Below are 137,483 nucleotides of genomic sequence, written 5' to 3' on the forward strand. Positions count from 1 at the left end.
TCCTAAAAGGTAAGAAAGAGCTTTTTAATCTACCATATTCTTATGGTCTTTAATGGGTTAGTATTTTCTTTATGGTAAATGGGTTCCTCTGTTTTCTTCTTTCTATCAAGTTTATATCAATTATTAACAATGGGTTTTTGAAAATTTTTCCTAGATTATTGTTCTGACATTGTTAGTTGAATTTTAGAAATGGGTTTTCCTAAATGAGTCATTTTTTTGCTGAAATTTTGTAAATAATAGAGATGAGTTTTAAGTGTTTGATACATTTCCTCACTAGGTTTTGTTTAAATGGATTTGTGGATTCTGGTAATTTACTCTTGTTTCATGTTTGTTTGATTATAGGAATTGGGAGGTAATTCTTCCAAGTTGTTGTTCATTGAGACTCCATTTTAGATAGATCTTGTTGAAGACAAGAAGAAATTCGTTGTCTATATCGAATGGGAATATCGTTTTCTTGTCCTGGAGCTGATTATGATGCTTTAGATGAAGGTTTTGAAGCTGTTATTGTAAGATCTATCAGTTTCAAAGGCGATAATATGAGAACGGCAATTCGATCAGTAAGTTTTAAAGATAGAGATACAGAACCAACTATTCTTAAATCAGTTGGCTCTGGAGAAATGATATATGAAGGATCTGTAAGTTTGAAAAGTAAAGATATGGAAACAATGATATCGATCAAGTCCTCCTCCCCTTCGTCGGGTATTGAGAACAATGTGGTTGTTAAATCGATTAACAAAGATATGGGTAGTCCATTTTCGGTATCAGATAGCTCTAACGAAATCGTTTCTCGATCACCCATGTTGGGATCAGGCCTTCCCAAACATGCTGCTGCTTTGAAATTACAAAAGGTTTATAAGAGCTTTCGAACGAGAAGAAAGCTCGCGGATTGTGCTGTTCTTGTTGAACAAGGATGGTGAGTGTCAACTTTCAATCACAATCTTCATTTTATATCTTTGAAATGTGTATTTTGATTCGTCTTTGAAAGCTAATCGGTTCTTATATGATTTTGATGGATATAGGTGGAAATTGTTGGACTTTGCTGAATTAAGACGAAGTTCAGTTTCGTTCTTTGAGATCGAGAAGCATGAAACTGCAGTTTCTCGATGGTCAAGAGCAAGAACAAGGGCTGCTAAGGTAATAATACTATAAATCAATCGAAATAAATTCTCAATCGTTTTCTTCGAGTTAGGTTCAGGTTTGTAAAATTATGCATCTTCTTTTATAGGTAGGAAAAGGTTTGTCAAAGGATGATAAAGCTCAAAAACTTGCTTTACAACATTGGCTTGAAGCGGTAAGCATCGATTCCCTTCTCGTTAAAGTTGATAAATTTCATGTATTCATACTTATCGGTGTTTTTCTTCGTTTATACAGATTGATCCACGACATCGATATGGTCATAACCTTCATTTCTATTACGTCACTTGGCTTCGATGTGACAGTAGACAGCCTTTCTTCTATTGGTATGCAACGAAATAAACTCCCCTTTCTTTTTATAGTTCGAAAGAAGATAGTTATAAATGAATAGTTCAAGATTTACTAAAGATTTATTTAAATTTCGAAAATGCAGGCTAGATGTAGGAGATGGACGAGAAATCAATCTTGTTGACAAATGCCCTAGATCAAGGCTTCAACAACAATGCATCAAGTATCTTGGTCCGGTGAGTCTTATATTCCAATATCATCACTATTTCATTTTGGTCCGTGTTGAACATCTTTGCTTACTAGGTAAATTGTTTGTTCGTTCTGCAGATCGAAAGAAAGAACTATGAAGTAGTAGTAAATGATGGGAAGTTCATATACAAGCAGAGCGGGAAGCTCATTGATACATCTGAAGGATCGAACGATGCTAAGTGGATCTTTGTCCTCAGTACATCTAAGACTTTGTATATCGGACAAAAAAAGAAAGGCACATTTCAACATTCAAGTTTTTTGGCGGGCGGAGCCACTTCCGCTGCTGGGAGATTAGTCGTCGAAGAGGGTATACTAAAGGTATAAACCATAACTCCATATATCGAACGCTTAGTTCTGAGTATGATTATGATGTGACTATGATTTTACTATGGAATGGACTTACTTCTAGAACTTCGTTTTAATGGGTTTTCTTTATGAACTTGAAACAGGCGGTTTGGCCTCACAGTGGACATTATCGGCCTACTGAACAAAATTTTCTAGAATTTGTTTCATTCCTAGAGGAACACAATGTCGATCTCACCGATGTTAAGGTAACTTACCCAAATCATTTTTTTTCATGTTATGATTTAAGAGATTTTCCTGTTTTACGGGTAAAAATCAAATGAATAAACTTAAACTAATTCAGGTTTCTTTTTTTGTATTACTTTACAGAAAAGTCCTACCGATGAGGATGAGAATCCAACAGTTCATGGAACTACCCACATTAGGAACAATTCATCAGAAGAAGACTTGACTAAGGTTGTGTATTTTGATCCAGAAGAAACTAATGTTGACGAATTGGATCAAGAACCAATCGATTTGGATAAACAAGAAACAGATATTCAACAACAACCCAAGACAAAACGATCTCACCGTTTCAGCCAAAAGCTAACCACTCTTCAAATACCAAACAGAGTTGATTTGTTTTTGAATGCAGAGATCGAACGAAGTTGTAGTCGTTTCTCTATGGGATCTCCATTGGTTGGTTATGAAACTGCAGATGAATCATTAGAAAGTGAAGAAGATTATGTGGTTCCAAAGAGGAACTTATTCGAAACAGATCAAGAGGAAGATACTGAAGAGGATGACGATGAAGAAGAAGAAGTCATTCCGAAAGCAACGATCCTCCATAGAATTAACTCAAAGAAAGAACTGCAGTCATATCAACTTGGAAAACAGTTATCGTTCCAATGGACAACAGGAGCTGGCCCTCGAATTGGTTGTGTGAGGGATTACCCGTCCGGGCTCCAATTCCGGGCTCTGGAGCAACTAAACTTGTCACCGAAACCTTTCGGAAAGACAGGCTCGACACCAAAAACTTCAACTCCAACCATTTTTTGGAGAGAAGCAAATTCAACACCAAAATCAAACCTAAGATGAAAAAACCAAATATTTGATTCATTCATTCTTTTTTACTTTGATAGGAAAATTCTTTCCATTCTTTTTATATCTTACATTCTTTTTGTAGATCCAACAGTGAATTATGAGATGAAAGTAGTAAAATTTTTGCTGAACTTCGATCTCTCGGAAACTTACAGTTTAGTCCTTAATTTTTTTCTATTAAATCTTTAACCACAAATTTTCGTTCTAACGCTTTTCTTTTCCAATTTTACCCTTTTGTCTCTGAAGTCCAATCCTGAAGTTCTCTCTCTAATTGAATTGATGTTGATGGATTTAAATAGTTGTTTGCTAGTCAATTTTCAGGTTTCTTGGTGGATAAGCCTTTTGCAAGTAGATAGAAGGTAAGAAGAATAGGTCTAATTGCAACAAAAAGAAGAATGGGTCTAATGTGGATAAGGAATTGGAAAAAGTCATGCTTAGTCATAATCACAAAAAAGTTAAATTAAATTAAGAAACTGATTTAAAAACAAAATATATTCCTTGACAGGGATTTGGTTTTGATTTTTGGTTTAAATTAAATCAACTCACTAAAGTATCAATATTTTCAGATCAAATGTTGAAGAAAGAGGTCTTTTAATGTTCTTATTAGGACTATACCTAATAACACTAGTACCTCTTATTATTCTAGTCTTTCTTTGTTGGATTCCTTGCCAACGAAGAAAAGAAATATAAATATTTATATGAGCTAATAGCGTAGAAAATTTCATTTTTTTTTTTGGTAAAGATGATTTGCATAATGATCTACTCGATTCGACTAATATCTCCTAAAAAATGAGGGTAGGAGAGATGATGATTATACGATGAGGACGGGAAAAGAAGTTCGCGACCCGTGGGCCTTCTATCTCCACGCGACATTGCTCCGTCAGCTTTTGCCATTGTGGAAAATTCCCCACTGCTGCCTCCCATGGCCGTAGGTGTCTCGGCTGTGTCTCAGTTCCAGTGTGACTGACCATCCTCTCAGACCACCTACCTATCATCTACCTCGGTAAGGTATTGCTATGATTGAAGTGAAAAGAAAATCTAGATGACAAAGTTTTTTTTTTTGAATTGTTTAGCGTGTCTCGAACCCCCTCTAGGGTGGAAGATTATACCTCTTACCACTCTAACCAAGGGTTGTTGACTCTAGATGACAAAGTTTCTATTGGTAGTTAAGTCAAAATTCAAAATGTTACTTTTTATTGATCAAAAGAGCCTTTGCTTCTAGTTGGTTGGGTAGGTTAGGTCTTAATATCTTAGAGAAGCATGAATTGATGTGTTGAGAAGACATTCATTTAAAATGTGGAAAGTGCAAGAACATGTGAATGACAGAGAAATAGAAGTGTGGTTTTATTTCGTACCATCCATAAGGTAGAAAAAATATTCAAGAAAACAACTCATTCCAACAAAACTAAAATATATCTCTCATTAGTGCCAAGTTATGACTGATCCTTGCATTCACACACCCATATTAATATATATATATATGTATATATATATATATATATATATATATAGAGAGAGAGAGAGAGAGAGAGAGAGAGAGAGAGAGAGATTTTTTGTCGAAATGCTAATGAGCTTCTAAAGTAAAACATTTATAAAGGAAGTTACGAAACAAATAACGTCATCTATGGTTACTCTTGTGTTCAATTTGTATCTTTAGTGTAATAATCAACAACCCCACCCATGGTTGATCACGTCTTTCTTAGAACATACGCTTGCTCTCTTTCTGTAGATCTAGTACAACCGCATCATTTACTTATTGTATTTGTTGTTCCAAAACTTACGAATATTGACTATGAACATGAAATCTTTTGTATAATTGTTGTATGTTTGGTATATCGAAAGTTATCTAATATTAGTACTTGCTTTACCATATATATGGGAAGAATGATAGAAAGATGATACAAAAGTAGACCAATCCCTCAACTGTCTATCGAGAGTGAAAAAATCCATCAAGAGGGAGAGAAAGTTGACTCGAAAATAAAAATGTTGATTTCATTTAAGTCTGGAGTAGGTTAAATTGTAGCCTCTTCATTGCTCGTATTGGAAGGTCGGAAGAGGGACACCAACACTGATATGAACCACAAAGAATGTGACAAACTGTAATATTTCATTACATAAAGAAATACTCATTTGCAACACTATCATGTATATGTACACAAATGCCTTGCAAAATCCTCTTTTCCTCTATTCTCTCTAATCAAAAAGGGAAAAAGGAAGAAGATAGAAACATATGAACTCCTTTTTATTTAGATAAAAGGAAATATAAGATACTCAGAATAGAAAAGATTCCAAATAAAACGATAGAAATCTGATATCGCTTCCTGCAAAAATACAATTTATTTCATGATATTAGGAACAAATTACAAGATAATACCACTTCCTGCAGAAATGCAATGTAGTATTATTAGACTAGGGGGGCGTCTATAGACGCGCCTCTTTTTTTTTTTCTCCTGGCTAGCCCTCACTCTTAGCGCCCCCACGGATTTGAGCAGTCCGAGGCCCACGGGGAGTTCCAACAGAGGAGCGGGCCTAGAGCAAAAAATATGGGGCGCTTATAGCGGCACCCTAAGACTAGAAACAAGGGGGCTTGTGCTATTTACTGTCACCTAGAAATAATTCGAGCAGAAAAGGATTTCATCAGATACCATTAAGTAGAAATTTTACGACAGAAGTAGTAAGCCTGCTAGAGTGGTTTCTGACTTGTTTGAGTGTATTTGTTCGTTGATTCCGACTTATAATGAGTCTGAGATCAACCCATATTCAAAACACTTTTTCTCCAAATAATAATCTATCTCTATGTCTCGTCCTAGCTTTGTTACTAATATAGTCGTCTGTATTACGCTGTTTCGTTAGTTTATGTGGTGTTACGTGTTACCTTTCAGGATACTGGAGTCAGACTCTAAGCGTCAATGAGCCTGAATTTCGACTCGATAAATAAATTCTTTACCTAAAACATGTTAAAAGTTACCTTGGTGTAATTTGCTTGCTCCAATGCCCGAGTCTGTCGTTAATATCGGAACCCATATTAGATATAAACTACTCGAGTAAAATCTACATTATAGAGGTTGCAGGGAGAAGATTAATACGTCTGAAATGAAATACCTGGAAAATCAAACCCAAGGCCAAAACTGTATGCAAAGGAACCATCAAGCCTCTCCTGAAAGCCTGCAAAGTGGAGATCTAAAATAAAGGAACAGGGTATGATGTAATCTGGATTATGGGTATATGGGCCTCGATGACTACAAGCGTGGGATCCACCTGCATGGCTGCATCCCAATTAGCAGCTATTCTTTTAACAAACCAATTTCAAGGTTTTGTTTTTCACCCAATAGGGCCAGAGTATCTCCAATGCATAATGGTTCACTTCCTCTGTGGCTCGTACGGAGAATATCCGCTTGGGGAGTTAGAGCTTACTTTGTCGTGGCAATTTGTTTTTCTTTACAATTCAAAGTAGCGAAGAAAATCATCTTGAGCACAAATCGGCAAACTTTACCAGCTAACTCTACTGTCAACACTTCAATTGAATATTTGCTAGGCTAAGAGTTCTAATAAAATTTTCACATTTATTGCTTAAGAAGGGGATATTTAGTCAGATGTGCTGCCTATGATGAGAAACCAGGATCTGCAAACTCTTACCTCTAAAGCAAGAAGATGGACACGAGGGGCCTCTTTTTTGTTTGGAGGATTTTTCGTGTTTCTAAGTGTATTTTTCCCAAACGATACTTTTCTTTTCGTCTAGTGGAGTTAAATTTTCTATCTTAGTTTTGGTGTCAATCGTGTAGAAGACTAGAAGCTAGCCTGCTGCACGAATTAGTATCAAGCAAGATGTACTTACGTGAGGCATGTAAATTGCTGCAAATATAGCACCAAGATAATTTGCAAGTAATAAGCCAGAACCAAGTAGTGCAATATTTCTAACACCGAGCTTTGTCGCAAAAGTTGATATCTTGAACCTGCGAAAAACATATTCATAGATGCACGTAAAAAGACGCACCAAAACCTACGCCCGACACTAGTATGACGTGTCAGAAATAATGATTTGGAAATGAAAGTCAAAATGACGACTTGGCCAATGGCCATACAATAACATTAATACTAGTAACACACGGTTTTCGGGTGGTAACAAGTTGCGAAGAAACATTGTCCGAGAAATATTCTGACACGATTATGTTCCAGTGCACACTAATTATACACAACATCCAAGGTTGTCTTAGTACCCGCTACCGACTAACTTGCTGATTGTGCACTATTGCTGTACAGTCTTATAGATGTCTTAGTGGCAAAAAAACATAAAAGTTTTGTCTCCTTGTTACATATATTAAACCACCGACACATTAAAAATGCAACAATTTCAGAATTACACGTCTAGGCCACTACCTCAGCCGCTGATCATTTCTACGTCAAAGCAGACAAGAACAATGTCTCGGTTTACCCTCAAGTAGGTAGATCTTGATATGTGAACTGTTGGAATCAGAATGATTTCATAGGGACCAGCATCAACATTATATATACTACTCAATTCATGGATGAGAGAGAGAGAGATACTATCTCGCACAAACGTCTGACTACTTACTTGCGATCACCCTCTACATCTGGAAGATCTTTTGTTATAGCAATGACCAGTGCAAAAAGCGTAACAAACGTTGTTATGAAAGCAACAGGAGAACTGCAGGTTGAAACACGCTATTTCGTTATTGGTTATCAATGCATAAATCTAAGTGATCTACAAAGGACTGAGTAAGTGAGAATCACCTCCACTCAAATGAAAGTCCTAATGCAGCTCTAGTAGCATAATATACTCCAAAGTTGAGAAGAAAACCACGTACCTGTGACATTCACTTCAGTTTTATGTTAGAAACATGTCATGAAAAGATGATCAAAATAGTAGCAATAACATCATAGAATTATCAAGTGCCGCTGAATAAAGTCACACTCAACTAAGCATTTATAAGCAGGCAAGTAGTAGAAAGCCATTAACTCCAAAATCGAAGATAGATATATCAAAATGCAGTTGATGTAAGAGGGAAGAGTTTTAGTTAAAGTAGTGGGAGGGGAGGGGGGCAAAGATGAACTTACTGTAGCAATAATAAGAAAGGCTGCAACAGGATATTGCTTCAACCTAAATGGAGGAACGGAATATATGGTACCAAGAAAAAGACCGAGAGAGTAGAGAGATGTTATAAACGGGCCAAAATTGAACCCAACAGTTAAAAGGCCTGCAACTGCAAAAAACAGTACTAATAACCATGCCGACTGAACTGAAAGGTCTCCTGCTGCTATTGGTAAATAAGGCTTGTTTACCCTGTGAACGATAAAGGGTGGTAAAATTTCAGATAAACACACACTAACTTTACAAAAATACTAGGGGAAAAAAGTAAAACCGGCATAATTTAGTATTTTAACGTACTTGTCGATCCCAATGTCGTATATCTGATTAATGCCCACGATATATCCATTCCCGCATATAAGAGCAAAAAGACCACATAAGGCTTTTAACACCAATGACCACTTTATAAGATGTGAATTTTCTATTAAGGCTCTTGATACCAAAGCACTGTAGCATAACAAGAATATCGATAATCACCAGAGAAACCAGAGGAAGGATCTAGTACGAAGAATATATATATATATATATATATATATATATATAATAGATCAATTCTAACTAGAGCACTATTGTGGAGATTACTTACAAAGAGCCGAGGGCTGTCCCACGAATTGTATGAGGCCTAAGAAATCTCCAGAATGCATCTTTAAACGCTGAAACTTTTTTCAGTATATCAGGATCTGATCCATCAGCTTCAATTTCAGCACAACCCTGCCAACGTCGAGTTTCATATAAATATTACCAAATAAATTCTTAATATATGCGACGTTCGTAATGCGTGAACCAGTGCCCTTTTCTTTTTTACTACTCTTATATATGAAATAGATTACAGGATTCAATCTTAACACTTATGCGTGGTTGGAAACGAGTTCGGAGAAACTTAAGTGGAGGTTTTACTTCAACTAAAAACGAATCTCTTGCTACAATTTTCTCTGAACTTTTTGGTTTATTAAAATAACTATATGATCCACTTATATACTCGACTTCCTCATTACGAATCTGCAGCTACCGATCCGTAGCAATATGTCAACCCAATATGAGTTCAATGGTCATGCCAAATCTTTGAATCAACATTATTTCTTTGCTAGATTATCCTTCAACTCTTTGTTAGTAGAATATCTTAACTAAAAAACACTCTTTTTAAGTTCACTTTTCCTCTAGCAATGAACATATACTAAGAGGAAATAAACGGAAACTACAAAAAATGAGTCCTCATTTAGAAGAATTTCTTGTGTACAAAACCCATAGCCAATTATTCACTTCGTCATGCAATCTTGAAATACCTAGTTGGGCAACCTCGGAAAAGTTACCTGATAAACAACAGCAGTCCAAGTACTTCGCTTAGGATACAATATCTCGGCGCACTCCCAAAACCAACATACACGATGGCCAATTCTATCAGTCTATTCACAGCGGCTCAAGAGCTCATTTGTGAAAGAGGCTATTTTACCTTTAAGTGTCCCGAAACAGTCTATACATGTACTACAATAGTACATAATTAATCCAAACTACAAGCTCCACTACTATATGTGAACCTGATACAACCATGAATTACTTGAGTCTACACCTAAATGCCATTAATGAGAGGAAAGTCTTATCACTCATCATTCAGAAAACCACCGGAAATACTCATTACACTTATACGGTTTAACTTTAACAACCATAAAAAACCTCTACCATTTGGCATGTCCTTGGATATATGATAACTTAGACAGTTGTAATGGTATTTTTTCACTCAAATTCTCACCAAAAACTCAATAAGGTGGAAATTACGAACCTTATACATGCAATCCACAATATCAATTTCTCCTATGGTAAACTATAAGGAGTGGTTAATGGCATTCTCTTGTTTATTATTAGTTCAATGCCACATAGTAATGTTTGACAATCTCATCCAAGGAATTTCCTTTATAACTTCGATTTCGATTTTAACTATCCTAAAACACTCAACAAAGATATCCAAATATTGGGTTAAAAAGAAAATTCATCAGCATTTGAAATTCAGCAAACAATTTCATCCATTACCATCATAACTAACCAAAGAACCCTTTGAAACCAACATACCCTAGATGGAGAAGCTAAACAAGATAGGAAACTAGCTCAAGAAAACAAACTTACCCAGATTGAAAAACGCCTTGAATTTCCTTCTGAGAGAGGTTTCCTGCAACTTCTGCAATGAAAGAATCCGAAAGTAGAAGAATAATGATTTGAGCTCTTTAATGAAACATGGGTAGATTTTGGAGAGGATTTAGTGGGTAATCTTGTATGATGAAATGTATTTCTAGAATGGGGAAGTAAAGATGAAATTTGAAAAGAAGAACAAGATGGGTAGCTGAAACAGATATCCATGGTGGTGGTGGTGGTTAAAGTTTCGAACTTTACTATGAAGAGCCTCAGAGGAGAGAGAAAGTGGTCTCTTTCATGCCCACCATGACCTTTTCTCTCTTTTCCTTCGGTGGATTGAAAAAGAAGAATGGCCTCAAAAACTATAGCCCCCTTTTTTTAGTAATGGATCAAAAAATTCACATACTCTACCTAAATACCTAAAGGTCCTAATTTTGTGATATATAACAAATAAGGCCATTTCGATTCGAAAATAGAAAGCATCTTTTTCGGTTGTTGAGGTATCATCACTTGGACTATTAACCTTAATTACGAAAGCAAATGTTGGATATGTAGTTCTAAAGAATAACAAGAAGAAAAAAATTTTAATTTTTGGTCATTCTTTTCAGTATAAGACGAGGAATTAAGCTATTAGGCTTGATTTACCACCCAATACGTATTTTCATTTAACAAGATTTCTTACGAGAGCTCAATTTAATGGATGGCCATAAAGAAAGATCATGTAAGTCAATAGAATAGAAAAAAAAATTTATAGATTTCCAAAGAAAATCGAAGCGAAATTGTTAAACTAAACAATCATTTTTACTCATTTCTCAATTTCGAGTTCAATTTTTTTTTTGTTGAAGAATTTGGAGTTCAATTGAAAGAAAAAACATTATGTTTAACAATTACTTAAGGCCTTACTTAAATATTGATCTAACAATTTAATTTAGATTAGCCAATTATATCTTACCCCGACCATCCTCATCTAGGGCCTATATATGGTCATTTCCAGACCAAGTTTTTCCCATTTAGTGGAAAGTGAAAGAAATCATGGGTTTCCACAAACCCACACAATGTTTTTTTTTTTTTTTGAGGGAAGAAAGATCCATTAAATCAATAAAAAGTTACAACACTCCAAAAAGTGTATTGTAATAATTAACCATACAGCACTAAAAAAAACAAATAGGACAATTTTAGGGCTTAGTCCCCAATTGCCATAGAATGCGCTAGCTGGTTTCCATTACGTGGGATGAAGGAGATGGTTACGTGTCGGGTATGCAGCCTTCCTCTTAACTCCTCGATTTCGTCCGTTAAGATCCAAGGAGGTTCCAGATCGACGGATGAGAGCAAGTCTACCAAAACCCTACAGTCCCCTTCCAGTATATAATCTTGAAGACCTAAATCTTCTGCTAACTCCATTCCCAGCCGAAACCCTAACAACTCGCTATGAAGAGCCGATTTTGGTCTGAACATCATCCTCTTAGATCCTACTATTACTCCACTAGAGTTTCTCGCTACCGAAGCTGCTGATGCCCTATCCTCCTTAAACGAGCCGTCACAATTGATTTTAATTTTTCCCATTGAAGGGGGTATCCAATAATCTGTTTCAGAGGTTAGAGTAAATGATGATGAAGATGATTCGGTTAAAGTTGGAACATACCTTAGTGCTTCTTTGGTATTCCACCAGCAACGATGGAGATCCACCTCTTGTTGTCGAAAATGCTTGTTATTTCTCATCTTCCACCATTCCCAAATGAGATAAGTGTATACAAACCAATTTTTCCTATTATCTTTATCTAGCAAAAGATGATTTAGATTTGTAATAACTTCTTCTCCCAACTGTTGCAGATCCATGATCCCCGTAAGAAGTAATAGTTGTTTGAAAGTCGGACATGCCCCAAAAAGATGGTTTAAAGTTTCTGGAAGTCCTGAGTTACATAGCTGACACTCTTGAGGTAAATCCTGAATTCTTTTACCTATATTACTGAGGGTGGCTAATCCATTATGAATAATTTTCCATATGAATTGATGTATGTTTGGAATCCGTGATGTCATAAGTTAAATGTCAATCGGAAAATAAGTTTGCTACTTTGAACTCTATAAGAAGTACATTAGGGGAATATTGAATTTTGCTTAGATTCTTTTTTTTTTTGTTGAAGGAGAATTTTGCTTTGATTCTTTTTTTTTTTTGGAATTCGACTACGATCTACTATTGTCGTTACATTTGACATTGATACATCAAAGATGTGATACGCTCAATAACTGCTCACTCAAACTGAAACAAGACCGGGCCTATAACACAACATGACAATGGCCTAAAGCCCAACTACATTATTTACACCCTAATAATCCCAAATCAAATAACCAAAGATTCTACCTTCTCTGGGATTCGAACCTGAGACCTTCAGGGATTTCTGGAGTTTATGTCAACACCTTGGAACCACTTGGGCTACCAACTGTTGACATTTTGCTTTGATTCTTGATCATATGGATATCATACCCTTGTGACCATAGGTCATAAGAACTAATTTGACAATGGGTCACAACAAGTTCACAACATTAGAGTACTAGACCATTTATTGGTGCAAAAGCAGGAGTCATAAACTTCCTTAGGCCCACATTGTGTCTCTCTTAAGTTTTATCCTAACTTTTCTTCCTTGGGAAGATTTATAAGCACTCCTAATACAGCTATAACTGTCGCAAGGAGCCCTACGAAGCCAAGTTAATGCGTGATTTGTTAGCTTAGAGCCTGACCCCTATCCAGTGAAGTGAGCATTGACCCACCTGGTACCCTATGAACCCAAGTCCAAGGCGCTCGGAACTCATCCGAGATCCCAAAAGAAGAAAAAGCTTGACAGCAAAGAAGCCAGAGATTCACGAAGAAGAATCAACGACAGAATTCGTAGTTCTTAGCAGTCAATTCCTCAAATCGACGCGGTAAAAAGTGATATATATATATATATATATATATATATATATATATATATCTATATAATAAAACAGAAGGGAAAACGATGACTGGGACAAACATCCTTTTTTTAATACAGGATATTGTCTAGAAGCCCTTCTCAAAATTTTAAATATAGTCCTTCGTAGAAATAAAGTTACATATTTAAAAAACAATAATCGTTTCCTTCATAGAAATAAAATAACTAATTTAAGAAATAAAGAAACAAAATAAATTTCAAGGGTTAAAAAAAGAAATTGAAATATCTCTCTCTCTCAATAGAATACTAATTTAAGAGAAAAAAACAAAAAGATAATACAAAAAAATAATAACCAATAGAATCTCTCTCTCTCTCAATAAAATATAACAATAAATTTCGTAACATTTGATCGATACAAGTGTCCGTGCCCTAGGGTACGGGATATACCCTAGTATATATATATATCACATTCTAAGCTAGCTAGTCGATGACCCTTTGCTAGTCTTTGCCTCAGGTACATAGATGTTAAGTAGACATAAGAACCAAAATTCTTATCTTTTAATCTTGGTCGTTCAAATGATTGTTTAAGTTTTAATGGGAGCCCTCCAATCAAATCAATGGCACAATAACACCCAAAACCCTTCTCCTCCCCCACTCATGCCTCTTCCTCTTCACGACCTTGCTATCCCATCAACCGTTTCTTTCTCTTCGACTTCTCTATCTTAGAACCCACTTTACATTATCAACTTCAACCATCTCTCATCTAGAACGACTCATTGAATCCGGCTCATTGAATCTGCCCCTACATTAAACCCTTGGCCCCCAATGGGTTGATGCATGAATCTTCGCCTTCATCATTGAATTTCAATTTTACAATTGTTATGGAGCAATATCAATGGGTTTTTTTTTATCTACTAGCTCTAGGAGAAGTACACACATAGATGCATGATTCAGATGAGTTCCTAATATATGATTTTCCTTGAAGATTAGGTTTTAGAAAAATTTCAATTTTCATTTTTAAGTAGTCTTATTTTGTTCAAATAGGAATGCAATTAGGAATCTTAGTTGGATTTTGTGAATTACAGTATGTGTTATCACTCAGTAAAGTTATGTATTATTTATCTAAGTATGGATTTTGAGATTGGCTTCAAACATTTCTTAATTTCACCAGATATACATCTTCTCACAAGATGGGGTTCACCAGATGGATTTGAGATTGGCTTCACCAGATGTATATATATATATATATATATATATAACACACACTTTTCTCTCTCAGTGTTTTCAAGGATTGATTTTGGACTTCACACAAGATGGGTTGTCGTTAAACAATGTCTGGACTCTGTATGTGATATAGGTCTTGAATTGAATGAATTATTGAGGGCCTAGACATGCTTTTTCAAGTGATTTCGGCCGAGTGCGATTATTGTTTTTGGAGTTTTTTAATGCAATTGTTTGGACAAATCAAGTAATCTCTCCCCCTATATATATATATATCCATAGAGTTTGGTATTGGAGTATCTCAGTTTCTTCTTCGAAAACTGCTTCATATTATATGAAACAATTCAATTTAGCATGTTTGTCACATTTTAGCATTAATTCATACCATCTAACAGAACAATGAAGGTAAGAAAAAACTTTTAGTCAAGTTCAATTCATAATTTGAATATCAATCCTTATGCATTGTTTTCTCTTCTCTGTTCACCGGGTTAGTTCATTTAGTTTTTTATAAGCTTAAATTGTCTCAATTTAGTGTTGCTTATTAAGTATCTTTTTTTTCACTACAACTTAACCTCAATTTGGAGTTACATGAAGATAAAGCCAATAGAAAACTATGATAGTTGGTATTGGTAATTCAAGTAGCTTATGTCCCATGTTTCTTGCATTACACTTCAAATTGTTAAAATTGAGGTCAGGCGTTATAATTTTTCGGTGAGTGATATTCATTCATTTTCTTCTTCATGTCACTCTTTATTTTGTAATTTCGTTTTGAATTTTTTTGGGTCACCGGTTGACCTATTTCTTTCATTCACTTTTTTAACTTTGTTTTTTTTTTTTGTCGAAGATAAATTCGAAAAGATAGTAGACATTGTTAAAGGAGAAATAGGTTCTTAGTAAAATCATAATTTCAACCCATTTTTAAGTTTTATAAGTTAGCTAAATTTAGTATTGGATTGGAGGAGGAAGTATTGTACCGATGGCCGATGGGCTTGGTTTCACAAGTTGTTCATGAAGGTGACAAACAGGTTCTTCCATAAGCTAATATATTTGGTCCATAGAGAAAAATTGATCTCTAACCATTTCAGACATAATTCAAGTGTTTGTTTCTCTTCATCACCATTAATTCCTTTTCTCATCTTATTCTCTGCCTATCTCTTTATCTCTCTACAGAGTTTTTCTAAGACGCTCATGATTAAAGGTATGCATTCTTTGTGTACTAATTTTCATTTTTCTGGTTTTTGTTAGTCCCGCGTTGATGTGATGTGTCGAATCGTCGTGTGCCATATGCACTGAGATTGTTCAAGAGGCATGGTCCAAGCCCGGTAAAGAAACACACAAAGATGTTATAATGTTCTGTTGGAGACATTAGTGAATTAGATTGTGTTTTTTTTCTTCAGTCCAACCGATTTCGATCTTCCAATTCTGGGATCTTTTGCAGTGAAGACATGTCATCGAATTCTGTAAACTTGGAAAATAGACCTACAAGAGATAGCGGCGCAACCAGAGTTGTCGACCGTTGGGACACCACCAGAGTCTGTAACTATAACTTCAAAACTTTCTATTTTTTAATGTGTTTCTTCTATACTTCCTAATTTGTCTTTCATTTTCCCAATTCCTTGTCATTAATTTTCTTTTACATTTCTCAATTTGGTACTTCTCTCCTCCATATAACTAATCTATCTTGTAATGCAGTTTTTGTCTTTCAGCTCATTTAGAATATCATTGAAGTTGATTGAGTTTTTTAGTCTGTAAAGGTCTCCCTCTCTCTAGATTTTGATATGTATAGTAAAAATTGAATTGTCCGGTATTATACTATGTGTCAATTTCTTATTCACTTTCTTATCTTGTTCCAGAACACAAAGTTAGAATCAACTTATACAATATCTGACTTAAATACTTCAAAGGCTATTCCTTAGGTTAAAATATGCTAATGTTGGTTTAAGTAAAGTTCTTGCATAATTATTTATGCTACTCGATTTATGGTTCTCAAGTCGAATTCATCTGGTTGTTCCTAAGTACCTCCTTTCTGACTTTCAACAAAAAAAAGGGGTATCTCCTTTCTGTTAGTATTTAGTTTTGCTATGTCGAATGGGTGATTGTAATCAATTTGGTTGTCCTTCAAATATGCAGGTTTATAGTCTCCATTTACTTAAAGACATATATAAATGATTCTTGAAGTCAGCGGAAAAATGTGTTTTGTTTGTGCTAAAGATTCCTAATTGATATGAAGTTAGTATCGATTCCACTGTCCTTCAAATGTCCAAGTTTATATTCTCCATTTACTTAAATAAAGTATCTAATTGATTTTTAAAAGGCTACGGCTTTGGGGAATAACAAAAACTCTCGAGGGAATAAAAATTTAGGAACATATTTATTATTTAGTCAAAAAATTGACTTGATTGCTTTTAGGTCCCTGATCTTGATGTCTATCATTCTCTTTCTCTCTCCTGCTGCCCACAAGAGACTTATGATCCATGGATTTGAGAGATAAAAGAAAGATTAAATTCTCAAGCAATAAGAGCAATAACAACTTGGGTTTTTTTTTTGTTGAACTCCTAACATGGAAGTTCCTTCTCTGGTGGAATTATTGGGGGATCAAACAATGGAGTTTTCATCAAAATCCTTAAATTGTTTTCATCAAACAAGTAGATCACTAGCACGTCCTCTTCAACAATGGCTTCTAATTAACATATAGAGTTTGAAATCAACACTATTGGCTTAACACTTTCCATTCAAATCCTTTCTTATCTTGCTTTCCACCATCGCCGATATGCATCTTGCTTCCCTGAAGCCGAAGGTTTCAGATTTTGAGAAGCCATTGTACTATAGGGTTTCAAGGTCCTTTACCTGATGCTTAATCGATCAATCTGAGAAGCTATAAGATATTTGGACGACTTCATCGATTCACCAGACCTTGGAAGTACCATTAATTTCATTTTGGGTATCATCAATTCATAAAGAAAAATTGTTTTTCATTTTTTTTCAAAATTAGGGTTATGGTTATATTCTTTTGTTTCATTAATTTCTAAAGAAAAATCATTTTTGTGTTGATATTAGATGAGATATGTGAGTGAGAGCAACAGAAGTGAGAGGAAGAGATAGAAATACACGAAGAGATGAAGATTAGGGGTCGAAAACACACAAAAAACATTTTGTGGACCAAAAATAAAGAAACTCTTTATTCCCCGGAGATTTTTCTTTATTCCTCAAAGCCGTTGCCTTTTAAAATTAAAAAGAAAAGGGTTATTTCCCTAATGGCCCCCAACTTTGTGACCAGCTTCCCGCTTGGCCCCTTACTTTACGAAAAATACCCATATGGCCCCCTTCCGTTATAACACCGTCACTCTCTCTCCTCCGTCATGTTTTCTCTCTCTGCCAAGTCACGCCATATCATCTTTTACGCCACCTCATCATCTTCTCCGGCATGGGTCGCCAGCCGGCCAAATTTCCGGCCGGCGACCTTCAAAATTTTTTTTTTCTCTCTAAAAAAAGAAAATATTTTTTTTTTATCCTCACCTCTCTCTCTCTCTAAACTCCGGCGACCCATGCCAGAGAAGAGGAGAGAATAAATAAAAAAAAAGAAAAAAAAATTTTAGAGAGAGAGAGAAAAAATTTTTAAGCATGCCAGAGAAGATGATGAGGTGGCGTAACAGATGATGTGGCGTGCAGAGAGAGAAACACATGATGGAGGAGAGAGAGTGACGGTGTTATAACGGAAGGGGGCCATATGGGTATTTTTCGTAAAGTAGGGGGCCAGGCGGGAAGCTGGTCACAAAGTTGGGGCCCATTAGGGAAATAACCCAAAAGAAAAGTATTTTTTTTCAACAAAAAAAAAAAGAAAATTGTGTTTTGTTTGTCCCAAATAATAACTTTCAAATGTGCAGATTTTTATATTTTTTATGGGACGCAACCAATTTAAATTTTAGAATAAGTTTTTATCTGCTTATATTTTATTAATTATTTTTAAAGTTTCGTACACTCAAATATTTGGTTTGTTTACGCTACAGGTGGAATAATAAAAAGTCGGTTTGCGCTACGCGTAAGTTAATTTTGATAACAGAAAGTACCCCACTAAATAAAGTTTTTTATACCTAACAAAAATGCCCGTGCCAGAGGCACGGGTCATACCTGGTACATTATAATCCTAAGAGAATAAATTCAAATAGATCATTTTTCGTAAATTCTGTTACAGTTCTAAAGCAATTCTATATCATTGAGTTATGAAGTTTATATTACAAAAGTTTAGAAACTAAAGATGTTAAAATGGCAAAAAGTGTGAAGAGACTGCGGGACTAAAAATAACCCAGGGGAACAATTGTTAGCTAGGGACCAAGCAACAAAGTATGTATGGAAGATAAGCCTTAAAGAATGATTATGATTATATATGTGTATACATGTTTTAGTGAAGGCATACACAGTTAAGAATCATGCTAAAAGCCATTGAAAATCCGAAGCGCTTTCAGAAGGAAATCCAAATCAATTGTCGGAGTTTATGATATGAGAGGGAAATCTAAAGAAAACTGACCAATCAATAAGAGTTGTGATTTGAATGTCTCCGAAATGAACTTTAACTTTTTGGTTTTATCTGTCGTAATTGTATCTAATTCGGATGAATTTGTAGACGCCCTCCTTAAAAATCAGTGAAGAATGAGTTGAAAAGTCATAAATCTCAGCTGATAATTTCCTTAAAAGATCAGATAAATCTAGTTAGTAGGGTTAGTTCTAATTCATTGTGGGTCATTAAGGGATGTAGTAGATTTTTTTGTTGTGTTTCCTTATTACCAATATTTCATAAATTTCTTCAAAAATGAGGAAAAGGGCCACTAGTTTTACGATGATCACTCATTTCTCTTCACACGTAGGTACTCTCTATTTTCTTTTTCTTTTCGTGCATTTATTATGTGAAATTTGTCTTTCTCTTCTTTTTCGCGTGACACTTTTTGTGAAAAGGTTAAACCTTTGAAAGATGGACACACTCAAGTATGATCGAGTGGAGACGAAGGAGATGTTTATCTCGGTTGATGACCGAGTGAGAGGAAGAGAGGAAGTCAGTCTCGGCTATAACCGAGAGGTGTATGACAACTCTCGGTTGAAGCCGAGAGTGATGATGATTGTGTTCGGGTATAACCGAGAGAGAAGAATGGTGCTCTCGGTTATAACCGAGGATGATTGTTGTTGATGAACTCGGGTGAAATCGAGTGATGAAGATGGTGAGCTAGTTGATCGTGTGTGAGAGAGAGAGGGATAGGTAAATACCTTGCTTTATTACACTACAACTTGTATATTACATTGTGTATGATCTCCTTATATAGGTTTACATGATAGAGTTTGAAAATAATAAAACTAATCTAAACTAATCTAAACTAAACTAATCCTAATATCCAAGGAATCCTAGTTGTAGTAGGATTCCTCTCTGGACCAAGTCCACTCGGTTTGGCCGAGTGGAGTGGACCTTCCAACACTCCCCCTCAAGTTAGAGCGGGAATGGAAGTAACGCCTAACTTGCCAATTATGTTCTTAAACGGTTCTGCCCCAAGTGGCTTTGTGAAGATATCCGCTAACTGATTTTCTGTACTGGTGAAGCGTGTGGCAATGACGTTGTCTTTAATCTTTTCACGAACGATGTGGCAATCTATCTCAATGTGTTTTGTACGTTCGTGGAAGACGGGGTTATCAGCAATATGAAGAGCGGCCCGATTGTCACAGTAAACTGTCATCGGGTCTGAGTGGTTGATTCCAAAATCAAGTAATAAATACTTGAGCCATTGTAATTCGCATGTGAGGATGGCTAAAGCTCGATATTCTGCTTCTGCCGAAGATTTGGCAACTGTGGGTTGCTTTTTTGATTTCCAGGAGAGAGGGCTGGATCCCAACATTGTGAAGTATCCAGTGGTGGATCTACGGGTGGAAGGGCAGCCAGCCCAGTCTGAATCACAGTATCCTGTGATATGGAGAGAGCTGTCTGCGGATAAGAAAACTCCTTTATCAAGGGTACCCTTCAAGTATCGTAGAACGCGGTGAGCTGCGTCTAAGTGTACTTGGCTAGGTGTTTGCATGAATTGGCTGAGGTTGTTTACAGCAAAGGTGATGTCCGGCCGTGTAACTGTTAGGTAAAGTAATCTTCCTATGAGACGACGGTAAACTGACGGATCTGGTAAAGGTGTACCGTCGGTGGGACTGAGACGGAGTTTTTGTTCCATGGGAAACTCAGAAGGACGTGCAGCGGTGAGTCCAGAATCTTTCAAAATATCAAGAGCATATTTCCTTTGACATAGAAAAATACCTTGTGATGAGCGAGATATTTCGATACCAAGGAAGTACTGTAGACGGCCCAGATCTTTTAGTGAAAAAGCTTTATTTAGGAATATTTTTAACTGGGAGATAGCATGATCATTATTTCCCGTGATAATTATGTCGTCGACATAGACAAGGACATAAATTTGAGTGGAGTGAGAGCTAAAGGTGAAAAGAGAATAGTCACTTTTAGACTGAGAAAAACCACGTTCGATGAGAACGGATGAAAACTTTGAAAACCATTGTCGGGAGGCCTGTTTGAGACCATAAAGGGATTTATGGAGACGGCATACTTTAGACTCCCCCTGAGACGAAAAACCGGGGGGCAATTTCATGTAAACCTCTTCATCGAGGTCGCCTTGAAGAAAAGCGTTATTGACATCCAATTGATGGAGATTCCAACCTTTAATGGCGGCAATTGAAAGAAGAACACGAACGGTAACTAACTTAGCAACTGGAGCAAAAGTGTCATTATAATCCAACCCCTCGATTTGGGTGTAGCCTTTGGCTACTAAGCGGGCTTTATATCGTTCTATGGAACCATCGGATTTGAATTTAATTTTATACACCCATTTACAACCGATGGGCTTTTTACCGGGTGGTAAACCAGTGATGGACCAGGTTTTATTTTCTACCAAGGCTGAGATTTCCTTGGCCATGGCCTCTTTCCAATGAGGGGACTTCATTGCTTGAGTAAAAGAGGTTGGTTCGGTAGTTGATAATACCGAAGAGAGAAATTGTTGATGAGAATTAGAAAACGAATTTATGGAAAAATAGTTTTCAAGAGGATATTTTATAGTGCTTGTATTGGAACACACATAATCATCAAGGTGACTAGGTGGACGGCGGGACCGGACCAGTCGGCCAGAGTCGGCAACGACGGAGTCGGAGCTCTTGTCGTCGGATGAGGGGTTCGGCAACGAGGAATCATTGCTCGTCGGTGAAGCAGACTGTTCTGGAGGCACACCAGAAACGAGGTCCTCATCACGGTCTGCTGAAGGCACTCCTGGAGTGGACGACGGGCCTGTGTGAACAGGGCCTGTAGTCGGGTCACAGGAGGTGTCTGAAGGCACCCCCTGTCCTGAATCCAGACTCGCGGGAACAGCAACAGCAGTTTCATCGGTGAATCTGCTGCTGTCCTGCGGTGATATAGTTTGAGATTTATCGGTTGTCGGAAACATGAACGTGTCGTCGTCGTCAATGGAGATGAAGGGTGTCGGACGCGAGCTAGAGGGTTTGACCGTTGGTTCGGATGCCATCGGGAAACGATTTTCAAAAAAGGTCACATCACGCGAAATATATATACGTCGTGTTGAGATATCATAAATTTGATAACCCTTTTGTCCATTAGGATAACCAAGGAAGATGCCGGCGGAAGAACGGGCGTCCATCTTGGTTTTGACCAAAGGGATTCGGGCATAACAAAGACAACCGAATACACGTAAGTGGGAAAGATTCGGAGGAGAACCCATGAGGACTTCATGAGGTGATTTTCCATCAAGAATAGGTGTAGGTAACTTGTTAATGAGATAGACGGCGGTTAGAACGCATTCTCCCCAAAAGGAAAGAGGGAGGTGAGCTTGAAGACGTAAAGAACGTGCCACTTCAAGAATGTGACGATGTTTGCGCTCAACAACTCCGTTTTGTTGAGGTGTATAGGTACAACTACGTTGGTGGGAAATTCCTTTTTCAAGAAACCAATGTTGTAAAGAATTATTCATAAATTCGGAACCGTTATCCGATCGAATTGTCTTAATTTTGCAATTAAATTGTGTGTTTACGTAATTAGAAAAATTCATAATTAACGTATTGGAGTCCGATTTGGAACTCATGAGAAATATCCAAGTGCAACGTGAAAAGTCGTCAACAAGGGTAAAAAAATAACGACACCCGGAGGTGGAGGGAACCGGAAAGGGACCCCATAAATCCATATGTACTATGTCAAAAATATGTGAAGAAGAAGAAGTACTATTTGGAAAAGGTAAGCGACTTTGTTTGGAAAGAGGACATAATTCGCACGGTACTTTATTTGATAAAAAATTAAAATTCAAACATGGAAGTCTAGAATTAAAATATTGAAAACGTGAAAAAGATGGGTGGCCAAGACGGCAATGCCATAAAACAAAAGACTCATGACTAGAATTATCTCGAACTAGATTTGAAACTGAAAGGATGGGACGCTCCGTGCGAAGGAAGTAAAGGTCGTCATGAAGACTACCATGCCCAATCTCCGTCTTCGTTTTTCGGTCCTGAAAAAGACACAAATCACGGTCAAAGAGGACGGTACAACGAAGTGATTTAGAAATTTGAGATATAGATATGAGATTAAATTGAAAAGAAGGGATGTGAAGAACATCCTTCAAATAAAATCTATTCGAAAAATAGATGGTACCAATATGATCAACCTTGACTCGGGAGTCGTCCGGTAATCGGACGTATAAATCCGGTGGTGCAAGGGAATAAGAAGAGAATCTTGAAAGATTGGAACAAATATGTTTAGCCGCTCCCGAATCAATAACCCATGGAGGATGAGAAGAAGAAGAGTACTTACCTGTGAGATTGATGAAGGGATCTTTTGTGGTGGTAGAGGTGTCGGTTTGTTGCCTATTCCGGTCTAATAATGCTAAAATACCTTGATATTGCTCATTGGTAAAAGTTGACGCTGCAGGCACCCCCGAATTATTCATGGCCGAACCATTATGGTTCATGGCCGAACCATTGTCTATAACCGAGGCAGTCACGGCATCTTGTCGTGTTCGGTTTCTTCCACGTTGACCATAGTTGGGTGGATACCCATGTAATTTGTAGCACGAGGAAGCATCATGTCCATGAATTTTGCAATTATCGCAAAAGGGTCGAGGACGTTTAGTACGTTGTTTATCGGAACCGTTGAATCGGTTTTGTGAGTAATCGTTGGAACCAACGGCAAGGGCAGCAGTATTGGAGTCAATATTCATAGGAGTTACGAGATTTTGTTGAACCTCTTCTTGCTTGATAAGTGAATGTATACGAAGAATTGAAGGGAAGGGTTCAATTAATAAGATTTGACTCCGAATTGACGAGAATCGGTCATTAAGACCTTGAAGAAATTCCATAGCTCTATCTTGGTTGGTTCTTTCAACCAAAGAGCGACCATGTCCACATATACAAGGCTCGGTGATTAGCAAGGAATTGAGTTCATCTTGAAGAGCCTTGAGGTGTGTAAAATACGTAGAAACGTCTAAATTTCCTTGTTTGAGACAAGAAATAGCTCTCTTTAATTGAAAGATTTTAGGAGCATTGGTTTGATGGAATCGATCAAAAAGATTCTTCCATATATCGGATGCCGTCTCATCATATAATATAGAAGATCGAAGAGGTGGGTCTACCGAATTAATAAGCCAACTAGAAACGAGATCGTTACATCGTCCCCATTGTTCTAATTCATTAGGATCGGTGGGTTTATCGATGCTTCCATCTACGAAACCTAGTTTGCCTTTTGCTCTTAAAGCTTTGGACATACCTCGAGACCATGAGGAGTAATTATCACCCGTTAGAAGTGGTGTAATGAGAATAGTAGTAGGAGAATCCGAATGATGAACATCAAACGGCCCACTATTGAGATTAGTGTGAATTTGGGAAGTTTCCGAAGTTTCGGGAGTAGTCATGATTCAAGAGAAAAAAAATTTGAAGGCTCTTATACCATGTGAAAAGGTTAAACCTTTGAAAGATGGACACACTCGAGTATGATCGAGTGGAGACGAAGGAGATGTTTATCTCGGTTGATGACCGAGTGAGAGGAAGAGAGGAAGTCAGCCTCGGCTATAACCGAGAGGTGTATGACAACTCTCGGTTGAAGCCGAGAGTGATGATGATTGTGTTCGGGTATAACCGAGAGAGAAGAATGGTGCTCTCGGTTATAACCGAGGATGATTGTTGTTGATGAACTCGGGTGAAATCGAGTGATGAAGATGGTGAGCTAGTTGATCGTGTGTGAGAGAGAGAGGGATAGGTAAATACCTTGCTTTATTACACTACAACTTGTATATTACATTGTGTATGATCTCCTTATATAGGTTTACATGATAGAGTTTGAAAATAATAAAACTAATCTAAACTAAACTAATCCTAATATCTAAGGAATCCTAGTTGTAGTAGGATTCCTCTTTGGACCAAGTCCACTCGGTTTGGCCGAGTGGAGTGGACCTTCCAACACTTTTTAGGACCGGGTAGGTCATATTGTCATAAAGTGCAAAAGTTGACAACTCCGTCAGCAATTTAAGAAGTTTACCCACATAATATTACAACACGTTACCAACAAGATATTTTGTTTCTCGTCGAAAAAAAACAAGATATTTTGTCAAATGATGTGGTTTTTAGAGAGAACTTTTTTCCTTTTCGTACATTTATTATGTAAATTTTGTCGTTTTTTTACTTTTTCTAGTGACGTTTTTTAGGACCGTCACGTCATAAAGTTCAAAAGCTGACAATTTTGTTAGCAATTCGAGAAGTTAAGTCACATAATATTGCAACACGCCACCAACAAGATATTTTCTCTTGTGATGTGGTTTTAAGTGAGAGTTTGTTGTGAACCAATACTATTACGTAAGTGAGATATAAAGCATCATGCCCTTAAAAGAGATCTTGTACATTTTTCTAATGCATAAACCCACATAGATGGAGAGGCATTCACATTTTGGCTCTAGAGAATAGGCTCCTTGTACCTTTTGGCTTGGGCCTGTCAGCTTTAGAGAAGGCCTTGTTTATCACACTCACAATGGAGTCATTTTCTATGACCAGCTCTAGTTGTACTGTTTTATCCCTTTAACCACTAAATAGGGCACATTTCACATGCACTTGATGTGAATGAGGGTCTCATTTTTTTTTGTTGAAAAGGGTCTCATTTATTATACTGACTTCTTATTGATGATTTGAAAAAGGGTCTTGGGCCTTTTATGGGGTCCTTTCCCATTATATATAGGACAATCATTTGTACAATTTCACTTTTTTGGCCGGGCTGAATAGGTATGTTTGAGTGTTGTATTTTGTAATGTTATTTTTTTCTTAAAAGTACACTTGGATTCAATAATAGAGCAAATACGAACATTCATAGCACAATAAAAATGTGATCCTACAAAAGAAGTTGGGTGATTTGAGGAAATAAGAAAAGTATCCGGGCGCAAAATTTTAAAGGGTGAAAAACAAAAAAAGAATTAGTCAACACAATCTCTTATGTTGTCGGCAGAGAGTCGACGGCCGACTCTTGGTCGGCGACTACTCTCTCTCTCGCCTCTTTCTCTCACTGTTTGTCTCTCTAAGTTCTGGTGAAGAGGAGAGTCCCTTCGCTGGAACCCTTCGTTTGAAAATCAGGTGAAGGTCGTCTGCATGTGGTTCTTCCAGATCGCTGACGTTAATGGTGGAGGTCGCCAAAAATTTTGGTGCAAGATGCCGAAATTTGCGGTGGAGGCCGTCAGAGTTGATGGTGGTAGTGGCCTAGTGGGAGAGGAAGAAGAAGTTGAAAAGTTGAAGTGTTGAAGTGTTTGTAGGAAATAAAAAATTTCAATTTTTTTTATTTGCACCCTAAACTTTGTACCCCAAATAGTTTCCTTATTTTAACAAATCACCAACCCAAAAAAAAAATTGAGAAGCCCAATTACTTCTTTATACATTGGATCACGAGTAGAAGGTGCTAAAGTCAAAGTCTATCATACAAAATAACCCATCCTCATTTTCTGGTCAAGAATAGCTCTAATTTTGTATCATCTTCTGTCATTTTTGTTAGATCATATATACTTCCCTATTGGCTGAACAATTCTCTCTAACAAAATAAACATCTATAGGAAACATTTTTAGTGATTAACATAACTTGTGTTGGATATAGGAAATGGATTACATAAGATTCTAGAACTCATATATTCAATTATTCATATGTCATTTGTTCAACTTGATTATTTAAGGTTGCTTTCATTGGTTGTATTTTTCCTTTGATAGTAAAAATTCATTTTAATTTATTTCCCCACTATTAAGTTTTGGATTTGAACACCAGATAAGAATATTATATTCAAGTAGGGTAGACGTAGATAGATATCAATATCGCCTAGACATTGAAATAGACTCAAGTACGGCATATATTTATTAGTTCTCAATATCAATATATCTGTAACGATAACTACAGTTTAGACACGTAATCAGAATAAAAAAACACATGCTACTAATCAAAAAGGTTTTTTACTGCCTAATTCTTTTTCACAATTTCAATTGGTTGACCTCATAAGATGGATATAAATATATCCCAATAGTAGTGAATATAACACAATAAACAACCTTAAAATTTGTGTATCTTGTTTCCATTTATAAAAGCCCATCTTCATAGACCAACAAGATAGAGCTTTTTTCCTTGGATAATAATGGCAGCAATTTGTTTATACATGAATTCTATTCTAGTTGAACCCAAGAAACCCCAAACGTTACCAACCAGATATTTTGTTAAATGATGTGGTTTTTAGCGAGAACTTTTTTTCATTTCGTGCATTTATTATGTGAATTTTGTCCTTTTTTACTTTTTCTAGTGTCACTTTTTAGGACCGTCGGGTCATAAAGTGCAAAAACTGGCAATTTTGTTCGCAATTCGAGAAGTTAAGTTACATAAGAGCAAATCCAGCCTCAACCTGTCTTAGGCCCTAAAAATTATTTTTTCATCACTCAAACTTTTCAGCTTCAGCTCAGCTTTCCGTTCTAATACTCCATCCGAGAGTTATCAGTATTTATCAAATCTGTTCCTATCTAACGGAACGCTATTGGATCAGTATTTGTCATCCAGGAACTTCCACAATGGAATCTGATAAGTGAGATTTCGAGTAAGACAGCTCAAATGAGGATTCGACCCAGCTGCTTGCTGGGGCAGAGTCAACCGGGGGGGGACTCGCTGCATGGACCGTTTCCACCGCCCCCAAAAGAAACATCAGTAATGCGGTTCCCGATCCTACGTGGACCTGAGGGGAGAAAAAGATGCATCTTCGCTATGTAAATAGAGGGCCGGAATAAGTGCCAGACGATCCATAATCAAAAAAGTGTTTGTGATTGTTCCAGAAGAAATGAAACAAAAGATACGGTAGACAAAAATGTTGTATTTTCCGGTACATCATTATGGATTGGATTAGTCTTTCTGGTAGCTATATTTAGCTGAAAGGAGGAGCCTATGTAACGATGGCCGGGAGTGCCTATCCGCCGATGTAGGTGCAACGGGATTGAGCTAGCTAAGCGCATTTGTCGATAAGTATAAGGTTCTTTCCATTACTAACTTTGGACTAGAACCCGAGGATCTGGTAGAGTGTGAGTCCAACGGGTTCTAATGTATCCCAATATACCCCAACCCAATTGCCCACCATTCCAATTCTACCAATGCCAAAAAAATTCCGCTCCAACCTCAACTCTCTTGAGGGCTTAAATATGTACATGTGAAAAACGCGTGTGTGGGGTTTTCGTGGGTGTGAGAAGAACGCGTGTGATTTTGTGTATGTACGAAACACTTGTTTGAACTATTTTCGAAACAATATTTTTTTTTTAAGGTTGGAAAATTATTCGGGAACCGACATGTTGGATGTTAAAAAATGTGTGGGTTTTTGTTAGATTTTAAGAAAAAAAATTAATCAAAGTTATAATTTAGAGAAGACTTTGGAAAATTATCCATGCGCCCAGTTCCAGGTTGGAGATGCTCTAATAATACGACTCGTCACCAACAAGATATTTTCTCTTGTGATGTGGTTTTAAGTGAGAATTTGTTGTGAACCAATGTTAAAAGTGAGATATAAAGTAGCATGCCCTTAAAAGAGGTTTTGTACATTTTTCTAATGCATAAACCCACATGGATGGAAAGGCATTCACATTTGGGCCCTTGAGAATAGCTCCTGTACCTTTTGGCCCGGGCCTGTCAGCTTTAATGAAGGCCTTGTTTATCACACTCACAATGGAGTCATTTTCTATGACCAGCTCTAGTTGTACTATTTATTCCCTTTAACCTTTCAACAAAAAAAAAAATATTCCCTTTAACCAGTAAATAGGTCATATTTCACATGCACTTGATGTGAATGAGGGTCTCATTTATTATACTGACTTCTTATTGATGATTTGGAAATGGGTCTTGGGCCAATAATGGAGTCCTTTCCCATTATATATAGGACAATCATTTTTACAATTTCACTTTTTTGGCCTGGCCCAATTGGTACATTCGAGTTTTGTATTTTACAAGACTTTTCTTAAGGGGTAGTGGATTGGGACTTTTACAGATATTTATAGACAAAATGTCCTGTAGACATTTCAAGATATTTCGGGTGATTTATTATAGACAAAATGTCTTCATAGACATTTTCAAGACATTTTACATTGAATTTGCAAACAAAATGTCTTTATAGATATTTCAAGACATTTGATCCATAGACAAAATGTCCTAGGGACATTTCAAGATCTTGAATATATTGACAAAATGTGTAATGCATATTATATTTGTACTAATCAAAAATATATTTTTCGATTTTCCTAGACATCTGTAAATATCTGCAAACATTGATGGACATTTGGTAAATATTTATTATTTTAATATTATTATTATTGTTTAATCTCATGAAATAATATATTTGTACAACATTTCAAAATATATTTTTCGACTTTCGTAGACATCTGCGAATATTAGTGGACAATGTACATTTGATAGACATTTGTTATTTTAATATTATTATTATTGTTTAATCACATTAAATAATATGTCTGTACGAACATTTCAAAAATATATTTTTCGACTTTCGTAGACATCTATAAATATTTGTGGACATTGATGGACATTTGGTGGTAATTTATTATTTTAATATTATTATTGTTGTTTAATCACATGATGGACTCCAAATGTCTCTTGTTTTTGTAAAGACATTTTTGGCTCCAAATTTGTCCCAAATCCTTTACAAAATCCATCAAACTATGAAGTCTACCAAAGTCCGCAAATATTTTGTCTATAATTGAATGTCACAGACATTCGGAGATTTGTAAATGTCTAGATTTGAATGCCTCGGACATTTCAGGACTTTCAAATGCCTAGATTTGAATGCCTCAGACATTTCAGGATTCCCAAATGTTTGGATTTGAATGCCCCAGACATTTCACAATCCTGAAATGTCTTGGAATGTCTCAATCCACTAACCCCCCCCCCCCCCCCCCCAAGTATACTTGGATTCAATAATAGAACAAGTACAAACATGAATAGCACGACAAAAATGTGATCCTAGAAAAGAAGTTGGGTGGTTTGAGGAAATAAGAATAGTATCCGGGTGTTTTAAAGGGTGAAAAACAAACAAAGAATTAGCCAAACACAGCCTCTTATGTTGCCGGCAGAGAGTCGACGACCGACTCTTGGTCGGCGACCACTCTCTCTCTCTCTCCTCTTTCTCTCCATCCCTCTCACTGACTCTCTAAGTTCTAGTGAAGAGGAGAGTCCCTTTGCTGGAACCCTTCGTTTGAAAATCAGGCGAAGGTCGTCTGGATGTGGTTCTTCCAGATCATTGACGTTAATGGTGGAGGTCGCGAGAATTTTCGGGCAAGATGCCGAAATTCGTGGTGGAAGCCGCTAGAGTTGATGGTGGTAGTGGGAGAGGAAGAAGATGGAAGAAGAAGCTGAAACGTTGAAGTGTTTGGAGGAAACAAAAAATTTCAATTCTTTTTTGTTTCCACCTTAAACTTTGTACCCCAAATAGATTTCTTATTTCCACAAATCACCCACCGAAAAGAAAACTGAGAAGCCCAATTACTTTTTTTTTTTTTTGTTAAAGACCCAATTACTTATATATACACTGGATCACGAGTCGAAAGTGCTAAAGTCAAAGTCTATCTTACAAAATAAACGATCCTCATTTTTTGGTCAATTTTTTTTCTCTCTTTATGGACTTTTTTACTTTTTTGATAGATGGTTAATTTTTACTCAAGTCCGGGATAGGTCTAATTTTGTATCATCTTCTATCAGTTTTGTTTGATCATATATACTTCGCTATTGGCTGAACAATTCTCTCGAACAAAATAAACATCTATTGGAAACACATTTTTAATGATTAACCTAACTTGTGTTTTTTTTGTTGTCATAAACCTAACTTGTGTTGGATATAGGAAATGGGTTACGTAAGATTCTAGGCTTACTCAACTCATATATTCAATTATCCATGCCATTTGTTTCAACTTAATTATTTAAGGTTGCTTTCATTGGTTGTATTTCTTCCTTTGATAGTAAAAATTCATTTCCCCACTATTATGTTTTGAACACCATATAAGAATATTATATTCGAGTAGGGTAGATAGATATCAATATCGCCTAGACATTGAAATAGACTCACGTACGACATATAGTTATTAGTTCTCAATATATCTGTAACAATAACTACAGTTGAGACACATAATCAGTATAAAAAAACCACATCTTACTAATTAAAAATGTTTTGACTGCCTAATTCTTTTTCACAATTTCAATTGGTTGACCTCATAAGATAGATATAAATAGATCCCAATAGTAGTGATATAACACAATAAACAACCTTAAAATTTGTGTATCTTTTTTCCATTTATAAAAGCCCATCTTCATAGACCAACAAGATAGAGCTTCTTTCCTTGGATAATAATGGCAGCAACTTGTTTATACATGAATTCTATTCTAATTGAACCCAAGAAACCCCAAAACCAATTCTATCCTTCCCTAACTCAAAAACCAAATGTTTCATTTTCAATCAAGCTTCATGAGCAAAGTTCTTCTCTTATGATTAAATCTCCTACAATTGGTCTCTCTGAAACCTTTAGCAAATTGAGAAGACAAGGAAAAGTAAGCATTTTTCGAATTTTATTTGCATTACTTGGTTTTACCATATGGTGTCACTAGGTGATTTACACTCTTCTGTATATCTCTAGGTTGCATTTATCCCATACATAACAGCTGGTGATCCTGATTTATCAACAACTGCTGAAGCACTTAAACTTCTTAATTCATGTGGTTCAGACATAATTGAATTAGGTTTACCTTATTCTAATCCTTGGAGAGATGGTCCAGTTAACCAGGTTAATTTGTTTTTACTAGTACTTTTTCTATAAGTTGATTTCTCTCTATTCTTATTCCATTTCCTCACATCATTTTTCGATATTTTAGGCTGCCGCTATGCGTTCTTTAGCAAAGGGAGCCGACTTTAATGCTATCATGTCTATGTTAAAACGCGTAAGATCTCTCTCCATATACAATTATTTTACGTACTAAGATGTATACGTATATGTATAACTTTTTATTAGTAGACAGAAAAATACTAACTCTGGAATTTCATCATTGATTGAACAGGTAATCCCACAATTATATTGCCCCATTGTTTTATTATCGTACTACAATTCGATATTGGAGATTGGCACGGAGAAGTTCATGAAAACCATTAAAGATGTTGGTGTTCATGGTAAAACCAAAATTTCGAATCATTTTCGCGAGAGTAAAATGATTTGTAAAACAAATTTGCTATTAAGTGTATAATAGATTTCATTTTTGTGGCTTTAGTGGGTTTCAACCGAGTTTAAGTAAAATTATTAACAAAAGTTTAGTACTTGATTCTAGTTATCCAAAACTCTGTTACTCTAGGTCTTTTGGTGCCAGATATCCATCTTGAAGAAACTGAAATCTTGCGGAAAGAAGCACTCAACAACGGCATCGAATTTGTAATAGTTTTGTTCTAGCATTTTAGTTCTCCATCTATATTTTATGTTCTTACCACGAGATAATTAGAACCTTCAATTAATAGGATTTTTTTTATTATTATTATTTTGACTATATACGAGTGGAAGTCATTTTATTTGAAACAATAAAATTTGAACTCCGATTCATTTGTATACATTCAAACATAAAATAAGTCCAAGATAAAATATTTCCATCTAAAACGACTAATATGTTTTTGGCCCGAACATATGAGACTCAAATGACTTAGATTCAGACATTTTAGATCTAGACGAGTCAGATTAAGTCGATAAAATAAAAAGTTTACCATATTGACATTATTTTTGTTGCATAATGAAGGTATTGGCTACATCACCCAACACTCCAATAGAGAAAATGAAAACCATTGTTGAAGCTTCAAAAGGATTTATATACCTAGTAAGTCCTTGTGGTAATTTCATTTTTGATTCTATATTATAAATTTGTAATGAGTAACTGAGTATCTAACATTAAGTTGTCTTTTTCGACCTCTAACTCGCTCGTTTTGATTCGTTGTAAACTTCTAATTAAGGACTATTTCGGGATTTGCATAAATTCCATCAATAAACTTCGAATAAGAATTGAGGAATAAATGTGTAATTCCGATTTTACCCTGGAATAAGTCACACGAAGCAAATAGTACCTCTTGGCAGATTTTCCATTAGTTCTAATCAAATATTTGTCTAATAGGCGAGTTCGAATGGAGTTACAGGTGCCCGTTCGACTGTAAACCCTCAAGTTCCATTTTTGCTACAAAAAATTAGAGAGGTTTGTCACATCGTCTCATCAATCAAACCATCTTCTTATCTCCAACTCTTCATCACATTCATCCCTTTTTGTTAATGCTACTATATACAGGTAACAACGAAACCAGTGGCAGTTGGCTTTGGCTTATCAGAACCACAACATTTGACAAAGGTTTACAAATTCTTTTTTTTTTTACGGAAATGGTTTTTTACGTAGATTTTTATCGGTGATCTTATACCCTCAAACACTAGGCCATAACAATCAGATCACATAATTTTTGAAAATCTCCTTCAAATTAGTGTCACCGCCAGTGTTTGAAGTGAGATTTTTAGTAAAATTCTAAATGACTGTAGTATTTTCGTTGTTTCATGGAGTTTAAGCTTTTCCTTTTGTATACGAAGCGAATATTGAAGAAAGTTGTGCGTTACTAAACAGGTTGCGGGATGGGGAGCAAACGGTGTGATAGTCGGTAGTGCTATCGTCAAATTGCTAGGTGAAGCTAAATCGCCCATGGAAGGGCTTGAGAAATTAGAAATTTTCATCATGTCCCTAAAGGCTGCACTACCATAGCCCTAAGAAACAACAAAGTGGTGTTTAAGTTTGTCGCCATAAAGGTGGTTAGATTAGTTATTAGTGTAAATGAGATTAATATCTATCATTGAATCATGAAGACATCAACAACCATCTAGCGTTGGTTGAGGTGAGAGTAATATTATTTATATATCTTTCAAATATATTCTCGATTGTATCTATGAAAGATATATTGTAATATTGAGAATGTATCTTAGTTAGTCTTCCTAATAGCGTGACTATGAGACTATATATTTTAGTTATAATCAACAAGGAGTATGTTGTAAGAATGATCTCTAATTCTATCAAATAGTTGCTCTAAGAGCCATGGATATAGTTTTTTTTTTGTTGAACAAGCCATGGATATAGTTGAAATGTATATAAGCAACTACCGTAGTTAAGTGAAAAAATGTAATACGACAATTCAATATCAACAAACCTATAATTATTTATACTGATGTGTACGTTTTGGAGATGTTATATGTACTTTAAACTAGGTACTATCCATGTCAGCCTCTGGCACCGTGAAATTTAGTGGACATATTATTTTCATAAATGTGTATTTTAAACCCCTAAAAATGTAGTTAAGTGAAAATCTATACAACCAAGGGAGGATGGTATCTTTTCCCTTCTTCCCAATAGTCAAGATTTGCTCTCCCATATTTATCTCCAACGGTTGGAATTAATCTCTCTAAGTCTGAGGATTCAGATTTGATTAGAATTCGTCCAAGGGTTTAGATTATAAGAAAGAGCATCTTTTCAAAGATCTCATTTTTCTTCACTTTAAAGCTATGACATCCTAAGGTGTTGTTAAATGGAAGTATCTTATCAACGTCCGTGAATGATAAATCATAGATCGAACTGCCGAATCAGAAAAATTTGGTGCTATCATATACCTTTGTCTCGGCTAAGTTCATGAGCTTGAGATAAGCGGACTCGAACCGCTCACATCCGCCACAGAGTAAACCACCGCCTCTCAGGACTCTCTGTCTGATTCTACCATTGAGGCCAAAGACTTAAAGGTATCCATATTATTGTTGTAGGCACCCCATTTACATGTAGATCCCTTAGGCCATGTTTGGGGCGCGGGAATGGAATGTGATTCCTGGGAATCACATTCCCGTAACGTGATTCCTGGGAATCAGATTACTGTAGTTTGATGTTTGGTTTGACCAGGAATGGGAATTTGATTCCTGACATATTCCTAATTAGGTGTTTGATTCGTATAGGAATAGGAATGTAAATATTTGTAAAAGTTCACTTTTACCCTTACTTAAACTAAATAAAATATACATCAACTTTTTTTAGCATAAAATATACACATCAACTTTGTAATATATTAAAATCAGTATTATTTTTACAAATTCGTAGATATGAAATAATAACACGATACATCAAAGGGTTAGAATTTAAAGATAATAAATAAATATCTTAATAAAAATTTATCTAAAATAATATTATTGGTAAACCTAAATAGAAATTGATCTAAAATTAAATTTTGTTCATATACGTAAATAGTACTTATTAATACCAAATCCTACAAAAAAATAAAATTGGTAATTCAATATTTTGTTAAGGATATATTTGTCAATAAATATTAATATATGTGATTCCGGGGGAATGAGAATCACAAACCCACCTCCCCCCGTGGGTTTGCTATTACCCCTTTTTGAGGGAATCACATTCCCGGGCCCATACCATTTCCGCAAGCCAAACAATGATCTGGAATCATTCCCACGTCATTCCCGCGCGTCAAACATGGCCTTAGACTTTAAGCTTTGAAGGGTGCCTATAGCTGCCATTTGGGGCGCGTATAGAATAACCACAATTATCTTAAAGCCAACGTCAAGTGACGTATTTGATAGAGGTGTCTCTACCCACCGAGCACGGGTTATACCCTAGTAAAATGTAATATGACAATCGAGTGGGTATACCTATTTTCATAAATTTGTAGTTTAAAATGTAAAGCACAACACGTGTCGGCATTAGCTCTCATCATACGTATAACCCATACGACAGAACAACATTGTAACGATACTTCTAACCCTAAACCCCAAAAAACCAAGTATAAGAACAAAAACTAGGGTTTTCTTTCTTCTCCCTCGGCAACTTTTACCAGCATCTTTGGAGATAAATCTCTTCGCCCCCTCCTTTCTTTGCTCAAATCTCAGGTTAGTATTCGATTTCACATTCCCCAGATCTTCAACTTGCATTATAATTGTTCAAGGCAATACCTTTATCTAGTTCTCGTTTCTCAACATTTAGGTTTTTTTTTCAGTACATGTAAACATGGATTCGTTTAGTCCCTTGAATTAGTATTCATCTCCAGTTTTTTATTGCTGAATTCAAGTTTATGTCAAATAGATTAATGGGTTATTCTTCGATTAGGTTATTTGTGCACTTAATAGGGTTGGTCGATTTGTCCAATAGGTTTTATGGCTTCAAAAGAGGTTCTTATTGTGGGATATTAGGGTTCTTGAATAATCTTCAGATGGGTTTTAAACTATTAGAATATTGATTTCATAATGGACCTAGAATCTCATTATGCTAGGGTTTTTCACAAACCCTAGTCTGGGACTGTTATGCTTTCATAATCATGGTAGGGAACCCATTAGAATATAGTTTTTAGGGTTCAGAATATTTCTTTGTTTGTAAAAGCTTAAAATCTCTTAGAATAGTTTGTAATGTTCCACTGTGAATGTACTAAATAATATAATTAATATATGGGTAACTTATATAGTTTAGTTTGAAGAGTTTTGATACGATTGTTTCAGTGTGCTAGCTTCAGCTAGAAGAAGAAGATTAGTAGTTATTGAAATAGATTAGCTATAATATGCACTTGTATATTTCGGTTTGTTCGAGTTCATGAAGTATCTTAATGCTACCGTATCCATGATATTTCCTGGAACTCCGGGAAAATGAGTTATTGGGTAATCGACATGGACTTGTGATATCGTCATTTTCTCTTGCATATATTGATAGTAGTTAGTACAAAATATTCCTTGATTATAGGCCCATTAGGTTAGGATTATGTAGTTTTATTGTTTTTAGTATGTGTTCAAGATTGTGGAATCCTGCAGTTTAGGACTAAACCTCTTATCTTGGATTAGGTTAGGCCTAAGCCATCCTGCATTAGTAAATCACACAGTCGGCTTAATCGAAATAACTTGGGATCAATTGTGCAGTTCTTGAAATACTTTGTGATCTCCGAGATGTAAACAAGTTTAGGACTAAACCTTCCTGCATTAATAGATCACACAAAGGGCTTAATCGGAATAACTTGGAATCAATCGGTTTAGGTCTTTTGGTTTTCACACAAAGGGCTTAATCGAAATAACTTCGGATCAATCGGTTTAGGACTTTTGGTTTCTAAAAGTTGTTAATTTTGGATTGCAGGATGGATAATCAAGTGAAGCTTGCACTCGTCGTGAAAATCATGGGGAGGACTGGATCAAGAGGACAGGTGACCCAAGTTAGGGTTAAGTTTATGGATGATCAGAATCGTCTCATCATGAGGAACGTGAAGGGACCCGTCAGAGAGGGTGATATTCTGACCTTGCTCGAGTCTGAAAGGGAAGCTAGGAGGTTGCGATGATCATATTTTTTTTCTTTTCGTGTTTTGAAGAGATTTTTGGTTAGGTTTTATATCCTTCGTTCCATCTGCTACTTGGATTATTACATTTGAAGCATGTTAAACTAGGGTTTTTGCTTTATGGATGTTTTGAATCTTAGGTTTTTGAGATTTTGATGAAAAAGACAGTTGCTTGATGATAGTCTTTTGAAATTATCCTGTTTTGGTTTATGAATCAAGTCTACTGTCCTCTCGCTCTCAGCGATAAGCTGATAAGGGACGCAAATGGTCCCTCCAACCTTTACTAAACTTTTTTGAGAACTTTTACTTTAAAACAAGAATTGAAATCATAGTGGAGCTACACCTTTCTATCCAATTCTTCCCCTATCTATAGGTATGAATTTTATCGACAAAATTTGACTTGAACTCTCCTATTTGACTTCATACTAACCAAGTCTTTCTATCATATGTTTTGCCATTTGGAAACGTATATTAAAACATAAATTCTGTTTATGTTTATTATTTGGTGAAAAGCATAAGATTTCGATATTAAAACATAAGATTTTGAACTAGTTAAAAATAGGAAAAATGTTACTTATATTTGTGACTGAAAAAGTTACTTAGTAATCATGCGAAAAATCTTAGAGATAATCAACATGTATCTAAATATTTTATAGATTTCGATTCTAAATCTTTATAATCTTACTTAACCAATAGGAACTTTAAGGTTAACAATTAGTAGCTTTCTTCTCTAGATTATTAGACATCTTAAACTTGACTAATAGGATTAACTTGATAATTCATGTTTAACCCCATAAAACCCTCTAACTTAGGCCTCAACCTATCAATTTTCATTTCTTTACCCTAAAACCAACCATTAAGCTCTAATTTCAATCCAACAAACAAGAAACTTTTCATTTCTTAACTCACAAAAGTCACAATGATAGGGCATTTAAGCCCCTCTCTCCCTTCCAATCTTGAAACCTTTTCACAACCCAAAATGTATTCTTCTTCTCTTTCTCTCTCTACATTCTTTCTCTCTCTTTCTACTTTCTCTCTCTTAATCTCAACCACCCAATCCCAAATCAATGTTTGGCCTAAACCACGTGTAATCTCATGGCCAAATCCACAAGCCAATCTCATCTCCCCAACTTTCAAAATCATCTCCCCGAATCACAAACACCTCTCTCCTGCCGTCGATCGCTATCTCCGATTAATCCTATCGGAAAATTACAATCCGATCCTAAAACCCAAAATTAACATGTCCACCACCTACCCTCCTTTAGATTTCTTGACCCTATCTATCTCTGATCTCAATTCCCCTTTACAACATGGAGTTGATGAATCTTATACCTTATCAATACCCACCGTTGGATCGGCCAATCTAACGGCTATTACTGTTTGGGGTGCCATGAGAGGTCTTGAAACGTTTTCACAACTCGTTTGGGGTGACCCAATCCGAGTTATGACCGGTTTGCACGTTTCTGACTCACCGATTTTTGAACATAGAGGAGTTATGCTTGATACATCAAGAAATTATTATGGGGTGAAAGATATATTGAGGACTATTAAAGCAATGAGTGCAAATAAACTTAACGTTTTTCATTGGCATATAACGGATTCTCATTCTTTTCCGTTAGTTTTGCCGTCGGAACCAACGCTTGCCGGAAAAGGATCGTATGGACCGGAAATGCAATACTCTCCGGCAGATGTTGAGAGGATCGTGGAGTTTGGGTTTCAACATGGTGTTCGTGTTTTGCCGGAAATTGACATGCCCGGTGAGCTCTCCTTTCCTCTCTATTTTTATGGTCAATTTGTGTAACGACTCAAGTTTTAGCAGTTATTGATATTATTTGGTTTTAGACATTCAGACTTGGTGTCCACTAGGTACAAGACTAAGTTTGAGCTAGCATTTGTAGCATAGAATGTAGACATTCAATGTGGGACTATTACATTTTCCACATAATATATTAGAGAATATTTGCAATTCCATATCATATAGACTATTCTATAATTAGTCCTTATAAATTTGATAAGGTATGAAAATTGTACTTCAATACATATCTATAAATATATGGATTATACTTTAAGAAATGTATACGGGAATAGGACAAAATTAATTCATGTCATACTATGTAAAATAAGTACGATAGTATACTTTCATCAAAAAAAAGTACGATAGTATAAATGAGATGTGAAAATTACAGGGCATACGGGATCGTGGGCAGAAGCGTACCCAGAGATCGTTACATGTGCAAATATGTTTTGGTGGGGAGATGGCGTTAAATGGGAGGACCGACTAGCGTCCGAACCAGGAACTGGACACCTGAATCCTCTTAACCCAAAAACGTATGAAGTCCTTGAAAATGTATTTCGCGACACTGCTTCTTTATTTCCCGAAGGGTTCTACCATTCTGGTGCCGACGAGATAATCCCTGGTTGTTGGAAAGTTGATCCAACGGTTCAAAAATTTCTATCGAATGGTGGGACACTTAGTCAAATCCTTGACATCTTCATTAACTCTACACTTCCTTTGATCATGTCTCAAAATCATACTACTAATGTTGTTTATTGGGAAGACATTTTGTTGGATGCAAATGTGAAGGTAAGTCCTTTAATTCTCCCTAAAGAAACCACAATTTTACAAACTTGGAATAATGGCCCGAACAATACTAAAAGAATAGTTTCGGCTGGGTATCGAGCAATCGTTTCTTCCTCCGAGTTTTACTATTTAGATTGTGGGCATGGTTCTTTTGTCGGTAATGACAGTCGGTATGACAGACAAATAAGCGACGTTCCGGGTAAACCGTTTAATTATAATGGAGGAAATGGGGGTTCTTGGTGTGGACCATTTAAGACATGGCAAAGGATATATGATTATGATATAACCTATGGGTTAAGTGAAGAAGAAGCAAAGTTAGTTCTTGGTGGTGAAGTTGCTCTATGGTCGGAACAAGCTGATCCGACTGTTCTAGATTCTCGATTATGGCCGAGAACATCGGCAATGGCAGAGAGTCTGTGGTCGGGAAACAAAGACGATACGGGGAAGAAACGGTATGCAGAGGCGACCAATCGGTTGAATGAATGGCGTATTAGAATGGTGGGTAGAGGTGTTGGGGCTGAGCCTATTCAACCTCTTTGGTGCACTACTCACCCTGGAATGTGTAATATGGTTCAATAATCTTTTTTATGTTGCTTTCCTTCCCAAAATAAGAACTTCCTTGGGGATAAATTGTTGTATGTCATGTAATTGCACTATAGGCAATACTATCCCAAAAAAAAAAAATTGATGGGTTATGGGTTTCTTTAATATTTCGCGGCTCAAATATGCACGTCTTACTTGACTGAAAGACGTCCAGTCGGCCATCATAAGTGGAAACCAACTTATAAATACGAAAAACCAACTCAGATTTATCAGCAAGATAATAGTTTATGATGCAATAACTAGAGATTGTATAATCTATGTTTTCTAAATAAATTTCTACCTATCTTTGATATGGACACATATTTGATTAGACTACCATGTTTCTGTTACTACATAGGCCTCTTGTAATTGTTGGGTTGAATGTTATTGTTGTGAGAGGCGACAAACATTATTAGGGCAATAAAATTAGAATTTTTAACAATAAAACTTAATTTCTACAGACCTAAAAATTTCTGTTTTCTTAGTATTAGTGGTGTAAACAAAAAATAGGTTCCAAACAATCAAGACTGCCTAAGTGTGTTATACTTGTAACATTGGGCAACAAACTTTGTCTCCCACCGATGTCAGATTAATTTTCAACACACTATCTCAAGACAGATAACGCATTATATACAATCTAACAGTTTGACCCACCAACACTATCATCCATTTTTAGTCTTTGACACTCCAAAACACAACTTTAAAACGACTCACTAAGAAAGTGTTCAATTCTTTATAATAGAATAAACCATCCACGTGTGGCATACTTTTGGAAACGTCCTCTTGACCACATCAAGATACACACTCGCCACGCTCCAAAACACCACACGTTTAAACGACTCACATAAAAACCACACTTCGTATCCAATCCACGTTAGATTTGGCGTCCAGGCGGGACTGAATTACAAACTGATATATGTTGGATATTTGTTTCAAGATTATTATGTAAAAAATGACTCATCTTAGAGCTTATTTGTACGGTGAATTTGAAACTAAGATAACTTTTTTTGTTTAAAGTATAATTTTAGAACCCCTAATAGATGGAATTCGTCAACGGGTATAAATGCCAGTGATGCGCGATTTGACCTAGTATCCCCCTCACGTCATTATTGACGGTTTCCGTCCATTTAGGGGTGTAAACACATTGACTTATAAAAAATGGGGGTCTAATACTAGTATGAGATTATAAGCGGAGGCAAATGTAAAAGAGTTTAGGGTATTTGACGTTATCACAGAGTTAGGGTTTACAAACAATATTGATCCAGTATAAATAGGTTAAAGAGGCAATCTTGGTAGAGAGAGAGAGAGAGAGAGAGAAGAATTAGGGTTTTAAGGGGAGGAAGCAAGAGAAGCTTTGAGAAATCTACAGGTCGACAATGGCGGAAACGATCGAAGCTACTAACCCAGATGCCCTAGTTCATTCAGACGTCAAGCTCTTCAACAAGTGGTCCTTCGATGAAGTCGCTGTGAGTGTTCTCATCTTTCTCAGAAACCCTAACTACTCATTTCTTTATATTTAATCTTCAATCCATTTACTCCTCGCATTTTTTTGATTTCATTTATAAGTTCTGATAATGTGAGAATCGATTTGCTGCTACTTCAGTGGTGAAATCTAGATTGATAAAAGATCCATTTGTTTTTCAGCAACTAATACAAGCTAATCAATGTTCATTTCCCTAATCTAGTCATGATCTTAAAAGATTGATCTTTTGAACTTGAAAACCAAATTCCTCTATAGGGTTAGAGAATTTGGAGAAAAATGTTAACAACCTTGTAGTTTTTTCAGTGTTTTATTCCTTAAAGTGATACATGATCTGTGATTTGTAGATGGGTTCTCTTGATTTTCTAGGGTTTCACAAATTGTTGCACTTGTTTATAGTATTATAGAACTTTACATGAAAAAGTGTTAGCAACCCGAAGATTCAGACTTATTGTATATACCGTCAATTGTCTTATTGAGAATTCCTAAAATCCATAGGCATCAATATCATCATTTTAATGTTGTGAGAAGGGTTTTACAGCAAGCTTGTGTGACATGTGAAAAAATATCTTAGTGTGAGAATGATGGTGGAAGAATTGTATGGAGTTGGAAAAACCCTTTGATACAGAACTTCTAGTAATGGAGGCAGAGGGGGGGAGGTACTGAATCTAATGTGTTTAATTTTCCGATTGCCTGTGTTGATCCTTTTCCTCTGTGTTTCTATCATTAGAAACTTCCATCTTTATTTTGAGCTTAAGTTTGGTAGATGAATGAATTCTATAAAGGGTGTATAGTTTCATCAACTTTTGCTCGCATAAAATGTAATTTCTCTCTCCGGACCCTTGGGAACCCCAATGTGCTGTGCCATCCACCTTCTCATCAGCATTGTTGTGTGTTCTGTGCAGGTTAGTGACATATCTTTGGCAGATTACATCGGTGTTGCAATTAGGCATGCAACATATGTCCCACACACAGCTGGGAGATACTCCGTGAAGAGGTTCAGAAAGGCTCAGTGTCCCATTGTGGAGAGGTTGACCAATTCCCTCATGATGCACGGGCGCAACAATGGAAAGAAGCTCATGGCTGTTCGTATCGTTAAGCATGCAATGGACATCATCCATCTCCTCACTGATCTCAACCCTATTCAAGTTATTGTCGATGCTGTGATCAACAGGTAAATTGGTACCTCATCTCTTATTTTCACTCTACCGTCGCCAGATTGGCATTTGGACTATGTCTGTTTTGATATAATGAATCACAAGGTTCATGAACTCAACTATTGTTCTGCCCGACCTTGGGCAGGGAATCCCATTATAATAGATTACTGATGATTTAGCGTTATCCAATTCCTGAAATGAGTTAGTATTTAGTACTCGATCAAAGGACTTATAAGAACCCAACTTGACTGCAATTGTTAATACTCAATACCATTTCTAAGATTCAGTTCAATGCCAGTGTTGGCCCGCCTATGGGCTCAAACTAGTACGGCTTCCAACTTTTGCTTTCCTTCAACGACAATTCTTGTGTTCTCATTTGATGTGCAGTGGACCAAGAGAGGATGCTACTCGAATTGGGTCAGCTGGTGTTGTAAGGCGACAAGCTGTTGATATTTCTCCCCTAAGACGTGTCAACCAGGCCATTTATCTACTTACAACCGGTGCCCGTGAGAGTGCTTTCAGGAACGTCAAGACAATTGCTGAATGCTTAGCCGATGAGCTTGTTAATGCTGCCAAGGGTTCTTCAAACAGGTCCGAAAAGAATCTTATCTTGATTTCTATTCGATCATATTGTCTTTCATATTTTTCCCTGATGAAGTACTTACTCTGGTTAATGTAATAACAGTTACGCCATCAAGAAGAAAGACGAGATCGAGCGTGTCGCCAAGGCTAATCGCTGAATTGGGTTTTTGTTGGTTAAACTGAAACAACTCGACGATGGAGGATTCATCTCTGTTGGTCGTAACTTGAGTTTTTGTTTTCTTTTTCTTTCAATCAGAAATCAGAGTTAGCCTATACTTTATAACATGGTAATGAATTATTCGGGTATTTTGTTCACTTCTTTACCTATCTTTTGAAAATTTGAATTGTTAAAGATGATCTCAGTCTCCGTGGAATTACTTTTCCTCAAATTTTTTAGTACAGACTTGAGTAAACTTGGTTTGTCTTGATATAGCTTGTATGGATTTGAATCGTGTCTGTATTGTTCGACCCAAGTGATTCTTTCGGACAAAAGCAAACATTTATCCGAAAAAGATTGTACGGGACGGCTTTTAGATGATGCTATTGAAGGTTTAGGTCACGCTATTGATATGTCAAATAAGACACTAAGACTAGATTTAAATTCGAGAAAAATGGCATTGTTATAGAACTGTTTGCCCGTCATTGAATAAAAGTAGTTGAAAGGTGGAAGGGTAGAAAAGAAAGGTTGCTAATCCATATTACATTCCTCCTTTAAACCCTAAAACATATGACTTTACTCATCTAGCAGTCAAATTTCCCACTTACCATCTGTTCTTCCATCTTAAATCCCAAGTTCATCAAACCCTACTGATTGGGGATTTGGATCACCCCCTTTTAAGTTTTAAAATTAGAATTAGCTCCCTATTTGGGTTAGTGGGTTGATTTTCATCTTTCTCTAATCTACCTTTCAAGAAAGAGAAGAACTATGGTTATGTTTTACCGTCTTCGCTATAGCGCTGATCTCTTAACAACAGATTAGTCAAACGCATTCAACAAACATTCGATCCAATTAAGTACTATTTAGCATTTGACAATTGTTCAGGGGGGTTTGGAATAAAACTTTATTACTTTTGAAATCCCCTTTGTTTGCAGTCCTTTTAAGAAGAATATTATAGGTTCAACTATTAAAGGCAACACATTTGTTGTCTCTTTTACTTCATAAGATCATATGACCCATTAAGATGTCTCTGCAATTGATCACCATTATCATCATCAATTGCCTCTTCAAGTGAAGTTGCAAGTGAGTTCTCTCTGTCTCTCTCTCCTCTTCTACTATACTATACTATGAAAGAAGAATGAGTTGTTTGATAATTTAGACTTGATTTTGAATGATATTAGAATGTGGGTTTTTCTTGAATCTTGCTTAATGTTAGTGGTTTGACGCATATAAGATTGTTTTGGGACCAATCAAGTTGAGTAGGAAAATAGAAAAATGTCTTATGGAGTAGGAAATAAGTAATTCTATAGATTTGTCAAGTATGTAAAAGATTAAGTCCCTAACTAAAGTCTCTATTACCATCATTGTGATTATCTTTTCACAACTAAGATGGATTAGTTGTCTCCAAATAAGTGTTATTTGATATGTAGATTGCTAAATTCAAATTAAATCCCCTATTTAGAAAAGAAAAACGAAAGAACAAAAAAAACTCTTTATGGGAAGAAAAGTGGAGCTTTGTCTCTTTCCAAAATTTAGCATGGTTTTTCAAAAATGAAGAATAATCGAACTCTGCTAACCTATCAGTAGAAAGCAATAATAATACGATCATCTGCAGTGGATTATGGGAGTAAGTTTTTGGCAACCGTAATCTAGATTTCAGACTCTATCTTGCTATATATATATATATATAGGTTATGAATTTTGTTTTAAAAATCATATGTGAAAATTGACTCGGAATCTAAATTTACAGGAGTGAGGTTCAGAACATTTGTTTGTTATTTATACATAAAATAAGTCTTCATTGGCAGTATGTTACTATGTTGTCTTAAATAACTTAAAGTGACATTTTTTACTCCTTTAACATAAATATAGGAGACAACCCGATTTTTTCTTTTTTTGAGCTAACCAATATTGAACATAGTGGTGACCAACGGGTCGTGTCGACACGGAAACGGACCGGCACGACCCGTTTATTTGAGGACACGGAACGGCACGGAACGGTCCGCTCCGTGCCGTGCCGACCCGTCACGGGTCTGGCGTGCCGTGTCGGGGCTGGGATTTTAGAGCCCCAGACCCGTTAAACACGACCCATTAGACACGCAGGAACGACACGGAACGGATCGTACACGGCACGATCCGTAGGCACGGAACGACACGGAACGGAAACGACAACAACGACACGCTAGCAACGACCCAATTTAGTTGTTTGATTTTTTAAGAATTACTTAAGGTGTACTAACATCCTCAAAACACTTTCAACTTTTTTTATTTTAAAAAGTTACTTAGGGTGTACAACACCCTCTTTTGAGGGTGTTGTACACCCCCACCCCATTGTGATGAAATTGGTGATAGTGATGATTTCTATTATTAAGTCAATTTTGTATTATTATTTTTTTTTGCAAATGATTGATAGTTAGGTGGGTGCCAACCTAGTTGGGATGTATCTAAACTATAGTGATGCAAATTTTGATATTTTTCACATTAATAAAGAGTTATTTCGATTTTTATTTTGTTTATAGTTCTACTTCATTCATCTAATAATCTAATGTGTTTACAAATTGTTAGATTTTCATGACAACTACTTTATATTACAAAAAGAAAAAACATAAAAAAAAAGTAATACTTGAATTAAAAAAGAAGTAATACTTAAAAAAAAAGTAATACTTGAATTTAACAAAAGAGGTTTTACTTTATTTTTTTTTACTTAGAATTTTTTTCTGTTGAAAGAAACTAAAACTTTGTTTCAAAAAAATAAACAAATAAAGTGGTAAAGATAGCCCCACACCTAAACCACAAAATATAAAGTAAATGTGGAGAATCTTTATATAACTCTTTTCCAATAAAATAAACAAAGATATGACATAAACTCTAAAGTTTTTGTACATCACAATTTTTTACTTGAAAAAAATGTAATGTTTCTTTTATTACTTTTTTTTGACAAGTAAAAAAAATATTTATGAATGGGTCGGAGTCATGGGAATGCCACGGAACGGCCACGAGAACGACTACGGGAACGCCACGGAAACGGCTGGGCCGTTCCCGTGGGTCGTTTCTGTGCCCAGACCTTTGTGGTCTGGGCACGGAACGGCACGGCTTGAGCCGTGCCTGGCGTGGCCGTGGCGTGTCTGACACGCCACGGCTGCCAAACGGGTCGTGCCGGCACGGCACGGCCCGTTGGGCACCACTAATTGAACACAAATGTTTTAAACATGTTGGAATCAATTAAATACCTTGGCATAGTGTGGTGTGAACTCGTCTACTTCTCATCCATATTGAACACCCCAAACTTCACCATTTATTGCTTGTAAGTCACATCCAAAGTCTACCAAGAATGGTTGGTGTATTTATAATGTAGGGTTTGGAGAGTAAACCAGGCACATCACATGGAGTAATAACACATTAAATCATCAACAAAATCAGGTACGCCCTCGTCGTTGACTGCCGATAACTAACAAAAACACATTAAATCATTGGAGTCTATGATCACATGCCCAATAGTGACGTGGTCGACTCCAATTCGCTTCACATGGGCTGGTAAATTGGAGCTGTACCATTCTGGCTTGTGGTCAGTTCCAAAATTCAGGTCAGGTAACATTTTGTTCTTTTAAAGTGAATGAAAATATTATATTGCCTCTGGTATCATTGTTAAAAATAGATAGTGTACTTCAAACATTTTTGGCAAATTAATGTTAATATAAAGTTTGAGTAAAGCTATATGGCTTGAATAATTATTGGACCAAAAGCCTATATGTCTGACTCCTACTGGACGGATAGGGTCTGTCCGGTGAAAGTCAGCCACATAGCCTAGGCGTCGGCATGTGGTCGACTCAATATTTTAGGCCATTTAGCATTTATGGTGAAGATGAAGTAGTAGAAGAAGATCAAACTTACTTAGGATTTATGAGAAAAGAGGGAGGTGTTAAAATAATACATCTAATTCTAAGAGGACTTGAGTGAAAATAATAGAGAGTTGTCCCCTTAGAAACTGGTGTCCATATAAAAAAATTAATTATTTTGGTCGTCCACGTAAGATAGTTGTCCATATAAAAAAACGATTGTCCACGTATTGGCCACCAATATCAAAGATGGGAGCAAAATAAGATACTTTTGTGGAAGTTGTATTTCTTTCAAAACTAAAATGAGAGGAGGATTTTAATTTTCCAAATAAAGAGGAGGCCTGAAATCCATCAAATCCTTACTTACATTTTGTTTTACAATTTCTTTTGTCATTTAAGGGGCAATACTTTTCGGTTAGAAATTGAATATCATCCAGTAAGGAGTTGATATTTTTATCTAATTGTTTTCTTACTCAACTAGATGTAACTTGGTAGTCTGTTCTGATAATTGTACTCTAAGAGTCACTAGATTGTATGATATAGATACATCATGAACACATAACATGAAAGTACATAGTGAACAAATAAATTGTACAAGTGCCATCAAGACGTCTTGGCCTTACTGATTATATAAAAACTCTTAAAATCATCATATCCTACATTTCTACTTTACTTTATTTGTGTTAAATACAAAGATAAATCATGTGGCAAACTGACTTCCAGTATAGTATGATTGCATGACCTCATGGGCTTACTGGTAGTGGACTTAGATTGTTAATCTCAAAGTCATCTCATATGCTACCTAGGCTTCATATTTGATCTTCCTTTTCTTGGTCATACAAAAAACAATGGTAATTTTAGAAGCGGCCTTGTAAGTGTTATAGGCGTCTCCTTGAAGGAAAATTTGAGAAGGAGATTGTGAAGGAAGGAGGCGCCATAACATTTATGAGGGGCCCCTATAAAACTCCCCGGAAAAAATACAACGCAAAAAGCTTATCTTTACCAATTAAGATGGTACTTATATCAGTTTGTTGTTAGATCTACTCTAAACTACATATATTCTAGAAATGCTAATTGACCTGCACGTGCCAAATGGTGATGTGACCGACTCGAATTAGATAGGTCATTTCACTCTCTCCATAGTCTGGTATATTGAAGCCTGCCACATCACCATTGGGCATGTGGTGGACCTCAGTTTTGGGGTCATTTATTTATTCAATGTCATTAGCAATGGCTTATATTGAAAAGATGCATAAGTAAGTAGCAGTTAGCATATAAACCAAGATTTCTAATGCCCTAACAGAAAAAGAAGAGCAAATGATCTATTTAAGTAAAAGTAGCAAATTTTGCAATAAACTACAATAAATAATGACAATAAGAAATCAATTATCTTCTGTTTACTGTTTATGTTATACCACCATTGTTCAATTTACTACGAAAAAATCCAATACCAACAAAGATAGAACAAAAGTTATAGTAAAATACATCTTGATTGTTTCTCTCAAAACATATATTATGAAATAATAACTCACAACCTGTTTTTCGATGATATTCGACTTCTCCGACTAATCTCTCTTTGCAATGATTTTCAGACATGATCATTCATATAGCAATCTTCATCTCGATTATCGAATAGGGCAGACGTATTAGTAATAGTAGTAGTAGTAGTATCACAAGATGAGAACAATGGAGTTGGTGCTTCCATTAAATTGTCATAACCAAAACTATTTCGTGAAGAAATAATAGTACTACCAAATAAAGGATGTTCTTGATGATTGATATTGGACTGATGATGATGAGTATAAACTTCTTCACTAATCAAAGAATCCAAGAAAGAAGCGAAGATATCGTCGTTGGTGTTGTTATATTGATCGGTATTAACGACTAAATCTTCTTCGATATTTTGCAAACTCATCATAAACCCACTATTTGAAATGGTTTTTAAATCTTGATTTTGATTATCTAGAGTTGCAATTCTATCAAGATAATGATCTTTGTTGTTATCAACACCAATATTACCCAATATTTCATGTGCAGATATTGAAGTAGTAGTACTAGAGGAAAGAGTACTATATTTGAAATTAGGGTTTGGTTTGGGTAGTAGAGAAGTACTAGTACTAGGAAGGTCTTCAACATGTAATGGCATTGAAGATACATAAAGATGATCCTCATGGTGATGATAAGAGTTAGGATTAGTGTTTATTTTTAATGGTTTGTGAGTTCTTGGATCTAACCCTTGGCTTATCAATTTCTTACTAAGATGGGTGTTCCAGTAGTTCTTGATTTCGTTATCTGTGCGACCGGGGATTCTTCCAGCTATCAGTGACCACCTATATATATGTAAGTCATTAACCAAGAATATTAAAGTCCTAAGAGAAAGAAGATTAAGAACTACACCAACTATTAGAAATTAAGGAGGAGGAGGAAGAAGAATACCTATTACCGAGGAGACGATGAAGACGAAGAATGAGATCTTCCTCATCAGATGTGATTTGACCTCGTTTGACAGAAGGTCGAAGATAATTCATCCAACGAAGACGACAACTCTTACCACATCGAAGAAGACCAGCACGCTTCGGAAGAGTTCTCCATCTTCCTTCTCCATCTCTCCTTATGTAATTTGACAAAATCTCATCTTCTTCAACTGTCCATGGTCCTCTCTTCAATCCCACCTTCCCACAACATGGTGTCTTACTACTACTCTTCTTGCAAGATAGTAAAGATGATGACATCTCTCTCTCTCTCTTTCTTCTTCTACTAGCTAGCTCTCTTAAGTTTCTCTTTTGGGGTTTCTTTTACACTTTGAGCAATATATGAGGTAAGTGAGATAATTTCTTAATTTAATGTGTTTGGTTTTTAGGTTACTCATAGCAACCATACAAATAAAGTAGGGACAACACTTAACTCACCATAAAACAAAATGGATATGTACAAAAACAATTTGGTCATGGTTTTGCTATCAATATTCCCTATTCCTTGGCCTAACTATCTTTTGAAATGAAAAAATGAAACTCTTTTTATAATTGCTTCCACTTTCTTAGATTTTTTTTGTTCGAAATAATTCTCAATAATTTATTTCTATACTGATTTGATTCACAATTTTGTCTAAACAAATATTTCAATGTGTCGGAAAGTACATATGAAATAAATATAAAACGTAAATAGTAGCGTTCTTAATGATGAAAGTAGGTTGCCTAACAATTTCAACAAATAATTAAAATAAAATTTGATATACAAATATTTATTTTAGTTGATTACTCGTCGCTTGTATAAGAAGACAAGCTAGCAGAACATCATACAGTAAGATGTATTATTCTAGATCTTAAAATGTTACTTCAAACATAATTAGCATTTTATATAATTTATTGTTACTTTTTTTTGGTTCAAAATATAGTTTATTGTTACTTGTTTATTTCATTTTTTTCGATGTACACATATGAAATAATGAATTATCAGTATATATGTATTCAAAAAAAAAATTATCGGTATATACATTCACACATATATGATCTATATAACAAGAGAATGGTATATCTTTTTTTAGAATATACTTTCCTCTTCAATATTTTGATATCACACCTCCTACAATTATCTCCCAAATTTATCTCTAAGTGTTTGGACTGTATCTCCCAATTGTATCTTTAATAACTAAGATGAGATTATAAAACTGACCGAGCCCCCTGGATGCAGGCACGTATAGTCATATACATATAAACTAAATGGCCAAACAGAAATAAGATCATATCACAATTATTTATTTGAATTTTTGTGTTTATACTCCAAAAAACGGGTCCTAATAGTAGATATAATCCTCTCTAATCCTATAAAAGGTTTTAAAACCAAAAAAATAATATAAATGGATATCTAGTCCATTTGGTCTCATCTAGAGAGAAAACACAAATCTCTAGAATAAATATTATTTCATAATGCCTAATCTAACCTTTCCATATTTTATAACTGATTTATCTTCGAAATCTATGCATATCTTTTTCCATATTTATTTACCATATTTCTCTCCAATCATGTTTCTATTCAAAGTAAGGATATCTTCATTATTATCTCCCATATTTCTCTCCAATCATGTTTCTATTCAAAGTAAGGATATCTTCATTATTATCTCCCATATTTCTCTCCAATCATGTTTCTATTCAAAGTAAGGATATCTTCATTATTTTCAGTAACGGAAACTCTTTATTTGATCTCTCTAAAACCGATTTAGTTGACAAACCTCCATTAAACTCAGAAAATCTTCTTCTTCTACATTATATTGCTGTCCAAATTCATCATTTATCAGGTTTAATACTTTCGAAATCTTTATAAACACCATTGTTAATATTTAATATTTCTTCTTATAACTAAAACCCTAATTATTTCGCTCTATTATAAAACGTATCAGATTTATGATACATATCTATAAGATCTGTTTACTAATTCATTAACTTCGAATGTATGATGTTTATTTTCTCTCTCTAAAATTTTCATAACTGTTTAAGATCTTTATGTTTATTCCTTATTCAATGATTTCTTCAAAGTTAGTATGTTATGTTTGCATCCAGTGATAATATCATATTTCTTTAGATCTATGTTTAATCTTCTGTTGTTTTTGATATTTCGTGAGATCAGATTATCAATCATCAATCGAATGTTTGATGTTTATTTTCTTTCTCTCTCTCTTAAAATTTCATTTATGTTTTTGATCTTGATGTTTAATCCTTCAACTCGAGTTTGACATTATTGCAATCAATCATCATAGCAGATATCTTTAGATTTGTAGTTTAAGCTTAATGATATTCTCATTTTTTTTCTTCAGATCTGATTTTCAATCCGTAAGGATTTATGAAACATTTGTTCTTTCGTACGGTTACTCATAACAGAATTTACAGTACATGTACTGTATCGTAAATTACCACAATTTATAGTAAATTATGGGTAATTTATAGAACATTACCCGTGCTTTAACACCAAAACAGTACTCATTTCATTAGTAGAAATACTTCGCTTTACTATCAAATCTCGTGTACTTTGCAATAAAGTATATATAATTTACGTATATCTTCATGTTCTTACCATTATGTATATAATTTACGTATAAGTGCACATAAATTATGTTTATTTATTTACCATTACGTGTACTTTTCACCCACAACAGTAGCCTTGATAAGTTTACCAAACTACTCAAAACCTTCAAATTTTGTCAAAATTTGACAAACATTGTATATAATTTACGAAACTGTACATGTAGTTTATAATACAATATATGAGTTTTTTTCTTTAATGTATGTGTATTTATGTGTGTAGATTTGATATACCAGATGAAATTTCAAAGAGAATCATCAAATCAAAGTGAGTCAACGAAACTAATGGAGAGTACATGGATGTGCACCATTTTTGAACCAAAGAAGATATTTATTTATTTTTGTAACAGAATGTAAAGGATGAATGTAAAAGAAATTATGTGTAATTTATTGAACAAGACCCACATACATTTGATAAATTATGTTGTATACTTGACAAATGACGGTTTCTCGTCATAAATAATACATAATTTACGTATTTTTTTTCTCAATTTGTATTCTATGTGTATTTATGTATGAGTAAAAACGAAAACATATGTTGCTTTAATGTTCCTAGAAAATATACTATTTCCAAAACTGAAAGTTAAGTGAGAGAAAGTGATATATATGTTTTGTATATTAACTCCCAAATCACGTTAAATTGATCCTAGAAAATATACTATTTCCAAATCTGAAAGTTAAGTGAGAGAAAATTGATTTGAATCGAAAAAATTTACATAGTAAGAGAGAGAAAATTGATTTGGTTTCCAAATCTGTAAAGAGAGAGAAAATTGATTTGGTTACAATTTTTGTTGTGAATTGATTTGGAAATAGATTTGCTTTCCAAAACGGTTAGAAGATAGAGATAAATCAATTTCGAATTTATACGTTAGTTGCTTTAAATCCCCTAAATCACGCCCACACTAGAAACATTCCAAAGAAAATTAAAAATCCCGTGATTTTTGTAGGAGGGACATGGACGGTAGTTCTCTCATAAAGAATGGGTTATTATGTCCATATTGTAAAAGGACTAAATATCCATGTTTTGAGAAGATTGGATCATAAACCTTTTTTGAATATTATTTTGGTCTATATACCCACGGACCCTTATTTATTTATCTCTAAAGTTTTAATTGTCCCCATTTCCTAGCTTCATTTTGTGTCATGTGGTACACTGGCAACTTCATCAAGCACTAGGTTTAAATAACAAAATTGAGCTTCTAAAACCCTAATTTTTTTTTTTCAAAACTTTAAACCCTAGTTTTATAAATCACAAGAATGATAATGTATGGACCATATTCTTTTGCTTTTCCTTTCTCACACAATGGTACCATCAAAGATATTGGTGGTCCTTTATACTTTTACTTGTATTATTGTCTAAAAAAAAGTTTAGAAGAGAAAGTTAGATTGACCGACCTAAGTTTTATCTACTTTAACATAAGACTTAATTTTATCTTCTTTTAACTCATACATGACTAACAATTGAGAATCACATCTTCGAACTCCTTCTAGAACACTTTTGAGAGGAGGCAAATCTTGATGTGTACCTAAAATGATATTCTCATGCCTAAATTCAAACATGACAAATGACTCGCCTTGTCGCTCTCTTGTGCACCGCCTTATTTATTTTTTAAAAAGCCGCATTTTTGTTTTTTCACACTCCAAGTAACATGCGAAAAGATTAAAATGCCCTTTAGTCTTATTCTACGAGGTCACCCAAGGAGTGACTCTTATGGGTAACCTGTCTGGTCTGTCCCAAATTTTGTTGGTTGTGGGATCTCCCCATGGACCACGTCTCTTTAATGTAAAGTTAATAACCTTTTGACCGTAAAGTCATTTCATCTGTTAGACTCTCATACCTATAGTACTACTATACATGCATAATGATGAGTTTCTTATGCCTACTTGTTTTATACCCCTTCAAGTTCGAATTCCGATAGTTTTACATCTAGGATTTACAACATATAGATGGTGAAGATGATGATGGACAAAGAGAGACTAGAAGAAACTAATACAACAAAATTAATACTATCTACAAGTTAGGAGAGAAAACATGGTATTGTCTAATACCCTCTCAAATTTACCTCTATCAGTCGAAACTTATCTCTAAGCATTGAGATTATACCTCCCAAACTATCATCAATAGTTAAAATTACACCTATCAAACTTATCTTCAAGAGTTGAGATTTAGAATTTTCTATGTCCCTTGGACACGGGTTTTACCCTCGTAGGCATATACTAAGGGGGGGGGGGGGGGGGGGGGGGGGGTAGTGGATCAAGACATTGGGGGACATTTTCATGTCCCCCAATGTCCGTGTTATTCGTTGGGGAAATGTCCCCAAATGTCCGTGTTATTGGTTGGGGACATTTTAAATGTCCCGAAATGTCTCCAAATGTCCGTGTTATTGGTTGGGGACATTTCAAATGTCCCGAAATGTCTCCAAATGTCCGTGTTATTGGTTGGGGACATTTTAAATGTCCCGAAATGTCCGTGTTATTCGTTTGGGACACGAATTTGGGGACATTTCAAGACAAATTAGTTTTGGGGACATTTGGAGACATTTTAGTGTAAATTTGGAGAGCTTTTGGAGAGAAAATGTCTCTCAAAATATGAAAGACATTGAGCAAACTTGGGGACATTTCAGTGAGGAAGATAATAAAAATAATAATTATTATCAAATTAGACTAAAAATAATAAATAACATATAAAATATTATCATATTACTGAATTATACTATTATTATATTATTATAATATTATCTTATTATTATATTACTATATTATATTATTATTATATTCTCTTATTATATTACTATATTATTATATTATATTATATTATGTTATAATATTATTATTCTATTATAGTAAAAATGATATTATTATCATTACTATATTGTGCTATTATTATATTATTATAATATTATCTTATTATTATATTACTATATCGTTGTATTATTATTGTAATATATTATATTATTATTATATTATTATTATATTATGTTATTTTATTATATAATTATTATATTAATGTCCACAGATATCTACGGATGTCTATCAATGTCCATAGATATCTACGGATGTCTACGAAAGTCAAAAAATATATTTCAGATTAGTGGTACAAATATATTATTTCATATGATTATACAATAATGATAATATTAAAATAATAAATGTCCACCAATTGTCCATCAATGTCCTCAGATGTCCACGGATGTCTACAAAAGTCTAAAAATATATTTTTGAAATATGAGTACAAATATATTATTTCATATGACAATATTAAAATAATAAATGTCTACCAATTGTCCTTCAATGTCCTCGGATATCCACAGATGTCCACAAATATCGAAAAATATATTTTTGAAATATGAGTACAAATATATTATCATATATTTCATATGGTTAGACAATATTAAAATAATAAATATCTACCAATTGTCATTCAATGATGAGATAATAATAATAATAATAACAATAATAATAACAATAATAATAACAATAATAATAATAATAGTAATAATAATAATAATAATAATAGTAATAACAATAATAATAATAATAATAATAATAATAATAATAATAATAATAATAATAATAATAATAATAATAATAATAATAATAATAATGTCCACTACACATTTTGTCCATGGATTCAGTATGTTGAAATGTCCCCGGAACAATTTGTCCGTGAACCAAATTCTTGAAATAATAAATGTCTTAAAATAATAAATGTCTACCAATTGTCCTTCAATGTCCTCGGATATCCACAGATGTCCACAAATATCGAAAAATATATTTTTGAAATATGAGTACAAATATATTATCATATATTTCATATGGTTAGACAATATTAAAATAATAAATATCTACCAATTGTCATTCAATGATGAGATAATAATAATAATAATAATAACAATAATAATAACAATAATAATAACAATAATAATAATAATAGTAATAATAATAATAATAATAATAATAGTAATAACAATAATAATAATAATAATAATAATAATAATAGTAATAATAATAATAATAATAATAATAATAATAATAATAATAATAATAATAATGTCCACTACACATTTTGTCCATGGATTCAGTATGTTGAAATGTCCCCGGAACAATTTGTCCGTGAACCAAATTCTTGAAATGTCTTCAAGACATTTTGTCTATGAATCAAATGTCTTGAAATGTCCATAAAGACATTTTGTCTACGAATCAAATGTCTTTAAATGTCCATAAAGACATTTTGTCTACAGACAAATGTCCCGAAATGTCTTGAAATGTCCACGGAACATTTTGTCTCTAATTGTCCCCTAATGTCCCCCAATGTCTTGATCCACTACCCCCCCCCCCCCCCCCCCCCCCCCCTAAGAGATTTAGTACAAGACAGTTTAGAGAGAAGAGAAGGAGAAGATTTCAAAAGGACAAAGTTTAGTAAAAAGATGAGGTTTCTCCACTCTCGGAATCAAATCGCACAACTTTCTGTTAAATGCATCAAAATATTTTCTTCTTGAGAAAAAAAGTTAAGCATCTAAATCCGTCCATATGACAGAGCATTCGTTTCACGGAAGTGAAGTGGGCCTAATATATTAGCCCACTATAATGGAAGTAGCCCACTCTGCATCCAAATTTAGAGAAAATGTGAGAATTCAGAAGCCCATACGGCAAAACCCATTCCAATGTGCTTCAGCCCATTGTTGTGTTTATGGATAAAAGTAGGATTGCCTATAGTTTACTAGGCCATGTTTATTGGCCCAAAATAATATGTGGGCCGAAGCTTTATCTAGTGCAGCTCATCGGTTCCCAATACCAACCGACATGTAGGAGACCACACTTTGCCCTAGTTTTGAAAGCTATTCTTGAGTTGTTTCTTCCTTTTTTTTTTTTTTGTTGAACTAGTTTTTTTTTAGTTGTTTCTTCCTTTTTAAAAAAAAAAAGATTTATTGGAATATTTCTAAAGGGAATGTTTCTTTCTCCTACTATGGTAGCCAGAATTTGACTCAAAAACTACTGTGAAAACTCAATAAACTCAGACTTTTACCGATTATCGTTAAAACATTTTGATCGAAAAAAACATAAACAATCTATGTTCGTTTTAATTGGACAATTCCGATTCGTTTATGACTATACAACTTCCTCGTTGACATCACACCGGGCAAACCATATACCAAATATATATATATATATATATATATATATATTATTTTTGTGCAACATTATTGGAACATACAACTAATAGATCTATGACCAAAATTATTTTGATTAAAGAGGAGGGAACTTTATTTTTCCACTAGTGGAATCCAGCACACACAAGTACTATAGGTACAATTTTTAAAGTCACAACAAATATTTACAACTCATTAAATATTGTTTCATATTATTCGAATATATTTTTATCAAATAAATCATAAATACTTCTCAACAATTTTATGAGGAAAATTATTTTTTTACTATTCTTTCTCGACCATAAAAGAGAAACATGTAAATTTATCTCTTAATTAATACATCATCAGAGTAGTTAAACAACCGCACCTAAATGCTGATCAACTTATTTTAACATTCAACCTTTCTAGTAATTGCTTATTAACAGATAATAATGTATCCCTCAAAACCCTTATATTATTATTGTAGTTCAATGTTGTATTCAATTCTTATTGTTCATATTTGATTCACGAGAATCTCAGACTTAAAGCAACCTAACGCATTTGTATTCAACTCCAGAACTTTAGAGGCACTACAATTAAAGGTCAATTATAACACTTCAATTTTTCTTTTCCGATAAAGCACAAGATATACAAAAAGTATACTCAACCCGTCTCTTGGGACTCCCACTTGAACCGCATGTGAGAGAAACAAAGGTTTCTCTCTCCTCTCACATGTCCAGTCACGTGGAGAGAGAAATCTTTATTTTTCTCACAGACGGTTCAAGTGAGAGTCCCAAGAGACGGGTTGTGCAGCCTTATTGTGTCATTGAAACACGTTAAATATTATTTTTCCTCCTACACTAAGAAGACACACTTAGAGCTTTAAACTCAGGGCTTAATGCTCGCAAGCAAAAGAATTGATGGTATAGATGGTGCATGTCTCGCTTATAAAGCTAATAACCTAGGGATTTACATAATGTACAAATATTTTTTAAATGACAAGATTATGTTAGTACACTAGACAATTATACTTGAATTAATAGGTACATTACAAAGTGAATCATGTTCAAACTCTCTTGAATTTGACATAACAGCATTCACACACAATAAAAGGTAGTAAATTACTCCAAAAATGATGCACTTCCTCCCCGTAATTTAGAAATAAAACTTGTTATTAACTTTTTTATAGTGCTATTTAGGTCAAAATGTGCAGTTAGTTATAGGTGGAACGTTGATGTAGCCAACACCTGTTAGACAAACCACTTCTCTCTATATGATCTGCATCCCAAGTAATGTCGCCCACATAACCCTTGAAGTCGAACAAAATTTTCAAGCCAAATACCATTTTTTCCAATATTCCATATCATGTACTAATATTCCTCAACAAAAGAAAAAAAAAATATCATGTACTAATATTTGAACTTGTATCCACTTTTCCCTCCAAAATCGTAAAATTTCGATCTGATCGGATACTCCTCCAAACACTTTATTAAAGTACTACCAACCTCGTACTTGATCCACGTGTCGACACAAAATAATATCATCAATCCGAAGTACTCAATCGTTACCCCGCGGTTTAAGTAGAGATGTTAAAACCTATTCGATGAGCCTAAAACCCTATCTATCGTTTCTCTCTCCAACTTTCTCTCTCTAAACAGAGCGCGGAGAGATAGTGAAAGAGAAAACCGCGCCTCCATTACCAATTCTCTATCTCTCTATTGAAACCCTAATTTCGTTTCAATGGATTCCAATTCATCTCAGCTTCAACAATCACAGATTGCCATGATTCTAGGTCCTGATCCAACTCACTTTGAAACCCTAGTTTCTCATCTAATGGCAACAGGAAACGAACAACGATCGGAAGCAGAAACTTTATTCAATCTTTGCAAACAGAATCATCCAGATGCTTTATCATTGAAACTTGCTCATGTTCTTCAGTATTCTCCCAAGGCTGAAGTTCGAGCGATGTCTGCGATTCTTCTTCGTAAGCAACTTACTCGTGATGAGACTTATATTTGGCCTCGTCTTTCTCTTTCAACTCAATCTGCCCTAAAATCTCATCTTCTTACTTGTGTTCAAAGAGAAGAGACTAAAACTATATGGAAGAAGCTTTGTGATACAGTTTCTGAATTAGCTGCTGGAATTTTAGAGGAAAATGGATGGCCTGAACTTCTTCCTTTTATGTTTCAATGTGTTACTTCTGATAATCATCGTCTACAGGAATCTTCTCTATTGATGTTTGCGCAGTTGTCTCAGTACATTGGTGAAACCCTAATTCCTCACATTGATACTCTTCACTCTGTGTTTTTACAGTGTTTAGCTTCTTCTTCTAATCCAGATGTTAGAATTGCTGCTCTTGGAGCTACTATTAATTTTGTTCAGTGTTTAACTAGTCTTGCTGATCGTGATAAGTTTCAAGACCTTTTGCCTGTGATGATGCAAACTTTAACCCAAGCTTTGAACTCTGGGCAAGAGGCAACTGCCCAAGAAGCGCTTGAATTGATGATTGAATTGGCTGAAACAGAGCCGAAATTCTTAAGACGTCAACTTGTGGACGTTGTGGGATCTATGTTGCAGATTGCTGAAGCTGAATCCCTTGAGGAGGGGACAAGGCATCTTGCAATTGAATTTGTGATTACTCTTGCTGAGGCGAGGGAACGGGCACCTGGAATGATGAGGAAATTGCCTCAATTTATTAGTAGGTTGTTTGCTATATTGATGAAGATGCTACTTGATATTGAGGATGATCTTGCCTGGCATACTGCTGAAACTGAAGATGAGGATGCTGGTGAGACGAGTAATTACGGTGTTGGACAAGAGTGTTTGGATCGTCTTTCCATTTCGTTGGGTGGGAATACAATTGTTCCTGTTGCATCGGAGCTCTTGCCTGTGTTTTTAGCAGCGCCGGAGTGGCAGAAACATCATGCAGCACTAATTGCACTTGCTCAAATTGCAGAAGGTTGCTCAAAGGTATCAAATTTCACTAATTTTCCTTGCTCTAATTGTCCTTGCTTATTAAGTACTTCAGTATATGATTCTAAGTGGGTTTACTTTGTGGAGCAATGTTGACTGGTGTATGTGAGTTGTCATTGAATTTCAAACGATAGTGACTTGTACTTTGGACCCCTCTTGGTTGGTGTTGGAGTTTCTTTTTTTGCCTTCGTCATTTTGGTTGTTTATAAACTGTATTTAAATGATCAGGTAGATATATATTTTGATTTTGATGTTGTTGTGTCACCTGTTTCTGTTGGTTTTGTAAATCATGGAAATGTAGTGTCCTCCTAGTTATGGTGTTCCGACTTCCATTGATTTCTCTTTCCATTTACTGATTCAGGTTATGATAAAAAATCTGGAGCAAGTGGTTAACATGGTTTTGAGCTCCTTCCAAGATCCCCACCCTCGTGTAAGATGGGCAGCTATTAATGCAATTGGGCAACTATCTACAGATTTGGGACCAGAATTGCAAGTGCAGTACCATCAACGGGTGCTACCAGCTCTTGCATCAGCTATGGATGATTTCCAGAATCCCCGAGTGCAAGTTAGTGCATTCATGCTTTCCTGCACATTTTAGCTACCTTTCTCCTTTTTGTTAAGTCTTTGTCTTATTACTTGCAATTTTTTTGAAACTTGGAACTATTCGGAAAAAGGATAGGAAACCACCCGAGATAGTGGAATGAAGCATTTATTTGCTTTTGACACATTAGTTACTTGATTTCTGGCCTGAAACTAAAAATGGAAAAGTGCATTAGGTTAGGCTTGATGCAAGTCAAATTTAAAGCTACATTGAATTTAGCACTTTAGCTATAGTTTTTTTCTTATGATGCTGTAACGCTGCTACCTTTATCTACAAGGTCCCCTCTAGCATTAAACTGTTCTACATTTACTTTTTGGTTACACTCTTATCAGCTCGGTCGGTAAATATCTCAAGTCCCACCTACATTAGTGTTTTAGGTTCAATAATAATCGTCAGGTTAGCGACTCCTCAAATAAATTAAGGTGCAAAAGTTGTTCTTATGCAAGTATAAGGTATTCTTTTTATTACCGGCGGAATGTACTTATATGTAATGTGTGAATGAATGTTTACGCAATACTTGGATGAAACACTTTAATTAGGACTCTAAATTTTAGAGATTAAATGCTATTCAATCTATTTAAGAAAGAAATTTTGAAAGAACTTAACGTTATGTTTTCTTCTCATTAAAACCAATCTGCTACTTTTGTGATACACTTATTCCTTGCTATAATTTATGTTCTCTTGCTCTTGCATCAACTTTATTTATACTCTTCTCATGAGCACGATTTTTTCTTGTATTACTTTCTTAAGATTTATATCTTGACAGGCACATGCAGCTTCAGCTGTCCTTAATTTCAGCGAGAATTGCACTCCAGATATCTTAACACCTTACTTGGATGGAATTGTGAGCAAATTGCTTGTCCTCTTGCAGGTATGCTAGTATTCACATCTTAAGCAATTCACATACTTATATTTCCCCCGAGCAATTTGGCTTATTCATTGTAATTATATCTATTTGTGGAATCCAGAATGGGAAGCAAATGGTGCAGGAAGGGGCTTTGACAGCATTAGCATCAGTTGCTGATTCATCACAGGTACCGAGTGCAATCCAACTCATTTGGTAATCATCTTGTTTGTACATCTTCGTCTCACATCGTATGTGCATCTGCAGGAACACTTCCAAAAGTATTATGATGCTGTTATGCCATATCTCAAAGCTATCTTGCTGAATGCAACTGACAAATCTAACCGCATGCTCCGTGCCAAATCTATGGAATGCATAAGTTTGGTTGGGATGGCTGTCGGCAAGGAGAAGTTTAGGGATGATGCTAAACAGGTAAACACTATAAATATAAAAAGATAGCAGGATATAATTGCTACTTTGCAGTAAGAGTAGTAATTCTTAAGCATCTGACAAACAAAAATAGTCTATGTTTTGTCTATGTAGCCTAGACTCCAAGTCATTTGAGAACCTTTGCTTTTCTAAGTTTTACATTTTCAAATCAATATGTATTTGTTTATTTTTTTTTCCTAAGATTTGATTATGTGATGTATTTTGTATTGCATCTTAAATTCTTTCTGAAGTAGTGAAGTGCATTTCGCAAGAATGTACGGATGTGCTTCAATAGGTGATGTACTTTATATGTTGTGATGAAAGAGATACTCATCTTTGGCTTTCTCTCTGATGCAAGGTTATGGAAGTTCTAATGACATTGCAAGGATCCCAGCTAGATACAGATGATCCCACAATCAGTTACATGCTACAAGTATGACTTCCTCATTCCGTTATCTATATTTAGCTGCGGAATGTGCCTTTTTAAAAATGTTTCATTAATCATAATGGTATGTTGTAGGCATGGGCCAGACTATGCAAGTGCCTCGGGCAGGATTTTCTCCCTTACATGAGTGTCGTAATGCCCCCGTTGCTTCAATCTGCTCAACTTAAGCCTGATTTAACCATTACTTCAGCAGACTCGGATGATGACATAGATCAATCAGATGATGACAGGTTTGGCTTTAGTTGTTGGGAGATAAGTGTTTTACAACCATTGTTTATTGGTGCTTGTAAGCAGTTTTGTGACGTACTCGAATTTTCCCCTATCTTTTCAAGACTTAAATATGGGCCACAGTGTTCAAAAATTTAGTCCTCATCTTTCCCTTTCCCTTTCCAAGAATCAAGCATAGTTTTTCTCCTATTCCTCTAGAAAAGTCTTAGAAAGAGATAGGAGTTACTTTTCCGTAGAAGTATATTTTATAACTATGCTCTGAATTGTAAATTTCATCGCTGATTAAAAAGTTTAACCTGAAACTCGAACAAGGTTCAAATGCCTAATATTGTGTTCTAAAAACAATTCTTTTGGAAATTTTGATATTTTGGTTTGTTATGCACCATTGATTTCATTTGTTGAGCTACAACTATCTACCATTTGGTTATGTTTTCCGCGGTATGTGTTTAGAGGCCACTACTTGATTATGTTATGTGGATATAAATTAATCAGCCTAAGATTTTTTTTGTTTTGCCATACTTAGATTGATACAATTTTCTTCTCAACAAAGAAATTGCATAGCTTCTGATTATATCAGCTAACAGCGTTTTTCAGTTCTTGAATCTGGTTGATCCACAATCAAATACAAATTGTTATCGCGTTCCTTACGTAGCTTTTCTTTTATCTCAAGGTGACAGCCATTTTTTGAATACAGCTTGGCAAAATTAATCAGATGCTCTTGTCACCCTGTTTGGGTGATAGCCTTTGTTTATTTTTGGGTTGTATTTATTTGTCTATCATGTACAACTTTTAGCAACTGTTGATGCCACTTTAACGACGAATTAAAGTGAATTTTCATTTCATTGAATAGTTATGTTACTTGATATTTTGGCCTTTTTATTCAAACAATAACATTTCTGCTGCAGTATCGAGACCATTACTCTTGGAGACAGGAGGATTGGAATCAAGACTAGCGTCTTAGAGGAGAAAGCTACTGCATGCAACATGTTATGCTGCTACGCCGATGAACTGAAAGAGGGGTTCTTTCCCTGGATTGACCAGGTCCATTCAGAAGTCCGAATTTTCTTCCCACATCTAGTTCAATATTTACTCTATTAATCACATTTCATGAAAACTGCAGGTTGCTCCAATTCTGGTTCCACTCCTCAAATTTTATTTCCATGAGGAAGTCAGAAGGGCTGCAGTTTCAAGTACTTAATCTATTCCTGTTTTCTTTGTTCTGCGTTCTCTTTTTAGTGAGAGCCATTCTAGGTGGAAGGTGTCTTTACTTATTTATGTTTGTTCAAGTTTCCTGATGTAATCATGTCTTCTTCTTTCAGCTATGCCTGAGCTACTACGTTCAGCTAAGTTAGCTGTAGAGAAGGGTCAATCTCAAGGTCGTGATGAGGCCTATATCAAGCAATTATGTGACTTTATTATACCCGCCTTGGTGGACGCGTTACACAAGGTCGTACTACCTTCTTTTTCTTAATTCTATTATCCTTTTGGGCCGTCAACTTTCTAATTTTCTTTTCCATTTTATAGATCTTATAATTAGGGTACTCAAGTCTGATTTGCAACTGTTTTACAGGAGCCGGAGACCGAAATTTGTGCCAGTATGTTGGACGCATTGAATGAATGCATACAGGTTTGTCATCTTTTTCATTGAATGTGGTTATTTATGGTGGGTCATAAAAGTACGTTGTTTTTCTTATGATCTATAATCTGTTGTGACGATTTCTCGAGTTCATTTTGTTTGGTGTTTCGTGTAAACCTTTTGTATACTATCAAACGTCTTCACCATTGATTACCCTCTGTGATGAATCAATGTATCATATTTCTAGCAACTTTTGTTTTCAGATTTGTGGACCACTTCTCGATGAAAAACAAGTTCGATCAATTGTAGATGAGATAAAGCAGGTGATAACTGCTAGTGCAACTAGAAAACAAGAGAGGGCAGAGAGGACAAAAGCAGAGGACTTTGATGCCGAGGAAGGGGAATTGCTTAAAGAAGAAAACGAACAAGAGGAAGAAGTGTTTGATCAAGTTCGTTTTTCTGGAAATCTTACCTTTAGTTTATCAATATAATCTTTGTTCTTGCCTCATAGTTCCTTTCCTCTGTCTAGGTTGGTGATTTGTTGGGCACTCTGATCAAAACTTACAAGGCTTCATTCTTGCCTTTCTTTGATGAACTTGCATCGTATCTAACACCTATGTTGGTAGGCTATTTTACTAATATCCATTTATGTTTTGCATTTCCCTTAATGTTTTCTGTTGGTTCATACTCAGACTAAACCCACTACCTATTTTTTATTTTGTTCTCTCTTTATCTAACTACACTTTTGACACACAGGGTAAGGATAAAACACCCGAGGAGCGAAGGATTGCTATCTGCATTTTTGATGATATTGCAGAGCAATGTGGTGAATCAGCAATCAAGTAAACACACCCCTTCAAATGTTAATTGAAATGATTATATTGTTATTGACTTTTGTTCAAGCAATCAATTGTGTGTTTCACTGAAACAGATATTATGTTACTTATGTTCCTTTCCTATTGGAAGCTTGCAATGACGAGAATGCTGATGTTCGCCAGGTTTGTCTCTTACTAGGCCGCCCTGTGGTTTTCCACTTCTTATTTTTCTAATGGTCCCGTTCTATAAATATTTTGTTTTCAGGCTGCTGTTTATGGAATTGGTGTTTGCGCAGAATTTGGTGGATCTGCATTTAAACCTCTAGTTGGAGGTACTTTATCTATTATAAACATCCTTCAAACTATATAGCTGCTCCATAGTCTCCATACATGAATAATTGTTTTTGTTTGCTTTTCAGAGGCCCTTTCCAGATTAAATGTTGTGATAAGGCATCCAAATGCTCTATCTTCGGATAATATAATGGCGTATGACAATTCTGTTTCTGCTCTTGGCAAAATTTGCCGGTTTCAACGTGACAGTATTGATGCAGCTCAGGTAGTTCTTTAGGTGGTCTATTTGCTTCGAAGTCAACTATGCCATAATAGTCTCATTCATATGCAGACTTTCTTGTTCACCAATATTTACACCTTCAGTAAAATAGATCCTCCTTGTTCTTTTAACTTGGTGATTTCTTATCTGAAAGATCATGGTATCGGAGATATTATCGATTACTTCCTCATGGCAACTTCTTTTGATTTACCTTTTTCTGTCTACTGGAGAAATACCTATTGGGTTTCGAAACTTGTCATTACTGTATAATTTGAAAGATTATTTTCATTTGTCTTCTAATATGGATGTGGTTAGTCAAATTATTTTTCAAGTTCCCAATTAGGAATTTAGGATCCTATCCATCAGAGTTCCCACACAAATGCCAGTTCTACTTAGATATGCAGAATTTGAATATTTGCAACCAGGGTTGGTCATCCTAACTCTTTTGTGTTTGTTCGGCAGGTTGTTCCTGCTTGGCTAGGATGTTTGCCCATCAAGGGTGACCTAGTTGAGGCTAAACTTGTGCACGAACAATTATGTTTAATGGTCGAGGGGTAAGTACTAGATCTTTTACCCTATAATAGATCAAGTGTAACATGAACGCTTTTTTGAATTTTCTCGATCTAGTCTGTCTTTGTCTTCCTTCTGGTGGTTTTATATACTAACGAGTCAATTTTCACAATTGCTTACAGGTCAGATGGAGTTCTCTTGGGCCCTAATAATCAATACCTTCCTAAAATTGTTTCCATCTTTGCAGAGGTAACCTACTTTATCTTGGCGTTGCATGTCGAGTATCCTTATTTATTTTGATTGTTGGATATGTACTGTTTAATTCCCATTTCCACTTCTAAGGTAGTATTTGTTTTTCTTTCCAAGTCAGATCAGAACTCATGCTCGAGGTCTAAACTGACTCGAGCCAGATTTCAGACTGTTTGTCTCTGAGTCATTATGTCTAACTCGTCCGAATTGCTGATTTGGGTTAATTATTGGTCCATTTGATTCAGATGAGTCAGATTTAAACAATAGAAAAAAAACGAACACCATCTGAGCTGTTTGCACGAATAAGTCCTTGCAATTATATGAATGTTATCCTTGTAATTTAAGTCTACTCGGTCGCATTAACCTTGTTCTTTCCTCTCTTTCTAACTACATTGGCATCCATTATAGGTCCTATGTGCAGGAAAGGAATTGGCAACAGATCAGACCTGTAGCCGTATGATTAATCTATTGAGGCAACTTCAGCAGACATTGCCACCGGCTGATCTGGCTGTGATGTGGTCGTCATTGAAACCAGAACAGCAGCTCACCTTGCAGTCATTTCTCTCTTCTTAATCCCTTGCTTCTCTTGGTGCTGCCGCTCGGTTGGAATTGCTATGGTTTGGTTTCTTTTGTGCCCTACCTATTTTATTTAAATACCCATTCTTTTTGGTGATGCTTTTTCGTCATTCCTTTGGTATCGATTATTTATTTGGCAAATGCAATCTTTGTTTGGGTTCTGAGGTTAGTTGAGTTTTTTTTTTGTGCGGGTGAAAGATTTTGGTGTAGAATTATGTATATTTTTCTGCTTGAAAGAAGAAGATTGAAAAAGATAACAAGGAACAATAAGAAAAAAGAGATGATCTATGATAATTTGGATTGAATTTGAAGGAGTTGTTTATTGGTTTGAAAGAAGAGGGGTCAATAAACATTTTGAATGTTATTTTTGCAGTATTTTTTGGTTTGTTTCTTTTGACCCTTGAAGGTGAAAACATAGATATATATTTCATATTATTCATTTATGTATTTTCTTTTCATTTATTTAGTTTTTGTTGGTATATGTTGTGTGAAATAGAACCGCTCATACTAGGATGGAAATGCGTTTTATACCGATATTATGAGGGTATATATATTTTTAGAGTATACTCTTTAATGGATAAGACTGCACTTATTAAATTTATTTTTAAGGGTTGAGATTACATTTCTCACCGTTATCTTCAATCGTGAAGATTATATTGTGTAAATTTATCTCCAACAGTTGAGATTATAGACCTTTTTATTCCCATCAGGTATAGTTTACCGTGGTTTATGCATGTATATTAGAAACTTCGTTTTTGTGTTCTCTAACAAACGGCGAGAGGGGATAGTAGTTCAACTCTTTGTGTATTTTTCTCAAGACTAGGAGTTGATGTGATCGTCACAAAAGTAAGAGTTTGTAATTGAAATGCTAAAAACACCTCTCAATACAATAACTAAGGGGTCCACACCTTCTATACACCCATTTGCATGCAGTATGAGATATTGAGATACTTCATGTTAGAATAGAAAGAGATTTTTCAACAAAAATAATAAATGATGTAGTGGGGGATATTTTCTTGACTTAAACTCCACGATTAAACAAAAGGTGCTAATGAATTGGTTGGATTAATGCCTTTTCAAGTTTCCTTAGAGAAAGAAGCAAGAAGATCACTTTGCTTTTAGTTTCGTGACCTTGAATTATGGTGAAAGGTTTTCTTTTTCTGAAAGGGTAAACAAGAAGCAATCAATCGTACTGTTTGACTTCACCGTGAGTGGATCAAATCGAAAACTTTTTCTTATAATTGAAAGCTAAGTCAATGTAGCATTCTAGTTCTATCTGCCAAAAATTTAAAGAAAAAGTTAGAAAGGTTCATGGAGACGATAAGTCGTGTGCATTTTATGAATTTTTCTCTTTTGTGATGGTTCGGTTTACTTGTAAATGAGTCCAACATCATAAACAAAATTCCCACATCTTCACTCTAGTCAATTTTCAGCTAGATCTCAAGCAAAAGTTGGAATTATTTTGTAAGAAAGAAAAAAAGACATACATATCTCGAAAGTATTCTTCAAGCATAATTGAGCCATGGTATGATATTTCTGAGGGTGAATAGACACACCATGTCTTCACTCAGACAACAATCGAACAACATTTTCGGATGAAATAGCATTTCTATAATATAACAAAAATTTCCCAAAAGATATTAGCTTGGTGATTTGTTGAGGGTTACTTTCAACAACAACAATAACAAAAAATTAAAATAGTTGAGGGTTAAATAACAAAATACAACCCAAAAGGCAAGAAGCGCCCTTTCTTCGTGCATGCCTAGAGAGAAAGAGAGAGAAAGAGATATATATATAGAGAGAGAGAGAGAGAGAGAGTGGACTATTACTTCATTTATTATATACAAGGAGTGTTCCATTTTAGAACTGTCTCTCTATAACTCAGACTGGTTTTCTTGTCACTCAAATCTCTCTGAAGATAAAAAAAGGAAATGGGAGAAGAAAAAGGAATACAACAACCATCAGGTAGTAGTAGTAGTGTATGGTCAACTATCAAACCTTTCGTTAATGGTGGTACCTCTGGAATGCTAGCTACTTGTGTCATTCAACCTGTTGATATGATCAAGGTCTACCCACTTTTCCTTTCATTTTCTCTCTAACTCCTTAATTCTACCCATTTCCAACAAAACCCACCATTTTGAATATTGATTTGTTCTTCTCAGATTCAGTGTTTTGAATTGTTCATTTATTGGAGTTTGTTTCTATTACTAAAAGTTTTGATTCTTTTGGGTTTCAAATTTCAGGTGAGGATTCAATTAGGTCAGGGGTCAGCTGCTCAGGTGACTAAGAACATGATCCGTCAAGAAGGTTTTGGTGCATTATACAAGGTTCACCTCTCTCTCTCTCTCTCTCTCTCTCTCTCTCTCTCTCTCTCTCTCTCTCTCTCTCTCTCTCTCTCTCTCTCTCTCTCTCTCAATATATATCCAATCTATATAAATGTGCATAGAATGACATTATGGAACTAATGGGAAACGTCTTGATCTCAATCAAAATGTTTTGGTTCGTCAAAGTATGATAGTCCCACATCGCTCACAAGAGTGTCTTGCATACTAGGCTATAGGTGTACGCTCAAGCTTAGTAAGTGACTAATTGCCAAAGCCTTTTGGGTGGGCTAGTGGATGCTTTGCCCTGGGGTGGCAAAAGTGGGGACAATATCGGTAACTGCTAAGGCTTGGGCCATTACACAAAGTCATTATTGAAATGAGACCTAACTTTGTGAATCTTTCAAGCCAAGTAGACATCTATAGTTACGATTTATTTTGAGTTGGAAACATATGATTTATTTTAGTCATTGTGGGGAACAATAGAAAGAAGAAGCAAGTGAGATGATCCTGTTTTGCTAGAAATGTTTAGAGTTACTGATTGGCTGTTGATCAGTAAGGATCTACAATGAGTTATATAGATACCCTTTAGAGATTTATTGTAGTACTATCATCAATAAAACTATAAGTGATGAAGAAAATACTAGCAAGATATCAAATTTGAAATGCATTTGAAATTGTTAAATCGAAAATGTAAGTTGGATATGAATGATTGGTTACCCTTCAACAAAGAGAAGCATGAACCTCTAGGCAAAAACTCTTTCCACGTTGTCCCAGTTCCATATTAAATGAGCTTACCAGAAGAATTGTCGAGATCAATAAAAAATGAGATACCCTTTTAGTCTAGTATTTCACAGGTTGACTATTGAGCTTCATGGTGCTTGTTTTCATGTCGATTGTGGTTATTAGTAACTAGTAAGCATTTCTTGTGGAAAAAATTGCGTAAAGAGAGCTCGGACCCGTTGTTTCCTTAATTGTCTTGCATTCATTAGATCGGTCTTTAAGCTTTCTCTCACTGTTAAGCAAATATAAAACTATTTTCTGTTTAATCTGGTTTCGTTGATATTGAAACCTTACAAAATATATTTGGTCAGGGTTTGTCGGCTGGACTACTCAGGCAAGCTACATATACAACCGCACGACTTGGATCGTTTAGGTATATTTTATTGCATTCAAGTACGAAGAAGAATTCCAGAAACTTGCTCAGATCTTGAGAAAATTTTTCTGCTTTACTCTTCTTAGGATATTGACAAACAAAGCAATCGCTGCAAACGACGGGAAGCCACTTCCTCTATATCAGAAGGCTCTTTGTGGTCTTACAGCTGGAGCAATTGGTGCATCTGTTGGTAGTCCAGCAGATTTAGCTCTCATTCGTATGCAAGCAGATGCAACTCTACCAGTTGCACAACGCCGAAACTATACAAATGCGTTCCATGCACTTTCTCGTATAGTCGCAGATGAAGGTGTTTTGGCACTTTGGAAAGGTGCAGGTCCAACTGTAGTGAGAGCTATGGCATTGAATATGGGCATGCTTGCTTCTTATGACCAAAGTGTTGAGTTTTGCAAGGACTCTCTTGGTTTTGGTGAACTTAGTACAGTTGTGGGTAAGTTTCTATAATTCTTCCTCTGTTTTTTACATTATTTCTGCATAAACTTTGCATGAATAGTCTGTGGTAAGGAAGTACTTGTGGTTTCGACAAGCCTCGTGTATACTATTTGATCTGTCGTCGTAGTAGTTGTCATTTTCTCTAGCAATCGCTTATACACAGGACTAATCTTGTTAATTCCATCCGAACCGTGTCTTTGAAAATGCAGATGTAGTACAAATATATAACTTGTTTCTTTGTTCCCTATTCTTTACTTCGCGCTCTTCATACCTTGTGTGAAAATAGTTCCATGTCATGTACAAAAAGACACGTATTTTGCTCAAAGTAATGCCACAGTGAGGGGGCGTCTGAGAATAGTCCCATGTGGATGAACTGAAATATGATGACCTACTAAACAACATTAGGGCCTCTCCACTCCTTGCCACTTGGTCTTGGGTTGGAGCTCCACAAACTTAATACCTCGATTTGCTCAATCTTGATATAAACCAAAACCAAGTTATTGGGTGAAATGATAGAAAAATTCGATAACTCTCTACTTCCTTAACCAAGAATTGAGGGCCCTACAAAATCACACCGTCTATGGACATGACTGTCATTCAACCTACTCTCCCTTTAATTTTTCATATGTTTTCTCCTCTATGGATTTGCCATTTGAATTGGATCACAAATACTTGTTATTTTATATCGCAGGAGCAAGTGCTGTTTCTGGATTCTTTGCTGCTGCTTGTAGTTTACCATTTGATTACGTGAAAACCCAAATACAGAAAATGCAACCTGATGCTAATGGAAAGCTATCATATACTGGTTCTTTAGATTGTGCCATGAAGACTCTAAAAGCTGGAGGACCCTTCAAATTTTACACCGGGTTTCCCGTTTATTGTGTCAGGATTGCCCCTCATGTCATGGTAAGTTCTTTTCTATATATTCATCTCAGGAGCCAATCCTTCCGGTAAATCACCCGTCTTTGAGCGGGTAATTTAAGATGTTAATTGAATCTAGGGGAGTAATCAAAGAACCTGAAAAGTTAAACAAGGGTAGTTCAATCGTCGCTACCTAGATGACGGATTTCATTATCTTAGGGTGAGAAGGTGACTTACCAATCTTTAAAGGGTACCTAGTACACTTATTGTATCAGGCCATAACCTAAAAACCCATAAAAGAATGCATGACAAATAATGAACTATCATTTCTTCTGTTTCGCTAACGTGTTTAGGGTGGTTCTGCAGATGACATGGATATTCTTGAATCAAATCCAGAAGCTTGAAAAGGATGTTGGATTATAGAGTTCTGGCAGGGAAAAGAAGTTCTTTGTTGAGTGAATATTTAACCATAAAACATAATACCTTAAGCTTTCGATCGTGTTCGAGGCTCTTTGTCAATGGCATTTTCTGCAGCAGATCAAGATTTTCCTTGGAAAGTATGATTTAGTAAGAACTAATAAAATGATTGAGGTAACAAAAGCTACAAAATTCTCATAAATTTAAGTCATTCTTTTGTGATTCTTTTTCGATTTAATCCCGGGTTAGTAATCCATTGAATGTGGTCTGAAAACTGAAGTGATTTGAAGAAATTTTGTATCTCCGAAAAGGAAACATGTTATTCAAACAGTTTGTTATTGTAATTCTTTCTTTTTTGGGTTCGAATGAAATTTTTTTGCCCTAATTTTTATGATGGATTCATTCCCTTGTGGTGTGCTAGAAAAATTGTCCAAAAGATTCCTATGTATGTGTTAGAACTAGAAGTCGCGGAAGCTATCGAACCTATTCTAGAAATTGATCCGACTACGAAAATTAATCGAGAAGCTATGCCAAAACTAAATATGCGAACAGAATTTAACGAGGTTCGGCTTTAAAGCCTACGTCCTCGGGCGAACAAGAAATCTTTATTGAAGGATAGATGAAGACGACTCACACAACCCGCAAGTTCGTCCCAAGATGGTACCGTATAGAAATTAACCTCTATACTAAATCTTCGACGACCGAGAAATTAAACACCGCTCAAAACTATGAACAAAAAATTTCTCTCTCACTTGCTCTCTCTCTCTTTAGTTCTCTCTAAAGAAGAGTTGTTGTTGCTTGTGTTGGTGATTATTGTAGGCTCACAATACCCCTATTTATATAATAATATAAGCCGGTGGGATTGCTTTAAACCGACTCCAAATTGAACCAAATTGGAAACCTTCAAACCGCCATCATCAATTTCAAACCGCCTACATGAAGCCAACTAAACCGCCTACATGAATTTGGAAACTGCCTCCTCTTTTGAAATTTGGAAACCTTCCTCTCACAATTCTCCACCTCGTACACAATTTGATATTCTTCAAATTTTGGACGAACACCAGGATACTCCTTGTAAGATATATTTACTTGTAACTTCATCCGACTGCACCATATGACCATGGTTGCCTACGTACCCTTTTACAGGATCAAGCCTACCGTAGTTCTACCAATCCTTCACATAAAGTTTACCTTGTCGCCATTACGTCCTTTCGGGCAACTTAACACGAGCCGATTTGCAGCAATTCCAGACAATGCTGAAACTTGCCACACGTCACCACTTTAGTCAACATGTCCGCGGGATTCTCATCTGTGTGTACCTTCATGAGAGAAATATCACCTTCCTCTATGACATCTCGTACAAAGTGATACCTGACATCGATATGCTTAGTGCGAGCATGATGAACCTGATTCTTCGCCAAGTGGATCGCACTTTGACTATCACACCATAAATCTACGCACTCCTGCTTAATCCCTAGATCATCCAAAAGACCCCACAACCACAATGCTTCCTTCACACCCTCGGCCATAGCCATATACTCGGCCTCCGTAGTAGATAACGCAACTGTAGATTGTAACATCGATCGCCAACTAACTGGAGCAACATGTACCCTAAATACATAACCAGTAGTAGATCGTCTTCTATCTAGATCGCCAGCATAATCCGAGTCAACATAACCGCTTACCTGACATGTGTCTCCACCAAAGCACAAACCCATATCAGCGGTACCCTTCAAGTACCTCAAGACCCACTTCACAGCTTCCCAATGTGTCTTCCCCGGGTTTGCCATAAACCTACTAACCACACTGACCGCTTGTGAAATATCCGGACGAGCACACACCATAGCGTACATCAAACTGCCAACTGCACTAGCATACGGTACACGATCCATATGATCCTTCTCCACCGTAGTAGTGGGAGATTGTTTTCCCGAGAGCCTGAAGTGTGGTGCCAAAGGTGTTGACACCGCCTTCGCATTCTGCATCCCAAATCGAGAAACTACTCGTTCGATGTAACCTTTCTGATTCAAGTACAATTTCTTACTTGACCGCTCTCTCTTAATCTCCATTCCCAGTATCTTCTTTGCAGCGCCCATGTCTTTCATCTCAAACTCTTGACTGAGTTGAGATTTCAACTTATTTATCTCCACCATGCTTCTAGAAGCAATAAGCATGTTATCCACATACAAAAGGAGATAAATAAAGTCACCTTCGCGAAGTTTTTTGATGTATACACAACAATCATAGTCACTTCTGCGAAAACCATGCTTTAGCATGAAAAAATCAAATCGTTTATACCATTGGCGAGGGGATTGATTCAATCCGTAAAGAGACTTTCTCAAACGAAATACTTGATTTTCTTTGCCCTCAACCTTGTATCCCTCAGGTTGAGCCATATAAATTTCTTCTTTCAAATCACCGTGCAAGAAGGCGGTTTTAACATCGAGTTGTTCTAGCTCAAGATCACTATGAGCAACAATACTCAATAGCACCCGAATAGAAGTATGTTTCACAACTGGTGAGAAAATCTCATTGTAGTCGACCCCTTCTTTCTGTGCATAACCCTTGGCCACTAGTCTTGCCTTATACCTTGTACCCTTGATTTCGGAAGAATCTTCTTTCTTCTTGTACACCCATTTACAACCAATAACAGACTTACCTTCGGGCAATGGGACAACCTCCCATGTCTTGTTCTTGTGGAGAGACTCCATCTCTTCTTGTATAGCAACCAACCAACTCTCTCTTTCCTCCGCGGTAATAGCTTGTTTAAAGGTGACCGGCTCGTCGTCTTCCACCGAGAGTGCATATTCAACCACATTTGCCTGCCCGTAATGCCTAAGAGGTTTGTCTGACCCTAACCTCTGTACCGGCTTATATAACCGTTTCGACCTAGTGTGTACCGAAACATCCTGCTGCTGTTGTTGTAAAACTTGTGTACCTTCCCCTTGAACCTCCTCATGATCGGGTTCATCAATTTCCTCATCCTGAGTTTTATCCTGATGCTCCACCTGATCATGATTCCTAAAAACCCGTTGGTCTTCGGCTTCTACTTCCACTACTTGAGCTTTAGTAGACCCAACATCACCACAATTAGGCACCGTAGCTTTCGCCATAGCTACAATAGATGACTCATCAAACACCACATCTCTGCTGATTACAAACTTCTTGTCTTCCGTACACCATAGCCGATAACCCTTGACTCCTGTAGCATATCCTAAGAAAATTTCCTTCTTTGCTCTATTGTCAAGTTTGTTACCTTTACCATGGTAATAGGCCGTACAACCGAAAACCTTAAGTCTCCCGTAATCTGCATGTTCACCTGACCACACCTCGTAAGGTATGCCGCCATCTAAAGAAGAATGTGGAGACCTGTTCACAATATAACAAGCTGTAGCAACAGATTCTGCCCACCATTCTACGCCTAGTCCCGAATTGGAGCGCATACATCTAGCCTTCTCAAGTAGTGTACGGTTCAATCTCTCTGCGACTCCATTCTGCTGAGGTGTGTTTACTACTGTCCAGTGCCTCACAATGCCTTCCTGATTACAAAACTCCTTGAATGCCCCATCCGTGTACTCGGTCCCATTATCCGACCTTAACGTCTTCAGCTTTCGACCAGTTTTGTTCTCAACCATTGCTTTCCACACCAGGAATGTGTTGAATACCTCATTCTTATGCTTCAGAAAATAAAGCCAGACAAATCTCGAATGATCATCAACGAATGTAACAAAATACCTGGAACCACCCTTGGAAGGTAACTTTGCCGGTCCCCAGACATCGGTATGTACGTAGTCTAATACCTCTTTGCTCCTGTGCTTGCTTGTAGAGAACGTCACCCTGTGTGCCTTCCCGAACACACAATGCTCACAAAATTCCATGCAAGGCTTCTTCATGTCCTTCAACAAGCCTTTCCCGCACATCAGAGATAGACCCTTTTCTGACATATGCCCAAGGCGCATATGCCAAAGCCTCGTACTAGCCGTTGGATCCCTTCCACTGATTCCTACTGCTACATCTCCAGTAATTGTTGTCCCCAAAAGTTTGTATAAATTACCGTAACGAGTACCTCTCATTACCACCAAAGAACCCTTAACGACTTTTATGGAGCCATTCTCTATAATTATCTTACAGCCGTTCCGCTCCAACACACCAAGGGAAATTAGATTTTTCCGCAAATCGGGTATGTGTCTTACGTCCGTCAATGTTCTCACCACTCCATCGTGCATCTTGATACGTATTGTTCCGAGTCCCACAGTTTTACATATACTATCATCACCCAGTATAACTGTACCACCATCTATACTCCTATAGGTAGTAAACAACTCCCTATTTGGACACATATTGTGTGACGCCCCTGAATCAAGCATCCACTTATCGAAGATTTTCTCAGACACCTCTGTCACCGAGAAACATTCATCCGCCTCTTCTGACACATATCCCGCATCTTGCATCTCTTGTTTCTCCTTGTAGCCTTCGTTCTTTTGCTTCAACTTTCTCTTTGGACAAGCCGCTTTAAAGTGGCCAAGCTCACCACAACTAAAGCACGTTTTCTTGAAAGAGCCTCTAGATTTGGATCTAGATTTCCCGCCCTTTCCCTTTCCCCTTTCATTACTCCTCCCCCTCGTTACAAACAACCCTTGTGCTTGTTCTTTGTCTACTCCACCCGACGCCATACTGCTAGTAGCAACCTTACGAAGGTCATCCGCTAATAGCGAATTTCTCGTCTCTTCCATGCTTAGACTATCACCAACAAGCATCAAAGTTTGAACAAGGTTCTCATAGGATTTAGGCAATGAAAGTAACAATATGAGGGCTTGGTCCTCATCCTCAACCTTAACATCAATATCCTTCAAATCTGAGATAATCCTGTCAAACCTATTCACATATTCCTGAATAGAAGAACCCTCTTCCATTCTACATGTGAATAATTTGGATTTTAAGTAGACCCGATTCGTTAAAGTTTTCGTCATGAAACTGCTTTCTAGCTTTAACCACACACCCGCCGCCGTTGTTTCTCCGTCTACTAGGAACGCCACGTCCCTCTCAAGACACAACATAATGGTAGCCCGTGCTTCGAGATCTAACTCCTCCCAATCCTCATATGACATATCTCCTGGTTTCTTTCCCGTCAACGTCTTATGTAATTTCTGCGAGATTAACAGATTCTTCATCTGCAACCGCCAATAAGAAAAATCGTTTTTCCCATTGAACTTCTCTATCTCATATTTCCCTGATTTGACCGTACCACTTCTCGATCCCATCTTTTCTTCGTTCAATTTCAACAAGGCTCTGGTACCAATTGTTAGAACTAGAAGTCGCGGAAGCTATCGAACCTATTCTAGAAATTGATCCGACTACGAAAATTAATCGAGAAGCTATGCCAAAACTAAATATGCGAACAGAATTTAACGAGGTTCGGCTTTAAAGCCTACGTCCTCGGGCGAACAAGAAATCTTTATTGAAGGATAGATGAAGACGACTCACACAACCCGCAAGTTCGTCCCAAGATGGTACCGTATAGAAATTAACCTCTATACTAAATCTTCGACGACCGAGAAATTAAACACCGCTCAAAACTATGAACAAAAAATTTCTCTCTCACTTGCTCTCTCTCTCTCTCTTTAGCTCTCTCTGAAGAAGAGTTGTTGTTGCTTGTGTTGGTGATTATTGTAGGCTCACAATACCCCTATTTATATAATAATATAAGCCGGTGGGATTGCTTTAAACCGACTCCAAATTGAACCAAATTGGAAACCTTCAAACCGCCATCATCAATTTCAAACCGCCTACATGAAGCCAACTAAACCGCCTACATGAATTTGGAAACTGCCTCCTCTTTTGAAATTTGGAAACCTTCCTCTCACAGTATGATATTCTTCTGAAGCCTCTTTACGCGTAAATCTCATATCTCTTATAGTTTGAGATACGAACGTAATAATCTTATATTTTCATTGGCATTAAAAGTAGTGTCTTTGATGAGGTGATCTTCTACAGTTCGTTTGTTTTACTTAAAACCTTTCAGATCTTAAGTTCACGGATTAAAAAATAATTTAATGTTTATCTTTTCGAATGAAAACTGCATCACATGTGAAATTTGAAGCTAATAATATTGAGTATATGATTTTTAAATTTAACTAGGACTAAAAATATATAAGAACAAATTATTATTTTTTGAATTATCAGCGTGCCTCGAACTTTTGATCTCTAAGGTGGAAGACTAAACCTCTTACCACGCAATAAGAACAAAATTTTCCACTTTTATATCCACACTTTTGCCTCGAGGTCAAAAGTTGCGCACTGAGAGGATAAACTTGTTTGTTATAGGATTGTGTTGCACATCCTTTTAGACTGCTAGCAATATTATCTGTTTTAGCACTTAAGACTTAATAGTCTCGCTATTGTAAACTGTGTCACTGACAAAGGCACGTGATTTGCCCGACCATTAGAGTAGGCACCACATTTTTTTCGCGCTACTGATGTGAGATTGTTTTATAACCAAACACTACCGAAGTCATTCTCAACAAAAACTGTCGTTCTGATAGCATATTATAAGATTATACAGACTAGCCATCCAAAACGGCCAGCGATATTAAAATTATGCAGACTAACCGTCCAGAACCGCTATTGATATTGTCCGCTTTAGCACTTCAAGATCTTTCCACTCATGTGTGTGATTGTTTTTCAAACACTTCTCATTTACTATATCTATCTATTCATATAATGAGAGAAAGGGAAGAACCACAGTAATCACATAACAATGGCAGCACCAAAGGGCAAAACTATCAAGGCAGTAGCTCTCATCACCGGCGATAACAATATCAGAGGCTCTCTTCAGTTTGTTCAACAACCCACTGGTCATTTCTCTCTCCCTCTCTAAACTCTCTCTCTCTCTCTCTCTCTCTCTCTCTCTCTCTCTCTCTCTCTCTCTCTAACTTTCTTTCTCATAACTATCTCTCATGCTTGCTTGATTGTTTTTAGGACTTACCCATGTAAGAGGGAAGATAGCAGGACTATCTCCAGGTCTTCATGGCTTCCATATTCATGCCCTTGGAGATACCACTAATGGCTGCAATTCCACTGGTTTCTTTCTCTTACTCTTAATCAATTCATTTCATTACATCAATCAAGCTTGATTTTAATGCTTACCCATTTCTCTTATTCTCATTATGCTTCTAGTCTGATCAATAAATTATGAATTTTGATGGGTTTGTTTCAGGACCTCATTTTAACCCATTAAAGAAAAATCATGGTGCTCCAACTGACACAGAGAGGCATGTGGGTGACCTGGGAAACATAATTGCTTGCCCTAATGGTATCTGAAATATATGCTTTTCTCAATTATCTATCTTGTTTTTTTTGGGGGGTTTCTTCTTTTCTATTTGCTATTTTAGTTGGGAAGAGTGATTATCTCTTTAATTAGGGTAAAATTTGTTAATGTTCTAGGAGTTGCAGAGGTTTCCATTGAGGATATGCAGGTAATGCAATTCATACCCTTGAACTGTTTTTCATCAAGTAGTTCTTGTTGTTCATAATTTTGCTATTTTGATTTGTTTTTGAAGAAATACTGTTTTTTTTTTCTCTTTTTTTTTCATTGTTCTTCATGAAATGGCAGATTCAGTTAAGTGGTGAGCATTCAATCCTGGGTAGGGCAGTTGTAGTACATGCTGATGGAGACGATCTCGGCAAAGGTAAGCTTGTTTAGTTCTTAAACCCACTTATTCCTTATATTCGAAATGGATATTGTAAACCTTGTGATTGTAACAGCTTTAGTGTTCTATATTGACTTCAGTGAACTTGATTATATATGTGTCTTTAAATGGAAATATGAAGATACAAAAGTTTTGCCGGACTTACTTGGAGAGAAGTTAGACCGTTACAGTTAGAAGAGAGGATGCGGAATTTCCATATTCTGTTCATTGAACTCGACATGATTTTGCTAGTTAGTAGAAGAAGAATTTTCTTAATGTAACGCCCCACATTGCTCTGGAGCGCACCCGGAGACTAAGGGATGAAGGCAAACTTTTCACCCTTAATTAATGTAGGTGCACCATGTTTACAGTGTATAGGTTGTAAACATCTACGAGGTCGGATAGTTTAGTAGTTAACTACTTCAGATTTTGAAATTTATGTATATGGAATGTCAGAGTAGGTGAATCTATTGTATATGCGGCATAGATATTAGATAGTATATATTGTTTAGGAAAATCGTCCAAAACGTACTGCAACAGAAAATAGCATACCGAAGAGGTATATCCCTTACATCACATGGATACAGTTTCTTAGTAGTTTGATGTGTCAGATACTTGTGACTTGAATACTCGTGTTTGATACTCCAACACTTAGATACTCGTGTCGGATACTCGGACTGTCAGACACCTTAATACTCATGTTGGATACTCGGATATTTAGTTTTTTGGATCTTAAAGTTATAAACGGGAGGTCAAGCTTAATAAGTCTTGAGGCCTTTTGGGAGCGCTTGTGGTGCCTTCGCCGGAAGTCCTTTGTTAGAATATATGAGTGTTGGAATATTTAGTACCACACTGCCCAATAGATAAAACTTCTCTCCTATGTAACTCCTTATAAAGACTTATGTAATAGCTTAGGAAATCAATACAATCAATACAAATTCTCTTTTCTTACATGGTATAAGAGCTTCTAGGTTTCTTTCTTGGGTTAGTCAATAGAGTCTTCCGCTTGCCGGCGGCGGTAGTCCCATTAATGGCTACCGTCCGCCGGGCTTTTATCGGTTTTTAGTTCAAGTTTAGTGTTTTTTTTTTCCTTTCCAATAAGAGTAGTTCTTTTCTATTGTTGAGATCTAATCATTCTTCAATACTTTTCTCAATAGTATTTGAAGATGATGAAGATTAACAAGAAGATGAAAGATCCAAACAAGAGTGATTTGTTGAAGAAATCACATGATATACTCTTCAATGATCTCAAGCATTTCAAATGTCAAGTCCTCCACAACATCAAATCTATGTGTATCCATGGTCCATGAAGTTATATTTTGAGAGAAATTGGAAAGCTATTAGAGAGGGGGAAAAGAATTCATGGATTTCTTGTTAGAATAGTTATATACCCCATGTTTATCTTGAAACTATACTTATAGTTGTCCAAAATCTTGATTTCCAATATGATGCACATGAAGTGTTTGATAGAATGTATCAAAGAAATCATGCTTATTCTCAAAGATGGTTTTCTTTTGATGTTTGAAAACATGTTTGTGGGTTCCTTTATGGCAAAAGAGTTTATTCTCTTAGTTGATTTGCTCATACTTCTTATATCAAAGTTGAGAATTCTCAAACTATTGTTCCTTAGTTTTTCATAAGATCAAATGAAAAGGAGATAAGAGAAGATTATAAAGAAGAATTGAAGTGGGAAAAATCAAGAATGGTAATTGCTAGTGGTTGAAAAATGATAAAATCATAAGATCAAGGGGTTGAAAAATGATAAAATCATAAGATCAAGGGTTTGCATTATATTACATTGATGATGTTGGAGTAATAATCATGTGTGAGGGCTATTAAAATCAATGGAGTAAGAACTCCAAACAAAACCTTGACAATGGTTTATAATTGTCAACTTTCTCTTTAAAAAGAGAACATACCTAGGCAATGGTGCCAACTTTTCCTCAAATGGAGAAGGGAGAAAAGACATTCAACAACAACATTCAACAATATTCAACAACAAACAAGATAGCAAGGAGTATATCTCCGCCCACAACCAGACAATGGGTTATAATTGTCCGCTTTCTCTTTAAAAAGGGAAAACACCTGGCAATGGCGCCAACTTTTCTTTAAATGGTCTTCTAATGGAGAAAATAAAAACAACAAAGAACAACAACAACAACAACAACAACAACAACAAAGAACAACAACAACAACAAAGAACAACAACTTAGCAACCTCACAATGATGTCTCCACATCAATACCAAGTCGACATCTACAAATTTTAGCAAACTCATGAATTTTTCACTAGCAAAAGTCATTAGTTTGAGGGGGAATGTTAGAATATATGAGTGTTAGAATATTTAGTACCACGCTGCCCAATAGATAAAACTTCTCTCCTATGTAACTCCTTATAAAGACTTATGTAATAGCTTAGGAAATCAATACAATCAATACAAATTCTCTTTTCTTACATCCTTTACCCATTGGGTTTCGGCATGGATGATGAAAGGCGATAACATCGGTAACAGCTGGGCCTTGGGCCGTTACATTGAATCATTTAAAGAAAATCTTTTGAATAGAATAAATCATCATTTTCAAATTGGACATAGTGGGTGATATCTTATACAAACATAACAAATAGTGTTTATCGGTTGAAGCACTTCAGCGAGAGGCAATGTGATGCTTCACATTAAAAGGGTGAAGGGAAACTTATCTCAAACAAGACAATTAATAGGAGAAAGCATGAGGAAGCATTGGTAAATAATGAAATTAAATGTCGGGATGATAAGAAATAGAGCGAACAAAATCCTGAAATTCAATTCGGAATGACAATTTACGTGAGATTTTAATTTTATATGTAAATTGTACATTCTTGAAGAAACTAGCCTACCACACATCACACATTATCAAGAGAGGGTAGAGAGTGAATCGCATCCTGAAATTTCATTCGGCGTTGAGGGAAAACAACCAGAAAATCTCTCCAATCTTACATCTTATCACAGATTTTGTTACTTCAACCGATGACTATAATACTTTAAATTCTTTTAATATTATATATGAAAAATGTAGCTTTTGCATATAACCTGAAACTATGTACTGATTTCGCAGGTGGACATGAACTTAGCAAGACTACTGGAAATGCCGGGGCAAGAGTCGGATGTGGTAACTCCACTTTTTGGTTAATTTTACCTTTTTACCTGATGAGTACTTTTCTGTTTTCACATAGCCATCGAATATTTATAAGTGCATGAGGAAAACAACCACCGGACTTTTTTCTTGCTGTATCTTTTGCCGAGTAAAAGTCAAAACATCGACAAAAAAAGTATTACCAACCTTTTCAAATAGTGATATTAATTTTAGTCTCCTATGTATAGGTTTAATTTGTTGTTGCCCTTGTCTCAACTTGATTAACCCTAACCATAATCCACGACTCATTCATCTGACCGTCTGTCATATCGCAAGGGACAGCTGACTTCCAGATGAATAACTACCGCGTTTCAGCATAATTTTATAGGTTCATTTTGTTTAATTTCCTAAAAGTTTTAGAACAACATAATTTTGTTATTAGATTTGTGTCTTCTTCTGTCAACAACCCTTGGTTGGAATGGTTACCATATTCGGTTTCGACCTTCTAGATCTCGGGATCAAGACGCCGATACATATTATCTTTCGGAAACTAAAAAGATTTGTGACTTGTGATTGGACAATGTTTTGATGTAGGTATCATTGGACTCCAGTCATCTGTTTGACAGTGAAGTTGCAGGATGAGTATAGCTTTTGATGGTTAATGTCATATAAAAAAGAAGTCAGTCAGTTCTCTCTGTCATCTCACCGGAATTTGTTTTTGCTCTAGCTTTAATGATCGATATATTAGTATTCAAGAAGTATAATAATACAATATCTTCTTATTCTATTATTTTTCGTTATAGTTTATCGTTATGAATGGTGAGATTATAAATGGTCTACTCCCTTATTTTGCATGAGACAATGTCCATTTTGTTTACTACGACGGTAACTCCTTGCACCAATGGAATACTCAATCTCTAAAAAACATCATCATAGGACACACTATGATGATGTGGTAGCATTTATTAATCAGACTCAAGAGAGATACTCTAAAATTAAAGTAGCCCATTGGATATGCTCTTAAGTTGCGCCTCCACCCAGTTTAGTGGAACTAACTTGCGCTCCCGCGCATTATAGAAGCATTTGAATTAGGGAAACTGGTAAGTAAAGTTTATGACCGAGGCTAATTCGGACTTTAATCTAACATGTTTGTGAAGAACATTCAAATACTAAAAGTTCAGGAATCAGAAATGCATCAAAACAAAATGAGAAAAACTATACTTTGGTAATACCTGATCTGACGATCAAATGATCAAAGTCTACTCTATGGAGTTTAACAATGTTAGAAATTGATATAACAATCGAATTTCTCTTTCGTATATTTCATTACACAAGATATTAGTAGTAAAAAACTATTGTACATTGTGAGCTATTCCGACCACCCAAACTGGACCGAACTCCTCCCACAGCTACATATGATTCTGGATGATTCTGCGTCACCGATGCTACTATCACAACCTGCAATCGCAAAAAAAAAATGAGAATCAGTGACCTAAATCTGTGTGTGGGTGCTGAGTTAACGACTAGTTATTGAGCCACACCATTTCAAATGGTGATATATCGTGAGCATGTCCTCGTACAACGCAAATCATTATATCCGTAAATTAACCCATGGTAGAACCTCTAATACTATCAAACCGATCTTTAAATATTTCACACAATATGAATCTCTTTTTTCAACCGTTAACGAAGGAAAAACTATATATATATATATATATATATATATATATATATATTTATATTTATATCGAGATAGTGAAAGGCGTACCTATTGAGACATGAACAAGTCGTTTGGAAGGAATGTCATTTGTTGTTGCTGTTGAGAAACCACAGGGTTGTACGGAGGAATGATGTCGCGAGGATGAATGCCTTGAGGATGAAGAATTTGTGGGCTCATCCACTGCCAACTATTTTGGCTAAAATTAGGTTGCTGCTGAACCAATCCAAACACCTCCTACATAAATATTAACCAATAAAATGCAAAAATAAGACCCCCAAGATTACGATATTTTTCACATTAATAACAGGAAGAAAATGAAACCATATATTACCTGCGTCGGTGCTTCCTCGTTCAAATTTGACACTAAATTTGGCTGACTGCTTGCCCTGTTCTTCTTATTGGTACCCAGTCGTTCTTCTTTCGAACTTATTTGTGCCTCGACCTTTGCTTCCACATCTCGCAGTAATGAACTTGTTAAAGAAAAGAGTTCTTCAGATTTTGAACCTTTCGTCACAATTTTTTGTGAAGTTTGATACAATTCATTATAACGAGCAATGAATGATGGATCACTATCATTCGGGATTAACTCACCGAATGGGTCAAACACATCTTCCTCTGTTGCTTTCCGTGTCCATCTCTTCATATAGTATTGAGAAGGTAGAGTCTTATATTGTAAGTCGCGGAACAATTTTAGTGCGTGAGAACAAAGGATTCCGTTAAATTCAAATTTCCGACAAGAGCACGATACCGATTGTTCCGTGAGGTTATATGAAAGCGTTCTGATCTTTTGTTGTCCTTCCATTTCTGTCGCTCTATATGTACGAACTGTTCCATCGTCTCTTTCCAATTTCAGCAACAAATCGATAGTTTGTTGATGCGCTTCTTGAAAACCATAAAACATCTCTCTAGTGTATACATCCGATGCCTCACGCTCCACTGACCAACTTGAAACCCAAGTAGGTGTTGTTTGTTGTGTCTTTTTTTCGGCTTCTCTTTCCTTTTCATATCGATCAGCCATGGCCTTACTGTATTGATCCATAAACTCCCGAAGAAGAACACTACCAGTGCTAAAATTGGCTTTCAAGAATTTCCAAATACTCTCACTCCTTTCCGTTGTAGTCATGCCGGCACAAAAATGACCACGGCTATAAACTTGAGCCCACTTTTCCCGTAAATCGTACAGTCCATGTAACCACTCATTATCTCTAAGATCAAAACCATCAAGCATACTATTCCAACTCTGTTCAAATTCTTGAATTGTTTCTGGATCATAGATGCAAGATCTAAATTGAGCTGAAAACGACTTATTTCCTTTAAACACTTTCGTCAACTGTTTTGAAGCATTTTGAAATATATGCCACAAACATAATCCATGATGAGATACCGGAAATACAACATTTACCGCATTTGAAATTGCAGTAGATTGATCAGTAAATATACTTATTGGTTTCTTTCCTCCCATAGCTTCCATGAAAGTAGTAAACAACCAAATTAACGCATCTGTTGTGTCACTGTCTAATAAACCACATCCGAAAAGTATCGGTAGCCCATGATTGTTGAGTCCAACTATTGGCACACATATAACGTCGAAATTATTTGTCTTAAATGATGTATCAAAACAGACTGAATCACCAAATAACCCGTAATCTCTTCTAGATTTAGCATCGCAGAAGAAAACACCACACAATTTACCATCTTCATTCGTTCGAAAAGAGTAGAAAAAGTGTCGATTTTCTTGCTTCTTTTGCTTAAAATAGTCTAAGAGAAAAGTTGCATCACCCTTCTTGAGAAACCCAACCTTCGCCTTACTTTCTAAACTATTAGAATCGGGCAATCCACCTTCTTTACCAAGGTACGAGATAACTTTCGTTTGTTTTATACCCAATGGTTGAATTTTATCGACAATTCCTACTTGAGTAGAATCACTTTTCGATGGGGTTTTCAGAAAATGTGAAAATTTTGGAGGAACGAGTTCGTGGGTATGTTCTGATTTAAACCTAATCAATGCATACTTATCACCAGTAATAAGTTTAAACTCGAAAGCAGCTAAACATTCGAATCGTTTATTAGGCCTTCGTTTTCTAGGTCTTCTAATCATTTTATAAGATCCTTCACATGAACAAACTAGTACTTGTCTATGAATTTTATCACGATTCGCTTTGTTCATGTTTGTTCTTTGTATTCTAACACGAAAACCAATCTTTCTTGCATATTCATTGTAAAAATCAAATGCTTCTTCTGCTGTATCAAAAATCATTCCAACTTCTGGTTCTACTAATTCTTCTATATTTTGAAACCCTAGATCAACAACTTCAGAGGGTTTCTCATTTTCAATAAGAATTGGGGATGGGTCCTGTTTTAATTCATAAAATCAGCAATAGAAGTAAAAACCCTAAAAAATAAAACACCAAATGAAAGTTCACTGAATCGTCTAAACAAAACTATTAAGAAACAAAATCAAGCATAATTAGGGTTTTTTCAGATATGGGTCGTTTCAATTATACACGAAAAAAACAAAATTTTCAGGTATAGTTGATCATTTTGAAAAATTAGGGCAAACTAAAGAGAAGAAATTGTACCTGAGGAATTGGATCTTTAGGAGGTCTAACCACGAGTTTAGAAACCCCTGATGTCGGAGCTGAAGTTTCAATGTCCGTGTCGTTATTGTTACTGGAATTAGGGTTAGGGTTTTCAGATTCGGACTCCATTGGTGAAGAAGGAGAAGATGAGTTCCTAGAGAGAGAGAGTGAGAAAGGAGGGTAACTGTTGGAGAGAAGGAAAATTATTTTGTTGACCCACGAAATTATTGGGTGAATAGATACCTACCCACCATGTCTCTAGTACTCTAGTCATGGTATGGACTATGAAGTAATGTAGAAAAAGCGGTCGCGTTCACCCGAGACCGACTGAGTCTGTAAAGAACCGACCGATTGAGTCCGTAAACAACCGACTGGCTGAGTCCGTAAATGACTAACTGATTGAGTTTGTACGCGACGGACGTATCGAGTCTGTACGCGACGGACCAGTTGAGTCTGTGCGGGACCGACCGGTTGAGTTTGTGCGGGACCGACCGGTTGAGTCTGTGCGGGACCGACCGGTTGAGTCTGTGCGGGACCGACCGGTTGAGTCTGTGCGGGACCGACCGGCTGAGTTTGTACTGTACGCGACCGGCGGAGTCTGTACAGGACCGACCAACTGAGTCCAGAGACGACCGACCAACTGAGTCCGTAGACGACCGACCAACTGAGTGCATACGCGACCGACAGAATGAATTTGTAGAACGAACAAAATCCTGAAGTAGATGTCTACCACCGGTCGATAAAGTAAAAATAGAAATGTTATTTGGGCTGATAATCAAAGCCTACCACCCGTAGAAGGCTATTGTGGCCAACTTCCATTGGTCAGTCTATTTTTATATCTCATGGCACGACCGAAGGAACCAACCACATATGCCTTTGACCTGTGGGTGGCTACAATTTTTGGGGCAAAATGTATTTTTCAGTAAAAAAAAATGAAAGTTGGAGTTGTGCACCGACAATGCAGATTGAAATAATAAATGGAAGTCCTCAACAGAAAGATAACATAAAAGAAAAAAATTGGAAGAAGACGAGAGAGATATTCAGAATCATGAAAGAAAAAAGAATCTTTTTCTCCAAAGAATCTTGAAGACGATTATAGATTGTGCGGTGGGGGTAACAACAAAGACAAGAAATTTCCGAAACTCACCTGTGACAAAAAAACCATGAGGGGTCATTTTGGCATTTTAGAAGAGATGTTGGGACCAAGCGAGAAATTGGTCAAAACTAGGGGCCACACGAGAAATAACTAAATAAAATTAAGGGTTACTTCAGTTTTGACACTAATTTGTGACCGACTCGCCGTTTTGCCGCCCACAAATGTCTAACAGTTTGTTTGGTCCTCTGAGAACCGAAAGAAAAATTGTGTTCTTCCCAAAAATACCCTTAGGGGTCAAAAAAGAAGTAATTCTTAAAAAAAAACTTAAAAACAAATTGAATCCACCTCACCAATCTCTCTCTCCTCCATTTCATCAACTCTCCATTCGCTTCATCTCTCCATTTGTCACCTCATCATCTTCTTTGATGAAGTGGCTGACCAGAAAATTACTAACGACATATCAAACAATTTTTGTTTGTTATTTCAACTTTTTCTCTCTTCTTCATCTTCTTCTACCTCCTTCCTTCTTCATCTCTCTTCTTTCTCCTATTTCTTCCTTCTCTTCTCTCTCTTTCACTTCGACGAAGGAGAGGAGCCCCTTCGTCAGAGTGAGAGAGACTAGACAAAACAAAAAGAAAACAAAGGGGACACAAGAGAAATGAAGAAGAGTAGGAGAAAATCAATTTCCAGATTGTTGAAAATTTAGTCGGTTGGCGACTTTTATCGGAGAAGATGATGAGATGGCATAGGGAGAGATGAAGTAGGGGAGATGTGATGAAATGGGGGAGAGAAAGATTGGCGGGGTGGATTTAATTTGTTAAATTTTAAGAATTATTTAATTTTTGCCCCGTATTACGGGTTGACAATTTCTTGGTTCGGTCAAGACGAACTGCCTGATACTAATAGGGACCAAAGCAGCGAATTGATATTGGTAGCCGAAATGAGATTGAGATTCACCCTAAAATTAAATACACCGAACCCTGACCTAATTAAATTTGGATTAGGAAAAGATAATCACTAAGTTATTTATTGCTTGGAAGTGAAGGTAATAACCGAAGTTAAAGGATAAGGTTTCTAAATTACCACATATTCTAACTCCTCTAAAACTCCTAGTGAAATTAGAAACTCTCTTACTATAAATATAAATAGTTACTTAATTATCACCACTAATCACTTTCATACCTTCTGTTTTAACTTTTCAATGGCTTCTACTTCAGTGTTCTCTGCTCTCTTGTTGCTCTTCTTGGTAGTGCTTATACCTTCATATTCATCTTCTCCTCTTACTCCCACCACCACCACCACCACCACCACCACCACCGACGAAGACGTTGATTTAAGCAGGTTGGTAAAGGGTTGTCCTTTTAATTCCATCTACAGTTTTGGAGGTTCTTCAAGTGACAATGGAAATCTTTACGAAGAAGAAATATTGTACGCGATGGCTAATCGTGGACACGTTGATGGTGTTAATCCACAGTCTCATCATCATCTTCACCGCAACTCCGACGGTTTACTCATCTTAGATTACTTAGCTTCTGCTTTTCATCTGCCATCACCAAATCCCTATCTGAAGAAAGACGCTAAATTCAAGTACGGAGCTAACTTTGCCGTGGATGGAGCAACTGCACTCGAAGCACACTTGATCAAAGACAGGTTGGGTATTGAGATGCCATGGGCGACTACCAACAGTTCCCTTAGCATTCAAGTCGACTGGTTCATGACCCATCTTACTTCTATTTGTTCCAACCCTGACGAGTGCCGAAAGAAGCTTGGAAGGGCTGTGTTCTTGGTGGGAGGCATCGGTAGCAGCGATTACTACTTCGCATTCTCCGAACACAAAACCATTGAGGAAGTCTCGGCTACTTTAATACCTTATGTTGTTCAATCCATAAAAGACGCCTTAACGAGGTTAATCAATGCTGGTGCTGTAACCCTAGTAGTACCTGGAATTCTCCCGGCAGGATGTGAACCAAGCTACCTCAATATGTTTCATAGTGAAGATCCAATGAATTATGGTCACTCATCTTCCAACAAGCATTGTCTAAAACCATTCAATGCCTTCTCTGAGACTCATAACAATCTTCTAAAAAAAGTACTCAGAGAACTAAATATCGAATATCCTCATGTTCAAATCGTATATGCTGATTACTATAAGGCATACATGTCTCTCCTTCGAAATCATCTTCTTCTAGGATTCAAACAGGATAAGTTGGGGAAAGCTTGCTGCCACATTACTAAGGAACATTATAGTTGGCATACGGATTGTTGTTCAGAACCGAACAAGTATATTCATTGGGACGGAGTTCATCTAACAAAAGAAGCTAATAAAGCTACCGTTCATGGGATTATTCAAGGGAGCTTCATCCAACCGAAACTCAATCTTCCCGATATAAGGCAATGCATAATGTAGATGGTGCCCTTGCTGAATTGAAGAAATTAAAGAACATTTGAAGTCAATCAAGTACATCTGTAGATTCAATCGAACAAGTACATCTGTAGATTCAATCGAATCAAGTACTTCTACACAAATATTACCATTGTAAAAACTATATGATTTATTAATGTTAAGTTCTGATTTCTTATAAAGTAGTAATATGTTTATAATTTGTTAACCGAGCATTTCGAAGTAACTAGTAAATTTGGATAAACGGTATAATCAAATAACTAACTTGTCTTGGTAAGAAAATTGATACGCGACAGTAAAAACTAAAATTTAACACCTCACATTCATGGGGTTTTTGCTTACCCAAAACTCCTCCGTCACTTATAATGTGGTTGTCTCTTTCTCGAACCATGGCATAGTGAAGAAAATTGAATTGTAACCGTAAGTGAATGTTTACATTAAGGCATTCCACCGCATATTTTGAAACGGATCTTGGCCTAAAAAATCATCTAAGTGATGAAGAAGCCGTTGTCAAACGTCCAAAAGAAAACATTCCTTCCTTCCCTCATCTACTTCTACGAAATTGAAGGCTGTCAAATCAGGCTTCGACAATCTCTAATAGGAGTGTTGGTCTCTAAAACTTCGAATTCACGTAAGATTTTAGAATATTTTTACTACTTTAATGGGATAGTCTGTTTAGAACTCTAAGATAATGAGGAGGTAGTTGTTTTATGACACTTTTAATTTAGAGTGTCCCTCTAAAGATATACTAGTGTTCTAGTAATCAAACATTATTTTGAACTCATAAGGAATCTTCTTTCATAACATGTAAAATTTAGGAGTAAAATGTGTATCATATAGACTATAGTTACCAGAAACGGGATACGCTCCGGTACGAAAACGGGGTACGGATACGGGGTACGCTAATTAGACATTTCCGAGTCGCTAGGGGGTATAATTATTCACAAAATTAAACTTAAAACCCATGAAATATAGATCTCAATCTCTAATAACTCGAATCAAATAACTAAATTATCTTTCCTGAACAACTATTTTCTTAAATTAAATAATGTTTTTCTAGATCCACTATCCCCAAATTCAATAACAACTGCAGAACCTAAAGTTAAAGCAATATTCACACTTTGTAAACCCTAAATTTCATGTTTTCATCTTTTTTTTCTTCTTGCAAATGGGTTCGCCAGATTTAGTGATCTGATTCGCGTACCCACTCTAAAAGGGTACGATCGAACCAGATCGGAGTTCGGTCTCCAAATGACCGTTTCCGGTATTATAGAGTTTCAAATTAATAGCATTACTTTTCTGAATGACTGATTCGAACTGATTTTAAGTCCATTTACGAAACAAATTTAGACAAAAAATAAAAACCACCTAGCATTGTTGTTACTTGGTTGATGTAAATATATCTTCCCTACTTTTTCTTTAGGTAGAATTGGGGTTGTATTTGCAGAAAGATAATGTTAAGTATCTCAATATATGTATGAAAGAAACTATATAAACTTTATAACACTAAAACTTTTGAATTATCGCCGAACAAAGATTAATCGATAGCTAGTGATACTTGTGGAACAAATATTCCATATTAGCAGAAGACACATAACATTGTGTTTCATTGTGCATTAAAAAGGTGTACGGGACGAGATATTCGAGAAGAAAAGATAGATACCGATGACTTCAGAAGCGTCCTTGTGCTATATAGAGGTTCTTCTATTCATATAAGTGAATCTTGACTATTTTTATCCTCTCAACCAGGTGTTTCTATACGATGAATTGTCGCGCAGAGAGGCATCATGGGCTTTGTACTCCATTACATAGCCATGAGGAAGCTTCAGTTGTCTCTTGATTGCATCTCTTAAGGCCATCACAGCCTGGTATAGAGAAAAAATCAACGTCAGAAAATGAATCAACTACAATGTTAACGAGTCAGATATCACAAGTCAGATAAAAACAAATATATTGAAATCAAATTTAAGTCAAATCAGACCTCGAGTCAGATTCCAGATCCGACATAGACAAATAACAAAAACTAACTACAATTTGCTACCCAAATCCATTACTTTTATGAATTGGAATGATGCAGCTTTTGATTCATGAATCTGCTTTTCTTCTTCAAATTCAAGCACTTAGGGGTGGGATTAGTTTCTAGATTCGATATGAGCAGAACCCCAGTACGCAGTTCTGCACTGATCCGAGTAACTTGGACAAGTTTCAGCGAAGTGTTCACTACCTCTTGTATACATGTTTATATATCCATGTATTCAAAATCCATATTTGTACAACATAATAGATAACTCGGCGGTTCAGCAAGGGTTACTACTGCCAAACCCAATCCAGTCCAGGAGTTACTCGGGTGGATCGGAGATCCCAACTGTGAAGCTTAAAATAAGAGGTGGAGGAGACAGAGGGGAAGAGCCAGAAAACATTCTCTTTATGTTGCTTTACAATTTTATCGTTTCAACCTACTCCTTAAACGGCTCAGAATATGACATTTTTGGGTTCCACATGATATTTACTAGCTCCTTTAGGTATATAATGACTTCGACAAAGATTTTCACTGTGTTCTCATTTGCTTTTTCGAGACCTTGTTGTCGACAGACCACAAACTATATAAAGTTGAGCCCAATTTAGTTTACAAACCTGGTGGTCAGCTGCATTACGGTTCCAAATGCTTAGTATATCCTCATTAAATCGAATGCTCAAAACTGCTCCACATACGTTATCTCCATACTCAAGTTGGTCACCAACTAAGGCTAGAACCTGCAGAGACAATCAGAGGAGGCTATTTACTCACGGTGTCATATTCCGAAGGTTAACATAAAAGGCCAGCAATAAAATATTTTAATTGTGATAATGTTGGCATAGATAATCTTCAGCATTGTAAGAAGACGGATACAACTCTATTTGATCGTCATGTTCACTCATACAGTTCAACAAAGAAACAATATGTAAGATGTAAGAACAGTATATAATCTTTCCATGTTTAAGAGATTACTCTTGAACCGAAATGCTAAACCACAGATCTGAGTAATCGCAGAAAAGGGTTTCTTGAATGAATATTGGGTTAGCCGATCTAAGAGAGAACATCCCCTGTGCTCGTCGGCAAATAAGAGATTCAACAATCATGGACAAGAATGTCTTGAATCAATATTTAACCGAGATAGCTCAATCTCTCTTAAATGCTGATGTCAATGTCGAATTAGTTACAAACATGAAGGTTAACTCATTAACATAAAGAGAACTGTCAATCTTGGTACACTTCTTGTTGGTCACGATAAACGCAAGATTATCCAACAGGCCATATTCAACAACCTATGCAAGATGCTGGATATCAAAAAGCCCTTTATCACACCCCAAAAAAAAAAGGAAAAACGACTGTTGTCATGTTTGTTAGATTGCAAGGTTCCGGGAAGGAACCAACCTGTACAATATATGCATATTATCATCAAAAGAAGGGATGGAATTAGAGCTGGTGTGTTTGAGTAGTTGAAGCAGAATGCAACTACAGCTGAGACCCCATTTTATGGAAATTATATAGCGACAGATCCTGTAAAAATTGCAGTAGGAGGTGTGGAAAAGTTCAAGAAGGAAACTCATGATCTTATTATTGTAGATACAAGTGGCCTACACCAATACGAAGCTTCTCCCTTCTAAGAAATGCGTCAACTCGCATAAGCAATTAATTTCGATCCTGTAATTCTCGTTATGGATAATAGCATTGGTCAAGCTGCATTTAGTGAATGTTAGAGACTGAAGCTGCTGCAAAAGGAGGAGGAGCTCTTAGTGCTGTTGCAAAGTGTCCTGTCATATTTCCTGGAACTGGAGAACACATAGACGAGTTTGAAGTTTTCGATGTTAAGCTCTTTGTGAGCCGACTCTTGGAGATGGGAGACTTGTCTAGCTACAAGATTCAGGAAGTAGTACCTATGAATCAGCAACCAGAACTTCTACAGATATTGACCGCATGAAACTTTACATCACGAATTATACGAGCAATTCCAGAACATTCTCAATATGGGTTCAATTAGCCAGGTTTTTGGAATGCTTCCTGGGGCTGGGGTTAGTTCAGAGTGGATGCCCGATGGTTATGAGAAGGAAAGTCAAGAAAAGATCAAGCGTTACATGACAATGACGGATTCCGTGACAAGTGAAGAGTTAGATAGTATGAACCTAAAATCGCTTATAAGTCCAAGTCATGAGAATGAAACAAGGTTCAGGTAGATGTAATGAAGATGTTTTAGGAGTACAAGTGACTGGCAAAAATCTGGAGCAAAATGAAGGGACTTCAAATTCCAAAGAAGGGTGAAATGAGTGCTTTAACAAATAGGGGCCCTGGGTGGTCTACGAGACCTGATGAAGCAAATGGGTTCTTCGAAAGATATGATGAATATGCTTTGAGGAATGTGATGCTTCGAAAAAGACGCTAGAAAACAGTAAAGGATAGAGAAAAGTAAGAAAGAAGAGAAAACCAAGAACTATTTTTCTTACCAGGTCTTCCCAAAAGCGACCAGAGACGGCCTTCTTGAACCGAATTATCCACTTTCCACCGTTGCAGTTGGCGGAATCCTGTTTTAGATTTGTTCAAAACACCATCATACATAAGTTGCAGGTTCCAGCAGGACGATAAAAGTTGACAGATGACGATCTTAACTTCCAAGCATACTGAAAATTATATACGAGCGTAAAGGCTTACTTCCCACAAAGGCCGAATACCCTCCTTGAAAAGATGCAGATCCGTTGGACTAGGCAAAGAAGAAGGACGAGCCAAATGACAGTAACAAACCCAAAAACTTTCAACCTGTAAAAGTGTTGTGTTCATAAGTTCAAACACATTATTTAAACTTTCCGTCACAAAAAAGTTTCACGAGAAGGAAATATAAATAAAAGAAGACCCGCACATGACCAGCAAATCTAGCCATATTTTAAGCTAAGCCTTCACAGTCACACAACAAAATGGGATTAGAGGAGAACGATACCGTGCTAAATTCCACAAGTTTCTTTATGTTGTCCTCGTATGATGTTTGTGTTCGAACTCCAGGTGTTCGCCGCGTGTACCACAACACAAACTTGTTCTGGGATGTTGAATGATACAGGACACCATTAGAAACGCTAAATAGTTAGTAGTAGAAAAAAAAAAACACTACAGAGATTGGGCAATCGACATTATAAACAGAGAGAGCAGATCCAAGTGCCAACTATCATGTGCCCGCGTTCCTCGTGAATGCAAATTCTTTATCTTCACAAAAAAATCGAAAGTTGTGTGCCATCGGCAAATTGGAACTACCATTTGAAGCCTCTCGAATGTTTGGACGACTAGAGCTACATGAAGTATAGCATATCTATTTCAGCAAGTTGGTATAAGCAAGGAATTAAATTTCGAAATATTTTGGTCGAAATGGCCGATATATTTCCATTTCCATGCCTACCGAAATTTAACCAAGTTTCTCTCCTTCTCAAGGATATGAAATTCAAAATATTTCGATAAGAAATGACCGACATATTTCCATTCCGTGTCTACCGAAATGTCATTCTTTTCTTGGGTATAAGAGGTTCTCTCATTTTCTTCTTTCGACTGTCTCAAGATAGATACCTCAAGTAGTTACTAGAATTGCCCAATTCGGCATTGCCAGTATTTATTTATTTTGGTTAATTTGCAATTTGAAGAAAAAACAAACCAGAACAACCCACAAATGAGATGAATTTTTTCAAACACTTGAACAATTAATTACCTTTCTAACTCAAAAATGAGGTTAGTCCCCTTACACTAAGGCCTTAACATTTGCTACTAGTAACCCTAAGTATCAAATCGTTATTCCTAAAGACGCCATTTCATCAAATATGTTTGCCCTAGTGGTGTTTCAGTTTATAAAGAGAAAGAAACCCTAAAAGGAACAACAGATTGTATGGAAGAAAACGTATAGAAAGAGAGAGAGAGGTAAAGAACCTTCAATGGATGAAAACCAGCTTTGAGCTCACGAGCTTGTCGTTCTTTCTGTTCAGTTTCTTTCTCACCGTCGATGATGGCGGATTCCGGTTGAGAATTGGAAGACTTGTTATCGCTTAAATCTTTCTTTTCTACTATCTCCATTGCCAAATTAGAAGAAGCTTCTTCAAGTCAAGTAATGAAGAAGATGATAAAGCTTTGGGAAGTTACAAAAGCGCCCCCTAAAAGTGATAATGGTGAGAAGAGGCGCCTCTGATTCTTGTGGAAGGCGCCCTAAAAATTGGTGATTTCAGACCAAATTCGGCTCAAGATTCACCCAATTTAATTGAGACATTTTGAGTTGAAATTTGTGGACTCAGACTGAATTTTGTTACAAGATTCAACACAAGGTCTATCGATTTATTTCGGTAACAATTTAAATTGTTCCTACTTTTGGATGATATTTTTTCAGTAGAATTGAGTCGAAATTTGTATAATAAAATTCGACCTGACACCACCGATTTGACTTCTATTAGTTCTCGATCCATTGAGATTGGTGGACTTGATTACTTGAATAGATTTTAAGTAGAAAAAAAATACAAGTACGCTTAATTTGATTGAGAGTGCTTTTAACCTTTTTTGAGATTTGAAGGGCATGGATAACCGAGAGGCCCTGTAAACACTGAGGAAGCTGCCTTTAAAACTTCTCTTAGTTAATTAATATTAAGATTAAGTGTAGATTACTAGTTGAATTTTAACTTTTAAGAAATTAACAAATAAACATTACGATAATAAGAACATGATTGTAGATTTTCTAGTCATGTTTTGTGTATTGTACAAAATACTTGCTAAAATAGGAGTAGAGACATTGTTAGGAACAAGATTTTCCTCAACCTCATAAACTCTTTAAACGTCAAATTGTCGTTTAGGACCAGGTCCAAGGACATCCACACAATAACACTAGTGGGCAACCACTTCTTTTTCCATTGTTCTCCTCACGTTCGTAAGAGCATAGTTGTAGTTTAATAAACGATATTGCATGTTTGGTTAATGTATGCTAAAATCCACAAAAATACATTGTCATTATACGAAAAAATACACATTATCTTAGAAATATCTACAAAGTATGTGAAGGTTGTATGAATTGGTTCCATGTAGAATATGTCATATATGGGACCATGGATGGTGTGGTGTCCTAAACTTAGAGACAAAGCATACTTTCATACATACCCACCACCATGTGCATCAACCTTTTTCTCAAACTGCCATCCCATTACTTTGTTCTTTCTTCTTTTTTTTTGGTTGAAATTATATACTATACCTTAATAAGATATTGTGACCAACAATGAATTATTCACCCCATGTTCCTACTCAAAATCTCTCTCCCTATCATAGTCACTATCCAATCACAACCCAAGTTACATTAAACCATTTGTTAACCTACCCTCACCCTAACATCCTTCTCCACCACTAAAATTTTTGGTAAGAACTTGTTCTTATCTGTCATTTTGATTATTTTTTAGATAAACACACAACTTTACATCAATTATGTAACGAATACACAATTCATACATGTAATGAATATATCAATTGCAAACCCATCACAAGTGTATTATGTATATAAGTTATATTGGAGCGATAGAGCTACTGAAATTCCAGCCAGATTTGAGAGATCATGAAATCAACAATTAAGATTTCCTTGAAGCACAAATGAAGAAGTCAGACAAATTAATCTCAATTGTTGATTTGAACTTTTTTCCTAAATTTGTCTGGATAGCTAGATCATTTTTCCAAATATCAACAATTAGTAAACCTAGATACCATAACAATGGCATAAAATTCCATTAGCTTACCGGAATTCCCCAACTAGCGCATTACTTCCACAATTTTAGACAAGCAAATGTTTAATTTTTTCCTGCCCCATTATGTAAGTGGATCACTAGCTCAATTATCATTAGAATGTTAAGAATAATATTTGATACAAGAGAATACATTATAATGATGGGTTCACCAAGAAAAATCCTAAACTCCACAAGTTGTGATGGGTTTGCAATTCATCTACCCTAATTGTTAAATGTAAACCTAATGATACCAATACACTTAAGCAAGGAAAATGAAATCAAGCAACATAAAACATTAACAAAAATTATAAGTAATTAAGATTTTAATAATAAAAGAAACATAATAAAATTTTATTTACTAAATAAATGAATTACAAAGAAACTCCTCTCTCCCATATCTCAAAAAAAAAATTACAAATCACATATATTACATCATAATAACTCCATCATCATCATACATCACCCACAATCAAAACAAATTTTCAAATTCCATTTAAAACTTCAAACAAACAATATTAAATTAATAACTAATTCATAATTAATTATTAATTATCTCTCATAATCTCTTCTTCTCCATCAACTCTTCCAAATTACACAAACAAATCAGATCTAGTAAACCCAGATCAGATTTATCAATGGGTAAGGAGAATTGATCAAAAAAAGTAGAGAGAGAAAGTGAAAGGGTAGAGAGAGAGAAAATGAATCTTTTTTTTCTATCTAAATCATGAAACCCATAATACACAGATCTCTAGAAGAAGAAGCCAAAGACAACTGCTGCCATTGAAACACAAGCAGCTGGAACAAATGAAGATGAACCAGAAGTAGGGCTTGGTGCTGGTGCATCAGCAGCTGAAACATTTTGAATGGCAGAAGCTGCCATTACCATGGCAATGATTGCAAGGCAAAGTCTCATTTTCATTGCTTCCATTTCTGAGAGAGTAATTTAGATTAGAGAGAGAGAGAGTTACTTTGCTTTGCTAGTTTCTCTTTGTAGAGAGAGAAACTTGCAGTAGCAGAGTAGTAAGATTGAGAATTAGGGTTTCTGGTGGGAGGAATAATGAAGAGAGATGAAAGGTTTTTATAGGAGAAGAAATGAGAAAGAGAGAGAGAGGGGTTTTACGGGCAGTTTGGAAGTTGCTGCCCGGAATGTGGTTTGTTCAACAGCTAAGCTGCCCGATGTTGACAGCGTGTCTGACTAATTGGTGCCATACAGCTGTCAAAGTATTTGTGGGTCCCGCCTTTTTTCCTGTTCATGAAATCTTAACCGGCCATTGGCTTCTCTTCTTTACCTTCTTCTTTCTAGGGTTTTATGGGGACTTCATGTGTTGTGTGCCACAGCCGGATCAATGTTTTCTAGCTGCACATTATTTGCTACCATTTCATTTTTTTCCTTTTAATAGAAAGGGGAAGTGGATTGAGGCAAGTGGGGAGGTCTTTTAGTTGGGAGTCTTTTTCAAAAACAAAATCTTCTACGTGTGAATTTGGGTTTGAGGTGTTTAAAACGGAGACATTAGCACAAATTCCTAAAACTTAGGGCGTCAGAAGCGGTATTAGAGTCGAAGCTGGCTCTTCATCATGGGATGGATGATTGTGATAGTCTCACATTGCTCGGTGAAAGTGTCCAGAGTCTTGTCTATAGGTGTACGTTCAAGCTTGATAAGTGTCGAGGCCTTTTGAGCGAGCTCGTGGAGCCTTGCCCAAAAACAAAAACTCTGTATCTATAGATTTGAGTCTGAGACGTCTAAAGCGGAACAATATCAATAACTGCTAAGTCTATGGATGTCACACATATTGCATACACCTTAATAGCCTCTTGGTGGAGATAGGTCCTCATACTTGTGTTATGGATACTACATTGCTCAAAAGCCAATCAAGGAATGAAAGGCTAGATTGACGACATAATTTTGTATGAAACAAAAATTATTCTGACCTAAACAACAACAAACAACAATTACAGTAAGCCATTGACCGACTCAACCTCATAGTAAATATATGTAGTAAATTATTTTACAATTTTTTTTTGTTGAACAAATTATTTTACAAAATTATTTTTTTTGTTGAAGAAATTACTTTACAAATTGATCAATAAAAATAATAACATATATGAAGTCTTATTCAACATCATAGTACATAAAGAATATAAAAATTCTCGCTCAAAATTGCAGCACGAATGTCGACCACAACGAATAAGATACATTTGTGGTGTGATTTAACATGCCACCTATGACCAGGTGATCTCAAAACCTTTTTCTCTTACGCTACTTAAAGATGGAAAAAAATAAATATATTTCACAATTGAATTTCAAAGGACACATCACAAACAACTATTGAGTAGTGTTTGTATATTCTTAGTTGGCCCATCAACCATGTGCAAAGAAGACTCAGAACATTTATGATGGTTGTTGGTTTATTCTCGTATATCATTAACAGATAAAAGAATTAGTAATTATTAAAGTCATCAAGACAGCCTAGGCTTATTTTGATACAACTCCAAATATGATTTCATTTTCCATCATTCTACAAGTGCAATTATGTTATTGCAGTTGTTCTTTTTTCATTTAAGAATACATCAATCTTCCAAGACATGCTTGATTGTCTTCATAATAAGAGAAGTTGAAACTAGACCAACTTATAATTGCACCGAACAGAACGCGCATAGCAAAATTATGAGACAGAATAGGTTGGTGACACTAGACATGAAACCCTAACTCCTCGACCAGTCTTGTCATCCCTTAACTCGGTTGTATTTATAACTCTTAATTATTTTATTTTCACGTTTGATAAGAGAATTAACTAACTGAAAACCCCAATTATCATCCGAGAAGCAAATGTTGGATCTTCAACTATTATGAGGACGTACGAGGAACCTCAATGAAGGATGTTTTGAGAACTAAACGAAAACACCCAAAATATCTATCCGCCCATTTTTGAATCATCGATATATTTTTTATATTGTATTTTACGTTATTCAGATATCAACTATTCGTAATTAAGGTACCGTGACCTCGAGATTTCAAGGATGTCAATGTTGATTTGGGAAATAATCAAAATCAATCAATAATATCATTACTCAAAAAGAGTTTGAATTTCAATTTTTTTTTTTATTGGAATGACAAACAAATATGCTGAATTTCAAGAATGTACATAAAACACCTAAGGAATTTTACATCAAGAAACAATTAAAAATCACACAAAATCAAATTAAATTAAAATTGATTTAGAAAAAGAAACCAATAGCAGCAGCAGTGAAAGAAGCAAAAACAGCAGGGAAGAAGGCAGATGAATCTGAAGTAGGTGAAGGTGCTGGTTCATCAGCAGCAACCACATTTTGAACAGCTGAGGCAGCCATTACCATGATTGTAGCTGCAGCAAAGAATTTCATCTTCATTGATGCTTCCATTACTCTTCTATTTTTTATGAAAGAGAAAAAGAGAGAATGTGTTAAAATCCAAGCAAATATATGAAGAGAGAGAGAGATGTTGATAATGAATGAGCTTATGGTGTGAATGGTTTTATAGATGGGGGTTAGGGCAATGGGTTTTCATTTTTGAATTTTTAAAAGAATAAAGGGTTGGTGATGGTTGTGTTGTTCACAGGCTGTATTTAGCTTTATGATGGTGACAAATATAAGTGAGCTGTCTAATTAATGGAAAATGTTACTCGGTCAAACAAATGTATCATGTCCGACTAACTCAGTTGTCCAGATTTTGGTAACTCATGTCCGAATACGGCTTAATCAGTGTTAGATTTGAACAAGACAGATTCAGACGAATCGGATTGTTTTCAGAGTATTTTTATGAAGTCTTTTTAATTTTGAATTGTGTGAAAGCTGCACATAGAAAAGCTGCTGTCTTTTTTCATTACCTACTAATCCACCAAATAGTTCAACAAAAAAGAAAAACTAATCCACCAAATGGCCTCTGTTAATAATTGTATAAGATGTGCACATGGATTGAACTAGATAGGTTATTTCAACAAAAAAAAAAAACTAGATAGGAACATTATGCACACAATATTCATACCCATTTTCCTAGATATTTCATTAGGAGAGAGAAAAAGATGTTCCAACTGGTCTAATCAATCATATCATATTCTACAACTTTTCTTTAGGCCGCGACTTTGAGGAATAAAGAAAATTCTCCGGGGAATAAATTCTCGAGGGAATCCAGATTTTTTTGAAAATTCTCCGGGGAATAAATTTTTATAGGGAATACAGAATACATTTTTTTGAAAGTTCTCCTCCATCTCATCTGTTCTCTTTGCCACTTCATCTTCTCGCCACCTCATCATCTTCTCCGGCGAAGGTCGCCGGCCAATTTTCCGGCCGGCGACCTTCAAACATAAAAAAAAAAAAAATTTTGTCTCTCTAACACTCCGTCGAAGGTCGCCGGCCCTTCAAACATAAAAAAAAAAAATATATTTCTAAAGCAGCGGTGTTTCCAATTCTTATCATCAAATCTTCATCTCCAGCCGCACTTAATCCTATATTACGAGGGAAAACGGTTGAACCAAAGGCATTATTATGCCCATGAACTCCATCTGTTCCATATATAATTGGTATCTTTAACCTAGTTTCCATGCCTGATTTCTGATACTCATCTATCATATCCGCCCACAATGCCGGCGTTGTATCCGGCGACGGAGAACTACTTCCTCCATTTAAAACACTCCCTGCATGTTAAATCCAATTAATCAAATCTTACTTAATTTGACTCATCAGATTCAATTAAATTAATTAATCCCAATTAATTAAGATCTAATTAATTTACTTACTTACCTATGAAGAATTTTTTGATGACTTGAGGAGTAGCAAGGGGTCGATCGATTTGAGTCATTTGACCGATTTTCTCAGAAAGTGTCATCCGAGAGAGGAGATCAGAGACTCTTTATTCGATTGGAACATTAGGATCTTTGTATGGTGGTGGGGATTGTGATTGAGAAGATGAAATTGTTAGAGAAAGAAAATTGAAAGAGAGGAGTAAGTAGAGAGAGAAAGTAACAGTGTTGGTAGACTTGGTAGTAGTTATCTTCATGTTAATTCTCTGTAGAACAGAGGTGAGCAGAGATGTACTTTGATTATTTTAGAGAGAGAGAGAGAGAGAGATTACTAGATGGTAGAGATGTACTTTAATTCTCTGGACAGACACGAACAGATCTGGTCAGACCTCCGGCGAAGGTCTCCCTTCGCCGGAGTGTTAGAGAGAGAGAGAGAGGAAGAGAGGAATTTTTTTTTATGTTTGAAATTAGCCGGCCGGCGACGACCTTCGCCGGAGAAGATGATGAGGTGACGAGAAGATGAGGTGGTAGAGACAGGTGATGAGATGAAGGAGCTTTTTTTTATAACATCTTCTAAAATTAGAAGCCCCTTAGCAATAAAAAAGAAACATAAAAGTCAATCTTATTTGACTAGTTTTAAGAAAAGTCTATATTCTCCGGAGAATTTTCTTTATTCCCCAAAGCCGCGGCCTTTCTTTATTGGCAGTCACTCTTTTTTTCTCAGGTACCCGGCTATTTGTGTTTATTCAATGTAAACTTTATTTACTTCGACAAAAAAAAAATGTAAACTTTATTTATCTAACAAAAGTTTACAAGTTCACCAAAAAAAAAAAAAAAGTTTACAAGAACAAGCAAAGGTTACATCACCTAAACACATTAAACTAAACACTATCAGTTTTCAGTCGATTCCTTCGAATACATGGTAGTTTCTACAAAGATAGTGGATACCGAAGAAGACAAGAGCTGCCACACCTGTTCTGAGCTAGTAAACTCAGAATAAACAACCAACTCCAAACTACTAATGATCATATCGATCTAAATCTTTTTCAAAGACAGAGACAAACATAACCTCTCCCACGTTAGGTGAATATAGGAATTAAAACTTTCATTGAAGATACACCGCCCTGTGCAGTGGTTGGACACCCTCTCTTAAGCCAATGAGGTCATGAGACCGAGTCTCGGTGGAAACAGTTTGCCATCAAGATTTATCCCATGTAATTTAGATAATAAATATAGTAAACAATGTAACAAATTTGTCGGGCTTTAGACCTCTTTCATGATGTATTATTGCCTTGACTTCCTAGATTAAGAACCAAAAGGTTCCAAAGTTACCCTCCAAAATTCCCTCGATGGACGACCAACCAATCTTCAAAAGGAAATGAGTTGGATACCTAATAAATAGGGTTGCCAACCCTGTCCAAGATCAAAAACCTGACTGGACCAGGAAAATAAAACAGTAAAACTGCTAAAGGTGGGAGGAGAGGCGAGTAGTCTTTGCCATATAAAAACAAGCAAGGATTTGAACCCATTTGAATTGTAGTTTCAAAGGCGGTTTGGCTATTCAGTAATTCAAATTTAACGTAGGGGATTTTTCACAAGAACCGATTATATATAATTTTACAAGAACCAATTAGCATTGTCTTGAAGCAAAGCAGGGGCAAACTCGAAGTTTTGTCTTGAAAAATACCATCGGACTAGTCTCAGACTCGAATCAGTCCGATAGCCAAAGGGCTCAGATTGGCCTGAGCTCGAACCCATTGCTTTGACTCTCGGACAGGTCAATCCGTGTCTTTTATACCCAGATGCCAATAGGTATTTGGGGTCAAAGGACATTGACTAAGGTCAATCTCATCATATCTGTTGATGTCTTATGTCTTTCTATCAACAAAAGCATTAATTATTTCAATAAAGATATAAGAAAGTGATAAAGAAAATGATACCCAAAAACTTATGCCTCTCGAATGGGTTGTGACTACGCATAACTTGTGTATTTTCACAAGAACCAATTATATACAATTTCACTCAATCAGTAATTTATTTATATAACCAATAATTCTCCGACTAAAATATAAGAATTAAGTTTGAAATCAATCCGAACATACACCATGAACAATCTAAAGCTATGAACAACCAGTCTAAGGAAGTCAAGTTCTAAATCCATATCGTCGATATATTCCTGCAATTAAGCTTCTTCTCGTCTTCTATTGATCCTCGTTACATAATGTTTTCTTCAAATTAGTTCCAGAATTTAGTGAAACTAAACTATCACACCAAATTAAAGGTTCAAAATTATGTCGTTTGCCCTTTACCTGAATAATTCTACTAGTCTTTTTCATCTTGTCATATAAAACTAAGCCCCTTCCATCTCCCTCCAACAATATGTCACCATTTTCGAAACACTTGATTGGCGAAATTGTTCGAACAACCTTGTTTTTGAGAACGGTAAACAGTTTAGTCCAAGACTCGCTTACCCCGTAACCTTTCATTACCCATACATCAGTACTAACCTTGCTAATATTATCAAATATGCAAAGACACTCATTCAAAACACCCAATTTTATGTATTCTAATGAGTCTGACCACACTTTGTTCTCCAAATATTTCGGCATTGGGACTTCCTTAAACCTTTCATCAACCACATCGAAAGATACTATAACATCATTACGGGTAAAAAACGTAGTTGCCATCCAATGAAGACCTCCATTAACAAGTACACCCCAAGGGGTGTCGATGATTTTGTAAGGTATGTCTTGAAAGAGTTGTTTCCATGAATTGGACCGTAAAGTATAGAGTAATGAGTCGCTGTGGCCATCCGAAATACTTTGTATTTTCAATAGCTTGTAATCGTCAAGCTTGGAATCATAATAGAAACCGAACCCCTTCGAGGAACAAGAACCACCAAGTAAAGGTGGTGAAGGTAATAGTCTGCATTCATCAGTGGATGGGTTCCAAAGGTAATAACTAGTACTAGTAGTCATATGACCAGTTTCAGCATGATGAAGACGAAGATGAGTGAAGCAAACCAAACCATAACAAGAACCGAGTAATTCAATTACAGGTGGTAAAGAGATATATGGGTAATGGTTCATTTGAAGTCTGTGAAGAAGGTCATTATAAGATGATGATGATGAGAATGTACCCGAATCGAAAGAGTATAATTTTTTACGAAATTTGAGAATGAGAGTGAATTTGTCTTGTTGAATAGCATGATGATTATAGTGAAGTTTAATGAAAAAAGGGTCGGAAAATAAAGAGTACCAATTTTTACATACTGACTTTAATGGTAAGAGTGATTTCACTGGTAACCTCACAAGAATGTTAGTGATGATTATTTCCTCAGGGATTGTAGAACACAACCCTTCTTCTGTTTTCATCTTCTTCATCATCATCATCACAATCTTTTACAAACTACACAATTTTGGAAACTACACACGATCAGATAGAGATGAAGATATATATATGTGTATGTGTGTGTGTGAGTTGGTAAGAATTAGGATTCCTAGTATATAGTACTACTAGTATATCTTTTAGAAACTACCAATTTTTTGTTCCCTAAACCCTTCAGTATACCCGGACCAACTCCACCCAATACAAATTTGAGGGGGATGTTTCATGTTTGTGAGGAAAAGGGGCGCCTCTAACACTTACAAAAGGCGCTTTTAAAGATCAAACCTTTAGTGGACATCTAGGTATATCCAATTTTTGAAACATGGCATTATAACACACTGGCCTCCTATCATAAAAAAAAAAACACATCTAGGTACGTCCTCCCGTGGTTTAAATTTCATCCTCTTCTTAATTTCTCAAAAAATATACTCCGTAATTACCTTGAAAATCATATCCTCAATAACATCAATAGTTATATGCAAATTCGTATAGATGAATTCTCGAACGAACGTATGAAACAAAGCTATTTCAAAATGAGAGGATAAATTCATCGTCAAAAAAACTTTAAAACTGATTAGTAGTTCTTCAATGTCTAGGGAGTAGATACACAAATTGATGGAGAAGAAAAAAAAAAAAACTCGAATAAATCTACACATTGGAAACTGAAAAACTTATGGATTTGAATTAACATATATGTTGATCTAATAAAACTCGAATATAAGTCTATAAAGTTAAAGAGATCCTCAAACTAGAGAGAAATCAAACAGTTTTAGAGCACTTCATCTTCGTCAAAAGATACTTTGTTTCGAGATCTCACATAGATGAACTCATCTTCGTTGAATCGGCTCTAAACTCGGATAAATCTGGTTCATTAAAACACAAATCGAGTTCCTACAAGACTCGGATAGATGTATTTCCTTTGATGTGTCTTCAATCTCCCAAACTCAGTTTCAGTGATGATCTAGATTTTAATGGAAGATGGAGAAAGAGGAACAGACAGAGACAGAAAGATAACAATTACGGAGAAGATATAGTTCTCAATCTTGCAAGCTTGGTTTCTGTGGATCTAGGGTAGGGGTGGGATTTTGGTCCGAAAACCCGGAATCCGCCCACGACCGCCCGAGTCCGAAGCGTCCGTGACCGTCCGTTGCCCGAATAGGTCCGTACCCGCCCGACCGAAAAAGCTTAAGCGGACGGACGCGGGCATAAGTCCTTACCCGGTGGTCCGACCGAATCTGCCCGCTTATATTGTCCGCCCAACCGAATCCGTCCATATACGTTCGTTTATCCTGCCCGTTATACCCGCCCGCCTATATGATTGATTTTAAGCCTTTAGATTTGTAGGGTTAGCTACAACCGTTAGATTTCAAGAGTAAAAATATATAACCCTAGAAATCATTTTTCTTAATCTTATCTTCACCTCTCTACTTCTCTAGTGTCTCTCTCCTCCAAAATCTTAATATCTCATCGGTAACCCTTGAACCCACAATACACCGTAGAACCCACAATGCACAGATCGTAATCCATGTAAAGAAGAATAGAACTGACCGTAATCAATGAGAAATCTCAATGATTATCTTTTAATTTTGTATTCATGTACTTTTTGGAATTGTAAAGTGAGAGTTTTGAACGTTGTATTTAGTTACTAAACAGTTTTAATTTCGGATAATCTTTTTTTATTTGTTCATTAGTAACCGGTGCCCGACCGACCGATACCCGGTTTGCCCGACTATCAAAACGGTCACGGACGGGCATTTTGTTAGAGAAAAATCCGAAATGCCCGCCCGTTTTGTCCGGATGTCCGAATGGACACTTAAGACTTATGCCCGTTCCACCCGGACCGGTTGACTTAGTGTCCGTTTTCCGCCCGTCCGAACCGATTCCCACCCCTAATCTAGGGTGAAGAAGCCCTAAATTAATTTAATAGATGGAGGGGTGTATTTGGAATGAAAAAAAAAAATCTAAAGTGACCTTAATGATAATCAGTGATATTATTTTTAGAGGGATTGGGTTAACCATCCAAAATGAGGGAAGAAATAGGTTTCCCATCCTAGGTAGCTAAAAAATGAAAGGCAGGTCCAAAGAGTCAGGTTGGAAAAAAAATGACGAAATGACCCTTGGAAAACAAAGTATTTACGATTCATGCCATCGAAAATTACAAAATTGCCATTAAAATTTTCTCGGGAAACGATTTTTTCTGAAAAAGAGACAACTCGTCCATCAAAACCTGTACTGTTCAGAAATTTACGGAATTGCCATCGAAAAATTCCCGGGAAACGAAATTTTTTTGAAAAATTGTCTGACGCACCGGGAAATTATTTTATTTACTGGAAATTTTCTTTTGTACTAGACACTTTTGTACCGGGAATTTTCTTGTGACCGGGAAATTATTTTATTTACCGGAAATTTTATTCTGTACTGGACACTTTTGTACCGGAAATTTGAAATTTCGTTTGAAAATTTCAAAAAAATTTGAAAATTTGAATTTTCTTGTGTACGGGAAATTATTTACCGGGAAGAGATGGTTTGCTGGGCGGGAATTTGAAATTTCGTTTGAAAATTTGAATAGTCTTGTGTACGGGAAATTACTTTATTTACCAGGAAGAGATGGTTTGCTGGGCGGCAATTTGAGATTTCATTTGAATTTTCAACAAAATTTGAAAATTTGAATTTTTTTGTGTAAGGGAAATTATTTTATTTACCATCCAGTTTTTTTTTTGCCAGGAAACGTCAGCATCCCGTCCAAGGGCAAGAGGGGGATAAAAAAAATCAGGAAACAATGAGTTGTCCTGACATTTGGACTGGAAACTCGTTTTTTGGCAAGGTTGGATTTATTTTGGTTTTACCCCCAAAAAATTAGACCTTTCACTCAAAAATCCTTATTTTAAAACCTAAATTACAATTACCAATAAAAATTGTAATATTTAAAAAATTGTCAAAAAAGCTTTATTTTCAAAATTTCAATTAAATTTTTTCCAAAAATTTGTATCTAAAAATAAGTCAAGTTGAGTGTTTACATAGTTAGTCGTGAGTCTACAAATGTAGAAGATGTCTCTCGATTGAGTTGTGACTACGCATAACTTGTGTATTTTCACAAGAATCAATTATATATAATTTCAGTAATTTATTTATATAACAAATAATTCTCCGACTAAAATTTAAGAATTGAAATCAATCGAAACATACACCATGAACAATGTAAATCTCTCAACAACCAGTCTAAGGAAGTCAAGTTCCAAATACATATCCTCCATATATTCCTGTAATTAAGCTTCTTCTCGTCTTCTAATATTGATTCTCTTTATATAATATTTTCTTCAAAGTAATTCCAGAATTTAGTGAAACTAAGCTAGCGAAACAAATCAAAGGTTCAAAACCACCTCGGATGCCCTTTACCCTAATAATTCTACTCGTCTTTTTCAACTTGTCATATAAAACTAAGCCCTTTCCACCCTCGAACAATATGTCACCATTTTCGAAACACTTGATTGGCGAAATTGTTCGAAGAACCTTGTTTCTTAGAACAGTAAACAGTTTAGTCCAAGACTCGCTTACCCCATACTTCTTCATCACCCATACATCAGTAGTAACCTTGCTAACATTATCACATATGCAAAGACACTCATTCAAAACACCCAATTTTATGTGTTGCGATAAGTGTAACCAGAATTTGTTCTCCAAAAATTTCGGCATTGACACTTCCTTGAACCTTTCATCAACCACATCAAAGGAAACTATAACATTATATCTTTTAGAAAACATAGTTGCCATCCAATGTAGAGCTCCATTAACAAGTACACCGTGAACGGTGTGAATGATTTCGCAAGGTATGTCTTGAATGAGTTGTTTCCATGAATTGGATCGTAAAGTATAGAGTACTGAGTCACTAGAACGCAAATCATGGCGAGTCCACATGCTTTGTATTTTCAATAGTTTGTAATCGTCAAGCTTGGAATCATAATAGAAACCAAACCCGTACGAGTTAGTAGTCGAAGGATGAAGTGAAGTAGCACATGGTGGTGAAGGTAGTAGTCTACATTCATCAGTGGATGGGTTCCAAAGGTAATATGTACCAGTTATATGATAATCTGTAGCACGATGAAAACGATGATGAATGAAGCAAACCAAACCATAACAAGAACCCACAAATTGAATACAAGGTTGAAAAGAGATAGATGGGTAATGGGTCGTGTAAATACGATTATTAGGTGGTGAAGACAATGAACCCGAATCGACAAAGTATAATTTGTTATAAAATTTGATAAAGAGAGTGAATTTGTCTTGTTGAGTAGCATGATGATTACAGTGAAGTTTAATGAAAAAAGGGTCAGAGAATAAAGAGTACCACTTTTTGCATACTGACTTTAATGGTGAGAGTGATTTCACTGGTAACCTCACAAGAACGTTGGTGATGATTATTTCATCAGGGATTTTAGAACACAACCCTCCTCCTTCTGTTTCCATCTTCATAATCTTTTGGAAACTACACACGATCAGAGATAGAGAGATGAAGACTATGTATATATACATTGGTAAGAATTAGGATTCCTAATATATAGTATAGTTTAGTATATCTTTTAGAAACGGACTCCCACCCAATACAAATTTGAGGGTTATTTCCCTAATGGCCCCCAACTTTGTGACCAGCTTCCCGCCTGGCCCCCTACTTTACGAGAAATATCCATATGGCCCCCTTCCGTTATAACACCGTTACTCTCTCTCTTCCATTTCTTTTCTCTCTCCTCCAGCATGTTTTCTCTCTCTGCCACCTCGTTAAAACCAGCCAACTCATCATCTTCTCCGGGAAGGTCGCTGGCCGACCAATTTTCCGGCCGGCGACCTTCAAACCTCAATTTTTTTTTTATTTTTTTTATTTTATCTCTCCTCTCTCTCTCTAAAAAAAAATGTTTTCACCTCCTCTCTCTCTCTAAACTCCGGCGAAGGGGGTTACCCTTCGCCGGAGATCGGGAGACCTTAAAGGTCTGCTCGAGTAGATCTCAAAGGTCTGCTCAGGCAGACCTTTAAGGTCTCCCGATCTCCGGCGAAGGGTAATCCCCTTCGCCGGAGTTTAGAGAGAGAGAGGAGGTGATTTTTTTTTTGAGAGCGAGAGGAGAGATGAAATAATTGTTTTTTTTTTTTTAGGTTTGAAGGTCGCCGGCCCGCGACTTTCCCGGACAAGATGATGAGTTGGCTGGTTTTAACGAGGTGGCAGAGAGAGAAAACATGCTGGAGGAGAGAGAAAAGAAATGGAAGAGAGAGAGTAACGGTGTTATAACGGAAGGGGGCCATATGGGTATTTCTCGTAAAGTAGGGGGTCAGGCGGGAAGCTGGTCACAAAATTGGAGGTCATTAGGGAAATAACCCCAAATTTGAGGGGATGTTTGTGAGGAGAGGAGGCGCCTCTAACACTCCAACCGACGCATATTTTTTTTTTGGAAACTGACTACGATCAACGATAGTCATTACATTTGGCATTGATACATCAAAGATGTGATAAACACGATAACCGCTCACTCAAACTCTAACAAGACCGAACCTATAGCCCAACTAAACTATAGCCTAAAGACCTACTAAATTATTTATACCCTAATAATCCCAATTCAAATAACCAAAGATTCCACTTTCTCTGCGATTCGAATCTGGGACCTCTAAGGCTTTCTGGTGTTTATGTCAACACTTTGAACCACTTGGGCTACCAACTATTGACCGACACATCTTTTTGAAGCCTAATTTTTTTTTTTTTTTTAATATTACATCTTTTAGCAACACCTCGAGAAAAAAAGAAAGACAAGTATTTCTTAGTTATTTGGCCAAAAGAAGAAGATGTTGCCGCATGTCGTCCAGTGGAAAACTCAGTCTTAAAAACAGACAGTGTCATGTAACATTGGGTTAAACAAACAAAAACTAGATGCTCTGTGGATGAAAAAACTCTGAGGCAAATCGATTTGGTTTGACTTAGGACTGAAATATTTCAGAGTCCACTCAAAGCAATCGATCCTATGTCATATATTACTAATATTAAGTAATAAACGTACGGTTTCAAATTTCATACAAATTTAAGTCTAATTACTGATCAAGGGACTCCCTGTCTAAAACTGTATGACACCCGCATATGATTGCAGTTGCAAAATCAGTGGTTAAAAAAAAGAACATTTCATTGCGAGGCAATCCTCGCGATAAGCTCAATCGTTGATCTAATGTATGATCTAGAGAGATTGTTTTCGTAGATTATTTTAATTAACAATTATAAGAGAAACGAAATTGTAAACCCGCCCCACCTTCTCTGGAATTCGAATCCTCGTACCTTCCGTCCCCAATCAATAGAGTTGACTTGAGATGTTGAAGATGACGTATTTAGAGACGTAAACCTAGTACAAATATTGTTTATTCAATAAAAGCATCTTATGTCATTGCAGGCATAAGCATCTAATATTCTATCCATCATATATATATATGGGTAGCCATTCAACATCTTCATTACTCACTCATCACTTTACACAACAAACAAATTCAGTTTTTTCATCTCTCTTTCTAATCTTTCAATTTTCTCTCTTTGAAACATCTTACATTACTAGTACTTCCATATATACCCATGGCTTTTGATGGATCAAAAAAGAAGGTGGTGGTTGTTGGTGGAGGAATGGCTGGTGCCCTCCTGGTTAAATCCCTTCAATTTCATGCTGATGTCACTCTCATTGACCCGTAAGCTTCTTCTCTCTTTATTTGTCTGTCTGTCGAGAAATTCTATTCATCCCTCCCCCAACCCTCCATCTGATGTGGCAACATATCACTTCGTGAAGCAAATGGAGAGAGAATGGTGAGAGTATATGTTCCAGGGAGACGTCGCTACATCAAATGGAGGGTTGAGGGAGGGACTAATTCCAAATAGAGGAATAAATATAATTTTTGTTGTTTGTCCGTCTGTCTGTCTATCTGTCTGACATTTTTATGACTTTTCAGGAAGGAGTATTATGAAATAACATGGGCAAGTCTGAGATCAAAAGTAGAACCTTTATTTGCAGAAAGAACTGTGATAAAACACAGTGATTACTTCAAAAATGGCCACATTATCATTTCCACAGCAATTGGAGTCAACGAAACACAAGTATTAACTTCTGATGGCCATCAAATTCCTTATGATTATCTTGTCATTGCTACTGGTCACAATCAATCCTTCCCCAAATCAAGAACTCAAAGACTTCAACAATATCAAGCAGATTACAAAAAGATAAGCTCAGCAGAATCGATTTTAATCGTCGGAGGCGGACCTTCGGGTGTTGAATTTGCTGGTGAAATTGCTGTTGATTTCCCTGAAAAGAAAGTAACTTTGGTACATAAACAACAGAGGTTGCTAGATTTTATCGGTTCGAAAGCCTCCGACAAGACTCTAGATTGGTTGACATCAAAGAAAGTTGAAGTTATTTTGGGTCAGACAGTGAATCTGAATTCTCATTCAGAGAAAAACAAATCTTATGAGATTTCAAATGGCAAAACTATAAGAGCAGATTGTCATTTCCTTTGCATTGGAAAAGGATTGAGTACTTCTTGGATTCAAGACTCAGTGTTTGGTGATGCTATTGATGCTAGAGGAAGATTGATGGTTGATGAGTACTTACGCGTCAAGGGTCGAAACAATGTCTTTGCCATTGGAGATATTACTGACATCCCAGTAAGTCTTACATCTGACTCGTTTAAATTGTTGACTCTAGCTGATTTTAGGTCCATTTCAGTCAGACTGAAACAAGTCAGACTCGTTCGAGTCGGATTCATACTATATGAGAAGAACACCTATAACCCAAGTTGTAGAATTTAGTAGTTTTTTCTTTGTCTTCTGTTCTGTTTGTTTGAATCCTAAAACAAGAAGTCTAATCTCTTCATATTTAACAGGAATTGAAGCAAGGGTTTTTAGCACAAAAGCATGCTTTGTTAACTGCAGAGAACTTGAAGTTGCTCATTAATGGAAAAGATAACAAGATGTCAAGTTACAAGACTGGATCAGAAATGGCAATTGTGTCATTGGGAAGGAAAGAAGCAGTTGCGCAGTTTCCGTTCGTTACTACAATCGGATGCATGCCGGGGTTGATCAAATCCAAGGATCTTTTTGTGGGGAAGACAAGGAAGCAATTAGGGTTAAAGTCTAATGGTGTGAAGAAGACTAAGACATGTTCAAGGCCTTGTGGTAATTGATACCTCTTGTCTAGAGAAGTTGGTTTTGAAATGCAACCATGAGTGTTAGGAAGTACTATGTTTGTTCTATTTTGCAGTATTGATGTTTTTATGAATAAAAACTTGGTTGTATAATTCTTGTTTCTTTTTTGCTTCTTTCTACAAATTTAATATTACGTAATAAACGATTTCAAATTTCATACAAATTTAAGTCTAATTACTGATCAAGTGCCTGTCTAAAACTGTATACCACCTGCATATGATAAGGTGATTGCAGTTGCAAAATCAGTGGTTACAAAAAAAGCACATTTCGCTGTGAGGCAATCCTCATAGTAAAGTGTTAAGGTAGAGATGAACCAGATGATTCTTGGTCAAGTTTTGTCGCGATAAGCTCAAACGTTGATCTAATGTATGCAGATAGACAAAAGAATTAGTTTCTTACCACCGAAAAGAGAGATTGATGTATACATGTAAAAAGATCTTGATTTTGTGTTACAATCTTTCAATATACAATTTTATTGAGTTTCATTTCAGTTTTCACATTCAACAATCGTGTGCTTTTATGTCTTTAACATGAACAAACTACAATAACACAAGTAACACAAAGGAAAATGAGAATGAGAACAGACGAGAAGTATGATTTCCTGTAGAGATTGAACTTTAGCAATTCCCCGCGTCGTATAAACTGTTCATGTAATACAACCAGGCCAAGAAGCTCAAGATTCCTGCACACAATACAGATAGTAAAAACGAGCTCGATTAGATGAGATGACAGAAGATTCCCTCGTATATATGTAAATGATTTTCTAGGAGATTATGAGAGAGATATTTTTTCGGAAAGGTAACATTTATATTTCTCTCTAAAACATTAGAGTTGCTTCAATATTTATATACCAGTCCTGCTAATATCTTATGGTATTCATTAGGTTTCATCGTTACATATTCTTTGTAATAATTACGGTCTTTATAGTCTACGGGCCAAGCTTCGGAATTGGTTAATGGAAACTGAGTCCTACTCTATTTGCTGATCTAATTTACTATGTACAATGGACATTAGTATATCGAATATGCATATTTTAGGAGATGTAAAGTGTAACCATATAAACCTATAAAATGCGGGAGACCCGCACCGCCTCACCCTCCAAGTTTCAACCCGCTCCTTAACTCTTTACTCCATCCTCCTTTTCGAAGCTAACAACCTTGATTCACATTATACAAGCATGGATTTCCCTCTTTCATATTTTCTTTCTACTTTCCACTTCTTCGGGTTTTACATCAAAGGGTTTTAGTTTTCAGCAAACATATGTAGTGGGCGGCAACAATTGGACATTATGGTCAAATTCAGAGAATTAAAAGATAAAAGAACATAAAGCTTCCAACTTCCAATAGATATTACCTCTAATTGGCTAAACAAATATACCTCATCATAGTTCTATCTGTTGGGTAGTTAATTTGAAGCTTTAGCAGCTTGAAGCATTTCCACTATGAGAGTTTTCACATCCCTAAAAAGGAAAACAACGAAAGACCCAGTTGAGAAGAATGCGTACACTTAAACTATGGTCCGGAAACGATTTAAATTTTGAAGTCTTACTTTCTATCATCTGCGCGTCTAGGAAAAGGAATTCGGAGCTTGAAGGTTTCCCCACCATAACCAGCCTTGAGAAACAAGAATGGAAATGTTAGAAATTGCCATAGATTAATAATAAAGAAACAAAACCATAGTACATAGAGTAATAGAGAACACTTGCTTATTTTTTGTCATTATACTGAGTAATAAGTTATCCATTCTCAAAACATTTAATAGGACCTAAAAGATCAGTTAGTTTTTTAAAAGGAGAAAAAGTCGGCTAATTGATCTCTAAACTCTTTAGCCTTCCAAATTTCAATTCTTTTTGGCTCTTACAAGCCTGAAACATGAAAATCATCCTTGACTAGCAAATTAGGTTCTTACCATGTATCTTAATCAGGAACTTGACTCTTTGGTCGAGCACGAATCTGATTAACGGGATGATTAGCAGATGAGATAAAGAGAAAACTGAGTTGGGGTTGGCTATTTTTTATGGATAAAGGTAATTCACTAATTCTTAACTAAAATTGTTCTTTGTAAAGTTGTTTCCTAGAAAAATAAAAATAAAAGATCATTTCCTAATAAGACGGTACGTGTTCTCTTAGAACTATTTTATTTCGGAGCTCCGTAGAAAAGCAGAACTAGAAGTACTTAAAATATCTAATGTATTATAGTAACACCAAACCGACCTTACTTAACCCATTTAACAGGACCTAAAAGACCAACTAATTGATCCCTTAATTTTTTTTTAAAAGAGATTTAAGAAATCAAATGTAAGGAACTTGATATGGAGCATAACATGAGGCATCATAAGTACCTTAACATTAATACCCAGACTGTCCAAGTCCAGCATGTAAGCGAAGTCCACCTGAAAAAAATACTCTCCAAGCTCTAAAAAAATGCAGATGAGGCATTTTTCTTTTTATTTATGTCGAATAATTTGATATACGAATCATTGCCATTCACTTATCCGTGGATGTTCTACGAGACAAGAAGTAAAGCAGTTCAAATTACTAGAAATCTGAACACTTTATGTAAGATCCCTCTGGTACATTTCTGTTATTTCCAAACGAAATAAATGACATTTCCTAATTCAAGGATTAACTTAGGATTACCTCAACTTTTGTCAAGTGCTGAACAATAGATTTTGTACTTTCTGCATGATCTTTATTCATGTGAGACTGGCAAGCGAAATGTGTGAGTTAGGTGAATTGAAAAACATTAGAATCTAAACGAAGGAAAAGAATTAGGAAAATGTTTGATATCTACCGTAATAGGATTTGAGAACTGGGATATTGGATCAACCTTTGCAGATTTATATTCCTCTTTACTAAGATCTGGAAGAAAAACGAAACATAAAGAGAAGGGGATCGATAGTAATGATCAGGTAACAACTGTTTCAAACTTGAACTCAATTGACCTATCTAACATGAATACTCCTTTTGAATAACTCCTGTTGTGACGGATGATCGGATATTAGCACTTTTGGGTACTCTTGGCGGATACTTGGATATTTGTAGTCAGTTCAATGGGTATGATATGAGATTTTGTATACCTTTTGTATGCTTCATCATTTGCAAAAAACCATAAGAAACATTCTAGTTGACGTTTTTTATGTACAATATAACAAAGGTTAATTGAAAAGTAAGATTGCGTGTAAATGAACCCCAAGACTTGAAAATGTTTGTGTCCGTATCCCTATTTGGCCTTCTTCCATTCCCGCGTATCCGGCACATACCCATGTTCATGTTACATAGTGCTTGACAAAGAAAATATAAACAACTCCTTAAGAAAACTTTGATTGTAACACCCGTACCTCCTGATCTCAGCAAAGCAGTTGCAACTCCAGTCACATAACGCACTACTTTTGGTTCAATACGCATAAATTGAAAATCACCAAAGTCAACCTTCAATCAGAAAACTTTCATTGAGTGATCCATCAGTAGCATCAAAGGATGCAACGCAGCATATCGTTCACAAAGAAAATATGAGAAAGAGAGGAGATTTACCCAAAAAGCACTGGGATGTCTCCTCAAGTATGCAGTACGTACGGCATCTCTATCTTTATCTGAAACCTATGAGTAAATCCGAAAAAAGGGTTGGTTGAATCAAAACCCTGACCCTAGAAGGTCTCAAAGTACTTGGGGTTCTAAAGTTTAATAGCAGACATCAGAAAACATACCAAAGTAGCATCACCATGTACAGTTATTATAAGGTCAGTTCGGTCCTCCGGATCCCTTGGTACAAGCAACGAGCATTTCGGATTAGCTACAAGGTCCTGTAAAGAGTAAAGTAGTAAACCTTCTCATTACAACTTCAACGTTAGAAATCCATAACCGATATGAAAGTAAAAGTTTGGCAATATTAGCGTCAGAGGACAAAACTCAAAAACTAAGAAGAGAATGAACCAGAGGCAAGAAAACAACAAAAAGAGGAACTGCAGTTAGTTGATATGAAATATTTGGTCTATCAAAGCAACTACCTAGCTCGCATATTTTATTTTATTTTATCTTTTCAGAACAATGTGGTATTATGACCGGGGCATCAAATCATATATCATGACAGTTTTGTTTATGAGCAAGGTGTAGTGAGAACAAGCTCATTATTGATTCCATAGAGGCTGCACCCAATGTCTAACCTTTGATAATATGGTGCCGTTTCCAAAAAAAGAAACATGCGAGCAATGCGAATTCATTTTTTAGGCATTCGGGGATGGAACAAATTTAGGAATTCTTTGAAGTCAAAATGCATTACTTAAGAATCGTTAGTGTTTATATGGTTGGAAGTAGAACCCTAAGATTGTCACGATAAAAACCTTATGATGAACTGCCAAGCTACTGATTGCTAATATTGGTGATCCATCAGCATCACATGCGAAGTCAACCATTGAACCAGATGGATAACCTTCATACTTCTGCAACATGAAAAGGAACCCATCATAAGTTACGCTTAAAAACAAAATTTTACAAGATTAGTTTGTAAAATCTTCTAAACCAATTCCATGTTTTGAAGAATTCCAAGCAATAATCCAACTAGGGTTTTGACTAATTCATTTGGTAATCAAGTTTAAACTAATAGCTACAAACATAAATGACACCAATAAGAACACAAAAGGGAATTCAATTACCAGAGAGAAAGTAGATAGCATGCCACGAACACTCCGATCAAGAACAGTCCGAACTTCATCAATAGCCGGTAACCGAGCAGCTTTCTCCTCGTGAGCTTGTATCAATTCATATATATTTGAATTACTATCAACATTTCCAGGCAAATCTGTCTAAACAAACAAATTAATCAAATCAAATACCAAAAGAGATTAGAATTAGAAAGAAAAAAACAAACCCATGTTTCAATTAAGTTAATTAACCAGAAATTAGGGGTTTTTTTACCTGGTTCTGAATTGATTGGGATGAAGAAGAAGAGGAGTAGGTCATGATGAGGGGATGAGGTGAAAAGGGTTTGGTGGAGAGGTGAAGGGTAGGAGTGGGGAAGAGAGGTGGGTTGATTTTAGTGGTAAGGAATTGGATTCCGCCATTAATGGGAGTTCTAATGGGGTAAATTGAACAACAATCAATTAACTTAGGAACAACCGTTTTCATCTTGAAGAGTTCAATTTGCTTCTCTGAAGAACAAGACTGTTTTAAACCCTTATAGTTACACCAAGTTCACACTAAATGCTCGTCTAATTATTTTTTTGGAAATTGACTACGGTATAGCCATTGCGATGACATTGATACATCAAAGAAGTGATAAGCATTATAGTTCAACTAAATTATGACCTAAAGCCCAATCAAATGTCACCCAATTGTTGCTAGATAAACTTTCATTTTTTTTCATTTTTATTTTTATTTTTTTATTTTTGAGAAATCGACTACGATTTACATTAGTCGTTTACAAGACATTGATACATCGAGATGATGTGATAAGCACGATAACTGCCGAGATACTACTGGGCCTAAAGGTCGACGAATTAAATGGCGTATAGCTTGACGAATGAAATGACTTAAAGCCTACATAAACTAGTTTATTTATACCCAAGTTCAATATTCATGAATTTGCATTTCTGTGAGATCAAACCTGGGACCTCTGCATTGCAGAGTATATGGACTGACCAACTGGGCTAGATTGACTTTTATTAAGACACCCAAAAAGGCTAGAGAACAAAAAAAATCAGGCAGATTCTAAGCAGAAATCTCATGTGGATTACCCTGGTTCGTCTATTTGATAATTATGATCTAGTAAACAGTAAATCACAACAAATAACATGAGATTTTTTTTAAAGTCTGTCTGATTTTTCTTGCTCTCTAACATTTCTAGAGGTTGACTTGATTCCACCTCTTCAACTTGCTCGCAAAATAAGTTTTTTCTCCACTTTATAATATAGGGATAAGGTTCCGAGCTTCCTTATGTCTCTCTACAACTCTTTTAGCTCTTGCTATAGTGGGTTGTCGCCTTCAGTATATTATGTATATCGTATCTACGTAATAGTAAAATGATGCCTTTATTGAAGAATACATTTAAGAGGGAAACAAAGAAAATAAGGATTGTTCCACATTGGTTTATCCATTATTTTGGTAAACATCGTTTCATCCAAATGGAATATGTAGGAAGAATTCGGATATTCAAAATGACAATCGTGTGTATCCCCTTGAGTTTCGATATACAAAACCTTGAAAACTTTTGAAAATTTCAAAATAGGGAGTCAAATAGGTGGGTTAAGAGGGGGAGGATTATTCTTTTTGAATTGTTCAGCGTGGTGCCTCGAATCCTTGACCTTTAAAGTGAAAGACTATATTTTTTAGAAAATGAATTGGGAACTCCCTAGGGATGCTCCCCAAGTGTACTCCCCCTCACAATGACAAGGTCATTTTGGTCTTTTCATGGTTTTGTCAGAGTGAAAAGACCATTTTGTTTGCTTCAAACTATTTAAATTTACACAAAGTTCCATTAGTCAAATTTCGATAATGAAAAAAAAAATTAAACAAAACAAAGAAATTATGCAAACCCAAGGCAGAAATCTTATGTGGCTAGTTTTTCCACGTTCGTGCTTTCGATAAGGCCAACACTTTGGGGAAAGCAAAATAGTTTCCGGGGGTGTGAAGACTTGGTAAAAAATTGGTCAATTTTGTTTGACAATTTTCTTTTGTAAGTTGTTATAGGAAAATAAAAACCTCCACCTCACCTCTCTCTCTCTCTCTCCCCACCTCACCTCTATCTCTCTCCCCACCCCTCTCTCTGTTATCAGAATAAGTAGGATTCGATGTTTTGAATGAGTATCTTTATATATGTAATAGTTTTCGCAAAGTTAGTACTGTGTATGGCTAATGAAGGAGTACAGGGCGAGTGAATCTTGGTCTAAATTGTTTACCGTTCTCAAAGACAGGGTTATTCGAACAATTTCGCCAATCAAGTGTTTCAAAAATGGTGATGTATTGTTCGAGGGAGATGGAAAGGACTTACTTTTATATGACAATCAGAAAAAAAAAAAACTACAATCTCTAAGGTAAAGGACATCCAACATAGTTTTGAACCTTTGATTTGTTTCTGTAGTTTAGTTTCACTAAATTCTGGAACTAATTTGAAGAAAATATTGTATAACGGGGAGAAGACAAGAAGAAAAAGCTTAGTTACAGGAATATATCGAAGATATGGATTGAAAACTTGATTTGAAGAAAATATTATATAACGGGGATCAACAGAAGACTAGAAGAAGCTTAATTACAGGAATATATCTCGCTTAATTACAGGAATATATCTCATTTTCCTCTTACTTATGTTATCGTAGAGATATAATGATACAATACTTTATGACAAATGCTAAAAAAAATGTGTATAATTGCATAACAATGCTAGTTACTCCAACATCTTCTTTTGGTCAAATAGCTAAAAGAATGTGTCTTTTTTTTTCGGAGGTGTTGCTAAGCGATTTAATTAGTCACTTGACAATAGAAAAAATAATATATCTCTGTATGATATAATAAGAAAACTTGAAAACGATATATTTTCTACCGAAGAAGTCTTTTGCGATAAATAATTTTTTTTCCCCTCTACCAAGGAGAAATTTTGTCTCTTACTTGTTTACTTTCTTTTGTATTTCTTCCTGGAAGTGCTATTTAGTGATTTAAGGCATTTTTTAGTTGGATCTATTAAAGGCTTCCTGGGTTGCGGAGTGGCTACTCGCACCCAGGAGAGGAGATTGACCTTAATCAATCTCATGTGGCCCCAAACACCTATTGATATCTGGGTATAAAGGACATGGATCGGCCTGTCTTAGAGCAAAAGCAAGGGCTCAGACTCAGGCCAATCTGAGCCCTTGTTTTGGCTCTTAGACTGACCAACCCGAGGGTATCTTCTGTGAGAATAGTCTCACATTGGACAATGGGTATCTAGCAACCAAGAATATAAGGTCTAGGTCCTCTCCACTCATTGCCAATTGGTTTTGAGTTGGATGACCACAAACTTAACATGGTATCAGAGCTAGGCCCACACGTGATAGGCTTAAAAGGCACACGTGTTCCACGTCACCCGTAAAGAAAAAAAACACACGTGTTAGGCTCAAAGAACACCACACGTGAGGGGGCGTGTGGGAATAGTCTCACATGGGAGAATGAGTAACTAGCAACCAAGAATATAAAGTATAGGTCCTCTCCAGTCATTGTCAATTGGTTTTGAGTTGGATGGTCACAAACTTAACATCTTCAAGAAAGAACTTTGAGCTGCTATCTTGTCTTAACTTTACTTCAAGACAATTACTCTGAATTTGTTATTAAATAGGTATGTCAAATTCTGACCTAATTTGATTGTTCGATATTAGATATAAATATGATTTGTGTTTTAGGGTTCGGAACACTCAAATTACTTGTTTTAGGTGTGATGCCCCAAGTCCTAGCAGTTATCGATATTGTCCCCGCTTTAGACACCTCACACATGTGTGGGGTTTTGTTCTTGGTGAAGGCTCCACGAGCCCCTCAAAAGGCATCGACATTTACCAAGTTTGAGCGTACACCTATAACCCAGCCTCCGGACACTCTCGTGGGCGATGTGGGACTATCACATTAGGATTTTTATATTTGAAATCTTCATTAATGTTTCACGGTGGTTCTTTAACATGATGATGATGATACGGAGAAGAAGAAAAAAAATCAAAAGGGGTCAGGCGCCTGGGTGCCTAGCCTAAGTCGTACCAGCGTTAATAAGCCACCCGACCCTATTTCTCCGAGTGTCTTTACCCGCCCCTTTTTACTTAGCAATATCCTACTAATGTATTGGGTGGTGTAGTCCGGTAGAGGTAAGGGTTTATGGAAGAAAAAATTAGTAGTTTCTAAAATATATAGACAAAGACTTGTATTAGGAATCCTAATTCTTGACAACAAATATGTATATATATAATATATATATATCTTTGGCACATAATCAAACTGTTGAGTACCTCTCATATCTCTCTCTGATCATGTGTAGTTTCTAAAAGGTTAAGATGATGAAGAAGAAGATGAAAACAGGAGGAGGGTTTTGTTCGATCCCTGACGAAATAATTACGACTAACATTCTTGTGAGGTTACCCGTAAAATCTATCTTATCATTAAAGTCAGTATGCAAAAATTGGTACTCTTTATTCTCTGACCCTTATTTCATTAAACTTTACTATAATCATGCCATTCAAGAAGACAAATTTATTCTCATTCTCAGATATTATACCAGATTAAACTATATCGATTCTGGTTCATTAGTGGCATCTAGTACTAATAAACTTCTTGACCTTACCCATTACCCATTTATCTCTTTTCCACTTGATTTTCGATTTGTGGGTTCTTGTTATGGTTTGGTTTGCTTCACTCGTGATAGTTATCTTGTTGGAGCTAATCATAGTAAATATTACCTTTGGAACCCATTCACTGATGAATGCAGACTACTACCTTCACCAAATTGTGGTACTTTACTTCGTTCTACGGATATTGTCTCGTATGGGTTCGGTTTCTATTATGATTCCAACCTTGACGATTACAAGCTATTGAAAATACAAAGCATATGGACTCGCCATGGTGTGGATTATAGCGAGGCAATACTCTATACTTTAGGCTCCAATTCATGGAAACAACTTTTTCAAAACATACCATACAAAATCATTCACACTCTTCACGGTTTACTTGTTAATGGAGCTCTTCATTGGATGGCAACTATGTGTTCTAAACGTCATAATGCTATAGTTTCCTTTGATGTGGTTGCCGAAAGGTTCAAGGAAGTTGTGATAGTCGGTGGGAGAATCCAAAATTGGAAGTTGCTCAAAATTCAAATGGTAGGCATGTCGGTGGATTGAAGAGGCAGTTTCTAAATCAATTGGAAGCATGGCTATAGGCGGTTCCAATTTGTAATTGGCACTAATATTTAGAAACTAAGTTTCTATTATTGGGCTTGTTATGACGGTGGATACCATATATAAATAGGGGGTTTGAGTGCTTGTAATTCACACCAACACAAACACAACTCTTCTTTAGAGAGAGCTAGAGAGAGAGCATTGGGCTTGTTATGACGGTGGATACCATATATAAATAGGGGGTTTGAGTGCTTGTAATTCACACCAACACAAACACAACTCTTCTTTAGAGAGAGCTAGAGAGAGAGCAAGTAAGAGAGATTTTTTGTTCATAGTTTTGAGCGGTGTTAAATTTCTCGGTCGTCGAAGATTTAGTATAGAAGGTTAATTACTATACGGTACCATCTTGGGACGAACTTGCGGATTGTGTTAGTCATCTTCATCTATCCTTCAATAAAGATTTCTTGTTCGCCCGAGGACGTAGGCTTTAAAGCCGAACCTCGTTAAATTCTGTTCGCATATTTGATTTTGACTTAGCTTTTCGATTAATCTTCATAATCGGATCAATTTCTAGGATAGGTTCGATAGCTTCCGCGACTTTTAGTTTTAACAATTGGTATCAGAGCCTTGTTGAGATTGAACGAAGAGAAGATGGGATCGAGAAGTGGTACGGTCAAATCAGGGAAATATGAGATAGAGAAGTTCAATGGGAAAAACGATTTTTCTTATTGGCGGATGCAGATGAAGAATCTGTTAATCTCGCAGAAATTACACAAGACGTTGACGGGAAAGAAACCAGGAGATATGTCAGATGAGGATTGGGAGGAGTTAGATCTCGAAGCACGGGCCACCATTATGTTGTGTCTTGAGAGGGACGTGGCGTTCCTAGTAGACGGAGAAGCAACGGCGGCGGGTGTGTGGTTAAAGCTAGAAAGCAGTTTCATGACGAAAACTTTAACGAATCGGGTCTACTTAAAATCCAAATTATTCACATGTAGAATGGAAGAGGGTTCTTCTATTCAGGAATATGTGAATAGGTTTGACAGGATTATCTCAGATTTGAAGGATATTGATGTTAAGGTTGAGGATGAGGACCAAGCCCTCATATTGTTACTTTCATTACCTAAATCCTATGAGAACCTTGTTCAAACTTTGATGCTTGTTGGTGATAGTCTAACCATGGAAGAGACGAGAAATTCGCTATTAGCGGATGACCTTCGTAAGGTTGCTACTAGCAGTATGGCGTCGGGTGGAGTAGACAAGGAACAAGCACAAGGGTTGTTTGTAACAAGGGGGAGGAGTAATGAAAGAGGAAAGGGAAAGGGCGGGAAATCTAGATCCAAATCTAGAGGCTCTTTCAAGAAAACGTGCTTTAGTTGTGGTGAGCTTGGCCACTTTAAAGCGGCTTGTCCAAAGAGAAAGTTGAAGCAAAAGAACGAAGGCTACAAGGAGAAACAAGAGATGCAAGAGGCGGGATATGTGTCAGAAGAGGCGGACGAATGTTTCTCGGTGACAGAGGTGTCTGAGAAGATCTTCGATAAGTGGATGCTTGATTCAGGGGCGTCACACCATATGTGCCCAAATAGGGAGTTGTTTACTACCTATAGGAGTATAGATGGTGGTACAGTTATACTGGGTGATGATAGTATAAGTAAAACTGTGGGACTCGGAACAATACGGATCAAGATGCACGATGGAGTGGTGAGAACATTGACGGACGTAAGACACATACCCGATTTGCGGAAAAATCTAATTTCCCTTGGTGTGTTGGAGCGGAACGGCTGTAAGATAATTATAGAGAATGGCTCCATAAAAGTCGTTAAGGGTTCTTTGGTGGTAATGAGAGGTACTCGTTACGGTAATTTATACAAACTTTTGGGGACAACAATTACGGGAGATGTAGCAGTAGGAATCAGTGGAAGAGATCCAACGGCTAGTACGAGGCTTTGGCATATGCGCCTTGGGCATATGTCAGAAAAGGGTCTATCTTTGATGTGCGGGAAAGGCTTGTTGAAGGACATGAAGAAGCCTTGCATGGAGTTTTGTGAGCATTGTGTGTTCGGGAAGGCACACAGGGTGACGTTCTCTACAAGCAAGCACAGGAGCAAAGAGGTGTTAGACTACGTACACACCGATGTCTGGGGACCGGAAAAGTTACCTTCCAAGGGTGGTTCCAGGTATTTTGTTACATTCGTTGATGATCATTCGAGATTTGTCTGGCTTTATTTTCTGAAGCATAAGAATGAGGTATTCAACACGTTCCTGGTGTGGAAAGCAATGGTTGAGAACAAAACTGGTCGAAAGCTGAAGACGTTAAGGTCGGATAATGGGACCGAGTACACGGATGGGGCATTCAAGGAGTTTTGTAATCAGGAAGGCATTGTGAGGCACTGGACAGTAGTAAACACACCTCAGCAGAATGGAATCGCAGAGAGATTGAACCGTACACTACTTGAGAAGGCTAGATGTATGCGCTCCAATTCGGGACTAGGCGTAGAATGGTGGGCAGAATCTGTTGCTACAGCTTGTTATATTGTGAACAGGTCTCCACATTCTTCTTTAGATGGCGGCATACCTTACGAGGTGTGGTCAGGTGAACATGCAGATTACGGGAGACTTAAGGTTTTCGGTTGTACGGCCTATTACCATGTTAAAGGTAACAAACTTGACAATAGAGCAAAGAAGACAATTTTCTTAGGATATGCTACAGGAGTCAAGGGTTATCGGCTATGGTGTACGGAAGACAAGAAGTTTGTAATCAGCAGAGATGTGGTGTTTGATGAGTCATCTATTGTAGCTATGGCGAAAGCTACGGTGCCTAGTTGTGGTGATGTTGGGTCTACTAAAGCTCAAGTAGTGGAAGTAGAAGCCGAAGACCAACGGGTTTCTAGGAATCATGATCAGGTGGAGCATCAGGATAATACTCAGGATGAGAAAATTGATGAACCCGGTCATGAGGAGGTTCAAGGGGAAGGTACACAAGTTTTACAACAACAACAGCAGGATGTTTCGGTACACACTAGGCCGAAACGGTTATATAAGCCGGTACAGAGGTTAGGGTCAGACAAACCTCTTAGGCATTATGGGCAGGCAAATCTTGTTGAATATGCACTCTCGGTGGAAGACGACGAGCCGGTCACCTTCAAACAAGCTATTACCGCGGAGGATAGAGAGAGTTGGTTGGTTGCTATGCAAGAAGAGATGGAGTCTCTTCACAAGAACAAGACATGGGAGGTTGTCCCATTGCCCGAAGGTAAGTCTGTTATTGGTTGTAAATGGGTGTACAAGAAGAAAGATGATTCTTCCGAGATCAAGGGTACAAGGTATAAGGCAAGACTAGTGGCCAAGGGTTATGCACAGAAAGAAGGGGTCGACTACAATGAGATTTTCTCACCAGTCGTGAAACATACTTCTATTCGGGTGCTATTGAGTATTGTTGCTCACAGTGATCTTGAGCTGGAACAACTCGATGTTAAAACCGCCTTCTTGCACGGAGATTTGGAAGAAGAAATTTATATGGCTCAACCAGAGGGATACAAGGTTGAGGGCAAAGAAAATCAAGTATGTCGTTTGAGGAAATCTCTTTACGGATTGAAACAATCCCCTCGCCAATGGTACAAACGATTTGATTTTTTCATGCTAAAGCATGGTTTTCGCAGAAGTGACTATGATTGTTGTGTATACATCAAGAAACTTCGCGAAGGTGACTTTATTTATCTCCTTTTGTATGTGGATGACATGCTTATTGCTTCTCGAAGCATGGTGGAGATAGATAAGTTGAAATCTCAACTCAGTCAAGAGTTTGAGATGAAAGACATGGGCGCTGCAAAGAAGATACTGGGAATGGAGATTAAGAGAGAGCGGTCAAGTAAGAAACTGTACTTGAATCAGAAAGGTTACATCGAACGAGTAGTTTCTCGATTTGGGATGCAGAATGCGAAGGCGGTGTCAACACCTTTGGCACCACACTTCAGGCTCTCGGGAAAACAATCTCCCACTACTACGGTGGAGAAGGATCATATGGATCGTGTACCGTATGCTAGTGCAGTTGGCAGTTTGATGTACGCTATGGTGTGTACTCGTCCGGATATTTCACAGGCGGTCAGTGTTGTTAGTAGGTTTATGGCAAACCCGGGGAAGACACATTGGGAAGCTGTGAAGTGGGTCTTGAGGTACTTGAAGGGTACTGTTGATACGGGTTTGTGCTTTGGTGGAGACACATGTCAGGTAAGCGGTTATGTTGACTCGGATTATGCTGGCGATCTAGATAGAAGACGATCTACTACTGGTTATGTGTTTAAGGTACATGGTGCTCCAGTTAGTTGGCGATCGATGTTACAATCTACAGTTGCGTTATCTACTACGGAGGCCGAGTATATGGCTATGGCCGAGGGTGTGAAGGAAGCATTGTGGTTGTGGGGTCTTCTGGATGATCTGGGGATTAAGCAAGAGTGTGTGGATGTATGGTGTGATAGTCAAAGTGCGATCCACTTGGCGAAGAATCAGGTTCACCATGCTCGCACTAAGCATATCGATGTCAGGTATCACTTTGTACGAGATGTCATAGAGGAAGGTGATGTTTCTCTCATGAAGGTACACACAGATGAGAATCCCGCGGACATGTTGACTAAAGTGGTGACGTGTAGCAAGTTTCAGCATTGTCTGGAATTGCTGCAAATCGGCTCGTGTTAAGTTGCCCGAAAGGGCGTAATGGCGACAAGGTAATCTTTATGTGAAGGGTTGGTAGAACTACGGTAGGCTTGATCCTGTAAAAGGGTACGTAGGCAACCATGGTCATATGGTGCAGTCGGATGAAGTTACAAGAAGCAGATATATCTTACAAGGAGTATCCTGGTGTTCGTCCAAAATTTGAAGTATATCAAATTGTGTACGAGGTGGAGAATTGTGATAGTCGGTGGGAGAATCCAAAATTGGAAGTTGCTCAAAATTCAAATGGTAGGCATGTCGGTGGATTGAAGAGGCAGTTTCTAAATCAATTGGAAGCATGGCTATAGGCGGTTCCAATTTGTAATTGGCACTAATATTTAGAAACTAAGTTTCTATTATTGGGCTTGTTATGACGGTGGATACCATATATAAATAGGGGGTTTGAGTGCTTGTAATTCACACCAACACAAACACAACTCTTCTTTAGAGAGAGCTAGAGAGAGAGCAAGTAAGAGAGATTTTTTGTTCATAGTTTTGAGCGGTGTTAAATTTCTCGGTCGTCGAAGATTTAGTATAGAAGGTTAATTACTATACGGTACCATCTTGGGACGAACTTGCGGATTGTGTTAGTCATCTTCATCTATCCTTCAATAAAGATTTCTTGTTCGCCCGAGGACGTAGGCTTTAAAGCCGAACCTCGTTAAATTCTGTTCGCATATTTGATTTTGACTTAGCTTTTCGATTAATCTTCATAATCGGATCAATTTCTAGGATAGGTTCAATAGCTTCCGCGACTTTTAGTTTTAACAGAAGTAGCAATGCCGAAATTTTTCTTGTCAACAAACTTGTCGGAATACATAGGATTCGGTGTTGTTAATGAGTATCTTTGCATTACTGATAGTATTCGCAAGGTTAGTACTGATGTGTGGGTAATGAAAGAGTACGGGGTGAGAGAGTCTTGGACTAAACTGTTTACCATTCTCAAAGACAGGATTGTTCGAACAATTTCGCCAATCAAGTGTTTCAAAAATGGCAACATATTGTTCGAGGGAGATGGAGAGAACTTAGTTTTATATGACAAGATGAAGAAAACTACAATTTCTAAGGTAAAGGATATCGGACGTCATTTTGTACCTTTGATTTGTTTCGGTAGTTTAATTTCACTCGATTCTAGAACTAATTTGGACAAAGTAATATATAATGGGGATGAATAGAAGACGAGAAGCAGCTTAATTACAGGAATATATCGACAATATGGATTTGGAACTTGACTTCCTTAGAGTGGTTGTTCATAGCTTTACATTGTTCATAGTGTCATAATGCAAATAGATATGGAATGCATCTAAAAGTTTCAGTCTATTACTGTTTCCCTTTCCTAAACTCAACTTTCATAATGTCATAATAGATAAGGAATCTTGAGTAAGTAGTATAAAGATAGGATACTTGAATAGTTGATCACTAACTATAATTAAAAATCTTTCATAATTGCTTCATTCAACTTTTCTGAATCCATTAATTTGGTTCATTTCAAAATAGTAAAGGAAATCTAGTTAACTCAACAAAGATCTTCAAAAGCTAACTAGACATATGAACTAGCTCAAATATTCAAATTAAAGCTAAATTGTTATTTATAACACCCTAAAAGTAGAAAACATATTTACAAGTAATCCTAATACCTTAAACAAAAAAAAAAAAATCCCGACGCACGCAACGATATTGTGCCAGGGTAGCCCTGGTTTTACACAGCTAGCAATCAGATAGTTCATTTATCATCTCAAGATGATAGTAACGCGACACAAGAACCTTCATCAATATATAGACCAAGATGGGGCATTGGGTTCCATCACAACCATGACAGGGAGATATATAGACCAAGATGGGGCATTGGATTCCATCACAACCGTGATAGGGAGACCAACAAATGCAAGTTGTCGAGAATCCCCATCGGATGTATTAGATTCACCCGTCTTCATCAAGAGAGAGAAATCCACTGAATCCAACGACCGGATATCGATTCATGCCAAATTCATAGGTCTCCCAATTTTTTTTTCCATATAATTATCCTTTGATAGATGAGAATCTCCTTGGAACATTAAACAACTACTAAAGATTGTTAAGATACCAAAATTCAAGAATTTCACATGCATTCCATCAATCTATTTGACAAATAAGAAAAAGGCCTCTTTCTTTTGAGCTTTAAGAAAGTTGGCTTTCCTCCCCAATCTCTTATATTGGAGAGTTTAAAAAAGTGAATAAAAAAAGGACACAACCATCCCACTACAAAATAACATTAACCCTAACCTAAAAGAAGGGTCTAAAAGTAATAGAAAGAGAAAGAGAGGCTTTTAGAATACATTGAATGATTACAAGGAGAGAGAAGAGGGGATTAGGGTTTTGTTTTTTTTTTCTTTATGGGCAATTAGGGTTTTTGCCAGGGCCACCATAGTAAAAGTAGCTACCCCAATCACCATTATTGCCATCTTGAACATCATAACAATTGGATTGCTCAGTGAAAGTACCAATATCCTTGGGAGCTCTTAGATTATTTGATCCATCAACAACTTGAATATTTCTAAAGTAACTTGCTTTACTAAACCCTTCTTCAGGAAAATGACCACTACCCATTTGAGTAGAAGTGTGTTGTCCATCTGGTTGTGAATTCACAACTTCACCTCCCCATTCAATCATGGATGCACTATCTGCTAAATACGAGAAGAGAAATGATGGCCAATAACCTAATACATATCCATTCCCAAATTGCATCCACCAATGTCCCTCTTTTGGATCCTACACACCACAAAAACAAAAACTAATCAATAACACATCAATTAACAAATGTCAAAAACTCTTCCTTTTTCGTTTGATACCGTAAGATTCGAACTCTGGTCTCTGTATCGGCGGAAACTAAAAGGCCTCACTAGGGAAGGGTGCTCAACCTCTTAAGAGGAGCACCACACTCCGACTCACTACTAATGTGAGATTGTTTACAACAACACACACTTTTTACCACATGCTTCACAAATTTCTTTATTTTTATCAAGGAAATGCTAAACAAACCATCAATGTAGCTCAGTAGTTAGACGAGTCACTAAATCAAAACGAACGACTCAGATTTATAATTGTCTAACTAGTGGACTGAAATTGACAGGTTGAATAGCAACTCCCTTTTTACTAAGTGAGTCATCTCTCTTTTGGGTTCTACTTCAACCCAATTAAACAAATAAAAGAATTAGTCAAATAACAAAGATCAAGATTCAACTCTGTTCAAAATTAACAAATGTCAGAGTTTTTACATGATTTCTTTATCTCTTTCTATATTTTTTAATTCTTTTAACCTAAGTGGCTGGGTATACTTTTTGTATTGAGTTTGGTGTTCACTTTAACAAAAAAAAAATAACCAATTAAACAAATCAAAGAATTAGTCAAATAACAGAGATGAAGTTGCAAATCCTGCATAAAATGAACAAATGTCAGAGTTTTTGCATGCTTCCTTCATCTGTCATATCTGTCTTGTTTTTTTCTTATAATTTTCAACATGGGGTTGTTCAGATTTTATCTCTCTAAAAATGGGTTATGGTTTCAGAATGGCAGTAGTACTATTTTGGAATTTAGAGTTTGGTGTTTGTTACCTTCCAAACAAGTATACTGATATCATATTGAGAACCATGGTAACCAGATACAGGAAAGATGCTTGCACCCATTGCTATTTCACTATTGATTTGAATAAACCCTGAGCAAAGAAGATTATAACATCCAGTTGCTTGATATGCATCACTCTGTATCAAAAAATGGAAACCCATTAAAGATGTGATAGATTAAAAAGAGAAAATCTAAGAACAAAATAACATGGAGAGAGACAGAGAGAGAGAATTACAGTCCAGTATGTAAAGAGTCTTGTGTTGTTATCTCCATATAGATCTGGGCTAACCTGTTTTTTTTTCAATCAAGAATAGATAAATCAAAACTAACATCCAAATATAAGTAAAAAAAGGAGAGATTTTTAATGGTTTTGATTCTTAAAGTTTTGTTTATGGGTTTTCGAATAAGAGTTCATAGAACAAAACCATCAAAATATGAGTAAATGGAAAACCTTTAGTATGTTTTAGCGCATAGAAATGGAATGTCATTACCACGAATCACAATCCTTAATGTCGTTTCGTGCAAGAGAATGCACGAGGAATCACATTTTCTCAAGAAATACTAATCCTCCCCATGGGAGAAAAACCAATGCCCAGAGGTAAGTAGATTTGCAATTTTCTTTTCCAACAATCTTATGAACAACCAAACAATACAAGAGTACTAAAGTATCACGATTACGAAGAATTACATAATTAAAAATAGTATTGATAATCACATTCTTTTCCTACGTCAAACATGGCTTGAGAGGGTTAAAATTACCTGCCAACCAGCTTCAATGCTATTGAGATCTTCACCAAAAGAACCACCCAAGATCCAAATTTGGGACAAACTAAACTCATTTGATTGTTGGATTTTGGGTTCCCAAACATTAATAGTAGCTTTTGCTCCATAATATTTATCTCCTTCAACATAAGCAATTGCATGCTACTCACATTTCACAAAAAGATAGAGTGAGAAATTGAACAAAAATAGTGAGAGGAAATGAACCAATGAAGAGAGAGAGAGAGAAGGCTTTCTTCTTACTTGATGACCACTTTCATTAATGAGATCAGGAGCAGCAGACCTAGGTTTAGGAATGGTTCTATGTTTCTTCCTACCATATCTTTTAACAGAACTAGCTCTTAAAATATCTTCACTTTTTGTTCTTCTAATGGGTATTGTTCCCTCTGGGCATTTTCCATTAATATGCCATAGTTGAGTAATGGGTGATTTTGATTTCTCTTCCTCATTTGAAAGGATTTTGTTTTCATCATCATATAAACCTTCTGGATGATAAGATGGTCTAATCTGAAAAAAAAAAAACCATTAAAATTCTTCAATATCAATTATCAAACCTTCTAAATCAAGAAAAAGGAAGAAAATTGGAACAAAAAGTAAAAAAATTTTAGAGAGAGGGAAAGTAATCAACCAGACCTGAATTGTGTGGTTTTGGAGAAATGGGTGATCAAAGGCTGGTTGGTGAGAAAGATGAACACAGTCTATTATATCTCCATCTGGGCTCTAAAAATCTCAAAAAACGGAAGAAATTTAGGAATCAAATACTCAAATCTCAAAAAAACAGAAGAAAAATTGGGGAAAAACTTAGATGAACACAAAAACTAAGAAAATCTCAAATAATTAGGAAATAATGAGAAAAATTGAGTACAAAAAATTCAAATTTGAGGAAATCATAACCCATTTATGAAAAATCACAACCAATTGATGAAAAATCATAACCCATTTATGAAAAAAGTAAATCCCAGTACAAAATAAAGAAAGGAAGAAAGAGATCAACAAGCCTTTGTTGAATGTCTATTAAAGTAAACAAAAACCCTAACTGGAGAAAGAAAATTAGAAGAAACCCATCATTTATTTCCTAAAAATTACTTCAAAAAACAAGAAGAAGAAGCAAAAAAAGGGGGTTAAAGAGAGAAGAAAAATGGAACCTTGATGGTCTTAACAGAAGGTTTATTCAACCGATTCAAGTGTTTCTGAACTTCAAGCTTCTGTCTTGAAATACCCATTCGACCAGAACAACTCAATGGCAACAACAACAACAACATCAAAGAGAAAAATAATCTCATCACCATTGTTACCCTACTAATCTCACTACCACCCATAATGAAGAACAATAAAACCCTAAATCCAAAACCAGATGAAACCCAAGTTCAAAAACAACTAAATTTCTCTTCCAACACCATCTACAAGTGATTTTACACAGTTCTACTCCCTCCCCACTGTCTCTTTCTCTCTCTAAAAACTAGAACTAATAGTAGAAAGAAATCTTTCCCCCAAATAATTCTCAAATAAAGGAGTGATTGTGGGGGGGTTTGGGTAGCTGAATAAATCCAATAGAAATCGGCGACGGTGGTGTGTCTACTAGTTTGTTTCTCTCTCTCTCTCTCTAAAATTTCTGGGTTCACACGGGTTTAGAGAGAGAAAGTGAAAATGAGAGGAGAGGAGGAAATTGATGCGTCGGTTAATGTAAAACGGAGAGAGGGGGGGACTGAGAGTTTGTCGTTTTTAAAAAGGAAGGGAGAAAGTGGCCGTTGCTTCCCTCTTCACTTTCTCTAAAAACTCCCCAACTTCTTCACCTTTTTACCTTTTTGCACCCTTTACTATTTTTCAGTTTGAAAAGTAACTTCAACTACTAGTGTTAGATTACATAGTTACCCTTGTCAACACGTGACCCTTTTTCACATGATCATTACTAGCTGAAAATACTTTTATACTTTTACATAGTTCTAAGATCTTAGAAATTGCCAGTTTGGTTTCTAGAGGAAGTGAAATCTATTGTTATTGACTTCGGATTATAAGTACATAAAAATGTTTGTCAATAACAAAAAAAAGTATATAAAAATGATTATCGGATTTTAGACTTCTTTAGTATGTTGTTGAACTTTAAGCAGTATTTATGCTTATCACATCTTGTTGATGTATCAATGTCCTTAATGACTATTGCTAAAAAAAAAATTGTTGTCCATATTCATAAAAAAAGATCAACAAAATGTCATGCCAACATATGTTTGGTCAGTCGGTTCTCCATCTGTTTCAAAAATCTAGATTACGAGTCCAATTTACGTTGGAGGCGAAATCCAATTCTTGGGGTCCATGTATTTGAATCAATAAAATCACTCATATAGGGGGTGGGAATCGTGCGAGTATGGGTGCTCGTGGGTCCTTGAAGCGTTGGGCTGAGCGGATCGAACACTAAGTCCTTCTTCTATCAGAGTACGTGGGTTTATCAGGCAGGCTTTTTTGGAGATACCTCTACCATTGTCCGTCCAAGCACATCGGGTAAATCAATATATACATATATATTTAGTACTCCCTCCGTCCCAAAAAGAATGACCTATTTTGAAACCCCAACTTATTAAGGGAACATCATTAATTGGTGTTTGACTTTCAAAAATAACATGGTTTTTCCAATTGTATCCTCGTTAACTATTATAATTTACAATGAAAAAGTTGAACTTACTTTTAAATAAAGTTGTCATTAAATTTATAGTAGTGGGTATTATTGGAAATAGCGAAAAGTTTCTTTCTTTATTTTTAGAAATAGGACACTAAAATGGGACAAACCAAAATAGAAATTAGGTCATTCTTTTTGGGACTGAGGGAGTATAAGATAAGATAATTATTTTCCGACAATTTCAATCTCAAACATCCCTAATATCTGTTCACAAAATAATGTACCATTTATAAAGTAC

General features: G+C 36.2%; 18 protein-coding genes, 2 long non-coding RNA genes and 2 pseudogenes across 23 annotated transcripts in view; 13 read left to right on the forward strand and 9 right to left on the reverse strand.

Annotated features, from left to right (window-relative positions):
• LOC147540446 (IQ domain-containing protein IQM2-like) overlaps window positions 1–3,185 on the forward strand; it is a 3,546-nt gene extending 361 nt beyond the window's left edge. Inside the window, exons 1-9 of one of the 2 annotated variants that reach the window (XM_086639971.1) lie at window positions 1–9; window positions 343–913; window positions 1,020–1,134; window positions 1,226–1,291; window positions 1,372–1,460; window positions 1,568–1,658; window positions 1,750–1,989; window positions 2,121–2,222; window positions 2,344–3,185. The exon at window positions 1–9 is cut by the window's left edge and continues 361 nt beyond it. In XM_086639971.1, the coding sequence (XP_086496097.1) occupies window positions 438–913; window positions 1,020–1,134; window positions 1,226–1,291; window positions 1,372–1,460; window positions 1,568–1,658; window positions 1,750–1,989; window positions 2,121–2,222; window positions 2,344–3,051 (1,887 nt within the window). In that variant the 5' untranslated portion in view covers window positions 1–9; window positions 343–437 and the 3' untranslated portion in view covers window positions 3,052–3,185. Of the gene's footprint in view, window positions 57–342; window positions 914–1,019; window positions 1,135–1,225; window positions 1,292–1,371; window positions 1,461–1,567; window positions 1,659–1,749; window positions 1,990–2,120; window positions 2,223–2,343 lie in introns of both variants that reach the window. The other variant, XM_086639972.1, reaches the window with a different exon arrangement.
• A 1,959-nt stretch (window positions 3,186–5,144) lies between these two features.
• Window positions 5,145–10,698, reverse strand: LOC147540447 (homogentisate prenyltransferase). Its single transcript, XM_086639973.1, has 10 exons — window positions 10,280–10,698; window positions 8,748–8,872; window positions 8,462–8,608; window positions 8,131–8,356; window positions 7,807–7,880; window positions 7,628–7,720; window positions 6,890–7,007; window positions 6,157–6,219; window positions 6,023–6,055; window positions 5,145–5,375 (listed from the first exon to the last, which is right to left on the reverse strand). The coding sequence occupies exons 1-10, from the start codon at window positions 10,508–10,510 to the stop codon at window positions 5,301–5,303; spliced, it is 1,185 nt and encodes a 394-aa protein (XP_086496099.1). The 5' UTR covers window positions 10,511–10,698; the 3' UTR covers window positions 5,145–5,300.
• A 3,155-nt stretch (window positions 10,699–13,853) lies between these two features.
• Window positions 13,854–16,142, forward strand: LOC147540448 (uncharacterized). Its single transcript, XR_015225782.1, has 2 exons — window positions 13,854–14,820; window positions 15,661–16,142. It is a non-coding gene; the product is annotated as an uncharacterized LOC147540448 (long non-coding RNA).
• A 15,015-nt stretch (window positions 16,143–31,157) lies between these two features.
• LOC147540449 (tryptophan synthase alpha chain-like) lies at window positions 31,158–34,093 on the forward strand. Of its 2 annotated transcripts, XM_086641260.1 has the most exons (9): window positions 31,158–31,537; window positions 31,624–31,770; window positions 31,859–31,924; window positions 32,042–32,150; window positions 32,330–32,406; window positions 32,762–32,839; window positions 33,131–33,208; window positions 33,299–33,358; window positions 33,623–34,093. In XM_086641260.1, exons 1-9 carry the CDS (start codon window positions 31,340–31,342, stop codon window positions 33,755–33,757), a joined length of 948 nt encoding a protein of 315 aa, XP_086497386.1. In that variant the 5' UTR covers window positions 31,158–31,339; the 3' UTR covers window positions 33,758–34,093. The 2 variants fall into 2 exon arrangements, with proteins under 2 accessions (XP_086497386.1, XP_086497387.1); XM_086641261.1 differs by lacking the exons at window positions 33,131–33,208; window positions 33,299–33,358 and having other exon boundaries at window positions 31,232–31,537.
• A 1,688-nt stretch (window positions 34,094–35,781) lies between these two features.
• LOC147540450 (small ribosomal subunit protein eS28 pseudogene) lies at window positions 35,782–37,525 on the forward strand (annotated as a pseudogene). The gene is made up of 2 exons (XR_015226038.1): window positions 35,782–35,928; window positions 37,154–37,525. The product of XR_015226038.1 is annotated as a small ribosomal subunit protein eS28 pseudogene (transcript).
• A 512-nt stretch (window positions 37,526–38,037) lies between these two features.
• HEXO2 (beta-hexosaminidase 2) lies at window positions 38,038–40,638 on the forward strand. Its single transcript, XM_086640921.1, has 2 exons — window positions 38,038–39,106; window positions 39,536–40,638. Exons 1-2 carry the CDS (start codon window positions 38,269–38,271, stop codon window positions 40,507–40,509), a joined length of 1,812 nt encoding a protein of 603 aa, XP_086497047.1. The 5' UTR covers window positions 38,038–38,268; the 3' UTR covers window positions 40,510–40,638.
• A 1,087-nt stretch (window positions 40,639–41,725) lies between these two features.
• LOC147540452 (small ribosomal subunit protein uS7-like) lies at window positions 41,726–44,083 on the forward strand. Its single transcript, XM_086640922.1, has 4 exons — window positions 41,726–41,978; window positions 42,898–43,166; window positions 43,537–43,740; window positions 43,835–44,083. The coding sequence occupies exons 1-4, from the start codon at window positions 41,889–41,891 to the stop codon at window positions 43,887–43,889; spliced, it is 618 nt and encodes a 205-aa protein (XP_086497048.1). The 5' UTR covers window positions 41,726–41,888; the 3' UTR covers window positions 43,890–44,083.
• A 5,018-nt stretch (window positions 44,084–49,101) lies between these two features.
• On the reverse strand, window positions 49,102–50,714 carry LOC147540453 (uncharacterized). The gene is made up of 2 exons (XM_086640923.1): window positions 50,161–50,714; window positions 49,102–50,054 (listed from the first exon to the last, which is right to left on the reverse strand). The coding sequence occupies exons 1-2, from the start codon at window positions 50,454–50,456 to the stop codon at window positions 49,313–49,315; spliced, it is 1,038 nt and encodes a 345-aa protein (XP_086497049.1). The 5' UTR covers window positions 50,457–50,714; the 3' UTR covers window positions 49,102–49,312.
• An 8,662-nt stretch (window positions 50,715–59,376) lies between these two features.
• On the forward strand, window positions 59,377–68,169 carry LOC147540454 (uncharacterized). Its single transcript, XM_086640924.1, has 20 exons — window positions 59,377–60,898; window positions 61,263–61,466; window positions 62,269–62,373; window positions 62,471–62,536; window positions 62,614–62,778; window positions 63,134–63,208; window positions 63,296–63,450; window positions 64,354–64,489; window positions 64,569–64,638; window positions 64,768–64,895; window positions 65,019–65,075; window positions 65,288–65,473; window positions 65,554–65,646; window positions 65,781–65,866; window positions 65,956–66,022; window positions 66,105–66,171; window positions 66,259–66,395; window positions 66,852–66,943; window positions 67,082–67,148; window positions 67,557–68,169. Exons 1-20 carry the CDS (start codon window positions 59,669–59,671, stop codon window positions 67,719–67,721), a joined length of 3,351 nt encoding a protein of 1,116 aa, XP_086497050.1. The 5' UTR covers window positions 59,377–59,668; the 3' UTR covers window positions 67,722–68,169.
• A 970-nt stretch (window positions 68,170–69,139) lies between these two features.
• Window positions 69,140–73,314, forward strand: LOC147540455 (mitochondrial dicarboxylate/tricarboxylate transporter DTC-like). The gene is made up of 6 exons (XM_086640926.1): window positions 69,140–69,790; window positions 69,968–70,051; window positions 71,140–71,201; window positions 71,288–71,649; window positions 72,343–72,557; window positions 72,879–73,314. The coding sequence occupies exons 1-6, from the start codon at window positions 69,656–69,658 to the stop codon at window positions 72,933–72,935; spliced, it is 915 nt and encodes a 304-aa protein (XP_086497052.1). The 5' UTR covers window positions 69,140–69,655; the 3' UTR covers window positions 72,936–73,314.
• A 6,230-nt stretch (window positions 73,315–79,544) lies between these two features.
• CSD3 (copper/zinc superoxide dismutase 3) lies at window positions 79,545–84,580 on the forward strand. The gene is made up of 7 exons (XM_086640927.1): window positions 79,545–79,783; window positions 79,908–80,009; window positions 80,146–80,241; window positions 80,373–80,404; window positions 80,542–80,617; window positions 83,709–83,762; window positions 84,321–84,580. Exons 1-7 carry the CDS (start codon window positions 79,687–79,689, stop codon window positions 84,347–84,349), a joined length of 486 nt encoding a protein of 161 aa, XP_086497053.1. The 5' UTR covers window positions 79,545–79,686; the 3' UTR covers window positions 84,350–84,580.
• Window positions 84,581–84,932: 352 nt separating this feature from the next.
• Window positions 84,933–89,816, reverse strand: LOC147540457 (protein FAR1-RELATED SEQUENCE 5-like). Its single transcript, XM_086640925.1, has 4 exons — window positions 88,026–89,816; window positions 85,778–87,799; window positions 85,495–85,680; window positions 84,933–85,184 (listed from the first exon to the last, which is right to left on the reverse strand). The coding sequence occupies exons 1-3, from the start codon at window positions 88,152–88,154 to the stop codon at window positions 85,495–85,497; spliced, it is 2,337 nt and encodes a 778-aa protein (XP_086497051.1). The 5' UTR covers window positions 88,155–89,816; the 3' UTR covers window positions 84,933–85,184.
• Window positions 89,817–90,187: 371 nt separating this feature from the next.
• LOC147540458 (acetylajmalan esterase-like) lies at window positions 90,188–91,704 on the forward strand. The gene has a single exon (XM_086640928.1). The coding sequence runs from the start codon at window positions 90,323–90,325 to the stop codon at window positions 91,526–91,528; it is 1,206 nt and encodes a 401-aa protein (XP_086497054.1). The 5' UTR covers window positions 90,188–90,322; the 3' UTR covers window positions 91,529–91,704.
• A 1,296-nt stretch (window positions 91,705–93,000) lies between these two features.
• LOC147540459 (eukaryotic translation initiation factor NCBP-like) lies at window positions 93,001–97,947 on the reverse strand. The gene is made up of 6 exons (XM_086640930.1): window positions 97,461–97,947; window positions 96,493–96,588; window positions 96,210–96,314; window positions 96,005–96,082; window positions 94,157–94,276; window positions 93,001–93,387 (listed from the first exon to the last, which is right to left on the reverse strand). The coding sequence occupies exons 1-6, from the start codon at window positions 97,602–97,604 to the stop codon at window positions 93,256–93,258; spliced, it is 675 nt and encodes a 224-aa protein (XP_086497056.1). The 5' UTR covers window positions 97,605–97,947; the 3' UTR covers window positions 93,001–93,255.
• Window positions 94,569–95,914, forward strand: LOC147540460 (signal recognition particle subunit SRP54 2 pseudogene; annotated as a pseudogene).
• Window positions 97,948–103,295: 5,348 nt separating the features above from the next.
• Window positions 103,296–104,484, reverse strand: LOC147540461 (uncharacterized). Its single transcript, XR_015225643.1, has 2 exons — window positions 104,058–104,484; window positions 103,296–103,951 (listed from the first exon to the last, which is right to left on the reverse strand). It is a non-coding gene; the product is annotated as an uncharacterized LOC147540461 (long non-coding RNA).
• A 1,773-nt stretch (window positions 104,485–106,257) lies between these two features.
• On the reverse strand, window positions 106,258–107,445 carry LOC147540462 (F-box protein CPR1-like). The gene has a single exon (XM_086643223.1). It carries the CDS (start codon window positions 107,443–107,445, stop codon window positions 106,258–106,260), a length of 1,188 nt encoding a protein of 395 aa, XP_086499349.1.
• A 3,283-nt stretch (window positions 107,446–110,728) lies between these two features.
• Window positions 110,729–111,907, reverse strand: LOC147540463 (F-box/kelch-repeat protein At3g06240-like). The gene has a single exon (XM_086643224.1). It carries the CDS (start codon window positions 111,905–111,907, stop codon window positions 110,729–110,731), a length of 1,179 nt encoding a protein of 392 aa, XP_086499350.1.
• A 2,015-nt stretch (window positions 111,908–113,922) lies between these two features.
• LOC147540464 (uncharacterized) lies at window positions 113,923–115,815 on the forward strand. Its single transcript, XM_086638908.1, has 3 exons — window positions 113,923–114,145; window positions 114,404–115,112; window positions 115,331–115,815. The coding sequence occupies exons 1-3, from the start codon at window positions 114,036–114,038 to the stop codon at window positions 115,628–115,630; spliced, it is 1,119 nt and encodes a 372-aa protein (XP_086495034.1). The 5' UTR covers window positions 113,923–114,035; the 3' UTR covers window positions 115,631–115,815.
• Window positions 115,816–116,094: 279 nt separating this feature from the next.
• LOC147540465 (FMN binding protein) lies at window positions 116,095–120,964 on the reverse strand. The gene is made up of 12 exons (XM_086638909.1): window positions 120,566–120,964; window positions 120,304–120,453; window positions 119,992–120,090; window positions 119,359–119,454; window positions 119,186–119,251; window positions 118,993–119,083; window positions 118,446–118,513; window positions 118,292–118,357; window positions 117,994–118,044; window positions 117,201–117,265; window positions 117,030–117,111; window positions 116,095–116,334 (listed from the first exon to the last, which is right to left on the reverse strand). Exons 1-11 carry the CDS (start codon window positions 120,773–120,775, stop codon window positions 117,057–117,059), a joined length of 1,017 nt encoding a protein of 338 aa, XP_086495035.1. The 5' UTR covers window positions 120,776–120,964; the 3' UTR covers window positions 116,095–116,334; window positions 117,030–117,056.
• Window positions 120,965–124,650: 3,686 nt separating this feature from the next.
• On the forward strand, window positions 124,651–131,388 carry LOC147540466 (F-box protein CPR1-like). The gene is made up of 2 exons (XM_086643225.1): window positions 124,651–125,473; window positions 130,957–131,388. Exons 1-2 carry the CDS (start codon window positions 124,651–124,653, stop codon window positions 131,367–131,369), a joined length of 1,236 nt encoding a protein of 411 aa, XP_086499351.1. The 3' UTR covers window positions 131,370–131,388.
• Window positions 131,389–132,282: 894 nt separating this feature from the next.
• On the reverse strand, window positions 132,283–136,365 carry LOC147540467 (protein neprosin-like). Its single transcript, XM_086638907.1, has 7 exons — window positions 135,720–136,365; window positions 135,208–135,294; window positions 134,818–135,081; window positions 134,554–134,718; window positions 134,030–134,083; window positions 133,785–133,931; window positions 132,283–132,942 (listed from the first exon to the last, which is right to left on the reverse strand). The coding sequence occupies exons 1-7, from the start codon at window positions 135,891–135,893 to the stop codon at window positions 132,565–132,567; spliced, it is 1,269 nt and encodes a 422-aa protein (XP_086495033.1). The 5' UTR covers window positions 135,894–136,365; the 3' UTR covers window positions 132,283–132,564.
• Window positions 136,366–137,483: the final 1,118 nt, after the last annotated feature.

Source organism: Eschscholzia californica, unplaced genomic scaffold (genome assembly GCF_041429995.1).
Source record: "Eschscholzia californica isolate CP2 unplaced genomic scaffold, dmEscCali1.0.p SCAF_5, whole genome shotgun sequence".
Classification (NCBI taxonomy): domain Eukaryota; kingdom Viridiplantae; phylum Streptophyta; class Magnoliopsida; order Ranunculales; family Papaveraceae; genus Eschscholzia; species Eschscholzia californica.

Bases quoted from the DNA above. Each gene is read 5' to 3' on its own strand.
- LOC147540447 (XM_086639973.1), bottom strand. From the start codon at position 10,510: ATGGATATCTGTTTCAGCTACCCATCTTGTTCTTCTTTTCAAATTTCA. The intron at 8,357-8,461 runs GTACGTTAAAAT...TATCGTTCACAG, and splicing joins TACGACATTGGGATCGACAA to GGTAAACAAGCCTTATTTAC. The intron at 6,220-6,889 runs GTAAGTACATCT...TCCACTTTGCAG, and splicing joins CAGCAATTTACATGCCTCAC to GCTTTCAGGAGAGGCTTGAT.
- LOC147540449 (XM_086641260.1), top strand. From the start codon at position 31,340: ATGGCAGCAACTTGTTTATACATGAATTCTATTCTAATTGAACCCAAG. The intron at 31,771-31,858 runs GTTAATTTGTTT...TCGATATTTTAG, and splicing joins GAGATGGTCCAGTTAACCAG to GCTGCCGCTATGCGTTCTTT. The intron at 32,840-33,130 runs GTAAGTCCTTGT...TTTGTCTAATAG, and splicing joins CAAAAGGATTTATATACCTA to GCGAGTTCGAATGGAGTTAC.
- HEXO2 (XM_086640921.1), top strand. From the start codon at position 38,269: ATGATAGGGCATTTAAGCCCCTCTCTCCCTTCCAATCTTGAAACCTTT. The intron at 39,107-39,535 runs GTGAGCTCTCCT...TGAAAATTACAG, and splicing joins GCCGGAAATTGACATGCCCG to GGCATACGGGATCGTGGGCA.
- LOC147540452 (XM_086640922.1), top strand. From the start codon at position 41,889: ATGGCGGAAACGATCGAAGCTACTAACCCAGATGCCCTAGTTCATTCA. The intron at 41,979-42,897 runs GTGAGTGTTCTC...TGTTCTGTGCAG, and splicing joins GGTCCTTCGATGAAGTCGCT to GTTAGTGACATATCTTTGGC. The intron at 43,741-43,834 runs GTCCGAAAAGAA...ATGTAATAACAG, and splicing joins GCCAAGGGTTCTTCAAACAG to TTACGCCATCAAGAAGAAAG.
- LOC147540453 (XM_086640923.1), bottom strand. From the start codon at position 50,456: ATGTCATCATCTTTACTATCTTGCAAGAAGAGTAGTAGTAAGACACCA. The intron at 50,055-50,160 runs GTATTCTTCTTC...ACATATATATAG, and splicing joins CATCGTCTCCTCGGTAATAG to GTGGTCACTGATAGCTGGAA.
- LOC147540454 (XM_086640924.1), top strand. From the start codon at position 59,669: ATGGATTCCAATTCATCTCAGCTTCAACAATCACAGATTGCCATGATT. The intron at 60,899-61,262 runs GTATCAAATTTC...TTACTGATTCAG, and splicing joins TTGCAGAAGGTTGCTCAAAG to GTTATGATAAAAAATCTGGA. The intron at 63,451-64,353 runs GTTTGGCTTTAG...TTTCTGCTGCAG, and splicing joins GATCAATCAGATGATGACAG to TATCGAGACCATTACTCTTG.
- LOC147540455 (XM_086640926.1), top strand. From the start codon at position 69,656: ATGGGAGAAGAAAAAGGAATACAACAACCATCAGGTAGTAGTAGTAGT. The intron at 70,052-71,139 runs GTTCACCTCTCT...ATATTTGGTCAG, and splicing joins GTTTTGGTGCATTATACAAG to GGTTTGTCGGCTGGACTACT. The intron at 71,650-72,342 runs GTAAGTTTCTAT...TTTATATCGCAG, and splicing joins TGAACTTAGTACAGTTGTGG to GAGCAAGTGCTGTTTCTGGA.
- CSD3 (XM_086640927.1), top strand. From the start codon at position 79,687: ATGGCAGCACCAAAGGGCAAAACTATCAAGGCAGTAGCTCTCATCACC. The intron at 80,010-80,145 runs GTTTCTTTCTCT...GGTTTGTTTCAG, and splicing joins TAATGGCTGCAATTCCACTG to GACCTCATTTTAACCCATTA. The intron at 83,763-84,320 runs GTAACTCCACTT...GTTTTGATGTAG, and splicing joins CGGGGCAAGAGTCGGATGTG to GTATCATTGGACTCCAGTCA.
- LOC147540457 (XM_086640925.1), bottom strand. From the start codon at position 88,154: ATGGAGTCCGAATCTGAAAACCCTAACCCTAATTCCAGTAACAATAAC. The intron at 87,800-88,025 runs GTACAATTTCTT...GAATTAAAACAG, and splicing joins CTAAAGATCCAATTCCTCAG to GACCCATCCCCAATTCTTAT. The intron at 85,681-85,777 runs GTAATATATGGT...ATATTTATGTAG, and splicing joins ACGAGGAAGCACCGACGCAG to GAGGTGTTTGGATTGGTTCA.
- LOC147540458 (XM_086640928.1), top strand. From the start codon at position 90,323: ATGGCTTCTACTTCAGTGTTCTCTGCTCTCTTGTTGCTCTTCTTGGTA.
- LOC147540459 (XM_086640930.1), bottom strand. From the start codon at position 97,604: ATGGAGATAGTAGAAAAGAAAGATTTAAGCGATAACAAGTCTTCCAAT. The intron at 96,315-96,492 runs GTATCGTTCTCC...ACACTTTTACAG, and splicing joins AACTTGTGGAATTTAGCACG to GTTGAAAGTTTTTGGGTTTG. The intron at 94,277-96,004 runs GTAAGAAAAATA...TTGTCTCTGCAG, and splicing joins GTCGCTTTTGGGAAGACCTG to GTTCTAGCCTTAGTTGGTGA.
- LOC147540462 (XM_086643223.1), bottom strand. From the start codon at position 107,445: ATGATGATGAAGAAGATGAAAACAGAAGAAGGGTTGTGTTCTACAATC.
- LOC147540463 (XM_086643224.1), bottom strand. From the start codon at position 111,907: ATGGAAACAGAAGGAGGAGGGTTGTGTTCTAAAATCCCTGATGAAATA.
- LOC147540464 (XM_086638908.1), top strand. From the start codon at position 114,036: ATGGCTTTTGATGGATCAAAAAAGAAGGTGGTGGTTGTTGGTGGAGGA. The intron at 114,146-114,403 runs GTAAGCTTCTTC...ATGACTTTTCAG, and splicing joins GATGTCACTCTCATTGACCC to GAAGGAGTATTATGAAATAA. The intron at 115,113-115,330 runs GTAAGTCTTACA...CATATTTAACAG, and splicing joins GAGATATTACTGACATCCCA to GAATTGAAGCAAGGGTTTTT.
- LOC147540465 (XM_086638909.1), bottom strand. From the start codon at position 120,775: ATGAAAACGGTTGTTCCTAAGTTAATTGATTGTTGTTCAATTTACCCC. The intron at 118,045-118,291 runs GTAATCCTAAGT...TATTTTTTTCAG, and splicing joins AGCACTTGACAAAAGTTGAG to GTGGACTTCGCTTACATGCT. The intron at 117,266-117,993 runs GTACTTATGATG...TTGTTTCTCAAG, and splicing joins GTCTGGGTATTAATGTTAAG to GCTGGTTATGGTGGGGAAAC.
- LOC147540466 (XM_086643225.1), top strand. From the start codon at position 124,651: ATGATGAAGAAGAAGATGAAAACAGGAGGAGGGTTTTGTTCGATCCCT. The intron at 125,474-130,956 runs GCATGTCGGTGG...CGCGACTTTTAG, and splicing joins GCTCAAAATTCAAATGGTAG to TTTTAACAGAAGTAGCAATG.
- LOC147540467 (XM_086638907.1), bottom strand. From the start codon at position 135,893: ATGGGTGGTAGTGAGATTAGTAGGGTAACAATGGTGATGAGATTATTT. The intron at 134,719-134,817 runs GTAAGAAGAAAG...AAATGTGAGTAG, and splicing joins TTAATGAAAGTGGTCATCAA to CATGCAATTGCTTATGTTGA. The intron at 133,932-134,029 runs GTAATTCTCTCT...TTTTTGATACAG, and splicing joins GACTCTTTACATACTGGACT to AGTGATGCATATCAAGCAAC.